The sequence below is a fragment of the Heterocephalus glaber genome, unplaced genomic scaffold (genome assembly GCF_053883595.1).
Source record: "Heterocephalus glaber isolate CG9 unplaced genomic scaffold, H.glaber_assembly_v1.0 deba00001058, whole genome shotgun sequence".
Classification (NCBI taxonomy): Eukaryota; Metazoa; Chordata; class Mammalia; order Rodentia; family Bathyergidae; genus Heterocephalus; species Heterocephalus glaber.
Window position 1 is genome coordinate 2,212,913 of NW_028258184.1, and position 144,179 is coordinate 2,357,091.

The window sequence follows — 144,179 nt, forward strand, 5'->3', positions numbered from 1 at the left end:
TTAATCTTCCCTATTTTAGTAACTAAAACATTTTATTGATCTTATCACTTTATACACTATTTCAAGGAAAAAGTAGTAGGAGAAAGAACAAATAGAAAAAATATACCACCTAGATGGAGTAAATATATTGTCCATGATTTGTATGCCTTATATAACTCTTCACTAATATATTGGTAGATTATATTTTTGTCATAATTACTACATAATAAAATATTATAAAGCCAACTCTTCAGTCATATTTGAACTATTATGGTTCCTATGCAACTTTAAAAAATAGTTTTTCTTTAAGAGGATTTTTATGCTGAAAGTCAAAATCACATATGGCAATTAGTACCATATATATATATATATATATATATATATATATCTAGGGAGTACTTGAGATTTATCAGTTATTAGTTTATTAGTTATTTATCTTCCCAAAATGATTTTATAAGCTCTTAGTTCTTTTATTTTGGCATCTACAAATTTCAGCTAATTTTTCTAGAGTATAATTAGTTTCTTTTTTTTATTAAATTCTTTTATTGGTACATTGTAGGTATACAACACAATTACATTTCTCATTGGGAATTGTACCTTTACATAATGCATCTTGGTTCTCATTTTTTCCTCATTTCTAGCCCTCCCTTCACCCCCTCCACCCTTCCCTATTTACAAAGACTTTATTTCCACTTTTTCCATTTCTCACCATAGCACCCTGAACGCGCCTGATCTCATCTGATCTCATCTGATCTCAGAAGCTAAGCAGGGTCGGGCCTGGTTAATACTTGGATGGGTATAATTAGCTTTTAATAAATATTGTTGAATAAACATAGCAATTCCATTATACTTTACATTTTTCAAAAACATTTTAATACACATTGAGAAGTATTAAGAAGGAAGCATATACAGTACTGCTAATCTAACTAGTTTCAAAGATAAATGAAACAATCAAGTAGTGCATATTTCTTTGAAATATAGAAAAGTAAGAAATTATCTTATATTTTATACACCAGTGACTAAAACATGTTGAATTCAGTCCAATACATATCCACTGTATGCCAAGTTCTCTTCAAAGCAGCACATTTTATAGAAGGATTGTATATAAAACAACACTAAAAATAAGATTATCAATCCAATTTTAGACTTACAGTCTATTTACTTGAATACAGCATCAGCCTAGGAAGGATTTATGGCTCATATGTTTTAGTTGTGAGATGACTGTAAAATGGAGATGATGTATGGTCTCTACTTAGAACTGGTTATCTTCCAGAAGTTGACTTTTTTAGGTCAGTTTGAACTCTTGAATATTTTCCCATGTACATACCGTACTGTAGGTCTTCGTGAAAACTAACAAGTGGTTCCAAACCACACTGTTACTGGACTATTTAACAATCGATGGGATATTAATGCTGTTATCAGAATCAAGTGAACCAGATTTTAAATTCACTTGTCTTTTTAAAAAACTGTGAGCCCTATTACAAATTATTCTACCTCTCATAGTTTCTTCATCATTAACATTAAAATCTTTATTCCTACTTTATTAGATAGCTGTGAAATTAAATGATTGCAATAAATGAAAGCATATTTCTGTGCCTAAAGTGAGTGCTCAGTAAGCAGGTATTTGTGTTATTTATAATTCTCTGATGGGAGTGTGTAGTCCAGAATCCACATCAAGGTATCTGGCCCAATTTTCCATACTGCACAAAGGGATCCTCTAGTTTTCATGGAAGGATTAGCAGCCTGCCGGCAGGGATTAACTAAAAAAGACCTAAATGTGGTAACATTTACCCTAAATATGCAGATTTATTATACATAAAAACTAATCTACAATAACTTAGGAATGTTTGGAATGGAGATGATAGTTAAGATCACTACATTTTTTCAGCATTCTGAGTGTACATTCTGTAATCATATTTGGTTTTATGGTTGGGGTCCAAAATGCCCCCCAAAGGTGTCACTGTGTTGAAGGCTTGAGGCCAGTGAATGGGCTTTTAAGAAGTGACTGGATCATGGGGTACTGACCTCCTCAATGGGCCAGTCCACTGATGAGCTCATAGCTCAAGGAGCTGGAAGGAGGTGGGGCCAGCACGTAGGTCGCTGTGCACATAACCTAGAAGGGTGAATCTTTTCTCCCTAGCCTTCCTCCCTCTTCCCATCTTTTCTTCTCCCTCTCTTCCGCCACCCTCATCGCTCTCTCCCTCTGCTTCCCTCGTTCCTTCTCTCTCTTCCCCTCTCTTCCTCTGTCTCTCTCCACACCTCCTCTCTCTTCTCTCTCCTCTTTCTCCCTCTCTCCTCTGTCCTCTCTGTCCCCTCACCTCTCTTTCATCTCTTTTCTCTCCTTGGCCTCTCTCCCCTTTCTCCTCCTTTTCTTCTCTCCTCTCCCTTCTCTCCCCTCTGCCCTTTCCTCTGTCCCCTCAGTCCTTTCTCCTCTCTCCTTCCCAGCTACCACTAGGTGGGCAGCTTTTTTCTATCACACCCTTCTGCCGTGATGTTCTGCCTCATATCATGCCCACAGCAATGAACCAGCAGACCATAGATTCAAACAAACGTCAGAAACCAAGAGCCAAAATAAATCTTTCCTATTTTTAAGTTCTGTATGTCAGATATTATGTCAGCATTGAAAGGCTAACACACTTGGATAACAAGGCAAGGATTTTATTTATTCAAAATCTAAAGGTTTATATTACTAAATTGAATTTTTATTTCCGTTTGTATTAGTTATCTCTTTCTATGTAAATTATCATAAACTCAGTAGCTTGAAACCATAGATCTTTATCACCTTAGTTTCTGGGAGTCAGAAGTCCAGGTCCTTGGTGGAGCTGTAACTCACACAATGGGGCTTTCGCTTGGGTTTCTTCATCTGTGGCTCCTTTTGTACAGCTTTTGGGTCTCCATGACCTGGCTTCTGTGTTACCTCACTTCTGCTCAGAAATTCTCTACACAGCTCATACCGTGATGGATCTTTATTTTTCTTTAAGTTGTACACATTTTCTCTGTTTAATATTGTATTTAAGTCTCATCCTTACTATGTTTATTTTCTTTGCTGCTCATTCTACCACAGGGTAGCCCTTATGTCTGAAATCTTTATTTTAGTTTTAGTTTTCTCTGAATTGCCTCAATTTTTCTTGCTCTAATGATAATTTCTAATGTTTAAACATAATATCTTTTGTTCTTTCAAAGCTTCATTACTTATACTCTTTAAATCATTTTCAAATATTAATTTTTAAAATTTATATTATGGTTCATTGTACTTTCATAGTCTATAGAAAAGTTTATTATGCTCAGTTTTTTTATGAAACTATATATGAGATTTGACACCAGTCCTTTCTGCTGCTCACCTTTAAATGAATTTTTTTAGTAATAGTATTTGTAGAACACCCCCTTGGAGAATTTTTCATTGAAAATCCTGTTTATTTCTTAATTCATATATTAAATTCACTAACATAGGGATATCTTATATATTCTATTTTTATTAGTAGTAATAATAAATATCATTGAAAATAAGTTTCACAATTATATTTATGAATAAAAAATTTTTAGTTTAATTTAATTTATTATTATTTAATTTATTAATTTATTTAATTTAATTTAGTTTAGTTTAATTTAGCTTGTTTAAATATTAAACAAATAGTTTAATATTTGTTGGGATGTTCACATATCATAAAATTCACCTTTAAAGGTGTGTTTAGAAGTAGTTTTTAGTGTATTTGCAGAGTTGTGAAAATAACACAAGTGCCTAATTCCAGAACAGTTTTATTACTCCCAAAAGAAATTCTGTATTCATTTGCAGTTGATTTCCGTTTTCTCTTCCTCTCAGCGATCTCAACTACAAATCTACCTTGCCATTGGCTTTGACTGTTTTGGACATTTCATATAAAAGGAGTAACACCATGCATGGCTTTTGTGTTTGACCTCATTCACTTAGCATAAGGCTTTTAAGATCACTCCATGTTGTAGAATGTATCAGCATATTATTCCTTTTTATGATCCAATAATATTTCACTGTATACCTACACAATGATTGTTTATTCATCTATTGATGATATATATACATATATATTAAATTTCTAGTTGTTGTTAGTGTTTTGCATTTGGTAAGACATTGTTTCTAAGTTTTCCCTCATTTCTTAGATTTCTTTACTCTTGAAAATATTTAAAATACTTTATTTAAACTATTTGAGAATTAATTCTGTATGAGTCAATTCCCTATCCCTGGGTCAAAGTAGCTGCCACCCACAACTTAAAGAAGGGGTCACTTATTTTGGCTCATGGTTTCAATGAATTCAGTCCATGGTAAGCCAGCTTCAAGGCAGAACAGCATGGATGAGGGAAACTTTTCCACAAGGCAACCAGGAAGCAGAGAGTAGCGGGAGAAGCTGGGAGGAGAACACATCCTTCCAAGTCAAGCCCCCATGACCTGCCCCTTCCAACCAGGCCCCCCATCTGAACAGGAGATTTTGGGAAGGTTATTCTGGATCTAAACTATAACAAAGTCCAAAATAGTTTCTTCAAAACAGTGTCTATTAACCACTTTTTTCCTATGTATATTGCATTTTTCTTTTTCCTTGGCATATTTCAATTTTTTTAACTGAACATTTCATTTAATACAGTGTAGCAACTTCTGAAATCAGAGTCCCATGTCCAGGAATTTGTCATTGCTGTTGATTTTTCAGAGACTTTCTTGCATTAATTCTGTAAAATCCATGTTCTTTTCCAAATTGGCTACTGAAATTTCTGCTCAGCTTTGAAGTCAACTAATTATTGGAGAGAGAATTCCTTCAGCAGTTTAAATAAAAAAGCTTCTTTGGGCTCTGTGTGTGCTTTCTGGAGCACGCTTTCAGGACTTGGTTGAAGTATTTTACATAGCCCTGTGAATGCCCATAGACTTCCAGATATCCCAGAATATCTAGAGCTTTGAAACCTTCCTGTAAACATCACATTCCCCACCTTTTCCTGTTAAGACTTCTAGTCAGTTTGCGCAACTATTTCTACCTCAGGCAGCCACGCTGTAAAACCACTGTCACTGATTTTGACAAACGATGCCCTCCAAAAAGATTGCTTGAACAAACATGTTCTGACAAAACCCGTGAGGAAAGATTTGCAGGGAACCTCTAGATAGCTCAAATAACTACCCCTTCTTGAGAGTAATGCATTTGGAGATATCCAAACCCATTCTACCACAGTGGTAGATAGGCTTCCATATCTTCTATCTTACTTGCAAGGCTGTGGGTTTTCAAGGCTGCAATGGAGCTCGAGGGAGAGAGACGGAAATGGAGGAAAGTAAAATATTACAAAGCTGTGGCTCTTACCAAGAGTCACCCATTTTTCTCAAATAAATGCACTTCTGATTTTTAGAAAACCTTAATTTCCACAGTTTTGGAAAAGTTTGACTATTTTTCTAATCTTTTCACTTCTTCTATGGAGCAGGTTTGGGGAAGTTCTTACTTTGCCATTCCTATTGGCCAAATTAATATTAAGCATAGTGTATTTGTGAGGAAATAAACTAGATCATAAAATACATTTCCCAATGTTAAAACTCCGAATGTGCAATAACATTTGAAAATTATACTTTTATTTCAGTAAGCATTGGAAGTAATAATCACTTTTTGGCAGTACTTTTTAAAATTTTAATAAATTAGTTGCGCTTATTCAACATGTGTACGATTACTTCCTCATGAATACGAAAGTAAGGTGAGGCTCGGTGAGAACTGCCATTGTTTCAGAACTGCATACGCTTTATTATTTATTCAGTTTTGGTGGAGAGCTATTTTTCAAATTACATAAAGCACCCTGAGGTCATAGTTATCCAGCTATAAACAAGGATCAAACTTCAAATTAAATTCAAAATTATTGAGTTTATATTCTGCCTTTAACTTTTGGATTATCTTTCACGTCTTATTCAAAATAGGACTGCATCAAGATTGTAAATATTTTACCAGTATAAACAGTATCACTGATAACCCAGCTTTTTGCTTGATGGTGTACCTTTCTGTGATTTCGTAAATGCTCAGTTAATTTTCAGCTGCAAAGCATTCTCCTTCCAAAGTGATGCTTCCCTCCAATAGTCCATCTTATCCCCATAGATTTCTTTTTTGTTGTTGTTTTTTGGTACCGCGGATCGAACTCGGGACCTTGAGCTTGCGAGGCAGGCAGTGGAACCACTGAGCTAAATCCCAGGCCCTGGCTTACAGAGACATGTGTATGTGTGTGTGTATTAATTTTCTGCTGTTTCACACATTTCTACTTACCAAGAAGTGATTAAATCTTTCGATCCCTTAGCCATATATGTAAAAGCAACAGGTTAGTCATATTCCTCTTATGTTGGGACATTTATTTTTCATATTGAAAACCCATGTATTTGTTCTTTAGGGCTCAACTTTTATCATAATGAAGTACCGATTAAACATCCATCTAAATATGAATTTACCTAAACATGAAATATTACTTCCTATAGCCTAATTACATAGCAGAAAAGGAGAGATCTGTTGTACAAGTTGGCAATTATAGTTAATAAAAGTACTGTACTCTTGAAATGTGCTATAAGCAACTTCTAACTCTGAGAATGATAACTTTGTGAGGAAATACATGTTAATTATCTAGATTTACTCATTCCATAACGCATGTGCTTCAAAATATCATGCTGTACTTGATAAATACATATAATTTTATCTTTCAATTAAAAAAACATGAGAAAAGCTCACAAACATGAAAATGAAAACTGAAAATTAAGATAAATAAAGTAGAAAGGACAGAGAAGTGGTTTAAAGGTAATTTAAAGGTAAAAGCAAGTGAGATCAGTTATATATTCATACCAAAGTATGATGAAAATGAATCTAGAAAGGTAAATGTTACAAACTGAGGGCAATAACAAAAAGAGAATACACTAATGTAGTCAAGAGCATGTTTCCCAGAGTCAGAGGTACTTCTGACTGAATCCTGGCTCTGTCACTTGCTGTGAGTGAGATTGGACAAGTTATTTTATTTCTGCTTGCTTCTGTTTAATGATCTGTAAAATAAGCATAATACTAAAACATATCAGAATTGTTGCAAAGATTAAATTAGAGAATATGAGATACTTAGCAAACTACTTGCTAGGACAATAAATGCATATTCTTAATAAGAGTTTTATTAGTAAAATATATCAGTATATTGTTTCTTGACAAAATGACATTTGTTATTGAATAAAGATCAAGAAATAGTATGTGTGAATGGTAAGGGACAGCATTAAGTTTATTAGAGCATTTTAGGTTCTCATTTACATTTCCTATTCTAGTAAATCTACAGTTCTTAGATTTATTTTTGTTGTTGTTGCATTATTTCTAAAGTCCATAGTTCTATGTCTTCCACCCAGCTTACTTTTATAATAGTACCTTGTCCCAAAAAAGATGCTAAATAAATATTTACTGATTACTGGTCAAATTTTTAAGTTGAGATTTTGAGGGAAGTGGAAAAAGAGAAATGATCTTCCAGATTTGGCTTCTTGTTTATGTCTACTATCTTGTTGATGTCTTCTAATATTCAAAAAGTGCTGACTGCACAAAGAAAATATGTTAAATAAGTTCTGTGTAAAATTTAGTTTGTAAAAACACTTTATTACACTGAAGTTATGGAGATCTGTAAACACATCTGAGAAAATTTACAACCACATAATGGAAAAATGTTTCTATTGAACCTGAATTTGCAAATACGGTGATGTTAAATCATAGCAAGTATTCATTGGTGGTTTTCTTTCTTTCTTTTTTTTTCTTCCAATGTAACAGTAATGAATTTTTACTGAACTCTAAACTCTTTTAGCCAAATCTTTCAATAATCAATTCCATATATGTTGGCTGGACTTGTGTTTCAGCACTTCACAATGAATAGTAATTAACTGATCATTACTGTTGAATTTTTGCCCAGTATGTAACTATGATTAAAATATTTTATTCTATATAAGTTTTAAGGTTTTGATCCTTATGCAAAAATTTGAACCTTGTCTAACCATTCTGAAGTTTTCATTGCAGAGAAGGTTTGGTGCATTTATTTTTATAAGTCATCACTTACTTTTTAAACTGATAAGAACAGATACTACACTTGATCTTAGCCAAAAGGTCAAGAAGCGATTCATCACTTACTTTTTAAAGAAAATGACAAATCTTGTATTTAATAATATTAAACTTTAGATGCTTAAATATCCTAAGTAAAACATTCAGTTTTCTTCTTTATGATTAAAACATTTGAAATGTAAGTAGTACAAAATAAGGTTTCTGAGCTAAGTCTTGAAATGAAATAGATCAATATGATATAATTTTCAAATAAGTTTATATAACCTGTGTGAATGCAAAATGATTCAAAATGCTCTATTTTATGAAGTTAATCCATTCAAACTTGCCTGTAGACATTTTTCAGCAGTTCTCAGGGAATAAAATGCTTTGTGCCCTGGATGAAGTTCCTTTGTATGTTTATGAAGTTGATGTTTCCTAGATCACTTAATTTACTAATCAACTCCATTTAATTGAAAAATAGAATTAAATCTGCTACAGTGAGTGCTTTTGGATGACATGGATAATAAAATCAAAATCGTGTTAACTCTTATATGCAGAGTTGTGACTAAATTTGGATTCTGACTCATGCTGTAGGACAAGATGGATTTATTGTTCTAAGTGACCATGAAAAATTAAATAAAATATCTAAATTACAAGAAATTCAGTAGGAAAGTCTACATAGTATATACTTGAGTTTTCTGTGTAGAACAAAGTCAAATTAAGTCTAACTTCATCGAAGTAAACCCTAAGGACTCCTCCTCTGACCCTCTCTGCAAGCCCACATTACAATCATTATCTCAACTTTACCTCTGTCTACTTAGGGGCCTCTAAACTTCTATGGATGCTAAGCGCTAAGAATTCCAGCAAAAAATGAGCATCTTAGGTGCTTGTGAGTTCTTTCACACAACCATCTAGCTACTGGCTTTTTCTGCATTGGCCAATAACTTTAAGAATTGAATCCCTGTTAGGCCCTGCCCTGGTTAATCCTCACTGCAGTTCTACAAACAGTACTAACCCTATTAGAGGCAAAGCTAAGTAACTTGCCTAAGGTACGTGGCTGGGAAGTTTAAGGTCTATAATATTTTGCTCCAAAATTTTTTGTCTTTACACTTGAACTTAATATGAACCTTAAAAGTCAGAATATACTAAGGCCATTGGTCACATTTGTATCAGGAAAACTTATTGTGAATTTCTATAAAATTCCAAATGCTCCCAGTAACCAGACCGATATTTCTAGAAATTCCTAGAGATTTACTATTAGTATGTCATTTTTATTCTTTGCTTGACATTTTGTTTCTAAATAAAGATTTGGATAAATAAAAAATTATAGAGATACAAATATATAATGTTTATCCTGGAGAGAGCACAGTACTGTTACTAAATGGTAACATAATTTACTATATAGTAAAGTATATATAATAAACTTAATATGGATAATATAATACGCTTACATTCTTTCTCTTTTTTTCACTTAAATTCTTATATTGGTACATTTTAGGTATATAATACATTTACATTTATCATTGGGTTCCTGTACCTGTACATACATAATGTATCTTGGTTCTTATTTTTTTCCCCATTCCCTGTACTCCCTTCACCCCCTCCACCCTTCACTATTTACACTTTGTTTCCATTTTTTCCTTCTCTCATAATTTTTCCTTTCCCTTCTTTCCTTTCTCCTTACCCTCCCACTTCCCCTACCCCTCTGGACTTTTTCTTCCTATTTCAAATTATCAATTATTCATTTTAATCATTTTCATCCTTATTTACACTTTCAGTTTCTCACACTAGAGAAACTATTCGGTATTTACACGTGTGTCCTATTTATTTCACTTAAGAGTATGGCCTCAATATGCATCCATTTAGCTATAAATGTCTCTAGTGTCTCATTCTTTCTGGTGGAGTAGTACTCCATTTTATAAAAGAACCACATTTTTGTTTTGTTTTGTTTTGTTTTGTTCTGTTTTTGGTACTGGGGATTGAACTCAGGTCCTTGCACTTGTGCAGCAGGCAGTGAAACCAATGAGCTAAACCCCTGCCCAAAACCACATTTTCATTATCCAGTTTCCAGTTGATGGGCACTTGGGCTGTTTCCAAGCTTTAGCTATTACAAACTGTGCCGCTATGAACATGGGTGCACATATATCACTGTGGTATGATTCTTTTAATTCTTTGGAGAAGATACCCAGCAGGGGTCAAATGGGACCTCTAGTCCTAGTTCTTTGAGGTATCTCCATATTGAATTCCACAGTGGTTGCACCAGTCTATACTCCCACCAACAATGGAGAAGGGTTCCTTTCTCCCCATACCACCACCAGCATTTGTCATTGGTTGATTTTTTGATAGGAGCCATTATTTCTGGGGTGAGGTGGAATCTCTCAGTGTTGTTTTCATCTGTATCTATTGAATGACCAGTGATGTTGAACATTTTTCATGTTTATTTATTGCTTTTACTTCTTTGTCTGAGAAATGTCTGTTCATTTCAGATGCCTGTTTTTGAACTGGGTCTTTGAATTTGAGAGGTCTGATTTTTTTCAGTTTTTTATATATTCCAGATAGTAGTCCTTTGTCTGAGGTACAGCTGATAAATTTCTTTTCCCACATTGTAGGCTGTCTCTTAGCTCTGTTGGTGATTTCTCTTGCAGTGCAGAAGCTTTTTAATATGATGAGATCACAGTTGTTGATTCTTTGTGCTAGTTCCCATGATACTGAGGTTTGGTTCATAAAGTCTTTCCCTATGCCAATGTCTTCAAGAGTTCTACCTAACCTCTCTTCCACCCAGGTTAGTGTTTCTGTTTTAATATTTAGATCTTTAATCCACTTTGATCTTAGTTTAGTGCCTGGTAATAGGTATGGGTCTAGTTTTAATCTGTGGCAGGTTGAAATCCAGTTTTCCCAACACCATTTATTAAATAGACTGTCTTTCCTCCAATGAGGGAGGTTGGCTCTTTTGTCAAAGATGAGGTGGCTGAGTATGTCTGGAGTTGTTTCTGCATCTTCTAATCGGTTCCACCGATCCTTGGGTCTGTTTCTTTGCCAGAGCCATGCTGTTTTTATCACAGTATCTTTGTAGTATAGTTTCAAGTTGAGGATTGTGATACTCATGTCTCTTGCTATATCTCTATCGCCTAGAATTGCTTTTTCTATTCTAGGTCTCTTCTGGCTCCAAATGAAATTTTGGATTGTTTTCTCTAGTTCTATGAAATATACTGTTGGAATTTTAATCAGCATTGCATTAAATCTATATAGTAGTTTTGGAAGTATGGCCATTTCCACCATATTGGTTCTTCCTATCCAGGAACAAGGGATGTCCCTCCATTTTCTTATATCCTCTTCAATTCTTTTTTCAGAGTGCTGCACTTTTCAGTGTAGAGGTCTTTTGCTTCCTTTGTTAGACTGATTCCTAAATATTTCTTTTCTTTTTTTGTTTTGGATGCTTTCGTAAAAGGAATTGTTAGGGCTAGGGATTTAGCTGAGTGGTTCCAGTGCCTGTCTTGCAAGCGTAAGGTCCCAAGTTCAATCCCTGGTACCCCCCCAAAAAAAAGGAATTGTTTCCCTAATTTCCCTCTCAGTGAGTCTGTTATTTGTGTACAAGAAGGCTATTGTTTTTTGAATGTTGACCTTGTATCCAGCTACTTTACTGAATCTGTCAATTAAGTGTAGAAGTCTTTTGGCAGAATTTTTTGTGTCTTCTATGCAAAGTATCATATCATCAGCAAATAATGACAGTTTCACTTCTTCCTTTCCTATCTTTATTCCTTTTATTTCTTTCTCTTTTCTAATTCTTGTGGTTAATGTCTCCAGAACTATATTGAACAGGAGTGGTGATAGTGGGCATCCCTGTCTTGTTCCTGATTTTAGCGTGAAAGTTTTCAGTTTTTGACCATTTAGTATGATGTTGGCTGTTGGTTTTTCATAGATGGCCTTAATTAGGTTGAGATAAAGACCTTCTATTCCAATTTTCTGTAGGGTTTTTATCATGAATGGGTGCTGGATTTTGTCAAATGCTTTTTTCTCCAACTATTGAGATGATCATATGGTTTTTGTCCTTTGCTCTGTTAACATAGTGCATTACATTTATTGATTTATGTATGTTGAACCATCCTTGCATCCCTGGGATAAATCCAACTTGGTCAGGGTGTATGATCTTCTTGATGACCCTCTGTATTCTATTTGCCAGTATCTGGTTGAGGATTTTTTCATCTATGTTCAATAGTGAGATTGGCCTATAGTTCTCTTTTTCAGTTGGGTCTTTCCCTGGTTTTGGAATCAAAGTAACACTTGCTTCCAGGAATGAATTTGGAAGCCTTGCTTCCCTTACAATTTCCTTGATGAGTTTAAAGAGTAATGGTGTTAGTTCTTTAAATGTCTTGTAGAATTCATCAGTGAAGCCATCAGGACCTGGGCTTTACTTTGTTGGTAAATTTTTTATTACATTTTCAATTTCACTCATTGTAATTGGGGTATTTAGAATTTTTATATCTTCTTTATTTAACTTTGGCAATTCGTATGTATCTAGGAATCTGTCCATTTTTTCTGTGTTTTCCATTTTATTAGAGTACAGGTTCATGAAGTAGGTATTGATGATCTTCTGGATTTCTGCTTGATCTGCTGTGACTTCACCTTTTTCATTCTTAATTGCATGGACTTGAGCCTTTTCTTTCCTGTTTTTATAAGGTTGGCTAAAGGTTTACCAATTTTATTTATTCTTTCAAAAAATCAACTCTTTGATTCATTGATTTTTTTTTTGTATCATTCTCTTAGTCTCCATTCCATTGATAGCTGTTCTGATCTTTATAATTTCCTTTGTTGTAAAAGCTTTGGGTTGTTATGATCTTCTTTTTCTAGGAGCTTGAGGTTCTGCATTAAGGTTGTTTATTTGACTTCTCTCTGTTTTCCTAATATGGGCATTCACTGCTATGAATTTCCCTCGGAGAACTGCTTGCATTGTGTCCCATAGATTCCTGTATGCTGTACTGGATTATCATTTACTTGTAGAAACTGTCTAATTTCTTCTTTAATTTCCTCTGTGACCCATTGGTTGTTCAGGAGGGTGTTACTCAATTTCCATGTGTTTATGAGGGTTTTGTGGTTCCTTATGTCATTGATCTCAAATTTTATTCCACTGTGGTCTGATAATATATGGAGGTAATTTCAATTCTTTTACATTTACTTAAACATGCTCTATGATCTAGCATGTGGTCTATTTTGGAGAGTGACCCATGTGCAGCTGAAAAGAATATGTATTTTGATTTTGTGGGGTGGAACACTCTGTAAGCATCTATTGAGTCCATTTGTTCAATAGCTTGGTTCAGTTCTAGAATTTTGTTGTTAATTTTTTTTCTAGATGATCTTTCTATTTGTTATAGTGGGGTATTGAGTTCTCCCACAACAATTGCATTAGTGCATATTTGGTTTTTCATGTCCATTAATATTTGTTTTATATATTTGGGGGCATTCGTATTTGGTGCATATATATTTATGACTATCATCTCTTCCTCTTGGATTATTCCCTTCAAAACAATACAGTGACCATCTTTGTCTCTCTTAATTAGTTTTAATTTGAAATCTACTTTGTCTGTAAATAAGATTGCTACCCCTGCTTTTTTTCTGGATTCCTGTGGCATGGACAACTGTTTTCCATCCTTTTGCTTTCAGTCTATGAATTTCTTTTTGGGTTAGGTGTGTTTCTTGTAAAGAGCATATTGCTGGGTTTTGCTTCTTAATCCATTCTGCCAGTCTATTTCTTTTGATTGGTGAAATGAGGCCATTAACATTGATGGTTATAATTGATAGATACTGACTCATCATTTTCATAATGTTTTACTGTTGTTCAGTCTTTTAATTTTTAATTTTTCCCCCATTCCCTTTAGTTTGTTGCCTTGCCTTGTGGGTTCGCTCTGTTGGGCCTCATGAAGTTATGATTTTCATTATTTTTTCTAGTATATTGTTTAGAATTGTTTGGAGTGCTGGTTTGGTGTTCCTGAAATTTCTTGGTTGTTCTTTGTCTTGGAAGTATCTAATTTCCCCATTGATTTTGAAAGATAATTTTGCAGGATACAACAGTCTAGGTTGGAAGTTATTTTCTTTTAGGGCTTGAAATACTTTGCTCCAGGCTCTCTTTGACTTGAGGGTTTGTGTTGAGAAGTCTGCTGTGATTCTGAGGGGATTTCCTTTGTAGGTGATTTGTTTCTTTTCTCTAACTGTCTGTAGGATTTTGTTCTTCTGTTGGGTTTCTGGGATCTTGACTATTATATGTCTAGGTGTAGATTTATTTTTTTCATGGCTAGTTGGAGTTCTATATGCTTCAATTATCTGTATGTTCAATTCTCTACTTCTGTCTGGGAAGTTTTCTGCTATTACTTCTGTGAACAGTTTTCTTTATGTCAATTGTAGTTTCTCCTGCTTTTTCATGGGCTCCTATCAGTCTTATGTTATTCTTCTTTGCATCATCTAGCAGCTGCTCGATTGATTTCTTGTGGTCTCTTACTATTTTGAAGTAATCTCTGTTTTTATGGTCATTAACTGCAATCCTGTCTTCTATATCTGATATTCTATCTTCACATTCCCTTAATCTGCTGTGAATACTTTCAATAGAGTTTTTAATCTCCTGGATATCTGTTTGAATCTATTTCATGGATTCCATTTCTTTCTTATGTTGGGTGATCATGGTTTCCATTTCTTTCTTATGCTGGACAATCATGGCTCCAGCATGTTTCTGAGCTCATCTATTTTTTTATGCTTCTGTTCTAGAGCCTCTAATCACATCTTTCACTCCGCTCACCATCCCTGTAGTTATCTGGGAAATTATTTCTGTTTTGAATTTTTCTAGAGCCTCACTCATCTGTTTCGTTACTTCCTGTGCTATCAGTTCAGGGTGTTCGTGTGGTTGATTTTCAGACTTTTCCACCTCATTTCCCCCACAATTTGCTTTTGGTGGGGTGGAAGTATGAATTTGTGCCTTGATTAAATGTCTTCTCATTTTTGTTGTTGGTACTGTCCTTGGTTTAATTCGTGGGTTGATACTTCAAAATTGCTTATTATAAGTATCTTTGTGGCTTGTATTTAGAACCCTTATGGAATGATTGCTTCTTAGAGGTATCTTCCAAATATAGCTGGTCTTTAGGTTTTGAGTCTCTAATGACTCTGAGGCTGTCTTATTTTCATTATACCAGGAAGGACAACTGATTGGATCATTCACAACACCTTAGCCCAAGTGATACAATTAGCAACACCACAGCATCAAGCACAGCTTAGAAAATGACAATTTATGGTAGTTATTAATCTACCACCTTTAACTGTGTGAATTAAATCAAAATCGAAGACCAACCCAACATATGTTTATAGTGAATAAACTCTTCAATATAGCAACTTTACCCTTCAGGATAGGGAGTTGGAAGGAGTTGGAAAGGGAGAGATAGATAGGTAGAAGCTTAGGGAAAGTTTAGCAGTGATGCCAGAGGATACAGGAGGACCACACCAACTAAGAAACTGTTGAAGACAGGAGGAAAAGACAGATTGAAAGAACAAAGATGGGAGCAGAACAACCTGACAGCAATAGGGAGGCTAGAAACTGCATTTACTTTCCTTTAAAACTAATTGACAGTTGAGAGAAGGAAAAGAAGAAGAAAAGAAAAATAAAGAAGAAATCCAAATTAGGGCCAGAACAGGAACAAAAAGGGAGATGAAGAACAATGTGGGACAGTGAGAGAGTGAGTAAGAAAATGAAAAGAGAAAAGAAAGAAAAAAAGAAGAGAAAAATGAAATTTGAAAAGAGTAGAAAAAGAAAAAATAAAAGCAAAAACATAACAATTTAGAAAATAACGAATAAAAAATAAAAATGAAGGGCCTCCTTCAATGTATGCCTCTGCTGTCACAATAGACAATGTGGGCAGCAGTGTTCAGTTATAAGTCAATGAGTCTCAGTAAGTCAGTCACAGACTTATGAGATTCAGGCAGATTTCTGGCTGCAAGTCCCAAGTTGAGCTCCCTATCCTCCTGCAGGGTTGAAATCTGCAAGGTTCTACTGCAGGTTCCAGCTGCCTTTCCCCTGACGATAGTCCAGGTTCTGATGGGAGGTGATGATCCCTCCAATTTAAAAAGCACAGTGGTCTGGTGAGCCTTTATTGCAGAGATTCTCTTCACTTTTCCATTGGGCTTCAATTTTCATCAAAGAGCCTGAGAGAGGCCCTCTTTCTGTTGTTCACTTCTGCTCTATCTTCTGGAGCTCAGGACAATGGCCTTTATGACCTTCTGTGCCTCTGTAGTGTGGAACCAGATAGGGCACAGACGGGGGGGGCAGCATGAGGGAGGGATGGAGTGGGGCTCTACGCGTCAGGCTGAGGTCCTCACCTTCTGCCGCCTGGTCGCTGGTGGGCGGGGCACGGGTTGGACGGAGCAGGGCTCCACGCTGCCAAGGTCCGCTCTGCCCACCTGGGTAAGCTCTATATTCTTTCTTAAAGATTACAAATTTGTAAGAGTTAAAGAACATTATCAAAAATTCAGATACCCTTAATTCTAATAAGAAAAAGATACTTCATAATCAACATCGTGCATATTAACCCATCTTGATCCTCTTATCCAGACCATTGAATTCTGAAATAACCATGAATGGGTTAAATGTCTTCCCTCCATGCTGTTATCACATCCCAGATCAGCAGACTTCATGAGAATTAATAACAATTTAACAAGCGGTTTTTACAAATAGAGAGTAAATTGTATATAAGAGAATGTTAATGTACAACCTAAAAATATCTTAGAAGTTTTGGCTTCCTTTTGTCTGCATACTATGCCTGAACCTACTGTAAACATAAAGGTCTCTCCATGTCAAAGCATTTTATCTGGGTTGGAATTTTGTCTTCAGTTATATGACAGCCACCCAAGGAGACTGGGCCCTAATCTGTGGAGCCTGGCAATGCTACATTTGGAAAAACAGACTCTGCAGTTGAGTTTAAATGAGGATCCTGAGATGGGAAGATTATACTGGATTATCCAGGTAGGCCCTAAATGCAATCCCATGTGTGGCCAAAAGCCAAGAACAGGCAGCCATCAGAATTTGGAACACCCAAGAAATGGGTTCTCCACTTGAGCCTCCGGAGAGAGCACAGCCCCTTGATTCCAGACTTCTAGCCTCCAAAACTGTGAGAAAATAGATTCCTTTTTTTAAGCCATGCATTTTGTGGTGATTTGTTACCCTAAGAAGAAACTAATACACTCCCCCTTAAGGGAAGCAAGGTCATTGTTTCTCTCTTGTAACCTTACTGTCTAGAGGACTGTTGGTTTAGAACAGCAGTGCTAAGTCTTGGCTGCAATTCAGAATAATCCCCACAACCATTTTTTCAAAAATCACTCAGACAAAATCTGAGACAAAAATCCTCAGACAAAAATCTCCCCACTATAGAAACTGACTCAATTGCTCTGAGCATTGTTTTATCTCTTCAGATTGTGGAGTGTGAAACTGAAGTTGGGAACCGCAAGCATCAAGAATGATTGATGTATGAAGAATAGGTGGGGTGCAGTACTTAAGGGGTTCAGACTCAGCTCCGGCATGTTCTAGCTGTGTGAATTCGTCCAAATTGCAGTTTCTTTATTTGCTAAAAAGTAAGAAGACAGAATTATCGTAGAATTAGCATGAGGCTTTTTTAAAAAAAAGCATAGTTCCTTGTTCAATATAAATTCTTCCAAAAAGTTAGATCTCAATGCTGGAAAAGATTTAATTTCAAATTCCTATAACCAATTATTAGTTTGAATTGGGTTAATGAATGGGCCTAAGGATTTTATTCAAAAAAATACGCATTACTTTCATGAAACAATCCTTACAGCCTCAAATTTTTGTTTGGTTATTTAAATTGATTGAACTTCTAAAGTTCTAAGATACAAGTTCATACTCAGCCCTGGAGATTTCCTTAGAATCTTTAAAATGCTACGATTGGATTTTTTCTATTGACTTATGCAATATATTCTCATTTCGCATAATTGCATTAAAACTTAAGTTATATTGCTTTGGACAATAGAGAATGGACCAACACTGTATATCATAGTCACACCAATCTTTTCAAAGACTTTTTTCCCCCTTTCCCAAGGCCCCATCTGTTTTGCTGATGTGTCGATATCTGGAGTCTGTTTTTCATAATGTCATTCTGTTTGTGAGGATGTCTGTTCCTGAGAGTTCACAAGCTGGCTGACAATGAAAAAGTGATCACAATGAAGCCAGGAAATATCCTGAAAAACAAAGCAGAATCCAAGAAAGACACTGCACCCTGCTGGCAGCTGCTCACAGAGCCCCAGCAGAAGCGGCAGCTTCTGGGGTGGGGGGGTGGGGGGGGACGGCAGCTTGGCCTTCACTCTGGAACCTCCTTGGTGGCTCAGGAAGCTTCCAAAAAGTGACCGCTGAGCACCAGACCTACACCACAGCTGCTCGCGTCCCCTCCCCGACCAGAATGCTTTAAACAAAACAACGCTTTGTGCAAAAACCCTTTCGTTTTACAAACCAGGCCAGCAAACAAGCTAAATGGCAAGTGACAAACATCAAGAAAGGAGGGAGGGAGGATGGATAAAAAACAAACTTGCAAGACTTCTACTAGGTATTTGTTAGTTTTGTGTCCATATTTAACTAAAAGAAGACAATCTGAGAACTGACTAGAATGTAAGTTTGTTTCCCTATCTGATACTTTCGAATAATAGATCATTTAATTAATTTAGGATTTAATTAATTAATTTACTCAACAATAGGTGGGTGAATATGTCAGAAAGGAAGCTTTTTTCTCTATCCTCAAAATGGGCATCAAAATTGTTTAAAAATTCACTAAGTACTTCATGCTAGAGTGTAACATATAATGTCCGTTGTTTTATGTGGGTCAGCTCCATTGGTTCCTGTTTTAAATGCCAGGAACATAAATATATAACTTTAAAATTTTATCTACATGTGCAAATTGCTAATAAAAAATTATTTGAACAAAAGTAAGAATATTTATCCTTCAGAATTCCCATTTGCTACGATAATAAATAGAAAATCTTTAATCCTATCGTTTTCTGTTTTAATGTTGGAAGAAAGCATGAGTATTAAGCATGTACAATGGCATTAGATCAACAGCTCTCCCGGATTTAAAGATTTTTCATCCTGATGGAAGAGAGAAGTCCTTTGCCCTTTGGTAACATGATGGTATGCTTTCCTTACATAAGATGGTGACAAGACATCGAAAAATTCCCACAAAGCAGACTGAAAATTCCTGTGATAACAGATAATTGGAAGAATTCATAGACTAAGGTCTATTTTTAATTTGTATTTTATCAATAAAAACTGCAGAAAGACCAGATGAGTTCACAGAGTGCCTAAGAAATGGGCAAATGTGCTGTGTAAAAACCCAGCTCCTACTGTACACTGCGAGCCATGGAGCTGGGCTTCCATTTCACATTAAGAAACCAAGAGGAGCAATGAAGGATGCAATTCCTCTCCATCTCTGTCAATCATTTTCAAATACAGTAATTTAGAGTGCTACAATTTGGAGGACAGGGAGGGTAGGGAAAGAACATTTTAAAACATATGTATTTATAACCTAACTTTTGAAATACTAAATTTCCTAATTAATTCTACCTCTATGGGGATTAAAGAAAGCATCCATTCAGGAATAAGCTGGAAGTTGCAAAAAATTTTGTAAAATTCCACTTTTAGTGGAGATGTCATGATGTGCTGTGTCCCTTTCCCTTCCCTCTGGCTCCAATTCAGGTGATAGACAGGAAAAGGAGAGTCCCTGAATCCCGCCTTTTCCCAGCTAGGCCTAGCTTTTTCAGCTTGAGGTATAACAATTGTAGGAAATGGTGAATGATGGAAACATTTTCCTAGAAGGGGAGTTTGAAACCTAGGACAGCCACTCCTATTTGGGCTGTAACTACTTACAAAGGCATGAATCGGAGGAAGCTTGCCACACTGAGAAGGCCTGACCAGACCAACTTGACAGCGGACTAGACTGTCTCTTCCTGAAAGTGATGGACTAACACATTCCCAGGATGCACCTTCCTCTGACATTTCCTGAGTCGAGCCTTGTTAGTTATTTATCTACTCCCAGGACTCAGTGGAAGGCATTACAACCTACATTTTTCAAAAGAATGCATGGAGAAAGCGGCCTCTAATAATAAATACTCCAAAGCAACAAACCATAGATACATACAATTTCCCCTGGGTTAACATTTCTTGCAAAAGGCAAATGGCAAAGGAAACAACTTTAAGATGGCCTTGAATTTTAAAATGTCAAAAGGAATTTTGTTGCTGATAGGTTGAAAGAGAGATGTGACTTTTGGAAGTTTGAAAATAAATCATTTGTATTCCTCATACATAGATGTTTCGGGGCTGGAGATGTAGCTCAGTGATTCCGCCACCTGCCTGGCAAGCACAAGGTCCCGAGTTTGATCCCCGGTACCAAAAAAATAAAAAGAAGTTTCAGTGATCACATAATAGCAAATCATTCAGTACTTGTCAAGGTATTTCTTACTAAAAAAGTAAAGCAAATTGTCCTGGTTGCCCTCTGAACTCATCTTCTCACAAGGTACAAAGAATAAACATTATGAGAAGCAATTTATATTCAAGAATGCTTAAAAATTAATACTATGATCGTGCAAAGCAAGGATGTCACTTATAGGATAGAGATAGTCACAGTTTAAATTGTGTTTTGTTTTGAATACTATTGTAACAAATGAAATATTGTCATATTTTACAATAAAGCAATGAGATAATATATGTCTTTTGTAAGGTGTTTTAGCACTAAGTAATTTTTTCCACAGGGACGTGTGTTTAGGAGTGAGGGAACATATGGATTATAAATCACAGAGCAAGACCACTCCTACTGAGGCCTAATGATTTATAATTAAGAATAGCTTAAGGAGGCAGTAGATTAGATTCAAGTAAGGAACTTTCATTAAGCAATGATGAGGAGGAGGATGCAAGGCATTTCCTGAATATTCACCTTGATTAGGAGAAGTCAAAAGCATTTGGCCTTTGATTTTGGCCCATCCTCAATCCCTGGGAAGTCTCCTTTCTCTTAACTGTGTTGCTATTTTAAGATCCATTAAAAGCTTTCAGAGAGAAAATGGTTGATGATCCGCCCTTTAAAAACATGATCAAGCTCATAGAAACCACAAACCACTTCTCAGCATTCTGTACCAGTATGTGTAATTTACTTATGACATTACTACCTGCAGTTGTAGATTTATAGTATGATGGTTGAGAGTAGGGTTTTGTGATCACAGAAAATAACTTTCAATCCTTGTCCCAAACGTACTATGACTTAATTTCTTCAAGTAATTATTTCTTAAATTGAAGTATGATGATAATACCTCCTTAATTAATAATGATTAGATGAAATTTTAAAAAATAATATTATACAAAGTGCTTAGTAACTGAATACTTTGCCTAGTATACAATTCAATTTCCTCATAAGTATTGCTGAGTTTACGAGAAATTTTTTAACTCTCTGAAGCATAGTAAAGTCTTCATCATTTCATAATTGCTTACTTACATATTTTTTCTGAAAAACTTTATGAACTGGCCCATTTCCACATTTAAACTCTCTCAGATTTCGCATAAGAGCTAATTGAAACATCTTACTAATATAATTACATCCAGACAATCACAGAATGTATATGAAAATAATGTCTGGCAGTCTCTAGAAACAGCGTTGTTGTTTTCATCTCATGATAAAAGATCTCTATTTCAGGTCCAAAGTCATTGCCTGTACAGCTCCAATGTTAACTAAGAATTTAAAATTTTGGATAGAGGTCATTATAGTATGCAGCCTGCCAAAGCAAAACAATAGTCTGGCAAAGTAATATTTTCTCTCTTTTACTCAAAAACCTAATTCCCATTATTTGCAGAAAATTCCTTGTAACCATCATTCTGACAAATGAAGTGATGAGCATGAAGAAAGTTAATTACAGTCATTTCTAAATGTGAGTGGCATGAGAACACTGCAGGGGCAAACTTCATGTCTGTTTACAGGAATCAGATCGAGAGGCTCAAATCAGAGCAATGGAAAGTGGGACAGAAGCAGCTCAGCAGGGAGAACAGAGCAAAGGGTGCTGTAAACCCCTCTCCTTTTCTCTGTACTGCACCCATGGTGGTGAACCTATGGCATGCTTGCCACAGCGGGCACACAGAGCCCTCTCTGTCAGCACGAGAGCCAAGTCCAGCGTCCTCCCAGCAGCCAAGTGTTCAGGTTTAATTGCGGTGTTGTCCACTTTGCCACACATAGGTGGGTTTTGGGTTGCATTTTGGGCACTTGGTCTCTAGAAGCTTCGCCATTACTGCTCTATACCTATAGCTGTGAATTTCTGTAGAAACCAAGATGCAGGGTTAGGGGGAGATATTGTAAAGACTTAAAAGATAAGTGAGACCTCTGAGCTTGAATGATTTAGGTTCTGGTAAAGAAGACAGATTAAACAAATAAGTACAATCTAGCATAAAAAGCATTATAATAAAGGGAAGTAGAAAATGGGCATCTGTATTGAGCAAAAAATGACTTGTAGAGAAGCAGAACATACATAGAAGGAGATATATTTAACTCGGATCTTGGAAAATAAGTAAGCATATTCTGAAAAGTAGAAAGATGGATACAAACTTTAAAAAGAAAAAAAGAAAAAAAACTTTAAAAATGAGAAAACATGGGTTTTTTCATAGAGCTGTGAAAGGGTATAATGTATAATAAAAATTATAAGAAACTTGAAAGAAATAGAATGTACCTAGAGTGAGGCATAGATATGAACCAAAAGATGAAGCTGATACCTAATATAAAGTTCACAAATGTCTTGCTAAGAAGGCTGTGCTTTTCCTGTAACCTATGAGATGCGACTAGAAAGAGCACAGCAAAAGACTGGAGAGAGGATGACTAATTAAGGAAGCATTGCATTTGACCACATAAAGCTGCTGCTTTTATTTTAATAGAGTAAGAGGATAAATGGAGACCTGGGCCTCTGCCTCCCTCTGATTCCTCCTCAAGCTCTCTCTATCATGAATCTCAGGCAAAGAGCAGTCCACTACAGCCAGCTCCCATCTCCATAGCACCCAGAAAACAAAGAACTTTTGTACATAACAGTCTTATAAATATCTACCTGTGCCCCAGAAAAGAGGACTCAGGAGAACACTGGTGTAATCGACAATCTTTACTGTCTGCTTGAATGGCTTGAGAGGTACCTAGAAGATTAGTAAAGTACACTTCCGGGTATGTCTGCATGGGTCATGGGGCCATTATCTTGAACCCTGACCACTTCCTCTCAGGTACTTCCCATGCCCTTTGCTACCAGGGTACCAGAGAAGTAGAATTATGGCTATGACTATACCTGGCTATGTGCTTCAGAAGACTTTGGAACTGGTTTGTGGAAGAAGTTTGGAAAGATTAGAGCTTCATCCTAGAAAAGCCCCAGAATACTGTAAGGGTAGTTGGAAGGGTAATTCTGGTGGAAGCTCAGAAGACCAGAATGCTAATATAAATGTGAGCAGTAGACCATGCTCATGAGGTTTTAGTTGGGTATGAGGACTCTATTGAGAATTAGACTAGAGACTATGTGTACATTCTGGAAAAATATTTGTTTACACTTTATTCATGTTCTAAAACTTTGTGTGAGGCTGAGCTTAAAGGTGACAGACTAATTGATATGGTAGAGAAAATGTCAAGGCAGCTCAATGTTCAGGCAGGGACATAGATACTGCCAGCTACTTTTAGATGGATTTATAATGAGAATTGGGAGGAAAAAGCAGAGCAGAATGATATGAAAAATCTTTGAAAATTTAGGCTACCAAGGAAGCATTGCAAAAAAGGTGTGATTACTGAAGAGACTAGCAACACTTAAAGAATACATAGTTCTTTGCATTAGGACAAGAAAAAAGGTGCCCTGAGTCCTCCTCAGAAATCAACAACATCTGACCCACTGCAAGATCAAGGATACAAAAGTGTAAACTCTTCCTTTAAGAAAAGAGCCCCTAGGCCCCTTCTTGAAGAAAGCCACCTAGGGACTTGGTCCTCTAGAACTGCTTCACCATGTGTTGCTGTCCAGGCAGAGGCTGCTGCAGTCATGATCCAAGTAGGCCTGGCTACTGCTTGAGCTGGTCACAGACCTTAGCATCATCCATGTTTTCCAGGCATGCAGAATGCCAGAGTTGTGGGGTCAAGCTTCCATCCAGACTTCAAAGGAAAGGCAGGGAGACCAGGCAATGTGTGAAGAGGTTAGGAACTTGGTCCAGAGATGCTATAAGGATGATGTGTGAAGCCCTAGGAGTGAGACTGAAACTACAATGGAGACCCTCAGAAGTTGGAAATGCCAGAAAGATGAAACACCTGCTCTGGAAAGGTGGAAGCAGTGAGTAGAGCCAGCCCAAGAGGGAAGCCTTGTGGGCTGCAACCAACAAGGCCTCAAGAGTAGGGCTTCCCTCACCCTTTGGGTTTTTTTTTGTTTATTTGCTCCCCCCCCCATTAAAGGGGATCAAACTCAGGACCTTGCACTTTTGAGGCAGGCTCAGTGCTGCTGAGCTAAATCTTGGCCCTCCCTCACCCTTTGGAATACACATCTCACCCGGTGTGGTGGCACATGCCTATAATCCCAGTGCTTGGGAGGCTGACACAGGAGGATCGCTATAAGTTCGAGGCCAGCCTGGGCTACATAGTGAGTTCAGGGCCAGCCTGAACTACAAAGGGAGACCTTGCCTCAAATAATTTTTTTTTTTTTTGGTACCGGGGGTCAAACTCGGGTCTTTGTACTTGCGCAGCAGGCGGCGAAACCACTGAGCTAAATCCCCGGCCCTCAAATAGTTTTTTTTTTTAATGGAATACACATCTCACCACCCCATGTCCCAGATGCTGGACATGAAGCTGCAAACTTTAATGTTTTCCCTGCTGAATTTCGGTCTTGCTTTTCTCCCATTCCTTTCTATTTCCCTATTCCTTTTGGAATTTTTACCCTGTGCAATTGTATTTGGGATTATGTAGCTTGTTCTTTATTTTCACAGGGGCTCACAACTGAGTTGCCTTGAATCTCAGAGGAGACTTTAAACTTGGGCTTTTGAGCAATGCTGAGACTTGAGACTTTAAAGCAGGTATTAGTGTGTTTTTGGCTGTATGCAGAGTAGCTACACCTTGTTAGGTGGAAGTGTGACCTCGTTGTTTTCTTCATTTGGATGTTAAATGTGGTTTAATAAGCCATGTTTGAGTGTAGGGGTGAAAAGAGGTGGGTGAGTGATAGTTATTCTTGACCAAGGGAATTAGTAAAGCACGTTCTCAGATGTCTTGGTGGGTGATGAGAGTGTCACTTCAGAGACTACATGTGGACCCTGGCCCCTTCCTCTCAGGATTTGCCTCTGCTCTCTGCTTCTGGGATGCCATGAGCTGAGCAGCTTCCTTCCACCACCAGCCTTCCTCTGTGAGGTTTCTGCCAGCTACCTGGGGACTGATACCTCTGAAACTCCAAGGTAAAGAACTTCCAGTAAGTTCTTCTCCTCGAGTATTTTGTCAGAGTAACAGAAAGCTAGCACAGACACTGCGTGAATTTCTCTCATATCCAAGTTTCTTTACCTGTGGTGATCACTATGTAGTTCCTATGTGAATGGCATAACTTCTCTTCCCTCTAAGAAATTAGGTATTTAAGGGGGGAGATCTTGATTCATTCTATCAAAATTCACTACTGTACTCTCAAGTCTCTCCCTCTGTTCTACTAGCATGGGTCAGGTTGGCAATCCCAGGGCCTAAACAGTCATTCCACCACGAAAGACAGATCGGTCTTCTCTTTTTACATAGTTTAGAAGAAATTTTGGGGGGCTTTTTCAATTGTGACTTAAGGAATGATTCCTATTTCCCAACATAAAATTCTCCTAAAAAGCTACTTTCACCCTGCTATTCTTAGATGCGAAATGCTGCTTAGACATGCGGTGTTACCAAGAGAAGTGACAAGTCTCCCGCCCAGAACTGGGTCTTCTCTGAGCTTCATCTTAGAGATATCAGCCATGTTGTTCTCAATACTTGTCCTGCAGTCTGACACCTGCATTAAGCTTTGACTTGAGTACTTACTCAGACAAATTAATTACATAACCTCTCTGTGGTTTCAACAGAGGATAATTCTCATTTGTAAAATAAGAATAATAAAAGTACACACCATATAATGTTGTTGTGAGAAATAACTATGTAAACAAATATGCATGGCTCATCTCCTTAGTTCACCCAAACCCAGCCCCACTTTTGTCTGCCCCACTCTGTGACCTGATACATCCAGCACCCATGGCTTCAGCTGGTGATTTGGGTTCAGCCAATGGGAGGCACCAACAGCAGACATTGGGTATTATTTCCTACATTGCTTCCTCTGGGCTTTGTTGCTATGGATTAGCAGAGAAATGTTAGGTCTTTAAGAAAGATTAATGTCTTCCTCATGGAGCTGGATTGGTTACTGAGAGAGCAGGCTGTTACAAAGTGAGGCTGCCCTTGGTGTTTTGTCACCCTGCACATGCCCGGTTTCCTTCTGCTTCCTAACAAGAGTGGACGGAGCACAAGGCCCTTGCCAATGCCATACTCTTGGACTTTGCAGAATCCAAAATCTTGAGCCAAAAGAAACATCTTTACTTTATAAATTATGTAGTCTTTGATTTTCTATTGTAGCAACAAAAAATAGCCTAAGGAACTGTGGAAAGCCATTATAAAGTTTCAATAAGGGATCAGATATGATTTCATTTATTCAGTGAAAAGAACGGTACCATGACTATGTGGGAAGGACCAGTCCCTGCTCAGGACTGTGGTCCCGCTGCATGTGTATGTGTAGGCAAGTGGATATGAATACGTGTAGGCACATCCAGATATAATTTAAACGAAGAAAGGGTTGCTCTGCAAACATTTCTCTCTAATTCAAAAATGTCAATGAAAACCTAATTGTATAACAAGGATACCCAAGAAAACATAGTTGTTAAATGTGTAGCCCAATAGCTAAATTCATTTTTGTAACTAGAATATACAGAAACATCATACTCACAACATACTTGTAGACAAAAGATGATTATACTTGAGGATAAAGTGAAGAGATTAAGGGAAATGTTTGTAGCTAATATACTTCCACTTCAAAACCCATTTCAAAGATTCATATTCACCATGAGAATTTTCAGCAAGAGGAGGCACAGTGCTTCTCCAAGCTCTGTGCTATTTTCAGAACATAAAGCTGGAGCTAGTACATCTGTTAAATACTGAAACACCCGAAAGGAATCCCCCAAAGACACAGTCTGCTTTTTCAGGCAGCAACTTTTCCTTTTTGCCAAAGGTTTATAATCAGAGAAGTCTTACCCAGTCCAGGTGTGGCCTTGAATACCAAAATACAGCTGCAAAGAAGCTCATCTGATTTTTTTTACCGTTTTCCTTTCACTTCCTAAGTAATATAGCAAATAGTGCCTTTTCCTCTCTTGAGAGGAATTCATGGACTGATGCTTTAAAAGACTTTCCTCTTTCTGTTGCCTAGCAAACTTGCAGTTGTGGACACATGAAAAATACATACAAGGAAGGACTAGACAAACTAAGAACACTGTACATGCTTATGATGTGGCCAAAGCTTGGGGTAAAAAAATTAATACATTATACCTAGTATACATTTATTACCACTTATCATTCTAACATGTATTATGTAAAAAGTCTTTATTTCTGTTTATTGTAGAATTATGAATTATGCATGAAAAAAGATGTTTTGCATATTTTAAATGACAAGCACTACACAGTTTGAGAAAAGGAATTTTGGGCTGTTCATTACCTAATGTAAGCTCATTCAATGAAATAATGATGTTTTCATTATGTTCTGTTTTAATATCACAAAACACTGGTTTAAGAAATAAGAGAAAGCACAAGCACTGGGTGTTTTTATCAACAAACATTTATTCAACCAACATGCAGTGACCAGATTCCAAGTTCTGTGTTGTATGTTTGAACTGCTGAGGCAAACACCAAAAATGAGTTCATAATCTACTACAGTGAAAAAGAGTGCAAATTAAAAAATCATAATGAAATATAAATAGAACATTTAAAGGCAGTAGCCAAACTCCACTTGATTTGAAGGGTCTTCTGCAGTGTTTCTCCGTAGTGCTTGTTAAAATGATCAACTCTCGCTGGGGATTTAGCTCAGTGGTTCCGGCGCCTGCCTTGCAAGCACAAGGTCCCAAGTTCGATCCCTGGTACCAAAAAAAAAAGGAGAGTCGTGCAGAACACACGCTGAATCAGCCCGCTGCAGACAGGCAGGTCTGTGCATGCCCTACCGAGGTCGTGAGTCACGCGGAAGACACCGAATCACCCCACTGCAGACAGGCAGCCACCTGATTCCAACTACAAAGACGCAGAGGACACCAGACCACCAGACCAAGAAACTGAGTCCCACTGTTCCTGGCCCAGACGTAGGGGCTTCTGAGCCATCGTCCCACTGCTCCTGGTCCAGAGCAAGGGGCTTCCTGGTCACCATCCCTCCAGCTACTCCCAGCCCAGAGGAAAGGGCTTTTGGGCCAGCTTCTGTCCCGCTGCTCCTGGCCCAGAGGAAGGGGCTTCTGAGCCACCATCCCACTGCTCCTGGTCCAGAGGAAGGGGTTTCCCGGCCACCATCCCTCCAGCTGCTCCCAGCCCACAGGAAAGGGCTTTTGGGTCACCATCCCTACCACTGCTCCCGGCCCCTGTCCCACCTCACCCACCTCAGAGGAGGTAATCCGTGCAGGCACCAACAGCCCCCCGCCCCAGTCGAAATGAGAAAACACATAAATAAGTCTCAAAACCAGACTTCCAGATCACCTACACCAACCCCAAAGGGCAATGAGATGGAACACTCTGATACTCAACCACCTGGACCCACTGAACTGGCAACAAAAGAGGATCTGGAAAAAATGAAATCAGAAAGAATTTCTCAGATAACAGGAGAAATTGTGCCCCTAGTGCAAAACATGATTAATAAATGTAGAGAGGAGTTGAGGAACATGATGGAATCCCAACATAAGAAACAAATGGAATCCATAAAACAGATGCAAATAGATTTCCAGGACATGAAAAACTCCACTGAAAGTCTACACAGCAGAATGAGCCAGTGTGAGGACAGAATTTCAGATATAGAAGATAAGATTGCAATTAGTGACCAGGAAAAGAAAAATTGCTTCAAAATTATAAGGGAACATGAGAAATCAATCCAGCAGCTGCTAGAATATGCAAAGAAGAATAACATGAGACTGATTGTGCTCAATGAAGAAACAGGAGAGAGTGCAGATGACATAAAAAAATCTCTTCACAGAAATAATGGCAGAAAACTTCCCAAGCAGGGGAAAAGAGCTTTACATACAGATAAGTGAGGCATATAGGACTCCAAATAGCCTTGATCAAAAAAAAATCTATACATAGGCATATAATTGTTAAGATTCCAGAAACACAACAGAAGAACAAAGTTCTCCAAGCAGTCAGAGAAAAGAAACAAATCACATACAAAGGAAAGCCCATCAGAATCACAGCAGACTTCTCAACACAAACCATCAAGGCAAGAAGAGCTTGGAGTGACATATTCCAAGCCCTAAAACAAAACAGCCTCCAACCCAGATTGATGTACCCTGCAAAACTATCTTTCAAAATGGATGGAGAAATAAGATACTTTCATGACAAAGAGCACCTTAGGAACTTTGTGAATACCAAACCAACACTCCAAAGAATTTTACACAATATCCTAGGAACACGCATTGAGGTTCACAACCCCAGGAAGCAAAGCAGAATGAACCCATCTGGCATGACAAGAAATTAAATGTAAAGAGGGAGATCCCAACAAAAAGAGAAAGTCATGGCAATAACAAGTCAATACGTTTCAGTTATAACCATCAATGTTAATGGTCTCAGTTCACCAATCAAAAGAAATAGACTGGCAGAATGGGTCAAGAAGCAAAATCCAACAATATGCTGCATACAAGAAACACAATTCATTCAAAAGGAAACTCATAGACTGAAAGTTAAAGGGTGGAAAACAATACTCCATGTGACAGAAACCTGAAAAAAAGCAGGAGTAGCTATCCTCTTTGCAGATCAAGTAGATTTCAAACCAACATTGATTAAGAGAGACGAAGAAGGACACTACATTTTTGTAAAGGAAACAATCCAAGAGGAAGAGATGACAATCATAAATATCTATGTACCAAACACTAGTGCACCCAACTATATAAAACAAATACGAATGGACATGAAAAGTCATATATGACCTAATACAATTGTAGTGGGGGACCTCAACACCCTACTGCCACAAATAGATAGATCAACGAGACTAAAAATAAGTAATGAAATACAAGAACTCAATCGAACTCTTGAACAAATGAACTTAAGAGATGTTTACAGAGTCTTCCACACCACAAAATCAAAATACACATTCTTCTCAGCTGCACATGGGTCATTCTCCAAAATAGACCACATACCCACACATAGAACATGTTTAAGGAAGTGCAAAGGAATTGAAGTCATCCCCTTTATATTATCAGACTATAGTGTGATGGAATTGGAGATCCATAGCAAAAGGAACTCAAAAAATTTCATAAACATGTGGAGATTGAACAACACACTTCTGAATGACCAATGGGTCACAGAGGAAATTAAAGAAGAAATCAGTTCCTTCAATTAAATGACAATGACAATACAACATATTGGAATCTATGGGACAAAATAAAAGCAGTCTTATGAGGGAAATTCATAGCAGTGAATACACATATTAGGAAAACAGAACGAGCCCAATTAAACAACCTGATGCTGCACCTCAAGCTTCTAGAAAAAGAAGAGCAGGACAACCCCAAAGCTCATACAAGGGAGGAAATTATAAAGATTAGAGGAGAAATCAATGCAATGGAGACTAAGAGAACGATACAAAAAATCAATGAAACCAAGAGTTGGTTCTTCAAAAGAATCAACAAAATTGATAAACCTTTAGTCAACCTTGTCAGAAAAAGGAAAGAAAAGGCCCAAATCCATGCAATTAGGAATGAAAAGGGTGAAACTACAACAGACCCAGCAGAAATCCAGAGGATCATCAATACCTACTTCCAGAACCTATACGCCAATAAGATGGACAACACAGAAGAAATGGACAGATTCCTAGATACATATGAATTACCAAAGTTGAATGAAGAAGACCTAAAAATTCTGAACAACCCAATATCAACCAATGAAATTGAAAATGTAACTAAAACCTTATCAACTAAGAAAAGCCCGGGCCCTGATGGCTTCACTGCTGAATTCTGCAAGACATTTAGAAAGGAACTGCTGCCACTACTGTTTAAACTCTTCAATGAAATTGAAAGGGAAGCAATACTCCCAAATTCATTCCTGGAAGCAAGCATCACCTTGATCCCGAAAGCAGAGAAAGACCCAACTGAAAAAGAGAACTATAGACCAATCTCACTAATGAACATAGATGCAAAAATCTTTAATAAGATACTGGCAAACAGAATGCAGAAGATCATCAAGAAGATCATACACCCTGATCAAGTGGGATTCATCCCACGGATGCAGGGATGGTTCAATATATGAAAATCAATTAATGTAATGCACTATATCAATAGAGTCAAGGACAAAAACCATAGGATTATCTCCATAGATGCAGAAAAAGCATTTGATAAAATCCAACATGCATTTATGATAAAAACCCTACAAACAATTGGAATAGATGGTCTCTACCTCAAACTGATAGAAGCCATCTATAAAAAACCAACAGCCAATATCATACTAAATGGTCAACAACTGAAATCCTTCACACTAAAATCAGGAACAAGGCAAGGATGTCCACTATCACCACTCTTGTTCAATATACTTCTGGAAACATTAGCCATGGCAATTAGACAAGAGAAAGAAATAAAAGGAATAAAGATAAGTAATGAAGAAGTCAAATTGTCATTATTTGCAGATGACATGATACTCTATAGAGAAGACCCAAGAACTTCACCAAAAGTCTTCTAGACTTAATAACCAAATTCAGTCAAGTAGCTGGTTACAAGGTCAACACACAAAAATCAATAGCTTTCCTCTACACCAATGACAGACTCACTGAGAGAGAAATAGGGCAAATAATTCCTTTCACAATAGCATCCAAAAAACTGAAATATCTAGGAATCAGTCTAATGAAAGAAATCAAAGACTTCTTCTCTGCAAACTATGGCACTCTGAAAAGAGAGATTGAAGATGATATCAGAAAAAGGACAGACATCCCCTGCTCCTGGGTAGGAAGGATTAATATAGTGAAAATGGCCATACTTCCAAAACTGCTATATAGATTCAATGCAATCCCAATTGAAATCCCAGCAGCATGCTTCATAGACCTTGAGAAAACAATCCAAAAATTAATTTGCAGCAAGAAGAGACCCAGAAGAGCAAAAGCAATTCTAGGTAACAGAGACATAGCAGGGGGTATCACAATCCCCAACCTTCAACTCTACTACAAAGCGACTGTGATAAAAGCAGCATGGTACTGGCAAAGAAACAGACTTGAGGACCAGTGGAACAGATTAGAAGATGCAGAAACAACGCCAGACACACTCAGCCATCTCATCTTTGACAAAGGAGCCAAACACCCTCACTGGAGGAAAGATAGCCTCTTTAATAAATGGTGCTGGAAAAATTGGGCTTCAACTTGCCAAAGATTAAAACTAGACCTATATCTCTCACCATGCACTAAACTAAAATCAAAATGGATTAAAGATCTAAATATTAAAATAGAAACTCTGAACCAGTTGGAACAGAGGTTAGGTAGAACCCTTGAAGACATTGGTGTAGCAAAAGATTTTATGAACAAAACCTCAGTTGCCCATGAGCTAGCACAAACAATCAACAAATGGGATCTCTTCTTATTAAAAAGCTTCTGCACTGCAAGAGAAACCACCAGCAGTGAGAACAGACAACCCACAATGTGGGAAAAAATCTTCACCTGCTCTTCCTCAGACAAAGGTCTACTATCTCAAATCTATAAAGAACTTAAAAAGATCAGACCTCCCAGATTTAAAGACCCAATCCAAAAATGGGCATCTGAAATGAACAGACATTTCTCACACAAAGAAGTAGAAATAGCAAATAAATACATGAAAAAATGTTCAACATCACTGGTCATTCAAGAGATGCAAATGAAAACAATGCTGTGATTCCACTTCACCCCAGAAAGAATGGCTGTTATCATGAAATCAACCAATAACAAATGCCGGTGGGGCTGTGGGGAAAGAAGAAGCCTGCTCCACTGCTGGTGGGAGTGTAGACTGGTGCAAGCACTGTGGAAATCAGTATGGAGATACCTCAAAGAACTAGGACTGGAAGCCCCATTTGACCCCAGTATTCCACTGCTGGGGATCTTCCCCAAAGAATTAAAAGAATCATACCACAGTGATATATGTGCACCCATGTTCATAGCAGAGCAGTTTGTGATAGCTAAAACTTGGAAACAGCCCAAATGCCCATCAACTGGAGACTGGATAAAGAAAATGTGGTTTTTTAATAAAATGGAGTACTACTCAGCCATAAAAAATGAGAAATTAGAGACATTTATAGCTAAGTGGATGCACATTGAGGCAATACTCTTAAGTGAAATAAATAGGACACACATGTGTAAATACTGAATAGTTTCTCTGGTGTAAGAAACTGAAAGTGTAAATAAGGACTAAATGTATAATAGGTAATGTGAAATAGGAAGAAAAGGGGCGAAGGGGCAGGAAGTGGGAGGGCTAGGGGAAAGGATAGAAGGGAATGGGATTAATATGAGAAAATGGAAAAATAGGAACAAAATCTTTGTAAATAGGGAGGACTGGAGGGATTGAAGGGAGAGCTGGGCAAGGGTGAAAAATAAGAACCATGAGAGATTATGTAAAGGTGCAAATTTCCAATGATGAATGTCATTATATTGTATACCTAAAATGTACCAATGATTAGAATGAATAATTGATAATGTAAAATAGGAAGAAAAGGTCCAAAGGGGTAGGGGTAGTGGGAGGGGCAGGGGAAAGGAAAGAAGGGAAAGGAAAAATGATAAGAAATGGAAAAAATGGAAATAAAGTCTTTGTAAATAGGGAAGGGTGGAGGGCGTGAAGGGAGGGCTAGGAATGGGGAAAAAATAAGAACCAAGATGCATTATATGAAGGTACAGTTCCCAATGAGAAATGTAATTGTGTTGTATACCTACTATGTACCAATAAATGAATTTAATACAAAAAAAAATGATCAACTCTCGGTCTAGGCTTCCAGCCTACTAAATCATAATTTTGAAAGTATGCCTAGAAAAGTTTATAATCCTTTACAAGAACTATAAGTTGATCCTAATGCACAGGCAATCTAAGATCCACTGAAGAGGAATTCATGCTTCCTGAAGATTTTACCCAAGATTTCCGGGTGTCATTGAATGGTGAGAATCAAAAAGCATACAGCAAAATACCACATGTCTCTTTCAGAGTTCCATGAATGGAAAACCAAGTCGACCTTGTATTATTCCTTCAAAATCGGTGTCACAATCATTTCTTGAGCATCTGATCTGGTCTAAGTCTTGTAAATATGTAGGGTCAATGTAGTAGTTAGGAAAATGAAAGCAGGTGTTTCTCACCAAATGGCAGAAAGAAGAAAACGTGTCCTTCTCTACAAGCCAGCGGAGAAGACAGTGAAAGGGAGAACCATTCAGGTTGGGGTCTTCCTTCCCAAGCACACCTATCAGAAGTCTTCCCACTTGTCTTGACAGGAAGATGTGAAATAAGGACAGCACATCAAATTGGCATGTGTAGGAAGTATTTCCCTCTCCATCAATGGTTAATGGGCCTTACGGGAAAGTGAAAAGTTTTGCATGGGAAGTTTAGAGTGAAATGAGAGAAATAAAGCCAAGAATGACAAGTGAATTCAAATGAACATCAGACTGAGAAAGTTTAGATTCTCCACACCAGACAAAGAGTCATCAGAGGACATGAAGTCAATGCACGGAAAGATCAGCTTTGTCTATTTAGGATGACAACTCTGGCACTAGCATGTGATCTGAAATAGAAAAGAAGTGTTATCAGAGAAAGTAGCTGAGAGGGTATTGCAGTGATTTAAGGTGGAAACTGACAAGGCCTGAATGAACACCATAGCAAAAGAAACGAGAGGGCATATTCTGCAGGTCATTCTATAAGATAACGGATATAAATCAGTGTGGAAGAGATATGGAAGATCTAGTATGGTATTCCAGTTCGACAGATTTAATGCAACATGATATCAAGATATAAGATTTCCATGACAGTAGACAGTGAGCTGTCTTTCAGATGTTTATTGGGCCGTTACATAGCTAATACCTGTCCTAGTCCTCCAGGATACTGTGCCAAAATACCATCTGCTGAGTAGCTTATAAACAACAGAAACTTACTCTTTACAGCTCTGGTCACTCATAAGTCCAAGATCAAGGTGCCAGCAGATTTGATCTCTGTTGAAAGTTCCACTCCTGGTTCAAAAACAGTGCCTTCCTACTGTTTTCTCTTATAGTGGAAGGGACTAGAGGCTCTACATTTCTTTTATAAAGAGTACTAATTCCATGAATGAGGGCACAATCCTCATGAACCATCCGCCAAAGGCCCCCCTCCTAGTACTAGGAGTTGCTATTTTAACTGATGAATTTGGGGGGAATGCAAGCATTTAGAACGTACCACGATCCAAGATGTAAGGACAGCTCTTCAGTTGAGGCTCAGACTGGCTGGGTCCCTTCATTTCAGAAACCAAGGAGGACTGATTGTATTACTTTTCTCTTGGGCAGTTTCACAATCTTTCCTATCTTTTGGGAAGGGATTCAATACTGACTGAAAAGAGAGAACATATTTTTGTCAATATCCCTTTTCTTCAAGAGTACAAAGTGAAGAACAATGAAAAAAGAAAAAGTAATAAAACCTGCATCATTTTCAAGATATTAAAATATATTGTGGAGAATCACATTTGACAATAGTGAAAAGCTATTAGCTCAGAGGGGGTTTGAGACATGATTATTCAAATGCCATCATTTCAAAATGAACAACCCTGGCAATGTTATCACAGAGAAATAATTCTGCCTGTCACTTTAGACAAATACCATGGCTCTCTTTCCCTTTAATTTGCTTTATTCTTTTCCATTTATCACCACCAACTCCATAGCTCTTAGCACCTTTATTTTTTATATTTTATAGTTGCCTTTCTGCATGAGAATACAAGTGCCCTCAGAGCAGGCAATTCCATACTATAACCTTATAATATAGACTCATTCTTGCCACATAGTCACTCAATGATTTATAAAAATATATGAATGAAGGGCCAGGGATTTAGCTCAGTGGTGCTGCTGCCTGCCTCACAAGTGCAAGGTCCTGAGTTTGGACTCTGGTACCAAAAAAAAATAAATATATGAATGAATGCATATCAAAATTATATTATAAATTCCGATTTTCCAATGTTGCTATGCTGAAAACCTTGCAAGTTAAACAGGTTTGTTCCTTGCTTCTGAAGCTTCGGACCTGACTACAGTACTTTGTTTGCAACACCTCTCAGAGTACACACATAGTTTCTTCTAAATGTAATTTTATCTCATGATCTGACTTTAAGATCCACCGTGGATTGGACTTGACAACATCTAGTTTAAAGATGAGGATACATTTATAACATGTTCAGATGCCAACAAGCAATTCAGCCAACCAAATCACTTTTGGAAATTTGAAATGGAAAACCTAAAGAGAACAAAGCATGAGCAGCTGGAGCTAAAGCCAAGAAAAGATGTGAAGTAGAGTTAAGGCCATGAAAACTGAGGTACATTATAAGCTAAGACTTTAGGAACTATGAAAAACCCATGTTCTTAAAAAGCAGAAACTATGAATAAGCAGAAGCTACAAGTATAGAAAATTTAAATTGATTATCGGGAATCAACCAGTCAATAATAATTCATCATTGCCATGAGACAACTGTTTGTTTCTCTATCTTATCCAGCTTGTGGTCACTGTTGGGTTTCAATTATGTGGGGGTTTTTTCCTAAAACAATTTTATTCAACTAAAAATTTCCATACCACACAATTTACAAACCCAAAATGTAAGATTCAATAGATTTTAGCCCATTGACAGAGTTGTACAACTATAACCATAATCAAACGTAGATATCTTTTGTTATCCCAAATCAAAACACTGCCTATTAGCTGTCATCTCTCAACCCCTCACCTCTAAGTCTAGGTAACCACTGAGCCCCTCTCTGTCTTCATAGATTTTCCTATTCTGGGCATATGTTTTTCAAAATAAGCTATGCTCATAACAACATCAAAGACCTTAATCAGAGAAATGTAAATCCTTCAAAGTGAGCTCTCACACCATATTAGAGTAAAATTAGAAACCGACAACAAAAACATACTTAAAATATAATTGTTTTCATAAATTTTTATTTAATGTAGTTTGAATCTATAAAAAATATTGTTGCAGACACATGGTTATGCATATTCAATATTAATTTATCCTAATTATAAATACATTTCAGTGTTTCCATACCTTTTAAAATACCATGAAACATTTAATTTTTGGCAAAATATAACACAATTCACATGTGATTCTATTAAGTGGAAGTAGATTAAATATATAGAGTTATACACACTGGGATGAAGGGGAAGAAATGAGAAACAAGTTGGTTCTCTCTTCTTGTGAGAGACCTCTGCTACTGTTTCTTCTCTACTCCCGAGTTCTCTCCCTACTCCTGGCCGTTACTCTCTTCCCTTATCCTCATGAAATAATTGATAAAACATTGCCTTTTGGCATGGTTCAAACATGATTCAAAGAGGAGAAGGAGAAGAAAAACTAAAGAACTTAACTCAAACTCATCTTCCTTCAGGTTTGAGTAAGAACAGCTCTGTTCTGAAAATCATCCCCTCAGACTTGCAAATGGAAACTGACACCCACAGACCCATCAGTGGCTCTGAGTCCAAATTTAAGATCTAAGCTCAAAGCTTCATCAAAAACAGTCCCATTTGATATCCAAGCTTAGAAGTAACTTAGTTGCACACCTGGGAAGAAGCATATTTCTCTAAGATTATCAAACATTGATCAATTACTACATAGGTGAGTCCTTGCAGTGATATTTTTCCTTTAACTTCTCAGTAAATAAAACTTAATCTCTCTGATAAATTGTATAATCATTTGTTCCTAGAAACTTTAAAACTCTTTAACATCAGAATAACATTAGAGCAAACAAAAGTGTTCTGGCCCTTCATTTTTTTTCCTTCACACTGAGCAACATTCTTGATTTTTATTATTATTATTATCATTATCACTATTAATTTTGAGACAGGGTCTTGTTAATTCTCTAAATTGTACAGGCTGGTCTAGAATTTAAAATCCTCGTGCCTCCCAGAATTCTGGGATTATAGGCATGTTCCAGCAGGCCCACCTTGGATTTCAAATTCATTGAGTCAAGATAAGAAATAAAAACCATGCTTAGTATTCCATAGTAAGTCTCCTATTAAAGGGACAAAATCCATTAGTTGAAAACAAAATATAGCTCAAATGAATGCACAAAAATTAAAATGATAATTTTTGTATTTATCTTCGGAAAGTGATGATTTCCTAGCTCTTAAAATTGCCTTCCTTTCTATTCTTTCATCCCTTTTCCTCTTTTTTGATCACATGATCCTGAAAGACTTCCAGAAAGGTGAACTGAAATTCACAGGTAAGGAAGCATTGAAAATACTGCAGAGAAAAATAAAATCAGACTGTTTCCCTAAGTCTAAAATTCCTCATTAATTAAAAATATCTGATGGCCAGACATTAAAAATACAAATTCGACAATCCATCCCTTGAAGGGGAGAAGCTTTTTTGAATAAATATAGAGGCCATGTATTTTTCAGCTAAAGCAGAAAATGAAAAAAAAAAAGAAAAGAAAAGAAATGCTAGCTTTCTTAAGAAAAAAATAATTGAAAGAAAAATATCCCCAAGTAGATGTGTTCATGGTATATGTGTGTCACATCATTTTCATAAAAATTGCAGTTTGAAAGTCTGATTGCTCTGATAATTAAGAGTAAAGAGCCCATTATAAACTTGTGTCTAGATTTTCTGTCTCCTTCCTGTTTTAATCATGATCAAATTTGAATTTCACTGAGGCCATTTAGAATTCACTGCAGGAACACAGCTTATGCTGCCCGATGAGAAGCCCTGTACCGCTGTCGTGGCTGTACCTGGCTACATGCTGCCCTGCCCCGAGGCCTCCGTGCCTGGAGCCTCATCCTCCAAACAGGAAGTGAACTGGAATAAACTCACTGCTGTCAGAGCGGGGCCTGGCTGATATCAATGGGTGGGACAAAAGAAATCTTAGTTTGTAAAATTTAAATGCCATCTTTTATGAATAATGTGTGAGCACAAAGTCATTTTCATTGTCCTGTTTTCATTTTCTAGATGAAAATTTTAGAGGAAAAGTACAAGATAGACTCATAGAAGGTAGGCAAGATCAGATTAGCTGGACAAGGGAAATAATTCCTAATGAGCCAGTGTATTTTTTTTCTATTCGTATGAATTTCTTAACGCTAACTTCACTCATCTTTTCTTTATGAAAGAAATATTTTATGAGCAGAAGTTATGGGCCGGGAGCATTAAGGTTAAAGGGATAAGGATAAAAGTATGGGTTTTTTAGTTTGGGTTGTTTAGTAGTAAAAAAGTTTGGGTTGTTTAGTAGTAAGGAAGAGAGATGAAAATCCTTTGCAACTGATCAGATCATATTTGGGGAAAACAGAGGTTAGCAGCAGTTATGCAAAACTAAAAAACAGAGAAGAAAGTTTAAGATGGTACCCTCCAGGAATGTTAAAAGCTCAAGAGGGTGTGGGAGGATGCTGGAAATGATGCCCAACGGGTGGGCAGAGCTGAGCCATAAAATCTCGGATCTGCTAAGTAAAGGAATTTGTATTTTATTCTGAAATTGATGGACTTCACAAAACCTACAGTCTTGAAGCCTGAAGCCATTCATAGTCCCTCTTCTCATAGAATGAATTTTGCATTCTTTAGAAATACAATTTTCCTTATTTTTTACAATAGTATTATAAAAATTCCAATTCCCCTCATTGGCTATATTATTCCTACAGCATTTTAAACTGTAACTACTATTTATGTATCCTGTCTCACTTTCTTTGAAGATTTAAATTTCTTTCCATAGTTTTAAGATCTCTAAGACAACCTAGAGTGATATTTATTTTAATCTTTCCTATTTCTTCTTTCTTAAATTTTTTGGGGGGTACCAGGAATCGAACTGAGGATCTTGCGCTTGTGAGGCAGGTGCGGTGCCACTGAGATAAATCCCTGGCCCTTATTTCCTCTTTCTTAAAGGAGTTGGTGTTGGCTTTCAAAAGATGCAGGAAAAAATATCCTGATTTCAAAGGGATGTTAGAAAATAACTGAAAACAAATGGATGCACCTTGCGAGCATGATATGAGGTGAACTCAATCAGACACACAAGCTTAAATATCACATGGTTTCTCTCATATCAGAAACCCAAAATATAAAAGAAGAGCAGAATAAAAGACAGATAACAGGCAGTAGGGAGATCTTTTTCAAATGCAAAGGGGAAGAAGAGATGGAGTGTAGAGGAGGGAGAGGAAGGAAAGGGCACGGAAAAAAGACTTGAAGGAAAAATGGAAATAAGAAGTTTCACAAATGGGAAGGGGAGAAAGAGTTGAAAGGAGCAGGGAGGGATGGGAGGGGTCGGAGATGACAAAACAGTTAAGCTGTGTTATGGACATGGACCAACTCTCAACAATGACTACGTACTGAGAAAAATTTTAATTAGAAAAAGAAAATAACTGAAAAGAGAAGCAATGTCGACTGACAATCTTCTATCACCTCAATCAGGTTTTCCGTGAATTTCAATACATCTTACATATGATGGGACTGATTCATTTTTAAGTAATTTCACAATTTTGTAAAGGAAAAATGTTTATTAAAAGATAAGTAGATTGGGCAGGAAAATAAAAACACAACTAAAAAACAAAACAAATGCAACTGAAGACTGTGGATTCTTCAGTGGAAGTTCTAGTTTTGTCACTGATAGAATGCTTGTTAACTCACTTAATGAGGAGAATCAGATTATGAGGATTTAAGCTTTCCATCTGTAGCCAATATGTAGAGTGCTATTCAGTTAGAATAAAATGTAATATCAGCATCTAATGGTGTGTCAAAAATTTCACTCTAAGCTTGAAACAAATATGAAACATTTGATATAAATGTTAATCATATATGAGAAGTTATGTACTGTAATATTTGGTAAGTAAATATATCACCAGTAAAATATGGTGTCTCTCAATACTAGTTAGAAACCTAATACTGAAATGAAAATATAGATCTGTATTTTGACTAATTCTAATATTTCCAAGTCAATATTAGCTTAAACTATACATTAGAAATGTTTTTTTCATTTTCTTCATAGAAAGACAAAATGTATCAGCATTAATACATTTTTATTCTAATACAAGAATTATATTGGCATTATATTCTGTGTTCACACAAAATTATAAATTATTTTAAAAAATAAATCTAGTGACAAATAGACATATAAAATAACTGATTCTGAGAATAATCATGTTAAGAAAAATTTTTCTTCTTAATATATTGCTTTATTTTTTTCAAGACAGGTTGGACTTGAACTCACTGGCCTTTTTTTATAGCCCAGGCTGGCCTTGAACTCACTATGTCATACAGGCTGGCCTCAAACTCATGGCGCTCCTACTGCCTTGGCCTCTTGAGTGCACCACCAAACCCAGCTCGATATATTGCATTAAATAACATCTCTGATTGTACATTTTGATATTTAATCAGTGAAATCTAAAATTAAGTTCATGTAGATATAAATAATCCCAAGAAAATTATTTTTACCAAACAAAATGCACTAAAAACCTTTAGACTTATTTTAAATTCTCTTAGTATCATTTTGTTTCTCATTTAAAAGCAAACAAAATCGATACAGAGACTACATAAGAAAACATGTCAGAGAGTTGAGGGTCATCAAACATACGTGAAGGTAGTCTTATTTTATAGGATATTTAGGTAAGGTAAGTGTTTTTGTATTAAAATAACCAGATTTCAGAGGCTGTGTGGGTAGAGACTGCAAACTGCTTCGAGAACCTTTTGGGAAAGATCCACATAGATGAAACTTGGCAGTGGGAAGATGCAAAGGGTGATTACGGCTCACAATAGCTACAAAACTGGTGATTAGAAAGAAAAGATAAAAGTGGAAGAAGAAAGAGAAGATAATGCGTAACAGCTGGGCAATTTTTGAATGAGGTTAAATAATTTGTTTTGTTATATTTCCATTGTAAATCCAATTCCTCTGTTTAATGTATAATCAGTTTACTGAAGAGTTTGAAGTCATCATGGTAACAAGCATAAAACAATTTTAATTGTCTCAATAATTACCTTTCGACTTTGCTATGTTATTCTACTTAATGGTATTCTGGCTGAAGTGCAACCCTTTCTTGTTACATTTGGCAGTTGTGACTGCTTATTTTGAAGACTCACTTTTCCACAATTCATCCCGATTTGCTTCTTTCCTTGTGTGCTGTGCGCTCCCATCCTGTGGCTTCCATTTTGGAAGGAACTGAGTCCCAAGTCCTAAAAAATGCCAAGGAGCATGATTGGCTCAGCCACCTCTCCTTTCTTTTCTAGTCACATTTCCCTGCTGTGGTGAGCATCAAGAAGAAAGAAAAAGGCAAAAATGTTGTGAGTTACCACTCACATAGTGGTAAAGGTGTGCTAGACTCCCTGACTCCATCCATCCCATGCTAATAGTCCCTGTTTCCCAGAGAAGCAGTTAGCATCCCCTCTGTCCTCCCTACTGCTGAGACAGAGCTGCCATGTGGAGGTGCAGACAAGAGAAGGTTGTACAGGGGGTGGTTGGATGCTGAAATCCAGGCCCACCTCTCTCCAGGCTCTGTTCACCCAGACAGGTGCTTTCATTTACCTTTCACAAGAGTGCTATGCTAAGGACTCCTTCTGGGTAGTATGTTTACCTCTCTCAACACACCCCCACTGTCTCTGCTAAGTTGCATGTGACATCCCCTGACCACATGACTGACCCTTCACATGGAGCTACAGGGGGAGCTAGAGTCATTGTCCACAATGCAGACAATGCAGACTGGCTCAAGTGGCGCAAGCAAGGAGGATGCAGTAGACATCTTTCCTAAAATTTAAGCTCATTTCTGTTAGTACAAATACATTCCAACCAACTTCAGAGAATGCACATAAAATAGCCCCCTTTTTGCCAATAGTGGTGGAAAGGCACTGAAAAGAAAATGGCTGCATACTCCTGGGACCCCAGAATTATCTCATATTACTTCACCACATACTCTGAGTGTATGTTTGCAGCCTATCTACTCTCAAAGAATGAAATGCCCGTGTCTCTCTCCATCTATCAGACACCTCTAGTCTTGGTTTTCTTGGGATTTTCCTTCTGTGGTTTTATTCTGTAAAAACATCTATACCCTTTCATAACAGGGAACAAACTCTTGCTAAAATACAGTTCAAACCACAAAGCCAATGACCTCTACCTTTCTCACTTCGAGTTGTGACAGAAAAGTAAAGCGATGGGATACTCTTGGAGGTTGGCCATATTACTCTGAGCTTGGCTAGGTGGGGCTTTCTCCAACTCTAGAATGACTGGCGTTTCTTTTAGAGTGAGAGGCACCTTCTGTTCTCAGGTTTGGGCCTCAGCCAATTCAAAATTCATAGTATAAATTCTACTTGGCCCCACTCAGTTGCCTTAACTATTACAAACTCTTGCAATTAACCCATATTCTTGGATTTTTCCCTTTCCAGCTCATCAAAGTACAAACTTGGTTTTTTTTCTAAAAGAAAGCTAATGTATTTTGATTGAAAACTCTTAATTCTTCCACAAAACATGTAGAATAAAGTTCAAATTCAAAAACAAGAAATATCTTTGTCCTATAGCAATTCTGCATCCATTTTTCCAAAACCATGCTTTATAAAAATTCTTCTCTAGACCTGTTCAGTCCATTATCTCTTCACCAGGTGATGCAAAAGCAAGATCACTAATAGGGATTTCTCTTGATAGGAGAGGTAATCACCTAAATTGCTCCAGGGAAAGAAGCACCCCCATGTTGTAACAAAAAAATAAATGAATAAAAATAAAAAAGAGCCATGTTCAAGGCCAGAAAAGCAGACCAACGAAAACTCAGAATGTTGGGAAGAGTTATGAAAGGGGGGAGGATAAAACATGAAGGCCAAAATAAGGGGGTTTAGGTGAGAGTGAAAAAGAAAAGGTCAGAAGCAATCAGGAAGTGACTGGAGGAAAGAGGTTGTGTTTCAAACACATGGGAGTTAGTGGCCCTGCATGTGTCATCCTGGTGACTTAAGGGAAAAAGCTAAAATGCAAAGGGCATAAAATATATTTATTAGGTCTGTTTTATTTATCTCTTTCAGGAACTAAAATTCTTATAAGCTCCTCAACTGAAACAAAAGTGATATAACAACTCCACATTATCAAGCAACAATAGCTTTTAAAAATACAAGTATTTATTTAATCATGCTCCCAAAATACAAAATTTTTATCAAGAAGTTAAATTCTATTGACATTCCCAGTCTTCTAAACAAGAATCTCTACCCCTCTCCCTAGGGATGCGATGTTACAATGGATCAAGCCCAGGGACAATTTGCGTGTCATGGATCCAAGGGCTAGACTTTCCATGGGTAAGACACACCCCATCCAGAAGTCCAAGTGTATAGCTTAGACAGCCGTTTAGCCTGGAGACATGTTCCTCCACCTTTCTTCCCTTGGATTAACAGCCCTTATCATCACAGTAATCATTTTTAATGTGTCAGTTTGGGGGGCGGGCTCTGAAAGAGAGAGCGGCTCAAAAGAAGAAATGTCTTGGAAAAGCCAATTGGTATTCTATGAAGGTGGACTCTGAACAGAAACACAAGGAGAGTAGTTGGGCCAGGCACCATGGCACGCACCTGTAATTTCTGCTTATTCCAGTGGCTGAAGCAGGAGGACAATAAATTCGAGTCTAGCCTGGGCAACTCAGCAGGACCATGTCTGAAATTAAAAGGGCCAGGGTGTAGTTCAGTACAAAGTCCACAGATTCAATGCCCAGTACCCCACCACACACACACACACACACACTCACACACACACACACACACACACACACACACACACACAGAGTAATATAAAAGCATTTGGATCTCTAACACTGCTTTCAAGTTCATGTTCCAAGCCCCTTCTAAAAGAAATCATAGAATATATTATGACTGCCACTAGTCACAGCTCTGCATAGTTTTTTTGGTATTCTTAGGGACTAGTTTAAATTTTCCTTGGATTTATGTAGTAACTCAGTATCCTCTTAATAATTCCCTTTGGGTTTGGGATAAGGCACCTAGGTTTGGGAAAAGAGCAATACCTTAGTTATTTTCTATTGCTTGCAATCAAATTTAGATAATCTACAAAATTACTCTACAAATTTGATTATTGTGAAGCCTTTTACCTAGGAGTTAAAGCCTTTTTTATTAATTGCAATAAATATTCAAGTTGATCTGTTCTATTGACTCCAAGCAAGAAAATGATATAGGAATAAAACGAGGGTGCCCTTAACCATCTTAGTAATACCTCAACTAAACAACTAAAGCATATTAGGTTTAGTGCTGTAAAAAGGGTACTTTGAAAAGCTTGTTAAAAGAAGCAGCAAATAAACATGAGCTAGGAAGAAATAAACTCTTAATACTCTGAATTTGCTTGAATTTCTGTGTTTAAAGATTCCTGCTAAATCAGCAGATTTCTCAGAAAAAGGACATATGAATAAGAGAATTTGTAAAGAATATGTTAGGGCACTTACTTGGAATTATAAGATCTCCTTAAAGTTTTTTGCTTTTCTTCCTTTAGCTATCCAATACAGCAGTAGGTCTGCAGCAGAATTACTGCAAACTCTTCAAATAGGAGGTAACTGCTCATTTTGAGTGTAGGTGGGAAAAGTTTGATTTGACAGCAGTGAAAGAACATCCATTGATTTCATTGTATTTTTTGTTCTTCAAATACAGATTGATCTATTTTTTCAGTCTTTTCTAAGATCCTTTCCACATGACTACTTAAATAGACACACATGAGAAGAGCTTTTTGTGGGAATTCTGCAAAGTTCTCACTTAAACTATAGAATATCAGCTCAAACATACTAACAGCTGTGATCTATTATATTTTGTGAATTTAACTTTCTACCAACCATTTTCCAGAATATTTGCATTTCAAATGTATAAAGTTCCTACAGCACAAAGTATTAAATATTATTAATGTGAAAATATTACCGTGATTTTGAGAAATGTCATGGTTTTGATATTTGCCATGTTTGGTTGTATCATCTTGTTTTCCATGTCTGTACTTAGGCTGCCTAGCACACAGCAAGTACTTAGTAAATACATGTTAACTAATTAAAAACTATCATTGGAGGGCGTATTTAATCTGTCATACCTCACAGAGAGAAAGACTGAAACAAAGTAAAAAATGCATACAAAAGCGATTTCGTAGGGCCGGGGATTTAGCTCAGTGGTTTCTCCACCTGCTGCCCAAGTGCAAGGACCTGAGTTCAATCCCCGGTACCAAAAAACATGATTTGTAATTACTTTGGTTTTATACCAAGTTCAAATTTTACTTCATATTTTACTATCTTTGATTCAAATAAACTTGCTATGTTAAGAGTAAAGCATCATTTTAGAAATCTAATGATGTTTGCCTGTGCTCTTAAACATTATTTCACCCTTAGATCCCCGGTACCAAAAAAAAAAAACACAAACATTATTTCACCTTACCAGTAGTTAAATTCTAATGTTAAAGGTGTTTCTAGAAAAGCAAAATGATCAACCTAAGTTATAAAAATACTTTAGGCATTCTTTGATATTAAATCTTGCTCCTCTGTATGCTTCTGCCCCTTTATATTTATTTATTTATTTATTTATTTATTTTTGGCTTGTGAGTTTCAATGAATAATCTTCATTGTTGTTACTCAAGAAACACTCTTCCATTGACTAATGAAGTATGCTGTTTATTCTTAGTCCAAAAAGATCCATTATTTCTTCTCTGTTCAGTTTATGATGAAAATTCTTCTAAGAAGTAAAATATAATCTCTCAGCAGTCATGATGAAATCAGATCAAAATTTGCTAACACAATTCATATTTTGACTGTTGAATAATATGCACCACGCTTTTCCAACCGTCCAGGTCTGCTAGGAGTCAGAAGGAATAAATTCTGAGGAAGGTAACAAGGGTAGAACTTTAGATTGGGCAATGAAAAGTTAAGATAAAAAGCCACAAAATCAAATTCTAAGAAAAAAAAATAGCACTTAGGAATTCATTAAAAGTTTTCAGCAACTATTTTGAAATATTTGTATAAAAAGTTATGGTGGTACTTTTATAATACAGAATAGCTAAAAGCATTTCAGAACAAAATGTCAACAAGTCAGAAGGATATGAAAAGCCCCTATGCAAATAAGCTGTATTCTTAAATTGTAACTGCCATTACTGCATAAAATTATATTTGCATAGTTGGAAGAAAGGAGGACAAAAATGATTAAGTTCAAATTAAAAATTATTTGAGAATCTGGTCATTACTTGCTAAAAGTAATAGTCCATAGTATTCAGAAATTTTAATATTAATGGTCTCTGGTTTTTTACTTAAAATCCAGTGTAACAAAAATTTTATAGGAAACAAATACATAAAAAATAAAATTTTTTATGCACAAGGAATAAGATTTAGATCACAGGTTTTCTATAAATTCTCATAAATATCTTTTTACCCATCAATTGTTGCTTGTTTATATATTGAATGTTGACTTTAAAGTTAATTAGTAAAAATTAGTCTGTTTCAAAATCTTTCTATGTTCCAAGTTTGCCACAGAGTAACGTGTACCCTTTTGTTATGATAATTCATCTGGACTTATTTATGCTCTCAGTTCCATAAAACGTAACAGTACCAACCATCTTTAATTGGAAAAAATATAATTAAACTTTGTTCTTCAAATTTAAAACACAGAGAACTAAGAAATCAGATGCATTTAGTTAGAAATAAACAATTGTGCATTATGTTTGGCTTCCACTTCCATTTTAGATTTATTGACCACTTGGAAAGAGAAATGAAAGTTACTGTCTTAACCCAATGCTGGGAAAATAGAAGTCTAATTACATTGTGTGCTGTTACTTTAAAAAAGTATCAAGAGTAAAATACCCTGCACCAAAGAACTAGCTGTACCTCTTTCTGTTCTTGTTCTCTGGCATAGACAAGAAAGAAGAAAATATGAGAGAAAAAATGATTATATCCTTCTCTGGCATAGGAAGAAAAAGCAAAATAAGAGAGATAAATAATTATATTTCTTTACAAATTTGTTAGAACTTCAATACCCTTAGCTGATTCACAATGTGCTTTGGATTCTATCACCATTGTAATAGCCTCTTGATAAAGATACCAACAATCTTTGAAATGCAAAATTCATTGGATTTCTTTCAATCTTCATGATCCTAGTTCGGAATGGAGCATCTCACATTGACTAATTCTCAACCTTGAACAATTCTGATGCATGGCTTCCATTACATTACTTTTCTGGGGTTTTTTCTATTGTCTTCATGACATCTTCTCAGTGACATTTTAATGTTTCTCATGGTGCCAACTGGCATGCTTTCTCTTCTAAACATACTTTTCAACTGCCCCTTATTCTTTCTTCAATGATCTGTACAATTCTACTCAAGAATCATATGCATAACTCTTCCAGATGTATCTACCTGATTGTCTCTCAAACTCCTCAACCTCAGTTTGTAAAAATTTGAATTAATTACTTTCTCTTCCAAATCTTGTTTTAATTATTCACTGCTTATTAAAGTTAAGTTAGTTCATCCATTTGCCCATGCCAGAAAGCTTACACTTGCTTTTCATTATTGCCCTTATTTCTTGTTTTTGCATGACTGTCATCTACATCCTAAACATCTTTCAAATCTAACATCCTCCCTATCTCATTCTCATTTCCAGGAATACAATATAGATTTTCATTAACTAGTACCATGACTGCTCATTGGTCTTCCAACCTCAATGTCACGTAACTTCAACTCAGGCATGTTGAAACAAAAGCAATCTTTTTAAAAGAGCAAATCTGGTCATCTGTCTCATTGAAAAGTCTGGCAGTAATTCTCAAACTCATAAGTAGCTCAAATCAGGCTTGAATGATCTTATTAATTTCATTCACCTTTATAGTTTCATTTCTTCCCACCCATCCCCCACGCACAAACTTTGACCAGACTGGAAACTATTTGTAGTTTTCAGAAAGACTCATATTCCTTCTAATTTCATCTTTTGTATACATTTATACATTTTTATACCTTCTTCCTACAGTTTTGAGCAATCGAACATATACGCATCTTAGAAGGTTAAGTATATCACACTCCAGAAAATTAAATGCACTCTCCTGTTTGGGTCCATTATGAACCTATATTATAGAGCTTTCAATTTAAAGTAAAGGTCCATTTAACTCTTCCTTTCTCCAAGCTACGATACAGACCAGGAGATATCCACATTCATCTTTTTATCATAGTATCAGGAATGGTTCTAGTGTTATTATGTCTTATATAAAAAATCTAATAACTAAATTAATGAATAGAAATTTTTAAAATCACTAAAGAGTTTGATTTGCATAAGTTTTACCTTTCTTTCAGAAGATAACATCATTTAAGAATTTTTCATCTCAAGAGATATCTAAGCATTTGTCATTAGACAAAAGAGAAAGATTCAATAACTTTGAAAAAGTGAGAACAACTAAACAAAAAAATGAATTCTTCTTAAAACATTTAAGAGTCACCAGTCAAATATTCACAGTGGGCCGTTATTTAAATTTGTAAAATTCTGTGCCTGCTTAAAATTGTTTTTTTGCTTTTGTCTACACATTTAGGGGATTATCAAGATTATAAACAAGTCATCCTGGGCTTTACATTTGGGCATATCAAAAATAAAATCTGTGACAAGAACCCAGACAATCAATTTCCCATATATTGATGGTGGTTACCAAATCTTTTGACACATCTTGTTTGCCTCTTCCACATCTCTCTGCAATCAGCAAGTTGTTAATACCAGGTTTCTAACCCAAATCTGAATACTGCCTTTCATCCTTATCAAAGACAAATAGATAGTTACTCAAACAAGTAACTGCTTTTAAAAGGTTAAAACTGTCCATGAAATATTTTTTGATTTATTAATAAAGATAGCTTCCATTGATTTACAGTATCATTCTCACCCAACTACAAAACTAAATGGGCAATGACTTCAGTTGACAAAGTTAAAGTGTATGATAAGAGATACTAAATGCATATTTTATCATTTTAGTGTATTTTAATGAGATTCTTCTCTTTTGCACAAACAGCAATAAGAATTGTTCCTGGAGTGTTAAAAGTAGGAAGAAATTGTACTTACTTCTTATTTATGTTTCATCTCATAAAATATAGCATGCCGATTTTATCTTTTGCTCACCCACTGTTTAAAGGAAACTATGTAAAAAAAAAATTTGACCTTTTACATGAATACATGTTCATATATATTTTCTCATTTCAATGACAGAAAAGCTACAGAAGAATATCATTAAAAACAAAGTAGCAAAAGGATGATTTTACAAAATACATACCCGAAGTTGCTTCTATGTGGTTTATCAAATATACTAAAGGATTTTTTCAGAATATCAGACTTGATCAGTACTAGAAACTGATATTTGCACTCTAAAGAAATGCCAATGATGCACAGCATCAACATGCGGTACCCTAAGGGACAAATTTCTTGTGATCCCTGATTATCACAATAGTTTGAAGGTGATAGAAGGATTTTAGGAAAAGTCCGTAATCAACTGTATTCACAGAATAGTCTTTAACTACTTACACTTCCACTATACATACTTAAATATTTCTAGCACCTACAAACCCCTCAAACGCTAACATTAAATATTAGCTCTTTGGCGGGAGGCGGGGCGTGCGCTCCTGTGACATATCAATGCAGAGTTTCTCGTGCAGCTGCTCTGGCTGCTGCAAATTCTCATTTCAGGCGTGGTTTTTCACGTGCTTGTGCACCGTGGTGCTGCCAGGGCTCACTCCTTGAATGCCCAAATCTACAAATAATAATTTACATTATAATTTTCAAAATACTCCTGCCTAATATGTCAGAATATAACATATTTCAAAGATTCATGCAACTAAAGAGCTACCTCTGTGTCTCCAGGTGATATACATGTTTCTTCATCATATGCAAAGCTGGCTATTCATGAACAGACCACATATGGAAAAGTGATCAATTTGATCATGTAGTTAGATAATTATATCTAATATATACCTGACACCAATTGGAAGAGCTACAACAGGCATATAGTGCTTTGCTGGAGAAAGTGTACATAATTTAATATATATAATAAAATAACACTTTCTGAAGCTAAATCAAAATAATATATCATATGCACAGAACAGGATTATATGAGAAAAATATTCCACATATACAAAATAACATTTTCATGTATTGTTTCTTAACTTTTACCAGAGGTAGGAGTGTGTTTTGAGAAAGAAGAGAAATAATATTGTCTGGTTCAACATCAAAAGAAAATAGCATTGAAATGTTATGCTCTGAGTACTTGAAAACCCTCAGGAAGAATTCCAGTTTCTGGTCCAAAAAGTAAAGGAGACTGAAGTTGACACTCTATACTAATAACAAGTAAAAAAATTCCAAAAACAGAAAAATCAACAACTCTTCATAGACCCACAAGAGAATTGAAGTTTCAGGGTAAACTGTTGCCTCCAAAATTGGAGAGACAGGACGATGAATACAGAGAATCACAACTTACTGAAACAGCTCCACAAGGAACCAATCCCAGGGTGAAAAGATTCAATCTGTAATTAATGAACTGCTGGAGCCTAGGTATGGACAAATCAGTCAAAGCATGAAGGTGAATTAGTCATAGGGAAACTATGCTTAATTTTCATCTCCAGAATCTCCACCAGCTTCTCATAGTCATTATCAGAGAAAAATCCCCTCCTGCTTCCAGAAAGATGAGTAAAGTAACCATTTTAAAAATATACCGAGCATTCTGTTCTTTTTTACAAGGTCTGACCACATGAAAAACTATATAAGAACAGCCTACCCTGCTAGGGATTTATCAGAGCTAACAGAGCTAGGGAGAAAAAAATGCTTAACTTCAGAGCACTCTAGCAATCCTACTTAACAAAAGGTGGACTGAAAGGCATTGTGAAATTCAAAGTCTAGAGACACAGGCTCTCCAAAGACTGAGACCTAATCATAGGCCTGACTCCAGAATTCTTCCCCATCCTCTAACACCTTACAACCACACCATTAAAAATCTACATACAGAAATAGGTAAAGGCCTATGTACAGAATCTTCTTTTATCCAGAGCCCTATATTCAGCTATCCATAAAAACTACAAGGCACACCAAAAGGTCAAACCACAGTGCAAACAGACAGAAAAACATGAGAACCTGGCTGAAATATGGCAAGACTGCTAGAATCATCAGACCACTAATTAAAAGCAGCTATCATTAATATGTTAAGGAATCTAATACATAATGTAGACAACATCCAAAAAAAAGTTGTACACCTAAGCCAAGATATGGACGATTTAGGATAAGACAAAAGAAATGCCAACATATCAAGAACACTATAACAGAAAGGAAGAATAATTTTGATGAGATTATTAGTAGACGAGACATGGCTGAGGATAGCATTTCTGAGTTTGAAAATACATCAACAGAAACCTACAAAACTTCAAAAGAACAGAAACACAGAACAGAATATCTAAGAAATATAAACAAACTACAAAGTATGTGATATAAATATAATGACATTACTGGAGAAGATAAAAAAGAGAAAACCACAAAAGAGCTATTTGAAACAATAATGACTAACATTTTCCCCAAACAAATATCAGATACCAAATTCACAGATCACGGACACGTATAAAATAAAGAGCAAAATGGAGATGGACGCACATACAAAGTATACCCACTCATTTCATATTCAAGGTACAAAAAATAAAATATAAAGAAAAAAATCCCAAAAGAACTAGAGAGGAAGGGAAAACTCACCTACACAGAATATCTCATCAGAAATCATCCAATCACAAAGACGATGGATCAAATTATTTAAGTTGTGGGAAAACAACAACCAACCTAGAATTCTGAAACCAGTGAAACTATCTTTCATGAGTAAAATAAAGGCTTTTTGAAATAAGTAATATTTAGGAAGTTTGTTGCTAGTAGACCTGTTTAAGACATGCTGAAAGAGAGAAGCTCAGCCAGTCACAGCACCTGGAAGGAAGCTCCCCGCCTCCATCCCAGGCTCCTAGGGCAGAGAAAGTGAGCTGGTCCCAGCACCCGAAAGGAAGCTCCCCCACCGCCATCCCAAGCTCCTAGGGCAGAGAAGGTGAGCCGCGTGGGTGCCAGAAGCACCCTCTCCTGTGGAAATGAGAAGACACGTAAATAAGCCTCAAAAATAGACTTCTGGATCACCTACAGCAACCCCAAAGGGAAACAAGATGGAACAACCTGATACTCAACCACCTAGACTCTCTGAACTGGCAACAAATGAGCATCTGGGAAAAATGAAATCAGAAATAATTACTCAGATAACAGCAAAGATTTTGTTCATGGTGCAAGACATGATTAATAAATCTAGAGAGAACACAGATAAAAAAATAGAGGATCTGAGGAACATGATGGAATCCCAACATAAGAAACAAATGGAATCCATAAAACAGATACAGATTTCCAAGAGATTAAAAACTCCATGGAAAATCTGTGCAGCAGAATGAACCAATGTGAGGAGAGAATTTCAGATATAGAAGATAAGATTCCAATTAGTGAGGAGGAAAAGAAAAATTGCTTTAAAATTGTAAGAGAACACGAGAAATCAATCCAGCAGCTGCTAGACCATGCAAAGAAGAATAACGTAAGACTGATTGGAGTCAATGAAGAAACAGGAGAGAGTGCAGATGACATAAAAAAAACTCTTCACAGAAGTGATGGCAGAAAACTTCCCAAGCAGGGGGAAAGAACTTGACATACAGAAAAGTGAGGCATATAGGACTCCAGCTAGCCTTAATCAAAAAAAAGTCTACACATAGGCATATAATAGTTAGGATTCCAGAAATCCAACAGAAGAACAAAATTCTACAAGCAGTGAGAGAAAAGAAACAAATCCCATACAAAGGAAAGCCCATCAGAATCACAGCAGACTTCTCAATGCAAACCCTCAAGGCAAGAAGAGCTTGGAGTGATGTATTTCAAGCCCTAAAGGAAAACAGCCTCCAACCCAGATTGATGTACCCTGCAAAACTATCTTTCAAAATGGATGGAGAAATAAGATACTTTCATGACAAAGAGCACCTCAGGAACTTCATGAATACCAAACCGACACTCCAAAAAATTTTAGACAATACCCTAGGAAAAGACAATGAGGATCACAACCCCAGGAAACCCAGCAGAATGAATCCATTGGGCATGACAAATTAAATGCAAAGGGGGAGAATCCAACAAAAAGAAAAAGTCATGACAAGGCTTTTAAAACTTTTAACTTCATCTCTCTAATGAGTGTATAATTCAATCTTATTATTGTACTGATTAGTATTTTTCTGATTTTAGAGTTGCACACCATTCCTTGAGCTATACTGGCTATTTATCATCTTCTTATGTCTACATTTTAATTGGGTTGTCTATTAATGAACTCTAAGAATTCTTTATATATTCTGGTCATAGGTTATAGGCATTGTAAATATGGTCTGTTTAAGGACAACTTTTCATTTTAATGATGTCATTTAAAGTTCTAAATTTTGATGGAATCCCATTTATCAATTTTTTTCTTTTATACATCATGTCTTTTGTATCCTACGTAGTTCTTGCCTACCCTGAATTCATAAATATTTTCCCTTATAATTTCTTCTTAAAGTTTTATACTTTTAGGCTTTCTTATTTAGGTTCACAGATCCCTTCACGTTATTTTCATGTATGGAAAAAAAAGGTTGAGGCTAATTTTTTTATATACAGATACCAAGTGTTCTAGTGTCATTTGCTCCAAACACTATCTCTTCTTCAGCTCTTGAATTTAGTTTATATTCTATAAAATGCTAATGTTAAATAATCTTTCAAAACTCACTGGACCATATATGTGTGGTTCTATTTCTAGATTCTCTGTTTTATTCAAATGATCTATATGTCTTTCCTTACACCAACACTGCCTTGATTACTGCAGCTTTAGAAGAAGTCTTAAAATTAGGTACTAAACATCTTCCAACACTGTTTTTGTTTTTGTTTTTGTTTTTAACTTTTCTAGGTCCTTTGTACTCCTACATAACTTTTAAATTTCAATATCCAATTCTTCATTTATAGCAAGTATACACAGACCTGAATTTTTATATATACCTTGTGTTTTCCAATCCTGCTAAATTCAAGTACAAGTTCTAGGGGCTCCTAGAGATTTCTTAGTATTTTCTCTGTAGATGATCATTTCGTCTACATATAAAGATTTTGCTTCTGCCATGCCAATCCTATCCTAGTTGTGTCATTTTATTGCCAGACTATTTTGATGGGGACTAGGTTTCAAAGTTTAATGGACAGATGAAGAGTAGGCATATCTGCCCTTGTTCCCCACCTTAGGGAGAAAGCATTGTATCTACTCCATTCATATAAGTCATTTTTGCTGTAAGTATGGAGTATATGTCTTTGATCTGTTGAGAAGGTTCTGTCCTACTTCTAAGCTCCTGATAGCTTTTACCACGAACAGCTGTAGAATTTAGTCCAATATTTTTCTCCAACTAGTGACAGGATCATATGGCTTTTTCCTTTCCTCTGTTAAAATGATGACTTTTGGGGGTGGATCTTCCAATGCTGAACCAACACTGTCATCCCTATAACAAAACCACTTTCTACATCCTGCCAGATCTGACTTCTAAGAGTTTGTTTTGTTAAACAAATTTCTATCTATGTTCATACTTTTTTCTTCTATTATCTTTATCCAGTTTTAGGATTAGCACAATGTTGAGTTCCTCAAATGAGGGGAGAAGTGTTCCTTCTTTTTTCTGCTTTAATTGTTTGATATAATTTATCAGTTAAAATATTTATGAGCCTGCTGTTGTCATATAGGTAGGTTTTGCAAGCTAGGAATATGCTTTCTTTAATAGGTGCTATTCAAATTTTATATTTCCTCCAGAGTTAGTTTCATTAATTTGTCTTCCAAGATACTTCTTAGAAGTTGTCAAATTTATTTCAAAAAAGATTTTTGTAATATGCTTTCTATATCCTTTTAAATTCTGTAAAATCTGTGGTAATGTCTCCTAGATCTTAATATTGTAATTTAAAAAATGTATAACTGATATTGTGTAACAGGAAGAAAAGGTCTAAAAGAGCAGGTGAATTGGGAGGGGCAGGGGAAGGGAAAAAGGGGAAAGGAAAAAATATCAAAAGAGGAAAAAAAATGGAAACAAGGTCTTTGCAAATAGAGAAGGGTGGAGGGGGTGAAGGGAGGGCAAGGGAAGGGGAAAAAATGCAATGACATTCATCATTGGAAATTTGCACCTTTAAAAAAAAAAGACTTGCTAAAAGTTCATTACAAAGAAGAAAAATAATATGGGTCAGAAACTTAGATCTACATAGAAAAAGTAGAGATCAGAGAAGAAATAGTGAAGTTAAAATACAACTATTTTCTTAATATTAATTGATCTTACAATTTGTTCAAAATAATAGAAAAATAAGAATAACAAAGTATTAATAAAATATTTTCATATACATACACACAAATACACATATATACATCATTACTGATAAATGACAGCAATGACGCAAGGGACAGAAGGGAAGAATTGAGATTATTTTGCAATTATAAGAGGTATTCATACTATCGATGAAGTTATTTGAAAGTGGACTTCGTTTATTTGTTAATATATATTGCAAACCCTAAAGCAATCACTAGCAAAAGATTATATAGTAAGAAAGGAAATAAAATTAAGTTATACAAAATGCTAAATTAAATCTACAATGTGTGCATTCCGTGCTATAAATTTCCCTTTAAACATTTGTTGCACCTCACAAGTTTTGATAGGATGTTCTCATTTTCATTTACTTCAAAATGCTTTTTAATTTCTCTTAATTTCTTCTTTGACCCATGTGTTATTTACATGTAGGTTGTTTAAACTCCTAGCATTTGGGAATTTTCTAGTTTATTTTCTGCTATTTATTTCTAGTTAGTTGCATTTTGGTATAAAGGAGACATTGTATGGCATCTATTCTTTCAGTATGTTATATTGTATGGCCCAGAATGAATTCTGTCTTGATGAATGTCCCATATGATCTTGAGAACGTTTATTCTACTGTTGAATGGATTCATCTATAGATGTGCATTAGATATTGCTGAAACACACTATATTCCTTCTTGACTTTGTGTCAGATTCATTGTTCATTTTTCATAGAAGGATACTGAAGTTTCCAATTATAAAAATTACAAAAAGTTAAAAGTCTCCAATTGTAAGTTGATTCATCCATTTCTTCTTGCACTTCTATCAGTTTCTGCTTTATATATTTTAACATTCTATTATTTAGTACCTATATACTAAGGATGTTTTCTTGGAAAACTGATGCCCTGATCCTTATGTAATATCTTAGTTTATCTCTGATAACTTTCCTTGGTCATTCTGAAAAATAGTTATGCTAGCATTTTAAATTAGTGTTAGTATAATATATTCTCTATCAATTTACTACTCATTTATGAAGTGTCATCAAAATATATGCTGAATCTTCAAATTTAAAAAAATTACAGTATAAGACTCATTGCCATTAATCCTCATCAAAATACTCCCCCTTGCTTCAAACACACTTTTCCTACTGCTCTTGCCACTTTCTAAAGCAGTTCTGGAAGCTCTCTTTAGTCAGTGTTTTTATAGAAATCAGTGGAATTTTCAATAGAAAATAAGTGAAGAAAATTCAATGAAATAAAAAGCTGCTTTTTGGAAGAAAAAAAAAAGGTAAGATTAATAAGGTTCATGTCAGATTAAGGGGGAAAGGGAGTGAAAAAGGAGAGAGAGAGAGAGAGAAAGATTGCTACCAGAAATAAAAAGGAAATATAACTGCAAATCCCATAGATACTGTAATAACAAATTAACACTATGAACAACTTTACTCCCCAACATTTGATAACTAGACAAAATGAATCAATTCCTTGAGAGACACAATCTGCCAAACCTCATACAAGAAGAGATAGAAAACCTAAACAGATCCATTTCTACCAAAGAAATTCAATCACTCATTATTGTTCCTTCAAAAGTGAAATTTCCAACCCCAGATGAATTCTATTAATGAATTCTATTAAACTTCTAAGGAATGAATAATACGAATTTCCTAATAATCCCTTTCAAAACATAGAAGCAGAGGAACTGCTTCTAAACCTGTTTTATGAGTCCAGCATTGCCCTAATAACAAAACCAAAAAGATCCCATGAAAACTACAGATCAAAAACTCTCATTAATGTATTTGCCAAAATCTTCAACAAAATACAGTGTATTAGCAAATTTAATACCACTTCATATAAAAAATTATACTCCACAACCAGTGGACCCTAATACACAAAGATGGTTCAATGTTCAAAAACTAACTGATGTAACCCACGACATTAGCACACTACATAAGAAAAATCACCATTATAAATGGAGAATATCCATCTAAATAAATATAGAATAAAATAAATGTAGAAAATCCATCTAATAAAATATTCATAATTTTAAAAACTCAATAAACTAGGAATAAAGGGAGAACTTCCTGAATTTAATTAAGATTACCTACAAATGCCGATAGTTAACTTCACAATGAATGGTTAGAAAGTATAAGTGTACCCACTAAAATCACAAACAAGGTAAGTATGTTCCCTTACACCATTCTGCTTCAGCATTGCACTGCAAACCTTAGGTCATGCACTAAGACAAGGGAGGGAGATAAAAAGTGCACTGATTCAGAAGGAAGAAACACAACTACCTTTCCCAGCAGATGACATGATTGGACTGGCTACAGAGAAACTCCAAAAGAATTGATTAAAAAAACTTGTAGAACTCATGAAATCGTAACAAGGGTATAGCATACAAGGTTAATATAGAGAAATCAATCACTTTTCTATATGCTAGCGACAAACAAGTGGAATTTGAAGTTAAAAACTCAATACAATTTACATAAGTATCCCCCAAATTAAATATTTTGTTATAAATCTGTGAACAAGATCTATATGAGAAAAACTATAATATTCTGATAAATCAAAAGAGAATTGAATATATGAAAGTATTCCATTTCATGAAGAGTAAGACTTAAAATTATGGAGATGTCAATTCATATATAATACCAAATCAACACCCATCAAGTTATTTTGAAGATAATGACAAAATGATTCCAAAGATCATATGGAGAGGGGAAAAGCTGTGAATAGCCAACACAATATTAAAAGAGAATCAAGTTGGAGAACTGATATTACATGTCTTAGTGTAAAGCTATAGTGATTAAGACAGTGGGTACTTGAAAAAGAATAGACAAATGAATAAATAGAGCAAAGAGCCCAGAAATAGATCTAAATAAATATGGCCAACTGGGTTTTGACAAAACAGCAAAGACAATAAACACAGCAAAGACAGTCTTTGGAGCAAAGAAAACAACAAATGATGCAGGAACAACTGGGTTTGCCCATGCAAAAAGGAGAAAAGAAGGATCTTAAGCCAGACCTTGTGCCTGCCGCCAAAATTAAATCAAAATGGACACAGACCTACATGTACAATGCAAAACTATAAAATCCCTGAAGGTAACATAAGAGAATCTCTAGAGGATAATATCTAGATGATTTTGAATTTGGAAATAAATCATTGGATGCAACCAAAAACATACAATCCAAGTAACAAAGAACTAATAAGGTGGATTTTATTAAAATTAAACATTTCTGCTCTATAAAAGACATTGTCAAGAGAAAGAAAAAATAACCCACGGATTGGGAGAAAATACTTGCAGGGGGACATACTTGATAAAGAACTGGTCTACAAAATATGCATAACACTTAAAACTCCATTATAAGGGCCCGGGATTTAGCTCAGTGGTGCCGTTGCCTGCCTCACAAGTGCAAGGTCCCAAGTTCAATCCCCAGTACCAAAAAAAAAAAAAGATTGAAACTCCATTATAAGAAAATGAACAAGTTGATTTAAGAATGGGCCTTATACAGTATATTAACAGGCACCTCCCCTTAGAAGACATGCAGACAGCAAATGAGCATATGAAATGGTGTCCACATTATATGTCCTTTGAGAAAAACAAATTAAAACATATTTTAGAACCCATGACACTAAGGTTACCAAATCCTGACAAGGATGTGGAACAGCAGGAACTCTCATCTCTTGCTGGTGAGAACACAAAACAGTACAGCTACTTTGGAATACAGTTTGGCAGTTTATTACAGAACTAAACATACTATTGCCATACAATTCTGTGATCTCCTCCATTGGTATTTTTCCAAAGAAGTTGAAAAAAAAGTAGATTCAGAAAAATCTGCACACAGATGTTTACAGTAGCTTTATTTATAATGTCAAAACTTGAAAGCAACCAAGATGTACTTGGGTAACTCAAAGGAAAAATAAACCATAGCATATCCCATTAATGGGTTATCAACCAACACTAACATAAAGGGCTATCAAGCCATGAAAAGACATGGAAATTTCAATGCATATTATTACATAAAAGAAGTCAATCTGAAAAGGCTACACACTGTAGAATTCCCACTATATGTCATTCTGAAAACAGTAAAAGGGCAAGTGGTTGCCAGTGGTTGGTGGGGAGAAAGAGATGACTAAGTAGAAGAACACAGAACATTTTTGAGACAGTAAAACTGAAACTATGATATATATATGATATATATGTGCATTTGCACATTTGCATATATATATGCATTTGTCTAAATCCATATAATATAGAATATCAAGAGTGAACCCTAACGTCAGTGATGAACTCTTAGTAATAATGATGTATCAGTGTGTCCATTAAGCATAACAGATGCACCAATCTGGTAGGGGCTGGTGATAATGGAGAAGGTTATGGGAGGGGTGGGGTGTTTATGGAAATCTCTGTGTCTTTGGCTCAATTTTGCTGTGAAGCTAAATATGCTCTAAAAAATAAAGTATATTTTTATATGGAAAAAGAAAGAAAAACCACAGGCGTCTTACACGCAAATACAAATGGAACAAAAGCTATCAGTTTGCAAGTCAGATTACTGGGGAAAAATCCATTGTTGTCCTGGAGAATGTACTACAGAAATGTCATGTTTATAGTATGTTTATGTGCTTGGGAGTGTGTGGTCTCGATAGTCTTATAAAGATTTTCTGAAATTCACTAGAAGGCTGAGGGCAAAAGGCCAAGAATAAAGCAAGGAGAAGCAGTAATGTTAGAGAACTCTGCATACCTCCCCACGATTCCACATGTCCCCATTTGCTTTCGTAGAAAATTACTCTTGCATTGTAAAGCAAATATAAGGTATTTATTGAGTGCCTGTGTGTAGTGAACAATTAAGGACTGGCGAGGCTATGAGAAGGCATGTGAAGTTTAAATCTGGCCAAGGTGAGAGTGAGTGAGCACTGCTAATTTTCCACAGGGCATCAAGTTACGCCTGACAGCACTGAGCAAAAGAAGACCCCAGTCAGATCTAGAAAAAGGCTGAAAAGAAAATCTCTTATTAGAACCCAGAACTTCTACCACTTAAAAGCAAAACCCTGGAGCTAGCCTAAGGCTACTGAGGAAACAACTAATCAGGGCTCTGCACTCTGGAACTGCCCAGGGTGAAGCAGTTCTCCTGATTAAACCAGTTTGAATTCATGAGACAGTCCCTTTGAAATTTAAAGTAAGGCTCTCAAGTCTTCAGAGTGGAAAAGAAAAGCCTTTCACATAAAAGGAAAATTTATACCTTCTAAATGTTATGTTTAGCACAAAGATACCAAAATAAGCTGTTCAGTATGTAGCAGAATTTATAGAATTATATGTATACAAATATAGAAAGAAACCAAGAATTGAAGCATGTAGTACAATCTCATTCCCAGTGCAGAGATTCTTTCTACAATATTCTCCACCAATGTATATGCACCCTGTGCCTGATATATGTAGTGACAATGACCTCATTCCTTTTAGAAACCTGAACATACTAATTTTTTGACTGTACAACACAAGACTGTACCTATGAATTTGCCATTTGTTAGATACAACCCTATGTACCAAGGATACAAACTATTGTGTACATATATTATTAAATTGGACTCAGTTCCATCTCTTTTTAATGTCTATTAGTCCTAAGTCCTTCTCATAGTACTAGACAGAAGTCTCATTCCTCTATTTCAGTTATTGTTCCACAATATTTGTAATCTGAATGGCTTCCATGTGTTCTCTTTACAATGTAATATCTTACAAATAATATTCCAGATATTGTACAAGCAACATAGAGCAAGCAGAATCAATATTTTCTTCATTAGGAGTGAAACTGTTAACACAGATATATGTTTTTTTTTAATGGTATAGAATTTAGAGTACCATTTAACACATTGTAGAGCTAGAACGGCAAATTAACAAGATTTCTTGTAAATCTATACGTTATCATAACATGAAAACAAACCTAAGGTGGAAGTATTTCAAAAGTTAAAAGTACTATGTAAGGATAAAGCAGTGGATACCATTATTAGATTCCATTATAATGCTTTAAACATCATGAGAACTGGCTCAGAACTTCCCAGCATGACCAGGACTAGAGACGTAAAGGGAGGAATATGTTTAATTATACTATTTCAAAAGGAACAAATTTTCAAAGAGAAGAATGAAGACAAATTACACTTGTGAAATTAGTTTACCAAGGTAAATGAATCATTACAGTTTAAAAGTTGAATAGGTATAGAAAATAAATATTGGACTATGATTTCTTTCAGTTTTCATGAATTTTGCTGTTCTGAATAACAAAAATATGTCCCTTGGCATGTTATTGTTTTTACATAAACACTCTAAAAGGTTCTGGACTTTGGGAAATCTCTGTAACAGTTTAATTGCTCAGGATTCTCCTGAGGACCTTGAAAAATTACTGGATGGGGAAATTTTTCATAAGTGAGAATTTACTCCACAAGGGACAACTTAACATAATCTTCTACTTAGCACAGTGAGTCTCAACAAATAGTATTATTTCTCCCATTTACAATTTTCCCTCAAAGTGTCTTGGCACTCATTAAAAGTTAGAGTTAAGGGCCCAGGGGTTTATCTCAGTGGTTCTGGCGCCCGCCTTGAAAGTGCAAGTTCCCAAGTTTGATCCCCCCGCCCCCATACCAAAAAAAAGGTTAGAGTTAAGAGGTAGCAGTAAGGGCCAATTTGTCTGCTGAGAAAAGAGTAGATCTTGCTAACTGCTGGGAAAGAGAGTGGTTTTTCCATGAGAGTACAAGATGATATATGTTGAGAATTTGTCAATATTTCAAAGGTCAAAGAGAAATCATATATCAAATAGGTAGTCAAATAAAAACAAATATGGATTTAAACAAATATAACTCCCTGAACAATTGGTCTGCAGGGAGTATATTTAACAGGAAGCCTTATTTTTTCTCTAGGCATGCATCACAAAAATCAATACATAAAATAATGAGAGGATATTTTGGTTAGTAAGTAGGTATTCTATGATGATCTAGTGGAAATGGAAAGGATTAGTGTTAACCAGTTAAGACAAAAATATTTGATGCTTGACTTCTGATGTGCTTTTGGACTAGAAAGTTGATTATGCCCAGCACTTCAAACTATATCATGCTGACACACACAGTGAAGATCTACATGGCCCAAACAGCATTCCCTTTTCATCTGCAACATTTGTTGTTACTGAGCCTCCTTAATCCTTCATACTTTGTAGGGTTACCTTCAGAGGGCATGAATTTTTGGTGCTCTTTAATTCTAATTACATATGGATAAGAATGCATACAATTATGAATATAGTACTTAAGGGTAGAACAAAAATGTAAGACATTCATTTTATTGGCTTCTAATTCCCATTTTTTAAATGCTGGCTCCACCACAATTGTCTTCTGCTCAGAGGTTGCCGTACTTGCAAGCAACAGCAGTAAAGTTTTGATCCCTTTTACATTGGATTAATCTCCTATTATTTGTCACTTTGCCTTGGTTTTGTCTTGGGACCAATGGAAAGGGTAGTGAGGAGTCAAATGAGGACATTTAAGTTAACTACTAGGAAATTACACACTTAAGACTGTTATTTAATTAAATTAAACATTTAACCACTGTTCACCTTTCACTTTGTTAAACATTTAGCATATATCTGCCAACAATATTTTTGTTAACTTTCTGCTTCTATATTCTCTGGGCCAATTCTCCTTCTGCATGCAAATCCCCTGCCCAAAATAATATTCATATTTCACTCTCTGTAATGCTGAAAATAGCATGGTAATTTCAAATGCTTTTAGAGGACTTCAGGATTTCTATCAAGTGAAACAATATACCTCATCATCTTATATCATGTTGAAATCCTAATTCTTGCTCTTTGCCTCATTAAGTCAGATTTAGGTAATTTAAAATTTATGTTTGTTGCATTGATAACTAGTGGGGAATACTATGAATTCATTAAATACATACTAGACCTATATGAAGTAATATATGTTAGCTTGATTTAGTCATTCTATGAGTACATATACATTTTAATTATTATATTGTATGCCACAAATATATACTTTTGTCAGTTGCAAAAAAAAATAAACATAAAAAGCAAAGCAACATACTAGACAGCTCAGAAAAAATACACGATGCAACACGTATAAAATTTAAAAGGGCCCTACATGAAAAATATTTAAATTATCAAAAAGCAAAAATATTATTATTGTTGAAACCATTCATTCCAAAAATGTGCAACAATTGCTTGCTCTGTGACATGTACATGTCTAGACGCTAAAGATATAAAGAACAAGAATCACTATATATTTGAGAAGTTTCTTTCACTTACAATATTTTCATATCCCTGTTGAAGCCAGAGTTTCAGTTTCAGATGTTACACAGACACAGACATACACACACACACACACACACACACACACACTAAATTTCAAAGATGATGATTACCATTTGAGGTGTACACACAATTCTGCAAGTTGCTATCCTTGATGAACTATTTTATATGGGATTCAATTTCCATTTCAGCAATTGTTTAAAAATAAAAGTTATATATCCAAAATATTTCCCTCATAGTTTTAATGTTTAATTTCTATTTTGAATGTATTTGCTTCATACATACAATTAGGAATGTATGATCTTAAAAGCTACATGCATCCCAAGAAAATGAAAGAAACAGTAAGCAAGACAGAACAAGTCCTGAGCACATCTTGTGTTTTCCCTGGGTTAATGAACTAGCCATGGCAGACTTCCCTTTGGTTGAGATTGTTCCAAACTTCTTTTAAAAATTGGCTTTCCATGTTGTGTATCAGTAACATCTATCCAACAAATGAAAAATTACCCAAGACAAATCATTGCAGCCATCTGGATTTTTTCCACTTTAATCCCAAAATAATACACTGTGAAACACAATAAAGGCATGATTGCTGTCCATCTCAGCATTACGTGATGTGTATCATCTGACCCACAGTTTATGGAAGCATACCTCTTGAGAAATACTAGCAACAATAAGAAAATCACATTTAATAATACAAACAAAAGGCAACACGACAACTTTGACAGTATTATTTTCCTCTCAAGATAAAATCTATATAACCTTGAAAATGGGTTAAGAGAAGCAAAACTTGTGCACAATTTTGACTCCTGATTTTACAGAATTTGCAATTTTCTGTCTTTGCATATAGGCAAAATTCTACTAGTTTTGAATTCATCCAGGTAAGCAAGATAAGCCAATTTTCTTCTAGCCATGTGAGTGTTTGTTTAGCAGAGTATGAACACATCCTGCATTGGATAAATACAGGGTGATAGCAAGAAATACTAGGTAGACTTAGCAAGGTCTTGGAGCTTTGAATCATCTCACAGACATGGAAAGATGTTGCCACTTTCCATAATAATCATAATGTAATGGTTAACATAAAAATCTGTGAAGACTACCTGAACATAAATCCCAAAACTTTTATTTATTAGCTAAGCAATCAGGGACAGATTATCTAAGTTGTTGCCCTTCAAACTATTTTTCTTTTTCTCCCCAGATTTATAAAGGTAATATTAACAAATAAATATTGAATATATTCAAGGTGTATAATGTGATGACTTGATATACACATGCACTGCATAATGATTACTACAATCGAACACATATTTCACTACACATAGTTACTGTTGCATGTGTATATGTAGAGAGGACAGAAAGACACATTTTCTCTTGGTAAATTTTAAATAGGCAATAAAGTATTTTAATGAGAGTCAAAATATCTTCTATTTGTCTTTAAAATGAAGGTGATGATAGTATTGTGCTGAGAAGTGATGATAGTGTTGTACTGGGAACTAAGTAACTTTTTTTCATGTAGAGCACCAGAGCAGTATCTGGGAAATGATAAGTTCAATAAAAGTTACCAAAGAATGTAGCTGCAACAAGAACTGTTAAAATAAAAATTTAAAGTCATTTCCAGCCAACAATGATTAAGTATTTTCCTCCTTAGATACTACATAAATTACTATAGCATTCGCTTTCATCTTTGAAAAATCACACCTCTGTTTTCTTCCCATTCTTTTTATAATGATTGGGTAAACTACAAAGACTATGCTTTAGTTTTATTTTAGGAAAAGACACGTGTGTTATTTCACTGACAAAAATGTCTGAATAGAGCCAATTTTTAAAGATATGTTTAGAACTGACAGAATGTAGCATATCCCACATTCACTGAGCATAGGGATCCCCTCAAAGAAATTGTCATTCCATCACCCAAACAAAGGTTAATAAAAGGATTCCACGACTACCCTTGGAGATGAAATGCCACACAGAGTCAAACACCACAAACATAAAAACCAATGAGTGGTTTCAAGAATAAATCACAAATCAAAAATCAAACCAATATTGCAAAATTGAAAGTGCTATTTTTTAATACAGCTTCAACTTCTATGGATTATCCTCCAGGGTCAATACTAATCAAGATTTAATTACCTTTTTTGAACAACTTCAAAAGGGCTATTGTTCTACAAAATATCAAATAAATAAAAAGACATTATTACCATATTAACTTCATTAATTATACTATTATTTTGTTGAAGAACACACTCACTTTTAGAAGGTATGTAAATAAAATATTTTTCAGTTCTTTTGTAATAGAGGAGAAATAACTACTGATGAACAATAGTAATAACATCTACAGCCAAACTTCTCAAGATAGATGTCACCAATACCCATTTAAATTACCAAGGAAATTATTAGGCATATGAAAATGGTCTGTTATGGTTAAGCTGAATTGTCAACTTGATTTGCTTTGGAACTACCCTGAGTGTAAGTAAAACAAATTTCTGAGTGTATTTTGGTAAGTCATGAAGATGTGACTTTGGGTATAGTATATGGTCCCTAACCCCTTCTCTGATGCTGTTCCCCTGCTCTGTTTCCCAGTTTCCACGAACAAAGCAGCTGTCCTCTACCACGCCTTTCCACTGTGATATTTGTGTTGGATCCAGCTGACCACAGAATGAATTCCTTGAAATGGAGAATCAAATTAAGCATCTCTCTTCCTTTAAATTGTAAGTGTTGAGTATTATGTCCCAATATAGAAAATTAGAACCAGGAGTGGGTTGTTGGTATGACTTTACCTGACCATGTTGTTTAGACAGGTTTGGAACTGGTTTGCAGAAGAAATGTGGAAAGGTTTGGAGTGGTCCAGTGAAGCTTTAGAATGCTGTAAATAGAGACTGATGGGTGATTTTGGTCAGAGCTCAGAAGATCAGGTTGCTGATAGGAATGCACAAAATAAAGGGCAAGCTCAAGAGATTTCAGTTGAGAGGAAGCTTCCAATGGCATTTGGAGTAGAGGCCATTTGTGTTACATTCTGGCCATAAAATTATCTGCATTTTGCTCATATTCTGAGACATTGCAAGAGACTGAAATTAAGGGCAGTGGACTTACTGATCCAATGTAAGAAATTTCAAGGCAGTCCAATTTTCAGACTGTCATGGGTTCCACTAGATGCTTTGGTCAGATTAATAGTGAAAATAAGTGGCAAGAGGCAGACCAGAAAAGTGAAAAACATGTGTTTTGGCCCAAAAGGAACTACCTGTAAAGTTAGGGCCAAAGGAGATGTGGTTGTTGAAGAGATCAGCACCATTAAAAAGAAACTAAGTACTTCGTACAAAGACGAGATGAAAGATGCCTTTCTTTCTCTAGCCATTACAGGTTCAAGGATGGAAAAGTCCTTTCATTTCAAAGGACAGTCCCTGGGACCCTTGCTCAAGAAGAGTTTCTTAGGGAATCCAGGATTCATCTCACCATGTGGAATCATCAAGGAATTTAGAGGCTGCTGCAGCCAGGGTCCAAGGGTGTTTGGCTGCTGCTCCTATTTGCAGTTGACCTTGGTGTCATTCATGTGATGCTAGATTTACTGGCATGCAGAATATAAATGGTTGTAAGGTCAGGGAGGCTTTCACTCATATATTAAAGGAAAACCTGATAAGCCAGGCAAGGAACCCTGGAGAGGCCAATGCATGATGATATGAGAATGAAACCAAAGGTGCAGTAGAGACACTAGGAAGTCGAAGATGCCAAGAACATGGAACATCAGTTGAGGAAAGTTGAAGTCTGTGAGCAAAGCAAGCCCAAACAATAGGCCATGTGGGATGCAACCAACAAGGCCATGGGGTGGGGTCAACCAGGCCTTCTGGAACTCACTTCTTACCACCATGCATACCAGATACTAGAATTAGATCCATAAGACATAATGTTTGCACTGCTAGGTTTCAGCCTTATTTTGGTCTGTTCTTTTCTGTTTTCCTATTCCTCCCTTTTGGAATGCAAAAAGTTTACTTTGTACAATTACACCTTGGAATTATGTGACTTGTTTTATATATTACAGCTAAGAGCTTATCTTGAGTCTCAGAGGTGACTTGATCATGGACTTTTTTAGTAACTCAAGAATTACTAAATTTAGTTCTGTAAATGTAGGAAAGGGTTTAATGTGTTTTTGGTGTATGCAGGATAGTTGTATCACATTCGGCAGAATTATGATCTTGTCTTGATTTGGAAATTACATATGTTTTAAGGACATGTGTTTGGGTATTTGACAAGGGGTAGGATGTGACAGTTAAGCTGGATTGTGAACATGATCAGCTTTAAAGCTACTCAGGGGATTAATAATGCACACTTTGAGTATGTCTGGGTGGGTCATGGAAGCATGATTTTGTGGTCTATATTTGGCCCTTTACTCCTTCTTCTCTGGCACGTTTCCTCTGCTCTGCTTTCTCACAGCCATAAACTAAGTATTTGCTACTCCATGCCCTTCTGCCATGGTGTTTCTTCCTTGTAACAAGCAAACCATGGACTGAATCTTCTGAAACTGTGAATCATATTAAACCTCTCTCCTTTTAATTTGTGAGTGTTGGGTATTATGCTCCAGCATGAGGAAAGCTAAGTAATACACGGTCCTCACTTATATTTGTCAAAATTTATCCATCCATAGTTTACTATGTCTTAGTCTTTAAAGTAATAACATCAGCAATTATTTGGGATGATGTTTATATATCAATGTCCTATTTCAGACCTACCGAATCAAAAATTTCAAGAGAAGAGCATAAGAATCTACATATTCTTTTAAAAAATAAGTCTCCCTGGGGCCAAGGATTTGGCTCAGTGGTTCCATCACCTGCCTGCAAGCACAAGGACCTGAGTTCAATCCCCAGTACCAAAAAAAAAAAATCTCCCTGGGGAGTTTTTATATACCATAGACATGAAATATTATTCTACACCAACTTTCTTCCTAAATCACATGAAGGCAGGAGTCTTTAAGACTCATATATTATTATTTTATCAGAAAAAAATAACAAGGATTTTTTTCCTAAAGCCTTAGCTATGTCTCATACAATAGTATCTTAAACTTCTAGATAAAGATCATGGATTTAAAATATGTGTCATCCATAAAGAACAAAAAACTAGAGACATTTACAGCTAAATGGATGCATATTGAGGCCATACTCTTAAGTGAAATAAATAGGACACATGTGTAAATACCGAGTAGTTTCTCTAGTGTGAGAAACTGAAAGTGTAAATAAGGAATAAAATGATTAAAACAAATAATTGATAATGTGAAATAGGAAGAAAAAGTCCAAAGGAGTAGGGGAAGTGGGAGGGGAAGGGGAAAGGCAAAAATGGAAACAAAGTCTTTGTAAATAAGTAAGGGTGGAGGGAGTGAAGGGCACACAGGGAATGGGAAAAAATAAGAACCAAGATACATCATGTAAAAGTACAAGCACCCAATGATAAATGTAAAAGTATGTATACCTAAAATGTACCAATAAAAGAATTTAAGCAAAAAAAAAAAAAAAAGTGTCAAGTCTCTCAACCTCAGAAACCAACTATTATAATACTGTTTGGCAACATAAAGTTCAAAGATTGAAAAAATGAAAGAGGAGTTAATAATAAAATTCTGGAGAACAGGTCAACAAGTGAATACTTTCCAGGCACTGATCAGAGTGACTCAGCAGAGCCAAAACAAATTAAATGCCAGTGTGGCAGCAAAGAAAGGAGAGAATAATAGACTTCATGTTCCCTACAGAAGACCCAAATGTTCAGAACTATGGTCAGTGGAATACCTCTTGATGTGTAAGATAAAAAAGAAGAAGGGAAAATTAGTGGGACTTTTAGCAGTCTATTTATTAAGTATCCAAAATTCCAAATTATTATGAAAATTTATTTACAAAGGGAAAGTGCACCAAATTCTAGTGAGTGATGGCACATAAGCAAACCTCTGTGATAAGCGAGGACATGGGAGAAAGTTTGCAAAGCAGATAGAAGCTGAAATTTGCAAGGGATCTCAGGTTGATTCAAAACTATGATCAGAAGGAAGAAGTTCAGGTAAGTGTGAAGCTATTAGAAAGGAACAATGTGAAAGTATTAATGAAAGAAAAAGTTTATATGTACATACGGTTTAAACTTGGAGTCTGTGAAAAGTAGTTTCTAGAAAATAAAATAAAGTGAAAAGGAACAGAATAAAAGCATAGTCTAACAACTGTATAATACAGGAGAAAAATTAAAGTAAAATTTGGGATTCTGCAAGAATTTAAAAATACCACTCAATTAGAAGACAATCCTTACACCCATTACAACTTGATGTGATTTTGTTCCACTAGAGAAAAAAAGGAGAAAAATCATCTCCTAATCACAAAATAAACAGAAGACTAAATTAATCTACACAAAGTTACTACTGAAACAGAGTCAAGTAATGGATTTTAACAGACCTCAGCTGTTGAAAACCTAGAGCCAAAACAACTTCAAAGGAGGAAAAGTTGTAAGACAACAGTCCAAATTAAAAACAAAATATATTCCAATGAGAACTTTGATGGAATATTTTTAAGTAAAACTTCAAAAATAATAAAAATGGACATAAAATAGAAATTAAAAAGAATATTGGTGAATCCAGAAAGAAAATAAAACTATTTTCAGAAATGTAGACTAAGTCAAAAGATATCCACAAGAAAGTAAGAAATAAGAGATAATAAGGCAATTAAGCAAGTAAACCAGAAAACTAAAAATGAGATAAAGCAAAAAAGTAGTCAGGAGGAAATGCTAGAAACAGAGGACAAAGTTGAAATGTATGGGTACAACTGAAATCCCGAAAGAAAAGTATCCAACATGTGTACACTTATATTTAGAATTAAATTCCAATTCAGATCCCTGAACTAAACAATTTGAATCTACCTACCAGGCATATGAGAAAATTAACCCAGAGCAATCAACCTCAAGATAAAGCCTTGAAAAACTATTAACTTATATGATGAAGACAAATATTCCTCACATCCTCCAAGCCAAAGATCAAATACATTACAAATGAGCTAAAGAGGTAGACCAGTAAATGACTTCTCAGGCAGAACAGTGACAGGCAACAATGGGAACTGATTTTTTTCCCTAAAAACTCAGTGGGAAAAAGTGTGAACAAAAAACTTTCATTCAAGCTGATCATCAAATCTACAATAAATTTTTTAGAATTCTGCATTTACAATGCACTCTTAGGAAATTTTCTAGAGGATGAGTCCCTTGTAAAACTTATAGCTGGGCAAAACTTTAACAAAAAAGAGTCAAGGGAGGAAAGGAGATTATGTACAAACTATATGTTGCATAAAAAATAAACATAATGCAATAAAAACAGGAGGACAAGTGAAGAATGGAATAAGCTCATTGGTTGCATTTCTAGTAAAAGCATTACGTGGGAGGGAAAAGATACCATTAAAACTGACAAACCTAATGGATGTTGCATAAGAAAGCATGGATGGACCTGAAGGCATTTTTAAAAAGTTGTAGTACTAAGTTAACACTAAAACAAAACGAAATATTAAAAATCACCAGAAACAATAAAGTATAAAGTGCACAGAATATACATTTTAGAGGAAAAAGAAGAAACATACTATAAAATAATATATAATCATAGAATCACAGAGTTGAGAACACAGTAGTTGAATCATTAAAATGAATGGACTTAAAGAACTTATTAAACATAATTTAAAATTTGTTAGCAAAAGTAGATTTAATACCTTTTTTCTGTTGCAAGGAGACATGAACAGACATATGCTCATAAATAGGGACATTATGACAGAACACTGTCAGTGCAAGAGCAAAACTAATAAAACAATATTTATAAAAACATTTAAACAGGGCCAGGGACCCTGGTACCAAAAACAAAAAAAAATTTAAACAGTGGTTGAAATAAATTATAAGATTAAATACATAATTTGATAAAAATAAAACATATATTAACTTTATTAAATATTTAATCTCAAAAACCAGAGAAAGAACAAAATAAACCAAAGAAAACATGAAAAGGAAATCAGACATACAGAAATTAGTGAGACTAAGGATAGGAAAATAATATATTTAACTAACTAAAATCCTATTTAAAAATAACAACAATATGTGATCTGTTATGGTTTGGGTCTAAAATGTCCCCTAAAAGTCTCGTGTATTTGGAGGGTGATTGGATCATGGGGATGGGGCGCCATCCTCACCCAGGGTTTCCTTTATTGATGAGTTCAGTACTGAACGTGCTGTTGAAAAGTGGACCCTGGCTGGCGGTTGGTCACTGGGCCGTGACCTGGAAGTGTATTCTTGTCCCTGCTTCTCCCTTCTCCCTGAGCTTCTGGCTTCCATGAGTCGAGCAGCTTCCTTCCACCATGCCCCTTCCCCCAGGCCCTTTCTGCCTTGGAGCCAATTGACTTCAGACTGAACCCACAATCAAGTGTGAGTCAGATAAACGTCTCCTCGTTCAAACTGTGGGTGTTAGGTGTTTTTCTCCCAGTGAGGGCAAAGGGAGTAAAACACACTCATTAGCTAATCTGATCAAGCAAAGAAACAAGACACAAACATACAAAATATAGAATTGCAAAGGAAACAAAGACTGTAATGAAATATTTAATTATGAGACAAGTTTTCAGATCTCTATGAAGATATATCTGAAAATCTACACGAAATGTCTAATTTTCAAAAAAATACAGGTTGCTAACAAGTACTAAAGATAGAAAGGTTAAACACAACCAGTGATGAAGAAACAGGAATACTGCACACACATGCATGTGCCCCCATACACATCCCAAGGTATTCAAAGCATGATCTGGGGAGTTTTTCTAAACTTTCAAAAAAATAAAATAAAATTATCTGCATGGACAGGCAGGTCTGTCCATGCCCTACCAAGGTCCTGAGTCACATGGAAGACACCGAATCACCCCGCTGCAGACAGGCAGCCACCTGATTCCACACTACAAAGATGCAGAGGACACCAGACCACCAGACCAAGGTACTGAGTCCCACTGATCTCGACCCAGTGGTAGGAGCTTCTGAGCCATCGTCCCACTGCTCCTGCTCCAGAAGAAGGGGCTTCCTGGTCACCATCCCTCCCGCTGCTCCCAGCCCAGAGGAAAGGGCTTTTGGGCCACCTTCTGTCCCTCTGCTGCTGGCCCAGAGGAAGGGACTTCCGGGCCACCATCCCTCCCACCATTCCCTGCCCAGAGGGAGGGGCTTCTGAGCCACCATCCCACTGCTTCTGGTCCAGAGGAAGGGGTTTCCTGGCCACCATCCCTCTGACTGTTCCCAGACCACAGGAAAGGGCTTTTGGGTCACCATCCCTACCGCTGCTCCTGGCCCCTGTCCCACTTCACCCAGCTCAGAGTAGGTAATCCGTGCAGGTGCTAACAGCCCCCGCCCCAGTCAAAATGAGAAAACATGTAAATAAGTCTCAAAACCAGACTTCCAGATCACCTACAGCAACAGCAAAGGGAAATGAGATGGAACACTCTGATACTCAACAACCTGGACCCACTGAACTGGCAACAAAAGGGGATCTGGAAAAAATGAAATCAGAAATAATTTCTCAGATAACAGGAGAAATTGTGCCCCTAGTGCAAAACATGATTAATAAATGTAGAGAGGAGCTGAGGAACATGATGGAATCCCAACATAAGAAACAAATGGAATCCATAAAACAGATGCAAATAGATTTCCAGGACACGAAAAACTCCATTGAAAGTCTACCCAGCAGAATGAGCCAGTGTGAGGACAGAATTTCAGATATAGAAGATAAGATTGCAATTAGTGACCAGGAAAAGAAAAATTGCTTCAAAATTATAAGGGAACATGAGAAATCAATCCAGCAGCTGCTAGACGATGCAAAAAAGAATAACATAAGACTGATTGTGCTCAATGAAGAAACAGGAGAGAGTGGAGATGACCTAAAAAACCTCTTCACAGAAATAATGGCAGAAAACTTCCCAAGCAGGGGAAAAGAGCTTCACATACAGATAAGTGAGGCATATAGGACTCCAAATAGCCTTGATCAAAAAAAAATCTACACATAGGCATATAATTGTTAAGATTCCAGAAACACAACAGAAGAACAAAGTTCTCCAAGCAGTCAGAGAAAAGAAACAAATCACATACAAAGGAAGGCCCATCAGAATCACAGAAGACTTCTCAACACAAACCATCAAGGCAAGAAGAGCTTGGAGTGACATATTCCAGGCCCTAAAACAAAACAGCCTCCAACCCAGATTGATGTACCCTGAAAAACTATCTTTCAAAATGGATGACAAAGACCACCTTAGGAACTTCATGAATACCAAACCAGCACTCCAAAGAATTTTACACAATATCCTAGGAACAGATATTGAGGATCACAACCCCAGGAAGCAAAGCAGAATGAACCCATCTGGCATGACAAGAAATTAAATGTAAAGGGGAGAACCCAACAAAAAGAAAAAGTCATGGCAATGATAAGTCAATACATTTCAGTTATAACCATCAACATTAATGGTCTCAATTCACCAATCAAAAGAAACAGACTGGCAGAATGGTTCAAGAAGCAAAATCCAACGATATGCTGCATACAAGAAACACACTTAATTCAAAAGGAAACTTATAGACTGAAAGTTAAAGGGTGGAAAACAATACTCCATGTGACAGAAACCTGAAAAAAAGCAGGAGTAGCTATCCTCTTGGCAGATCAAGTAGATTTCAAACCAACACTGATGAAGAGAGATGAAGAAGGACACTACATCCTTGTAAAGGGAACAATCCAAGAGGAAGACATGACAATCATAAATATCTATGCGCCAAACACTAGTGCATGCAACTATATAAAACAAATACTAACAGACACGAAAAGTCATATATGCACTAATACAGTTGTAGTGGGGGACCTCAACACCCCACTGTCACAAATAGATAGACCAACTAGACAAAAAATAAGTAATGAAATACTAGAACTCAATTGAAATCTTGAACAAATGAACTTAATAGATGTTGACAGAGTCTCCACCCCACAAAATCAGAATACACATTCTTCTCAGCTGCACATGGGTCATTCTCCAAAATAGGCCACATACTCACACATAGAACATGTTTAAGTAAGTGCAAAGGAATTGAAGTTATCCCCTTTATATTATCAGACCACAGTGCGATGAAATTGGAGATCCATAGCAAAAGAAACTCAAAAAATTTCATAAACACATGGAAATTGAACAACACACTTCTGAATAACCAATGGGTCACTGAGGAAATTAAAGAAGAAATCAGGCAGTTCCTTCAATTAAATGACAATGACAATACAACATATCAGAATCTATGGGACACAATGAAAGCAGTCTTATGAGGGAAATTCATAGCAATGAATACGCATATTAGGAAAACAGAATGAGCCCAATTAAACAACCTGATGCTGAACCTCAAGCTTCTAGAAAAAGAAGAGCAGGACAACCCCAAAGCTCATACAAGGGAGGAAATTATAAAGATTAGAGGAGAAATCAATGCAATGGAGACTAAGAGAATGATACAAAAAATCAATGAAACCAAGAGTTGGTTCTTCAAAAGAATCAACAAAATTGGCAAACCTTTAGCCAACCTTGTCAGAAAAAGGAAAGAAAAGGCCCAAATCCATGCAATTAGGAATGAAAAGGGTGAAATTACAACAGACCCAGCAGAAATCCAGAGGATCATCAATACCTACTTCCAAAACCTATACACCAATAAGATGGACAACACAGAAGAAATGGACAGATTCTTAGATATATATGAATTACCAAAGTTGAACGAAGAAGACCTAAAAATTCTGAACAACCCAATATCAACCAATGAAATTGAAAATGTAATTAAAAACTTATCAACTAAGAGAAGCCCAGGCCCTGATGACTTCACTGCTGAATTCTACAAGACATTTAGAGAGGAACTGCTGCCACTACTGTTTAAACTCTTCAATGAAATTGAAAGGGAAGCAATACTCCCAAATTCATTCCTGGAAACAAGCATCACCTTGATCCCCAAAGCACAGAAAGACCCATCTGAAAAAGAGAACTATAGGCCAATCTCACTAATGAACATAGATGCAAAAATCCTTAATAAGATAATGGCAAACAGAATGCAGAAGATCATCAAGAAGATCATACACCCCGATCAAGTGGAATTCATCCCAGGGATGCAGGGATGGTTCAATATACAAAAATCAATTAATGTAATACACTATATCAATAGAGCCAAGGACAAAAACCATATGATTATCTCCATAGATGCAGAAAAAGCATTTGACAAAATCCAACATGCATTTATGATAAAAACCCTACAAAAAATTGGAATAGATGGCCTCTACCTCAAGCTGATAGAAGCCATCTATGAAAAACCAACAGCCAATATCATACTAAATGGTCAACAAGTGAAATCCTTCACATTAAAATCAGGAACAAGACAAGGATGTCCACTATCACCACTCTTGTTCAATATAGTTCTGGAAACATTAGCCTCGGCAAATAGACAAGAGAAAGAAATAAAAGGAATAAAGATAGGTAATGAAGAAGTCAAATTGTCATTATTTGCAGATGACAGGATACTCTATATAGAAGACCCCAAGAACTCCACCAAAAGTCTTCTAGACTTAATAACCAAATTCAGTCAAGTAGCTGGTTACAAGGTCAACACACAAAAATCAATAGCTTTCCTCTACACCAATGAGAGACTCATTGAGAGAGAAACAGGGCAAATAATTCCTTTCACAATAGCATCCAAAAAACTGAAATACCTAGGAATCATCCTAATGAAAGAAATCAAAGACCTCTTCTCTGAAAACTATGGCACTCTGAAAAGAGAGATTGAAGATGATATCAGAAAATGGACAGACATCCCCTGCTCCTGGGTAGGAAGGATTAATAGAGTGAAAATGGCCATACTTCCAAAACTGCTATATAGATTTAATGCAATTCCAATTGAGATCCCAGCAGCATGCTTCATAGACCTTGAGAAAACAATCCAAAAATTAATTTGCAGCAAGAAGAGACCCAGAAGAGCAAAAGCAATTCTAGGTAACAGAGACATGGCAGGGGGTATCACAATCCCCAACCTGCAACTCTACTACAAAGCTACTGTGATAAAAACAGCATGGTACTGGCAAAGAAACAGACTTGAGGACCAGTGGAACAGATTAGAAGATGCAGAAACAACGCCAGACACACTCAGCCATCTCATCTTCCACAAAGGAGCCAAACACCCTCACTGCAGGAAAGATAGCCTCTTTAATAAATGGTGCTGGAAAAATTGGGCTTCAACTTGCCAAAGATTAAAACTAGACCTATATCTCTCACCATGCACTAAACTAAAATCAAAATGGATTAAAGATCTAAATATTAAAACAGAAACTCTGAACCAGTTGGAACAGAGGTTAGGTAGAACCCTTGAAGACATCGGTGTAGGAAAAGATTTTATGAACAAAACCTCAGTTGCCCATGAGCTAGCACAAACAATCAACAAATGGGATCTCTTCTTTTTCAAAAGCTTCTGCACAGTAAGAGAAACCACCAGCAGTGTGAAGAGACAACCCACAATGTGGGAAAAAATCTTCACCTGCTCTTCCTCAGACAAAGGTCTACTATCTCAAATCTATAAAGAACTTAAAAAGATCAGACCTCCCAGATTTAAAGACCCAATCCAAAAATGGGCATCTGAAATGAACAGACATTTCTCACACAAAGAAGTAGAAATAGTAAATAAATACATGAAAAAATGTTCAACATCACTGGTCATTCAAGAGATGCAGATGAAAACAACGCTGAGATTCCACTTCACTCCAGAAAGAATGGCTGCTATCATGAAATCAACAAATAACAAATGCTGGCGGGGCTGTGGGGAAAGAGGAAGCCTGATCCACTGCTGGTGGGAGTGTAGACTGGTGCAACCACTGGGGAAATCAGTATGGAGGTACCTCAAAGAACTAGGACTGGAAGTCCCATTTGACCCCGTTATTCCACTGCTGGGGATCTTCCCCAAAGAATTAAAAGAATCATACCACAAGGATATATGTGCACCCATGTTCATAGCAGCACAGTTTGTAATAGCTAAAACTTGGAAACAGCCCAAATGCCCATCAACTGGAGACTGGATAAAAATGTGGTTTTTTTCTAAAATGGAGTGCTACTCAGCCATAAAAAATGAGAAATTAGAGACATTTATAGCTAAGTGGATGCACATTGAGGCAATACTCTTAAGTGAAATAAATAGGACACACATGTGTAAATACCAAATAGTTTCTCTGGTGTGAGAAACTGAAAGTGTAAATAAGGACTAAATGTATAATAGGTAATGTGAAATAGGAAGAAAAGGGGCAAAGGGGAAGGAAGTGGGAGGGCTAGGGGAAAGGATAGAAGGGAATGGGATTAATATGAGAAAATGGAAAAATAGGAACAAAATCTTTGTAAATAGGGAGGACTGGAGCGGTTGAAAGGAGGGCTGGGCAAGGGTGAAAAATAAGAACCAAGAGAGACTATGTAAAGGTGCAAATTTCCAATGATGAATGTCATTATATTGTATACCTAAAATGTACCAATGATTAGAATGAATAATTGATAATGTAAAATAGGAAGAAAAGGTCCAAAGGGGTAGGGGTAGTGGGAGGGGCAGAGGAAAGGAAAAAAAGGAAAGGAAAAAATGATGAGAAATGGAAAAAATGGAAATAAAGTCTTTGTAAATAGAGAAGGGTAGAGGGTGTGAAGGGAGGGCTAGGAATGGGGAAAAAATAAGAACCAAGATGCATTATATGAAGGTACAGTTCCCAATGAGAAATGTAATTGTGTTGTATACCTACAATGTACCAATTAAAGAAGTTAATACAAAAAAAAATTATCTGCATGTTGTTTCAAACATCAAAAATGGCAGAATAGGGCCAAGGATTTAGCTCAGTGGTTTTGCCACCTGCTGCACAAGTGCAAGGACCCAAGTTCGATTCCCAGTACAAAAAAAAAAAAATGGCAGAAAAACTGTTGTTTTGTTTGTTTGTTTTGTTCATGGTACTTACCAATGCTAGGAAGTGCTTTAACATTAAGCTGCATTTTCAGCTCCCCAATTTTTCAACCAAGCAACTATAATATTAATATATAATCACTATGAACAGTATAAAACGGAAACTATAACAATATCACTTGTCAATATCAGTACAAAAGTACTAAATAAAATAGGAGCAAATAATACATTAAGGAATAGTACCAAATGGCCCATGTGGCATCTTCTCAAAAAAGTTATGATTATTCCAATACTAGGTAATCTATTAATATGACATACCAAGTAAATAAATCTAAAAAGAAAAATAAGTTGACTCTTGCACAAGTGCTAAAGAATCTTTGAAATAGTTAATAATCTATTACTACATCTCAGAAAATATTCAAAAACTAAAAATTGATAGATGCTTTCTAAACATGACAAAACATAGATACATAGCTTAATCCTAAACCCAGCATCTGATGTAAAGAGTTCTATCAAGGAAAAACTTGTTTCTTCAACACTTACACTGCACAAGAGATACTGAATGCATTTAGACAAGATAAATCAGAGGAATAAGATTTGGTTAATAAGATATTACACCATACCTTGAAAATCCAGAGAATTAATGATTCAATTAGCTCAGACAAAACGAATTCTGTAAGGAAGTAAAAAAAATATGGAAATCAATAATATTCATAAATGCAAGCAATTTAAATGTGTAAGAGTAGAAACATTACAAGGATGAAAAGATTAAATGTAAAGGAGTAAACTCAAGAAATGTGTCAGACTAAATGAGAAAAATTTATGCAACTCCTGATAGACAAAAAGTAAAGCTGGATAAATAGAAAGATAGGTTCTTTGTTCTCAGGTGAAATGATTCAACAACAAAAAGATGTCACTTATTTCTAAGTTAATTTATAAATTGAAGAATAATAGGAAAACACTAAAAAGAAATGCCTGTAAGGGTGTTCATGTTATTAAAAGTACTAGAAAATCTGTATTTTAAATGAATGTGATACTAACATGAATAGACAGGCACATGTAATAGAATACAGAGCCCAGAAAGAGATCAGCATGTGTTACTGACAGCCATGTCTCGTGGGTGGCTCACGTTTCTGTATTTCCAATGTCAGCTGTGATTCAGACTATCTCTCAAGGATGTTTACATAGCCTTGGAAGACAGAGGTAGTGCCTACTTCCAGACAAGAGAGTAGACTTGTTTCCTGAGCATAAAATGAAGATAATGTCATATAGATTAATGAATGTATTTGACAATAACAATGGAAGTTTACACTTCTGGCAGTATTTAAGGATAACTTAGTGAATGATAATAGAAAACTAAAACAAAATAAAACAATTATTATTTCAAAGAAAACAAGTTTATAATAAATATTCAATATACTTCCTCTTTAATATTTACAAAAACATAATTTATAAGTATTTAATTATAAAAAGTCATCGATTGTTTAATGTAAATAATATATTACTTTTGAAAAAATTAAAATAAGAGCCTTTTATTTTTAAGAAATCTAGTACATGATTATTTTTGAACAGAGAAAAAGCAAATATCCCCTTACATAAGAAATCTAAGTGTCTCACCACAAGGATAGCTTGTTTTTACCAATGGGGTCTGCAGACTTTTTACATGGCTTTGATTTCCATACACAATTGTTAATGGTATAAGTTATTATGATTTCTAGGAAATATTTTTACAGCATACAGTGAGCTTAAACTGTTTTACTTCATTTTTTAATTCATTACATTTTATACATCAATTTTAAGGACTTTGGCTTAGCAAAAAATGCTTTATTATGGATACCAACAAAAAAATCAGGAAAGTAGTTTCAAGTAAAGCAGTAAGATAATACCTAAATATGGCTCTCAAAATAGAATTCTATGGACTCACTTAATAATGACTAATATGATGAGCAATTGCACTATTTATTTTTAAATTTATTATGATATTCTTTTACCTTGAGACTAAAAAAGATAAACAGTACTGAGAAAATTGTTCTTACCTCCAACTTCCTGTATTTCCAATGTAACATCTCTTAACATCTCTATATTAAAAGTATAAATATATACTACTCATTACCAACAAGATCTTTTATTGAAAATAAACTTTATTTCTCCTGTACTTTATTGCTTTGAATAATTCTCCTTCAGCTTTTTTCTCTACTTAAGAAAGCTTTCAGATGTAAACTTTTTAGATTACACACTTTGTCATCCTTATGTGCTAGGATGATATTTTACAAATGTTTTTCAAATGGTACAGCAAATATTATTATTGTGACAATAATGTGCTGACCAAACACAGAATGAGGGCTGTGCAGCCCTGGGACAGTCTTCATCACCCCATCCCATATGCGGAGTTACCATGTGTCTGTCTACTCAGGACAGTTCTAGTTTATTCCTGTAATTTCCTTGGAATATCTACTACCATGGATGTACTTACACTGGCAACCAGATAGCCTCCTGGCCCATGCCTAGGGCTGGAGATTCTATTTTCATCAACATCAGTGATGCTGATATGTGTTCTTGCCTTCAGTAAAACTCATTGTGCTCTGCATAAAAGTAGGCTCTTGCCAATCTTTTCACAGTACAGTGAGCATACAGTGTTTTACTTCATTTTCTCATTAATTATGTCTTTATAAATCCATTAGGAGTTCATCTTAGTAATAATTGCTTTATTATTGATGCTAGAAAAAATTAAAATCAGGAAAGTGTCTCAAGTAAAGCACTAAGATAACAGCTGATTGTGGCTCTTTTTTTTTTTAGCTACAATGCTTTTTATTTAAAAAAAAAAATAAGGGAGAGTAAGATGGGATATAAAGTGTGATGTGTCTATGGGCACCATCCCTCTCTGCTGGACCCACACCCAAAAGTTATTAAATAATTAAAAGGACACCATTTACAGTACCAGAACACCATTAAAATAATTTTATAAGGATCAAAAAATACAGTGATGCTGTAGGTGCCACAGCCAGTTACAGAATTTTACAGGAAACGTAACTGCAGTCAGCAGTCCAAGGAGGTGTGCCCAGTGCCTTCAGTTCCTGCACTTGAGCATAGCTACATTTCTGGCAGGTCCACACCCCCAGGAAAAGGCAAAGCTGAGTGTTTCATTTCCACATCCCAAACTCTGGAATCACAGAGCCCAGTTGAAAAGTCACAGTGGATAAGAGATGCATATAAAAACTACAAGGTGTTCCTTTCAAATCAGAGGAGTTGTGGGACTACATTCATTCTTTCTTACAAAATTCTGCTTCAAAGGGGACAGAGAATGCTGTTTCTGGTTTGCTACAAACCAGACAGTGAAAATGTATATTGCGTGCTGTGGGAGGCAGTCTTCATGCTTCTTTCATTTCCCCCATATCCCCAGATTCCTGTGGCATGGAACATGTAAGTCCTGAATAAACATATTAAAATGCATTTGCATCCCTTCTCTTGAATTCTGCAGACCTCAGAGCCTGCAGCCCATATACTGTATTCTACCATCAATGACCATAATTTTTCCTTAGCTTTGTAGACCTATTCCTGTATAGCACTGCATGGCATAAAGGTACAAGAAAATACTGCTTTTTGTCCATACAGTTTCTATAATAATTATGGAGTAAAATAAGCTAACTTATCTAATGAGAATAACTGACAGGCAGTATACATCTTTATTTTACACTGTGGCTCTCCTAATGAAATTCTACCCTAATGAAATTAGGAAAATTTACTTATAGGGGAGGCCTGGCTCTCACGCACAACACTTTGGGAATACCCTATGAGGAAAATGATATGGTTAAAACTCTTTCTGGAACACAAACATGAAGACATAACTTTTGCTTGGGGGAATCTACAGACAGACATAAATAGTCACCCATCCTTCCTATGAGGAGGAATCTAAAGTGAGTCCAAGAAAACTGTTACAGTACTTGGGAAGGCAAGACTCTCTGTGAACCCTGTAGGTGGTATGACCCGAAAAATGGACCACCATCAGCCAGGTGTGGATGGAGGGCCCAAAGAAAGCATCACAGAAAAAGCCAAATTTGAGCTCAAGTTCCAAGTATAGATGAGGTACACAGTTATTGCAAGGGAGCTTGCCAGGGAAAAGGCTGGCTGCCTTCCAGAGCCTCCTAGCTCGTATTCTTTACCTCAGTGGGTTTACTATGGCCTGGGAATTGGCCCGCAGTTCCACACTCTAAATAACCTGGTTTTGTCAGCTTCCCAAAAGCAAATGCACTTCTCAAGAACAAGCTTACCCTATCCAAGCTTCTGAACCAAAATGTGACTTTATATACAATGTGAAATAATCGTCATAGGGATGAAAATACTTGAAGACTACATGAGCAACACAGTTTGTCCTCGTAAGTACACACATGGAAAGAGAGAATAATCAGAGGATTGTTTAATAAATATGGGATCAAGCCAAAGAAGTTAGATGAATCCAATTTTTAATGGCATTAAACTCTGACAGCTGATGAGTTCATCTTCAAACAGGAGTAGGCTTGCCAACAGAGCTAGTATACTCAGGCTCTTGGCTAAATGTCCTTCCCTCCTGGGTAGTGCTTGGATGAAAACTGCCAAATTTGCCCTCCTGACTTCTTTCTGAAGGGTTTCCATGACTAAAAAGCTTGTATCCAATTGAGACATTCTTTCCTTAGATATCCTAACTCTTTATATCGAGTTGCAGTCAGGTTATACAGCCAGGAAAACCTTGTTTCTTGCCTGATTTTTAAGTTGAAATGATATTTACAATTTTAAAAAAACATTTATGTATGTTATAGTTTATAAAGTGGAAAATCTCCTTCAACTCTTTCAAAATTCCAGTGTTCTTCTCAGAAATGTACACGCATGTATATACAAACATATGCAGTTAAGTAAATAAAAAATTCGACACTGGTTGATGCAGAATGTAACTGCCATCTCAGATTATCATGTCTATGTTGGCAGAACAACCTGACCACCGAAGCTCTGGCCCACTTGCCCATTGCTTTCCTCTGGACCCTCAACACTTTTGGGCTCTCCTGCGGTCCCCTCCTCACAGGCACTTTTTATGCTAGCTCACCTCGAATGAGTGCCACATCTTCAGGGATCTGAAAGGAACTAAGTTATACATTCTCAGAACTTCACAAGTTCTATTCTACTACCATTTTCAGCTCCTTCATTCTATTTCTTTTCACTTCCCAGGGTCCTCTCACTTTCTCCCCTCTCCTCCCTTGCCTAGCTTAGACTCCGTGGTTCACTATTTCAACCATTCTTTGTAGATAAAAATATGTGGTTTTCGGCTCCCATATAACAACTTCCTTTTATCTCACCTGGACCCTCAGCTGTGAAAACCCACCTATTCTTTCCTAGTACTTGAAGGAAAACACAGAAAGTTACTGGCCTACTTAAATTGATTGCCACAAACCTCAAGTGATTTGTCAGTGGTGCCTGGTGATTTTGCCACTTCTTTTACACAATTTACACTTTACCCTTCCAAAAGAATGATTTTACCTTTTTCTCACAGTGACAAAACCCTGTGCTCGTGCTTAGCTGATTGCCTTGCTTTTAATTTTACTTAGAAAATATAAACAGTTCAAAGAGAAATTCCCTGTTTTCTACCACTAAACCTACTGATGTATATTACTATAGACTCAAACTACACGTTTCCATCACTATTGAAGTCTCAGTGGTCCAAGTGGGTAGTTGTCCTCATTTCTCTTATAATCTCAAAACCTGTGCTCCCCCCTCCCTTGCATCATAATTTTTTCTCTCTGTGGATCATTCTAATAAATAAAGCACACACCCCATTTCTTTGTTCCAGTTTTCAGGAGGAAAATATTTTTATATGTACTCTTGTTACTTCCTCCCCTAGCGGGACCCCTCCACCAAAGCAACTCTGTTCACCAAAGTGTTACACACATGCAGCATCCAGATCTCAGGCTTCATCTACCCTGGCTTCTCAGCGCCTTCCTCACAAATAATAACTCTCCTCCTGTTACAAGACTTTCAACACCTGCTTTCATGAAACCACTGCCCTAGTCAACAGTCACCCTCATTGCTTCCCACATCACTCTTTTTACTAGATCCTTCTGCCTAATGCCTACACATTGCAACACTCTAGAATTTACTCCCCAAGCTTCTTGTTTCTCCTTTTCTAATCATCTTCTGTGTCAAATTGCAGGACTTCTAAAAATTGTGAAAATCATAATATTTTAGAATGAGACTTTGGCTTGATTTTTTTTAAAAAAATATGAGACCCTTGCCAGCATGCTGACTGGTCAGATTAGGTTTCCCAGGAAACAGGTTCTGAGAAAAAATTTAGCATTCAGAATGCTTATTAACATTTTAGTCCATTTTCTTTTCCTGTAACAGAATGGCTATCAGCAAGTAATTTATAAAGAAAAGTTTTGGTTTTCTCTGGTACTGGGGATTGAACTCGAGTCCTTGCGTTTGCGAAGCAGACAGTGAAACCACTGAGCTAAATCTCCAGCCTGAAAAGCATTTAATTTAGTTCATCCCCTAGGGGCTGAGGTTGCTATCTCTTGTAAGGCCTTTGTGCCGTGCCTTAATATAGAGGAAAAAGCAGCAGAAACATTATTCAAGGCCAGACTCATTTTGTGACAGCTTATTCATATATGTATATTTTTAACATTATTTTATTGATACATTTTAGGTAAATAATATAATGACATTCATCGTTGGAAATCTGCAACTTTACATAATCTCTGTTGATTCTCATGTTTCCCCCTTCCCCTGCCCTCCCTTCAACCCCTCCATCCCTCCTTATTTACAAAGACTTTGTTTCCATTTTTTCATTTCCTCATATTAATTCCATTCCCTTCTTTCTTTTCTCCTACCCCTCCCACTTCCCCTTCCCCTTTGCCCCTTTTCTTCCTATTTCACATTATCTATTATACCTTTTAGTCCTTATTTACACTTTTAGTTTCTCATGCTAGAGAAACTATTCGATATTTACACATGTGTGTCCTGTTTATTTCACTTAAGAGTATCGCCTCAATGTGCATTCATTTAACTAAAAATGTCTCTAATTTCTCATTTCTTAAGGGGGAGTAGTACTACATTTAAAAAAAAAAACACACATTTTCAATATCCAGTCTCCAGTTGATGGGCATTTGTACTGCTTCCAAGTTTTAGCTATCATGAATTGTGCTGCTATGAACATGCGTACACATATATAACTGTGGTATGATTCTTTTAAATCTTTGGGGAAGATACCCAGCAGGGAAATAGCTGGGTCAAATGGAACTTCCAGTCCTAGTTCTTTGCGGTATCTCCATACTGATTTCCACAGTGCTTGCACCAGTCTACACTCCCACCAGCAGTGGAGCAGGGTTCCTCTTTCCCCACAGCCCCGCCAGCATTTGTTATTGGTTGATTTCATGATAGCAGCCATTCTTTCTGGGGTGAAGTGGAATCACAGCATTGTTTTCATTTGCATCTCTCAAATGACCAGTGATGTTGAACATTTTTTCATGTATTTATTTGCTATTTCTACTTCTTTGTGTGAGAAATGTCTGTTCATTTCAGATGCCCATTTTTGGATTGGGTCTTTAAATTTGGGAAGTCTGATTTTTTTAAATTCTTTATAGATTCAAGATAGTAGACCTTTGTCTGAGGAAGAGCAGGTGAAGATTTTTTCCCACATTGTGGGTTGTCTCTTCACACTGCTGGTGGTTTCTCTTGCTGTGCAGAAGCTTTTTAATAAGAAGAGATCCCACTTGTTGGTTGTTTGTGCTAGTTCACGAGCAACTGAGGTTTTGTTCATAAAATCTTTTCCTACACCGATGTCTTCAAGAGTTCTACCTAACCTGTGTTCCAGCCGATTCAGCGTTTCTATATTAATATTTAGATCTTTAATTCATTTTGATTTTAATTTAGTGCATGGTGAGAGATATAGGTCTAGTTTTGATCTTTGGCAAGTTGAAACCCAGTTTTTCCAGCAACATTTATTAAAGAGTCTATCTTTCCTCCAGTGAAGGTTTGGCTCCCTTGTCAAAGATGAGATGACTGTGTCTGGAGTTGTTTATGCATCTTCTAATCTGCTCCACTGGTCCTCAGGTCTGTTTCTTTGCCAGTACCGTGATGTTTTTATCACAGTAGCTTTGTAGTATAGTTTCAAGTTGGAGATTGTGATACCCCCTGCCATGTCACTGTTGCCTAGAATTGCTTTTGCTATTCTAGGTCTCCTCTTGTTCCAAATGAATTTTGGGATTGTTTTCTCAAGGTCCGTGAGACATGGTGCTGGGATTTCAATTGGGATTGCATTGAATCTGTATAGCAGTTTTGGAATTATGGCCATTTTCACTATATTGATCATTCCTACCCAGGAGCAGGGAATATCTTTCCATTTTCTGATATCATCTTCAATCTTTCTTTGCAGAGTGCTATAGTTTTCAGAGAAGAGGTCTTTGATTTCTTTTGTTAGGTTGATTCCTAGGTATTTCAGTTTTTTGGATGCTATTGTGAAAGGGATTCTTTGCCCTATTTCTCTCTCAGTGAGTCTGTCATTGGTGTAGAGGAAAGCTATTGATTTTTGTGTGTTGACCTTGTATCCAACTACTCTACTGAATTTGGTTATTAAGTCTAGAAGACTTTTGGTGGAGTTCTTGGGGTCTTCTATATAGAGTATCCTGTCATCTGCAAATAATGACAATTTGACTTCTTCACTTCCTATCTTTATTCCTTTTATTTCTTCCTCTTGTCTAATTGCCATGGCTAATGTTTCAAAAACTATATTGAACAAGAGTGGTGATAGTAGACATCCTTGTCTTGTTCCTGATTTTAGTGTGAAGGATTTCAGTTTTTGACCATTTAGTATGATATTGGCTGTTGGTTTTTCATAGATGGCTTTTATCAGTTTGAGATAGAGACCATCTATTCCAATTTTTTGTGGGGTTTTTATCATAAATGCATGTTGGATTTTGTCAGATGCTTTTTCTGCATCTATGAAGATACTCATACAGTTTTTGATTTTGGCTCTATTGATATAGTGTATTACATTGCTTGATTTGCATATGGTGAACCATCCCTGCATCCCTGAGATGAATTCCACTTGGTCAGGGTGTATGATCTTTTTGATGATCTGTGTTCTGGTTGCCAGTATCTTATTGAGGATTTTTGCATCTGTGTTCATTAGTGAGATTGGCCTATAGTTCTCTTTTTCAGTTGGGTCTTTCTCTGCTTTGGGGATCAAGGTGATGCTTGCTTCCAGGAATGAATTTGGGAGTATTGTTTCCCTTTCAATTTCACTGAAGAGTTTAAACAGTAGTAGCAGTATTGCCTCTCTAAATGTCTTGCAGAATTCAGCAGTGAAGCCATCAGGACCTGGGCTTTCCTTTAGTTGGTAAGTTTTTAATTACATTTTTAATTTCATTGATTGATATTCAGTCATTTAGAATTTTTAGGTCTTCTTTCAACTTTGGTAATTCATACATATCTAGGAATCTGTCCATTTCTTCTGTGTTTTCCATCTTATTGGTGTATATTTTCTTGAAGTAAGTATTGATGATCCTCTGGATTTCTCCTGGGTCCATTGTAATTTCACCCTTTTTATTCTTAATTGCATGGATTTGGGCCTTTTCTTTCCTTTTTCTGATAAAGTTGGCTAAGGGTTTGTCAATTTTGTTTATTCTTTCAAAGAACCAACTCTTGGCTTCATTGATTTTTTGTATCATTCTCTTAGTCTCCATTGAATTGATCTGCTCTGATCTTTATAATTTCCTCCCTCATATGAGCTTTGGGTTTGTCCTGCTATTCTTTTTGTAGAAGTTTGAGGTTCAGCATCAGGTTGTTTAATTGGGCTCATTCTGTTTTCCTAATATGTGTATTCACTGCAATGAATTTCCCTTGTAAGACTGCTTTCATTGTGTCCCACAGATTGCGATATGTTGTATTGTCATTGTCATTTAATTGAAGGAACTGTCTGATTTCTTCTTTAATTTCCTCAGTGACCCATTGGTTGTTCAGAAGTGTGTTGTTCAATTTCCATGTGTTTATGAAATTCTTGCTGTTTCTTTTGCTATTGATCTCCAATTTCATCACGGTATTGCCTGATAATATACAGAGGATAACTTCAATTCCTTTACACTTACCTAAACATGTTCTATGTGTGAGTATGTGGTCTATTTTGGAGAATGACCCATGTGCAGCTGAGAAGAATGTGTATTCTGATTTTGTGGGGTGGAACACTCTGTAAACATCTGTGCAGTTCATTTGTTCAAGAGTTCAATAGAGTTCTAGTATTTCATTACTTATTTTTTTCTAGTTGATCTATCTATTTGTGACAGTGGGGTATTGAGGTCCCCCACTACTATTGTATTAGTGCATATATGACTTTTCATGTCCATTAGTATTTGTTTTATATAGTTGGGCACACTAGCATTTGGTGCATATACATTTATGATTGTCATCTCTTCCTCTTGGATTGTTCCCTTTACAAGGATGTAGTGTTCTTCTTCATCTCTCTTAATCAGTGTTGGTTTGAAATCCACTTGATCTGCAAAGAGGATAGCCTCTCCTGCTTTTTTTCAGTTTCCCATCACATGGAGTATTGTTTTCCACCCTGTAATTTTCAATCTATGAGTTTCGTTTTTAATTAAGTGTGTTTCTTGTATGCAGCATATTGTTGAATTTTGTTTCTTGACCCATTCTGCCAGTCCATTTCTTTTGACTGGTGAATTGAGACCATTAACGTTGATGGTTATAACTGATATGTATTGACTTATCCTTGTCATGATTTTTTCGTTTTGTTGGATTCTCCCCTTTACATTTAATTTCTTATCACACTCAATGGATTCATTCTGCTGGGCTTCCTGGGTTTGTGATCCTTCTTGTCTGTTCCTAGGATATTGTCTAAAATCTTTTAGAGTACTGGTTTGGTGTTCATGAAGTTCATGCTCTTTGTCATGAAAGTATCTTATTTCTCCATCCATTTTGAAAGATAGTTTTGCAAGGTACATCAATCTGTGTTGGAGGCTGTTTTTCTTTAGGACTTGGAATACATCACTCCAAGCTCTTCTTGCCTTGAGCATTTGTGTTGAGAAGTCTGCTGTGATTCTGATGGGCTTCCCTTTGTATGCAATTTGTTTCTTTTCTCTAACTGCTTGTAGAACTTTGTTCTTCTGTTGGGTTTCTGGAATCTTAGCAATTATATGCCTTTGTGTAGATTTGTTTTTGATCAAGGCTATTTGGAGTCCTATATGCCTCACTTATCTGTATGTTGAGTTCTTTTCCCCTGCTTGGGAAGTTTTCTGCCATTACTTCTGTGAACAATTTTTTCATGTCATCTGCACTCTCTCCTGTTTCTTCATTGACTCCAATCAGTCTTATGTTATTCTTCTTTGCATCATCTAGCAGCTGCTGGATTGATTGCCTGTGGTCCCTTACAATTTTGAAGCAATTCTTCTTTTCCTGGTCACTAATTGCAATCTTATCTTCTATATCTGAAATTCCGTCCTCACATTGCCTCATTCTGATGTGTAGACTTTCAGTGGAGTTTTTAATCTTCTGGAAATCTGTTTCTATGTGTTTTATGGATTCCATTTGTTTCCTATGTTGAGATTCCATCTTGTTCCTCAACTCCTCTATTTTTTTTACCTATGGCCTCTCTAGATTTATTAATCATGTCTTGCACTATAGGCACAATCTCTGCTGTTATCTGAGAAATTATTTTTTATTTCATTTTTTCCAGATCCTCTTTTGTTGCCAGTTCAGGGAGTCCAGGTGGTTGACTATCAGAATGTTTCATCTTGTTTTCCTTTGGGGCTGTTTTAGGTGATCTGGAATTCTGGTTTTGAGACTTGTTTACATGTTTTCTCATTTTGATGTGGGAGGCAGGTGCTGTTGGCGCCTGTGAGGCTCACCTCCTCTGTGCTAGGAGCAGTGGAACAGCAGTCCAGAAGCCCCTACTTCTGGGCTTGGAGTGGTAGAACAGCAGCCCAGAAGCCCCTTCCTCTGGGCTGGGAGCAGTGGAATGGTGGCCCAGAAGCCCCTACCTCTGGGCTGGGAACAGTGGAACAGACCATATGGAAATATATTGAATCCTCCTCTGCAACTCCCTGGGGCTTCTTCACTGGCTTCCAATTCCACTTCCGAAGATAACTCAAAGTTGGCAGGGTATCAAACATGTTGAAGAACAAAATTGAGATTCAAAATAAGGGAAGGTGGGCTGGAATACTGGGCTATTCCAGCCTCTTTGTGGCCTGAGAGAGAGAAGCTGTTTCTGAGGATTCTGCCCTCCATTGCTGGGAAGAAGGAACCTGGGATGGGAGGAGGAGCAGGAATGGGGAAATGAAGAAGGATGAGAGGGGGTAGGAGCAGTGGCTACTGCTGCAGTGGTGGCACCAGCAGAGGTTGGAGGAGCAAGCAGAGAAGGGGGAGGTTGCTTCTGTGGCAGCTGCTGAGGATGCTCTAACAACCTACTCTTGAGAGAATGAACCCACTTCCATGAGAAGTACATTAATCATTCTTAATGACTTAATCTCTTAATGTTCCCACTTACCAACACTACCCTAATGATGGTCAGATTTTGTGTGAGTTTCAGAAGACACAAACATATTCAAATCATAGCAATTAAGGAGAGTTTTTGAAGCAAATGCTGGTCTGAGGTGGAAGGGACACAGCTGAATTGGACAGAGAAAGGACTTTAGCAGCAATATAGGTCCAAAGACAGCCTCAGCTGACTCCAGTGAGAGTTCTGAAAATATAAAGACCCTTCAAAGTAATCTCATGTTGGGCCAGGATGAAAAGTCTTTCTATTTACACATATTTTTATCTTTAGATGTGGACCACAAGAGTTAGGAGCCCTTCTTACACCTCCTTTGAAGAAAAATGGATCTTCTCAATGGACACAGGGGTATCCTTGTGGATCAAACACTCCATATTCACATGGTAGTGCTGGCTAAAGCTCTAAAAGCAGGAAATGGGGTAGTTTCTTATGCAGCAATAGAGTATTCATATATCATCCATAATCTAAAGAGATTATTTTTAAAATAACTTACATAAAAGCAGAAATTCTTATTTATATGAGATTGAGAAATATAAATGACTTTGAATTATAGACTGGAGGGTTTTTTCAACAGTCAAAGTGTGTTTTCCAGGAAATGATAGTATTTTCCCACTACTGGATTAAAACAGTCTGCCATCAGTAAATATAAAGGATAAAGTGAGAACAGATAGTATGGCACCATGGTTTTATAGACAGGCAAAATGAGGGTTTGCACCAACCAATAGCAATGAAAGTGGAAGAAGAAACTAAAACACCTTATATAGAAGAGAGGGTCTCAGTATTTCATTCATGGTATTACTGTGGAAAAATAGATGGAGCTCTTCACCTGATACTGCATGGGTGACAGAGAATCTGCTGGTCATCTCTAGCACAATAAAGAATATAAAAAGTTTTCATATGTGAGAAACCCAAATTATAAATAAGACAGATAATAGGAAGTAGGGAGATAGTTCTTTCTCAAATAGGAAGAAGATCAAGAGATGGAGGGAATGAGGGGGAAGAGAGGGAAAGGGGGTGAAAAAGGAATGGTGATGTGTTATATACCTGCACCTCTCAACACAAGGATGTAAACATTATGTCCTATAAATATGTACTAATAAAAAAGAGAGATAGTGAAAAAAATAAAGATAGGGAAGATGGCTTTTAAAAAGTGAATGTTTCCTTTAAAAAAAAAATCTTCCCTATTGCTTGAGTTTGAAGAACTAATGAGATAAAAAAGGAAAAAAATGTAACCAGAAGTTTTTAAATAGGGATCTAGACCCTGAGAAATAAGTCAAGATTATAGATAATGATTTGGTAGAAATCAATAAAACAAAAATAGTTTGTGGAGAATCTAGAGAAAGAAGAAACAGGTACAGGAGATAACTTTGAGAACTATGCTGGTTAATTTTGGCTGTCAACTTGGCTGGCTTGAGGGATGCCTGGTAAAGCATATTTCTCAGTGTGTCTGGGAAAATGTCTCCAGAGAAGATTAGCATGGGGGTCAGCAGATCGAGTCGGAAGACCTTCCCTGATGTGAGCAGGACTGACCAATAGGTTGAACCCAAATGCCTCCTACCAAAAAGAAAGAAGAAACAGAAGAAAGCCAAAGCTTGTGCTCACCTGGGCTCAACCTCTTGGGCAGGTGTATTCAGAATCCAAGTTCTCCAGCCTCTGAGTGTAGACTAGCACCAGGGCTTGCCAGTGGACTTGTAGGTCTTTGTTCTCAAAGGCTTGTATCATTAGGGTCTCTTTGGTTCTGAGGTTTCTGCTTTCTTGGGCTAAGAAGCTACTGGTTTTCCTGACTCTCTGTTCTCAAATGGCCATGGTGAGACTATTGTGACTCTTCAGCCTATGATCACATTAGCCAGTCTTATAGGTCCTTTCCTATACTACACTACATTGGCCCTCTGGAGGGCCCTTACTGATAGGGAACTTATATTCTTGGAAAGACAAAAGATGAGTTATCAAAAAGGAATAATCAAAGAGAAGAGGAGATCGACTTGCATGAAATCTAAAGAGGAAGAAAGAGTTAAGAAATGAAGACAAAACTGAGAGGAAGAAAGTTAGCTTGCTCTGATATTTAATACAAAAGTATTAACTTCAGAAGAGAAGAAAGTAACTGGATTGCAAGAGGTTACGGGTTCGTGGGAGATGGAAAGTGGCAGCAAATTTATTCTGTGTTTGCAGAAGTGACTGGATGAGGTAGCAGATCAGGAACGAGTGTAGGATGGGGATCTGAGAGGCAAAGGGAGGAGCTGCTCTGAAGCCAGGAGATAGGAAGTTGCATCAGAGTGGAGATGGCTCCCACTTCAAAGCCAGAAGTCAGGAGAGGTTTAATAGGACAAGAATGGTGTCTGAAAAGGGTGAAAAACATCTAAAATGGACACTATGATAAGTTAAAAGCATTTAGAATATCCTGAGTGGTGGAGATCCAGCTACATTTAAATAATATGTCTAACTTGCTCTGTTATGTCTGTAATACCACTATTAGATGACCACATCTCAAACAGAAACCAAAAACGGTAAAGATTATTTATGCATTTCATCCTTTTTGTTCATCCAAAATCCATGTTATGGTTTATATCCAGAGGTCTCCAGAAAGCTTCATGCTCACAGGCAGGGCCTTTGAAAGGTGCTTGGATTAGAGGGGCACTACACCCTGCTGTTAGAAGGTGGGGCCTGGTCCAAGGAGGCCAGTCACAGGGGAGGGGTAACCAGGAAGGGGGTATCGCCCTCCCCAGCTCCTCCCTCCTCTCTCTGCTTCCTGTCTGCCATGACACGAGCAGCTTTTCCTCCACCACACCCCTCTGCCGTGCCATCCTACCTTGGAGCCAGTTGATCATGGACTGTAATGGCGAGCCACAATAAACCTCTCCTCTAATTCTAGGTGTCAGGCAGTATGTCCTAGTGACAAGGAAAGTGACAGAGACAGTCCACACCAGACGTGACAATCCTCCTTCCTGTTACTTCTGTAGCTCCGTCCTTGCCATTCTCAACTCTGACCATGCCTTGGCTTATTCTAGTCCCTCTGCCTGAAGTGAGCCCATCCCTAATTGTAGGTCATAGCTCAAACATCACTAAATTTACCAAGTTTCTCTGCCACCTGTTTGTCAAAAATTCTGGCATTCATCACATTCTTCACTGTGCTTGCATCTGTTCTTGCACAATAAATGTAAAATGTGCTAAAAGAGTACTATATTTCAAGCACAGTGTATTCTAAAAAAGTGACACTAAGGACAGATGTGGAAAAGTCAAATGACTACCTAACAAAGAATAAAGCTGAAGTATTCCCAGATAGACAATATAAATATCTCTAATTGCCTCTTATTGTCTAACAGATATTACTATGCCTGTTGCATATCTAAAGAAATCAGTGAAGGCTTTTAGTGTTTCTTGTTTGGAACGGCAAAATGGCATTTTAACTGTTCTCCCTAGTCTCTTCAAAATTCAATATATTTTACTCACATAACAACCTGCTTATAAAACTGTGTAGATGCATGTCATTTCCCTATCATCCCTACTGTGTATCGTCTAGCACAGAAGGTGGTTGATTCAATGTAATCTGACCTTTCAGCTTCTCTCCCTTTCTCACTCTAATCAGTCCAAACTCCTGTCACACACCCAACACCTTTTTATTTTAATCAACTCATGTCTTCCCATTCCCTCAATCACCACCCAGCACCTGTTAGGTTCTTAGCCCAGAAAATTGCCAGTTCTAGTTCTCACATCACTGTGTCACAGTAAATTCTTTCCTGAGGCAACTTTAAGTTGCTTTGTCTCTGTGTTCCTTATAGCACGTTGCCTAAGTCTGAAAGAACAAGCGCACTGTCGTGTACTATAACTGATATTCTTGCAGTTTTTCTCTAACTGACTGGATGTAATACAAGAGTTGAACTTCATTTAATAATTTTCATTTTATTAACAGGAATCACAGAATAAAAGAGTATATTGATGGTGGTCATTTTATTCAGTTTACTCAACTGATATGTACACTGAACAACCCCAACTTTGTGCCCAACTGAATCGAAGTAAGAATGTACTGTGGCACATTCTCAAAGTGTGTAAGCTTTACTTCACAGAATTTAGAATTTAATAGGGTACAATCGGTATACCACAAAGAAAGGTGAGTTTACCCTAGATCTTTACAATGCTACAAATGCTCCCTAGTAGCAAAGCCAATAGCTGCTCAGAAAAATCTTATAGTTAGTCCATTTTTATAAATCTCAAAAGGTTAAGAGACAGTGTGGCAACAGCTTTAAATATTGATTCTATACTTTAAAGACACGATGCTTTATCAATATATATCTTGGCATACTTTTGCATTGTATTGATTATTAAACATGTCATAGAGAGTACAAATTACCTTGAAGAAATAAAATAATTTTTTAAATATCTAAAAATACTCCTTTAGCTCCTGCTCAAATATATCCAAATTTTCTCTCTTTATGTATGAAATTGCAGGTTGTACATATTCCCATTGTACTAATGTTTATTTTTAGGACTGCATTCATTCTTAGTAAAAGGCAAAAGCTTAAAAAGAAAAAGATATCAACCCATGCTAACACATTGCTAGCATTTGTCAAAAAAGTAAAAAAAAAAATAACAAAGTTAATAGCTTTTTCAATGATAGAAATAGATGCATCGTACTGCTCCTAAAATCCTGACTAGAATTATACAAAACACACATTTTCATACATTTCCTGAAAGAACTTTATGTTTTAGGACAGGTGAATAGAAAGAATGATAAATAGAAAGAATGATTACCATTATGATCAAAAGATATAGCACAGGGAAAGTCCCTACTTTCCTCTTTGGCAAAGGGTAATTCTTGATTTAGAGAAAGGTCCAAAAAGAAACTCAAAAAGTTAGCATGTAACAAAAGAACCAGCTTGGTTTGCTCTTAAACAATGCAAAAGTAAATGTCCAATGTGTCAATTCTCAGAGGAGGGCAAACCCTCCCTCCAGGGACTGCTTGCCTTTCTCATTAACCTGTACCTAGGGAGACCAGAAGCACTTATGTTTTCAGTTACAAAAGCTTTTTGGTGAAGGTGTACAACTTGAAACTGATAGCCAGCTTAGCTGAGGAGAGGCATTCATGGCAGTGAAGCCTCCATCTGTTCATACAATAATCCTGTTCCTAGTCAGATCGCTTTCTCTAAGCTATGTACAGAATATCACATCCTTAGTTCCTAATCTATAGCTCAAATAATGACTTCATTAATTTTGATTTTTAATTAATTATTATTTTATTTGATGTTAATTTAATGTTAATTATTAATTTTAAATCAAGCTTTAAAATTATACCACAGTGGAGGGCAGAAACTGACCATTTTGAGCCAGGTGTCAATTTGAAAGTCAGTACTTTGTATCTAAGATGAGAGCGAGATAAATAATACACAAACTACTCTTAGTCTACACATGATATTTGCAGGTGACCATGATCACACTTAACAATGATACTTTCTCTTGTTTTCTTTTTGGCAGCACTGGAGATCAAAATGAAAATTATTCAGATATTTCGTTGCTCGGTGTACTTCAGTTTGTAGAGACTCAATTCAAAGTCAGTGAAATGCAACCCGTGTAAATGACAGCAATCAAAACACGCACACCCTGTGCCCTGTGTCTCCATGACATCTCATCACTTGGTACTCAAAGTTTTACAGGTATCATTTCAAATTCAGCTCGATGGTGTTGCAAGACAGCCTGGGAGGAAATCTGTCAATACGGACATACTCCTTACATAGAAAAGACCATGACTAATGTCTCTCAGATTGCAGCTGACTTTCTGTCATGAGCTGATCTAGAAATAAAGCAAACACAAAAACAGAATAGAACAAAAATCTCACAAAGCTAAAACAAGAAAACACTTTCTTTTTCTTTAATGTCTGATGTTTTAGAGAAACTCTACTACTTCTTCTGATTCAATTCTTCAAAAAATAATTTTTTTAAACATTTCATCTTTGTACGAATGGCACCACTGCCAACTTGTACTCCTGATGGCTCTTCCGCCTTTCTTTTGAATCCAGGTCCTTCTGCGAATCTCATGTAAACCCTAATGTGTGTCAGATCTCACCTGAGCTTAAAGTCTGCCTGCACTGCTCCCTGTAAGCTAGAGATACGCGTATATGGGACAGGGTCAAATGGAAAAAAGTCTAAGGGGCAGGACAGAACTGCAGCAATAGGCACCCATCCTCCTTGATCTCCAAGAAGCTTCACGCCAGACTGAGATCCAATGAGGCAGGAGCGCATCCTCATTCTACCAGTGAAAATCCAGGTACTCATCCCACGTGTTCTGATGAATTTGCAGCTAAATGTGTTGTTGGGAAGTGAAGCCTGCTTGGAGGAAGTGAGTGACTGGGTCCGTAGCCTACAAGGGTCTACTTCCCTCCCTCCTCCCTTCCTTCTCTCTCTGCTTCCAATTTCCATGCCATGAGCTGTTTCCCCTCTGCTGTGCCGCCCTGCCTTGACTGGGCTGAACTGGCGCTGACTGGACTGAAACTTCTACAAACTGTGAGCCAAAGTAAACTTCTGCCCCTTTAGGTTCTGGGTGTCAGGTATTGTGTCCCGGCGATGAGAAAGTAACTAGGACAAGCATCAAATAAGGCTTCAGCATGTTTGAAATGCATCCTGACTTCCTTTTATCAATCAATATGAATATCACTTGTCTATGTAAACTTTTTTTTTCTTTCCTTAACCTTCTCATATAACAAGTTTTGTTGTATTTATTCATATCCACTGGATAAAGTAAAAACAACCTGTATTTATTATAACACTAATCCCTTTAAATGAAATCAATATGCTTCAACAAAGAAATCAAATTTGTTTTCCTCTGAGTTTTGCAAGAAATCTGTATTTGGCAGTAGAATTAAAGGCGATGGATTTGGTACAAGCAAGTGCCCGTACTGAGTTTTCAGTGAAAATTGAAAAGCAGGCTGGAAAGAAACTAGGTTCCCTAGTAATTAGAGAAGAAAACAAAGGCAAATAGTGCCATCTGCCTGGAGTCCGCGTATCATGAAAGTTTCCCAAGGCTGAATGTGAGGGCCTGTAGGCTGTCTTTTCTGTTTCTGTGTGTTCCTTTATCTTAAGATTGCTTACAAGCAGGGCCTGAGACGGGCGTTCGAGTCCATGTGGTTTACTGTGGAAGTTTTCTGCAGCTAAATTCTGCATACGAGGGAAGGAGGGGAAGGTGCCCATGACAGGGTCTCAGGTAATCAGCTCTGGGGGCTGGGCATCTGCTCCTTGTTTTGCTCTCTAACAGACTGCTCCAGGGCGGGACGGCAGGGAGCCTCACAGTATTGGCCTATGCCAGTCGGCCAGCCAACAAAATTCTCTAGTGTTAACAAGCGCAGCTGAGGGCCAGCTTCCTGGTCAAGTGAAAGAAGCACCCAGGACAGCTACTCCTCCCTCTGCTTCGCTTCCTTCCTCCTGTCCTTCCTCTTTTCTCCTTGTTTTTGTCTATGTCACTGGATTTTCAAATATTCAGATCAGGTTGGAAGTAACCGCTCAGTTTAAGCCATGGAAAATTCAGTGTCTTTCTGCTTCAACTGGCTAACAGGATTCCAGACATCTGCAACTGAACCTTAGTTGGTATCACATCCACAAGACACTGTTTCATATTGTATAAAAATACATATTTTTAAATGAGAATCAAGTCTTGATTACACAAGCACAACACCCCAAAATGTAACCTGTGAAGCTTTGATTCCTATCCAACAGTTGGCTAGATGTCAACTGCCCAGAAAATCCTACAATTTTGAATGTCTCGCACTTAAATCATGGTAACAGGCTGAGATCACTGATGATACAATTGCCTACAAATTGCAGTAGTAACATTTTTTAAATATTCCTGTTAAAAAGTGTACATATTCAAGAAGATGATAGTAAATCGTGAGCACTTTCTCATTTTTCTCAAAAAATGAGACCAATCACTACTAAATCTTGGTGGACAATGAATCCAGAACATGATTTACTTATATTTCACAATAGCAAAAAACAAAATTGAAAATCAGTAATATCTGGGAGACTTTAACAAGACACTAGACCTTATTTCATTTTAGTTTCTTTCATTTTAAAAAAGTTTAACCACATGGCCTAAAGAACGCTTTTGAGAATTAAAATTCTATGCCTATACCTATTTCTAATTTGGAAGAGTGAACAGACTGCCAGAGTCAGGGTACCGTTCTTTGACTGTATGAAACTTCAGCTGTTCTCACTCTCAAATCAAAGCACTATGTAAAACAAATGGGCCAATTTCCTTTTTAACTGAATCTGAGGAATCTTAAGAAAAATTGTTTCTGTAATCACTACATCAATTTGTAATATATAACATAGGAAAAATTGAGAGATTATCATAACTGGTCACCTAGTTTATTTTACTGATTAATAATTCCAAGTAATTATAATTCTATGTAGTTCCCATTTCTTGACCAATTTTTCAAGCAATTTCTTCTCATAATTATTCCTGGAATTTTAATACACATTTTACATGCAAGTTAGAAACAAGTGACTTTGTCTATATAGTGTATCATCAGTGAATCAAGATTGGTCTTACCCTATACCATGCATGCTCTTCTATCACTGCCCATAGTCTGAATACATATAATAGAGTTCAGGGCTGGGGATTTAGCTCAGTGGTGCCTCCACCTGCCTTGCAAGTGCAAGGTCCTGAGTTTGAAACCCAGTACAAAAAAAAATTAAATTAAATTAAAAATAAATATATAGAGTTCATGGTATCACACCACTAGGTGAAGTATTATTGAGGAAATACTTTTATATTGATAGTAAAAAAATATATAAAATTTTACAAATATTCTTATTGTTCACACATAAAGTATATTGTTTACAACTTTACTATGTATGCATGGCAAGCATGATCCAAAGAGCTAGTTAGGAAATCTTTTCAGGTAATAAGCTCTCATACTCCTGGAATCTATCTTTAGATATACCCACTCCATCTCACCTTCCAGTGCTCTTACTGACCTTTGAATGGAGGTTGTTGGATTCCCTTCAAATTTTTCTTCCTCATCACCCATTTGATTAAAAGGAAAAAAACACTATAGACATTATATTTGTCTTCAATTCTTACTGTGAATAAAAATAATGAGCCCAAACAACCCTACTAAGTGATGATAAACTACATCAAATTAAACCATTGACATTCTACATTTTTTTTCACTTTTCATCTCACTTCACATGCTGGAATAAAATGTGAGATCAGGGCCAGGGATTTAGCTCAGTGGTTCCGCCGCCTGCCTCACAAGCTCAAGGACCAGAGTTAGATCCCTGATACCATAAAAAGAAAAAAACAAATGTGAGATCATGGTAAAAAGATTTTTCCTTGTTAAAAAACTGTACATTTCCCTTAGTCACCTAATAAGTGCAAATATCAGTGTGACACCACACAGAGTGGGTGCATGTCGATCGCGGTGGTTATGGGGGTGAGAGGAAGTAGATCTCCAACCATTTTCACCTACACTTAGTCATTATCCTGAAAAGTCAGCTATTCGCTCTGTCCTACTCTGCAAGGTTCCTAGACAGTCCCCTGAAGTTTGGAATCTATGCTTCTCTTTTTGTAAACCACGTAAGGTAGAAAAAAATCTCACCGCCTCTTGTGATAGTGATTGAGTCCTATGAGTATTCTCGATCAGTTTTTGTAGCCAGAGAAATGTGCTGATTTTTTTAGGGTCAGATCTCATGCTTCAGTTATGAGACAGGATGACATGTCCCCCACAACATCACACACAGACATATGGAAAGAAGAGGGGACAGGAACTATATTCCCAAATAAATTGGAACTGTTGCCAAGACAATAGGGAATGGCGACTATGAACACGAACAAATGTCCATTACCATTGCCCTTCCTCATCTTTATTTACCTTCCCTCTTTCACACATAGTAGAAATAGTCAAAACTTTTAACATATCCAAAAATTTTAAAAATCGAATCATACTGCAATTTGTATTAAAATTTTAATCTGGAGAATCATTTTCTAATCATACCTGTCAGAATTATTTCATCTCATAAGCTTGTCTTTTTATTACTTAGTAAGTTCTTTAACTGAACAATGCATGCATTGTATTTATTTAATATCTGCCACCACTTCTGATCTGGTTTCCAAGTATGTGATTCCTGAAATGCATTGTGGTTTTCCAAATATACTCCTCCAATAGCACGTTGTAATCTTAGCAGACAATTATTGAAATGGAATCTCATATAAATCTCATTGCAGGAAATGCATTCTTATACAAGAAGACAGTTTTTAAGGAAGTCACTATGTGTTGACTACATCTTATCTCAAAATGTGAAAAGACACTTCAACTGTTAATAAACAGATGTTTTTCCATGGTCACAGAAAAAGAACCACTGGATTTTATAAGTCTGACTTTAAGATTCAGCATTGTCAAAAGAGATGAGAGAACAATTTAGACAAATGTTGCCCAACTCCAATGGACAAGACATTGGAGGTCAGCCTTGGGACATGTACACTGTGTAATATGCACAGCTACACACAGGGAGCCTGAATTTCTACCTTGAGTCTTAGTCTTTGTAAGCAACATAGCACTTAACTTTGTATCAGGAAATATAGGACATAAAGTCTATACTTACGGAAAAGATATCTCAGGTCTTAAAGAGCAGCATATGAATATTTTTCTCATTATGAGAGGAACATGCCCACCGAGTTGTGTTTTCATATATTGATTGACACAAACCCTCCTCTTCTATTCAGCCCCTTAAACCTGGCCATAGTCACAATAAGCATAATGAGCTAGCTAAACCACAGAGAAAAATGAGGTGCTCAGATGTCATAAACACAATGTTAACTTCATTGCCAGTGATTCTATACATTGTACAGACCCTCCTGAGAGATTAGCTCATTTCCAAAGCTTGCATGGGTTTATGAAGATAGAGGGCTAAATGTTAAGTACTTTGAACAGTGGTTCTGAACTGGGCAAGTGGGCCTGGGTGGAGGGGGTGGAGGTGGAGAGATTGCCACTGGCATCTGATAGGTAGAGGTCAGGGAGGCTGCTATGCCTGCTGCAGACAGTGTGCAAGGTAGCTTCTCATAAAGACTCAGCCAGCCAAAAACAGAAAGATGTCAAGGGCGCCAGGGCCCACAACCTCTGCTGTGCAGATGTAGGCATCATCTCCCATGGATCACTCTTACTAGGAAACTCTTTCAACCAAGTAAAATACTGAGTCTCAAGATGAGCACATCCTTCCTGGATGGGGCTCGGGGAAGTCAGCCCTGGCCACCTAGTGTATTCTTCAAATGTTGTAATTCTAGCACACTAATTCAGTTTTATTTAGAGATACATATTTAATGTCCCCTTACAGTGCTACACATCTGACTGTATTAATTAAACTTTCAGTGTCTCGAGGTGGCCAGTCACTCTGAAAACACTGAATCAGACTGCTGCAGACAGGCAGGTCTGCGGAAGTGGTCCTGAGGTGACCAGTCATGTGGAAAACACCGAATCAGCCCACTGCAGACAGACAGGTCTGCGAATTCGGTCCCAAGGTTGCCAGTCTGGCTGAAAACACTGAATCAGCCTGCGCCCAAGCAGCAGTCCACTGGACACACACACACACACACACACACACACACACTCCTTTGGCCTCTTCTCTGTACAGCCACTTGGTTCCACACTACAAAAACACAGAGGACACCAGAACACCAGACCACTGTACTGGAGCTAATCAAGTTCTCAGCATTTAAAGAATTCCTGCCCAGAGGTAGGGGCTTCTCACCACCATCCCACTGCTCCTGGTCCAGAGAAAGGGGCTGCCCAGCTACCGTCCCTCCCGCTGCTCCCAGCCCAGAGGAAAGGGCTTTTGGGCTGCCTTCTGTCCCGCTGCTCTGGGCCCAGAGGTAGGGGCTTCTGAGCTGCCATCCCACTGCTCCTGGTCCAGAGGAAGGGGCATCCGGGCTACCAAACATCCCACAACTCCTGGCCAAAAAGAAGGGGCTTTGGGGGCACCATTTCTACCACCATTCCCAGCCCCTGGCTCACCTCTCCCAGCTCAGAGGTGAGCCGCGTGAACACCAATAGCACCCCCACTGACCCCGAAGTCGAAATGAGAAAACACTTAAATAAGTCTCAAAACCAGACTTCCAGATCACCTACACCAACCCCAAAGGGAAATGAGATGGAACACTGTGATACTCAACCACCTGGACCCACTGAACTGGCAACTAAAGGAGATCTGGAAAAAATGAAATCAGAAATAATTTCTCAGATAACAGGAGAAATTGTGCCCCTAGTGCAAGACATGATTAATAACTCTACAGAGGAGCTCAGGAACATGATGGAATCCCAACATAAGAAACAAATGGAATCCATAAAACAGATGCAAATAGATTTCCAGGACATGAAAAACTCCATTGAAAGTCTACCCAGCAGAATGACCCAATGTGAGGACAGAATTTCAGATATAGAAGATAAGATTGCAATTAATGACCAAGACAAGAAAAATTGTTTCAAAATTGTAAGGGAACACGAGAAATCAATCCAGCAGCTGCTAGATGATGCAAAGAAGAATAACATAAGACTGATTGGAGTCAATGAAGAAACAGGACAGAGTGCAGATGACATTAAAAAAACTCTTTGCAGAAGTGATGGCAGAAAACTTCCCAGCAGGGAAAAGAACTTGACATACAGATAAGTGAGGCATATAGGACTCCAAGTAGCCTTGATCAAAAAAATCTACACATAGGCATATAACTGTTAAGATTCCAGAAACTCAACAGAAGAACAAAGTTCTCCAAGCAGTCAGAGAAAAGAAACAAATCACATACAAAGGAAAGTCCATCAGAATCACAGCAGACTTCTCAACACAAACCATCAAGGCAAGAAGAGCTTGGAGTGACATATTCCAAGCCCTAAAACAAAACAGCCTCCAACCCAGATTGATGTACCCTGAAAAACTATCTTTCAAAATGGATGGAGAAATAAGATACTTTCATGACAAAGAGCACCTTAGGAACTTCGTGAATACCAAACCAGCACTCCAAAGAATTTTACACAATAGCCTAGGAACAGATATTGAGGATCACAACCCCAGGAAGCAAAGCAGAATGAACCCATCTGGCATGACAAGAAATTAAATGTAAAGGGGAGAACCCAACAAAAAGAAAAAGTCATGGCAATGACAAGTCAATACGTTTCAGTTATAACCATCAATGTTAATGGTCTCAATTCACCAATCAAAAGAAATAGACTGGCAGAATGGGTCAAGAAGCAAAATCCAACAATATGCTGCATACAAGAAACACACTTCATTCAAAAGGAACTCATAGACTGAAAGTTAAAGGGTGGAAAACAATACTCCATCACACAGGAACCCCCCAAAAAAGCAGGAGTAGCTATCCTCTTTGCAGGTCAAGTAGATTTCAAACCAATACTGATTAAGAGAGATGAAGAAGGACACTACATCCTTGTAAAGGGAACAATCCAAGAGGAAGAGATGACAATCATAAATATCTATGCACCAAACACTAGTGCACCCAACTATATAAAACAAATACTAACAGACATGAAAAGTCATATATGAACTAATACAGTTGTAGTGGGGGAACTCAACACCCCACTGTCACAAATAGATAGACCAGCTAGACAAAAAATAAGTAATGAAATACTAGAACTCTATCAAACTCTAGAACAAATGAACTTAACAGATGTTTACAGAGTCTTCCACCCCACAAAATCAGAATACACATTCTTCTCAGCTGCACATGGGTCATTCTCCAAAATAGACCACACACTCACACATAGAACATATTTAGGTAAGTGTAAAGGAATTGAAGTTATCCTCTGTATATTATCAGGCAATACCGTGATGAAATTGGAGATCAATAGCAAAAGAAACAGCAAAAATTTCATAAACACGTGGAAATTGAACAACACACTTCTGAATAACCAATGGGTCACAGAGGAAATTAAAGAAGAAATCAGACAGTTCCTTCAATTAAATGACAATGACAATACAACATATCGGAATCTATGGGACACAATGAAAGCAGTCTTACGAGGGAAATTCATAGCAGTGAATACGCATATTAGGAAAATAGAACGAGCCCAATTAAACAACCTGATGCTGAACCTCAAGCTTCTAGAAAAAGAAGAGCAGGACAATCCAAAAGCTCATACAAGGGAAGAAATTATAAAGATCAGAGGAGAAATCAATGCAATGAAGACTAAGAGAACAATACAAAAAAGTCAATGAAGCCAAGAGTTGGTTCTTCAAAAGAATCAACAAGATTGACAAACCCTTAGCCAACCTTATCAGAAAAAGGAAAGAAAAGGCCCAAATCCATGCAATTAGGAATGAAAAGGGTGAAATTACAACAGACCCAGCAGAAATCCAGAGGATCATCAATACCTACTTCCAGAACCTATATGCCAAAAAGATGGAAACACAAAAGAAATGGAAAGATTTCTAGATACATATGAATTACCAAAGTTGAATGAAGAAGACCTAAAAATTCTAAACAACCCAATATCAACCAATGAAATTGTAAATGTAATTAAAAACTTATCAACTAAGGAAAGCCCAGGCCCTGATGGCTTCACTGCTGAATTCTTCAAGACATTTAGAGAGGCACCACGGCCACTACAGTTTAAACTCTTCAATGAAATTGAAAGGGAAGCAATACTCCCAAATTCATTCCTGGAAGCAAGCATCACCTTGATCCCCAAAGCTGAAAAAGACCCAACCAAAAAGGAGAACTATATGCCAATCTCACCAATGAACATAGATGCAAAAATCCTTAATAAGGTACTGGCAAATAGAATCCAGAAGATCATCAAGAAGATCATACACCCTGATCAAGTGGGATTCATCCCAGGGATGCAGGGATGGTTCAACATATGAAAATCAATCAATGTAATACACTCTATCAATAGAGCCAAGGACAAAAACCATATGATTATCTCCATAGATGCAGAAAAAGTATTTGACAAAATCCAACATGCATTTATGATAAAAACCCTACAAAAAATTGGAATAGATGGTCTCTATCCCAAACTGATAGAAGCCATCTATGAAAAATCAACAGCCAATATCATACTAAATGGTCAAAAACTGAAATCCTTCACACTCAAATCAGGAACAAGACAAGGATGTCCACTATCACCACTCTTGTTCAATATAGTTTTGGAAACATTAGCCATGGCAATTAGACAAAAGAAAGAAATAAAAGGAATAAAGATAGGAAATGAAGAAGTCAAATTCTCATTATTTGCAGATGACATGATACTCTATATAGAAGACCCCAAGAACTCCACCAAAAGTCTTCTAGACTTAATAACCAAATTCAGTCAAGTACCTGGTTATAAGGTCAACACACAAAAATCAATAGCTTTCCTCTACACGAGTGACAGACTCACTGAGAGAGAAATAGGGCAAACAATTCCTTTCACAATAGCATCCAAAAAACTGAAATACCTAGGAATCATCCTAACGAAAGAAATCAAAGACCTCTTCTCTGAAAACTATGGCACTCTGAAAAGAGAGATTGAAGATGATATCAGAAAATGGACAGACATCCCCTGCTCCTGGGTAAGAAAGATTAATATAGTGAAAATGGCCATACTTCCAAAACTGCTACATAGATTTTAATGCAATTCCAATTGAGATCCCAGCAGCATACTTTACGGACCTTGAGAAAACAATCCAAAAATTCATTTGGAGCAAGAAGAGACCCAGAAGAGCAAAAGCAATTCTAGGTAACAGAGACATGGCAGGGGGTATCACAATCCCCAACCTGCAACTCTACTACAAAGCTACTGTGATAAAAAAAACAGCATGGTACTGGCAAAGAATCAGACCTGAGGACCAGTGGAACAGATTAGAAGATGCAGAAACAACACCAGACACACTTAGCCATATTATCTTCAATAAAGGAGCCCTCACTGGAGGAAAGGTTGCCTCTTTAATAAATGGTGCTGGAAAAATTGGCTTTCAACTTGCCAAAGATTAAAACTAGACCTGTATCCCTTGCCATGCACTAAACTAAAATTGAAATGGATTAAAGATCTAAATATTAAAAAAGAAACACTGAACCAGTTGGAACAGAGGTTAGATAGAACTCTTGAAGACATCAGTGTAGGAAAAAATTTTATGAAAAAAACCTCAGTTGCCCATGAACTAGCACAAACAATCAACAAGTGGGATCTCTTCTATTAAAAAGCTTCTGCACAGTAAGAGAAACCACCAGCAGTGTGAAGACAACCCACAATGTGGGAAAAAATCTTCACCTGCTTTTCCTCAGACAAAGGTCTACTATCTCGAATCTATAAAGAACCTAAAATGATCAGACCTCCAAAATTTAAAGACCCAATCCAAAAATGGGCATCTGAAATGAACAGACATTTCTCACACAAAGAAGTAGAAGTAGCAAATAAATACATGAAAAAATATTCAACATCACTGGTCATTTGAGAGATGCCAATGAAAACAACACTGAGATTCCACCTCACCCAGAAAGAATGGCTGCTATCATGAAATCAACAAATAACAAATGCTGGCTGGGTTGTGGAGAAAGAGGAAGCCTGCTCCACTGCTGGTGGGAGTGTAGACTGGTGCAAGCACTGTGGAAATCAGTATGGAGATACCTCAAAGAACTAGGACTGGAAGTCCCATTTGACCCTGCTATTCCTTTGCTGGGGATCTTCCCCAAAGAATTAAAAGAATCATACCACAGTGATATATGTGTACCCATGTTCACAGCAGCACAGTTTGTAACAGCTAAAACTTGGAAACAGCCCAAATGCCCATCAACTGGAGACTGAATAAAGAAAATGTGGTTTTTTTATAAAATGGAGTACTACTCAGCCATAAAAAATGAGAAATTAGAGACATTTATAGCTAAGTAGATGCACACTGAGGAGATACTCTTAAGTGAAATAAATAGGACACACATGTGTAAATACCAAATAGTTTCTCTGGTGTGAGAAACTGAAAGTGTAAATAAGGACTAAAATGTATAATAGGTAATGTGAAATAGGAAGAAAAGGGGCAAAGGGGAAGGAAGTGGGAGGGCTAGGGGAAAGCAAAGAAGGGTATGGAATTAATATGAGAAAATGGAAAAATAGGAACAAAATCTTTGTAAATAGGGAGGAATGGAGGGGTTGAAGGGAGGGCTGGGCAAGGGTGAAAAATAAGAACCAAGAGAGACTATGTAAAGGTGCAAATTTCCAATGATGAATGTCATTATATTGTACACCTAAAATGTACCAATGATTAGAATGAATAATTGATAATGTAAAATAGGAAGAAAAGGTCCAAAGGGGTAGGGGTAGTGGGAGGGGCAGGGGAAAGGAAAGAAGGGAAAGGAAAAATGCTGAGAAATGGAAAAAATGGAAATGAAGTCTTTGTAAATAGGGAAGGGTGGAGGGCGTGAAGGGAGGGCTAGGAATGGGGAAAAAATAAGAACCAAGCTGCATCATGTAAAGGTACAAGTTCCCAATGAGAAATGTAATTGTGTTGTATACCTAAAATGTACCAATAAAAGAATTTAAAAAAACTTTCAGTGAAAATATCTACATGATGGAATATTATACAGCTATAACACATCATGTCTTAGGATGATTTCCAATGGCATGTAAAAATACCCATGATCTGATAACGGAGAAGAATCAATTGGATTTTGGGGTTTTTGTTTTTGTTTTTGTTTTTTTGGTACCGGGGATAGAACTCAGAACCTTGCACTTTCGAGGCAGGCAGTGGAACCACTGAGCTAAATTCCCATCCCAATTTGTTTTAAATTATGTTACAATTCTGTTATATATGTTTGGTGTATACAGATATGTGTGTGGGTAATGTGCATATTTAGAGATACATATTTATATACACATACAAATCAAATTTTTTGTTTTGTTTTGAGATGGGGTCTTGCTATCTTGCTATGTTGGTCTCAAAGAGACTTCAAGAGTCCCTCCTGCCTCAGCCTCCTGAATAGCTGGAACTACAGATGTGCACCTCCATGTCTGCTCGAATATATATTTAAATTCTATTAGTGACATAAATTGCAGTTTGTATTAGGATTCTCCAGGGAAACAAAATCAATGCAAAATATGTGTATAATTATTCAAGGGTATTTATTTGTTAGGCTTACAGAATCAGAGTCGGGAGAGTCCCCAGTAGCCATCTGCACAGTAGAGAATCCAAAGGTGATAGTGGCTAAGGGTGGACCTGATAGGGAAGACTGGAGCTCTTCAAACTGGTCCCTCCTTCTTTCCCTTTTTCTTTCTCCAGGCTACAACCCTATTGGTCTGTGCCATCCACATCTGGGACAGGTCTTCCTCTCTCACTTTACAGGCCTATATGTCAATCATCCAGACACAGAGATGCTAGACATTTCCTACTCCATCAAAGTTGCTATATCGTGATTAACAGTCACATGGGTGATTATAATTTATTGATTTATACTTTTCAGATTTTTTAAACATTTTGCTTACTCCTTACCTCTACTCAAACTGAGCTATTGGTGTCACAATTAAATTCAACATTCAAGCCTTTCAGAATCTGTTTTTGGAATGGATGGACAGCAACAGCGAAAACCTACTTTTTCCTTCACAGCTTGCCATGATTGATTTCTTGTAGATTGGGCATCAGCTTGAAAATCAACTTCACAACTAATAATGAATCATTCAGTCTACAGTAGTGCACTAGGCTCTCAACTGCATAATATAATTTGTATGGTTATGTCATTTCTTTTTTAATACTGTAAGTACTACGTCTGTGTTTAAAGATATTCTAGCATTATAAAATAAATTAGGGAAAGTTATAGATTTTCTCTGAAGTTTTAAGTAGTTTAAATAATACTGAAATTCTCTATTCCTTAAAAATTACAAGTTAGCCATGAGCCATCTGGTCCTCATTTCGTGTCCAATTGCAGAGAGATTACTAAACAGTTGTTCAATTGTCAACAATAATTGGCTTATTCAAGTTTTTTGTTTTTATTCCACTGTTAGTCTCTATCCTGCTAGTAAACACTGGTTTCAAGACTTTCAATTTTGTCAGAGATTTATGTTGTACTGTTGTATGATCCCTTTAATAATTTCAAATTTTATGGCTTTGTATCTTTTCTTTTTTACTCTGACCCATTTTTCCTTCAAGTTACTAAGAGATTTATCTACTTTATTGGCTTCTTCTGAAAACCAGTTGTTGGATTTAGCTATTTTTAATACTATATTTGTTTTTACTTCATTAATTTCTACTTTGATCTTTATTACTTATTTCACTCCAATAGTTTTAACTACTTACTTCTACTTTATTCCTATATATGTGTGCTTCTAATTTGTAACTGTTAAATGATTTTATTTTCTAGGTTTTGATATACAGCATTTTTCTCTTCCTTGTTTGATAGATCATTTATAATTTCTCCATTAATTTTCTTATCTATAATTTAAGAAAATGATTAATTTTCAAATAGTTAATATAATTTTATTATATGTAGTTTCATATGAATATGATCAGATAAAGAAATTTTTTTATATAAAATGGAGCACTACTCAGCCATAAAAAATGAAAAATTAGATACTTTTAGAGCTAAGTGGATGCACATTGAGGTGATCCTCTTAAGTGAAATAGGACACACATGTATAAATACCAAATAGTTTCTCTGGTGTGAGAAACTGAAAGTGTAGATAAGGACTAAAATGTATAATAGGTAATGTGAAATAGGAAGAAAAGGGGCAAAGGGGAAGGAAGTGGGAGGGCTAGGGGAAAGCAAAGAAGGGTATGGAATTAATATGAGAAAATGGAAAAATAGGAACAAAATCTTTGTAAATAGGGAGGAATGGAGGGGTTGAAGGGAGGGCTGGGCAAGGGTGAAAAATAAGAACCAAGAGAGACTATGTAAAGGTGCAAATTTCCAATGATGAATGTCATTATATTGTATACCTAAAATGTACCAATGATTAGAATGAATAATTGATAATGTAAAATAGGAAGAAAAGGTCCAAAGGGGTAGGGGTAGTGGGAGGGGCAGGGGAAATGAAAAAAGGGAAAGGAAAACTGATGAGAAATGGAAAAAATGGAAATAAAGTCTTTGTAAATAGGGAAGGGTGGAGGGTGTGAAGGGAGGGCTAGGAATTTGGAAAAAATAAGAACCAAGATGCATTATGTAAAGATACAATTCCCAATGAGAAATGTAATTGTGTTGTATACCTAAAATGTACCAATAAAAGAATTTAACAAAAAAAAATATGATCAGAGATATTACCCTATAAAATCTCTACACTGTATTTTTGTATTTTTATGGTCATTATAAGGTCAATTTTTAACCAATTCCTCAACAAATAGAAAAAAAATAGATTATCTTAAAGTCAGTTTTACGTAGACAAGTTCTCTTAATTTTTCTTCCTCTGAAGATGCCTGTATTTCATTTGGGAAGTTTATTTTCATTGAATTTTTAGCACTTGAAATGTATCATGCTGCTTCTTTCAAGCCTTCATCTTTCTGATTGGAAATTTAATTTGATTCAAATCACTGTTTCCTTATATGTGATATATCAATTTCTCATGTATACTTTCAAGATTCTTTTCTTTGTCTTTAGTTTTCAGAAGCGTGTTTGTTTTTTTGTTTGTTTTTGAAAATAAATTTTGTTGGGTTTATCCTGTTTAAAGTTCACAAAATATGACTAAATTTGGAAAGTTTTTAGATATTCAAATATTTTTAGAACCACACTGTCTCTTCTCCTTTTGCGACATTAATCAAATGAATGCTTGACTTCTACTTATTGTTTCTCAAGTTCCTGAAGATCTAATTTTTTATATTTATCTCTGCATTCCTGGATAATTTCTATTGATCTACCTTCAAGCTGACAGACTCTTTTCTCATCTGTGTTATTGAGCCTATGCAGTACACTTTTTATTTTAGTTACTATGTATTTTCTATTCTAAAATTTCCATTTAATTCCCCTTTAAACTTTTACTGACCTATTTTTCTATTAGTTTTAAGTTCCAAGAGTTCTTGTGCTTGCTTAATGAAGCATTTTTAAAAAGAGCTTTAAAATATCTAAAATGTCTAAGTCTGTAAGATGCTGCTTTAAAATCTTTCTCATGTAAACCTACCACCTCTGCCGTCTGTTTTTCTACCCAGGGTATTTATGTATTAAGTAATTTTGGATCAGATCCTGGATATTTTGAACATTATGTTATGACACTTACTTTAGGTCATGTTTAAATACTATGATGAATTCAGATCTTTTAGCAGAAAAATAGCCCACTTAAGCTCAGAACACAAGTTTCAACCTACATTCTGTCACCTGCAGGTCCAATCTCAGCTCATGTTGCACAACCTTCCTGCTGCTAAGAGGACCTGGCCCACCTGCACCTGAAGAAGTGAGCAACAGGAAACCTGTTCAGTGAGCTGTTTAGTTCTCAGAATGCTCAGGATCACCTTTCTGCAGACATAACTTGTGAGCTCAGGAGCCTGTGTACAACTTTATGAGATCACCTTCCTAAGACCCTTCCTCTTCGTGATCTCCTAAGTGCTTTCTAGTTCCCTGGGGCTCCCACTTATTGTCTTTCAGTCATAAAGCCAAGTTTTTGCTACCTGTCAAAGCTCAACATTGCAATAATTATGTCCAGGCCAGATGGCATGAGAAGCAAAGGAAAATAAATTTTTTTTTTAAAAAGTAAACTCATTGCCAAGTTCCAATGTGCTCTCCTAATCTGTTGGTAATTGTTTACTTTTCAGAGTACACAAATCACTGCTTCATGCTTTCTGACTAGGCTTTATAGTAGTGGTAAGTGGAAGAGAAGGAGTAGAGTGTGTTTATTCTCTCTAACCTACAATTACAAACACAAACAAATTTCCAAAAGGGATAAAACATTCCAGAAACCAATGGAACTTGTCCCATCCCATTCTCCTTGTTCACATGGAGGTAACCACTACATGAGCTTGCTATGTATCCTTTCTGATCATACTCCTATATTTTAATTACATGTGTGTTTCATAAAAACATATAGTTTTATTTTCATAACTTCACATAACTGAGATACTACATAGATCTTTGTGATGTGATTCTTTTCAGTATTATGATTTTGAATTAATTTATACTGACACATGCATATCTGGTTTATTATTTTAACTATCACTTATACAAATGTAACATTTATCCATTTCATCCATTCTCAAATTAATGGGCATTTAGATTGTTTCAATATTTTCTATTAAAAATTATCCCAAGATAATTCCCCTTTCCCTTGTTCCCAAAATATATTAGACACTATAAGTATTTTAAACACTATAATAATCTGTTTAATTTCAGTGGACATTTTCAATGTTCCAACAAGTAAATAGGGTAATAATTTCTGCTGTAAAATAATATATTTTCAAGAAATCCTATTTTCTACAAAGTTATACACCACAATAGTACAGTTTATATGACCATAAGATGAAGGGCTGGCCAGCCAAAATTTATGCCAGTAAGTCTAAGTGGCATGCTAAAGGAGAAAAAATCTAAAAGTAAAAGTGCTAGCACAATTTAAAAGGTGTATCAAATTCCTAAAGGTGAGAAACTACTGTAGCAAATACAGGACTTTATAAAAGGAAAAAAACTCAAAACACTCTGATGGGAGAAGGTGTAAGGACCAGCTAAGGCTGCTGAGTTATGAGCAGGAGGGCAAAGCACACCAGGACTAAAGAATTGCACATGAAACATTTCCAAGATAAAGCTTGTCGCCAAGAGGAAAAATGTGGAGTGCATACATATATCAGTCTGTTTTTTGTTACTGTAATGATATAGCTAAGGCAGATTAACTTTACAAAGAAAGGAGATCTATTCAGCTCGTAGTTTTGGAAGGTAAAAGTCTAAGTAGTGGTTCTAGTAAAGGCTCCATTTGGACTGGGAGGAGCAGAGAGGAGGAGGGGAGATCACAGCTCCAAAAAGGAACCCACAGTAGCTGGGTGGGGCCAGGGTCCCAACCCCCTCACAAGAACTAACCAGGGTTTCCCAGAAAATACCTTAAACACTTTCACCAGCACATCTCCAACAGACCGTAGGATCTGGGATTAGGCCCCACCTTTTAAAGGTGCAGACCATTTCCCAGTACTGCCAGCCTGGGAACTAAACTACCAGCACATGAGTGCGGGAGATTAATCACATGCAAAACCCATGGACATGTGTGTAAGATATGATCTTATATGTCTACAATATCTTCATTCCTTTAATGACCAAAGTAGAATTCTGTTACATTCATTACAGTAGCATGCCTTATATTCAGCCACTATTACTTGATGTCTAAATAATAATGCATTGGGGTAAATTGTATTTGAACCATTGGAATTTTTTATACTGCATCATTCTCCTATTTATTTATTTATTTTTGGTACCAGGGATTGAACTCGGGTACTTGCGCTTGCGCAGCAGGCAGTGAAACCACTGAGCTAAATCCCCAGTCCTCATTCTCCTATTTAAAACTACATATGAGCTACTTTACAGCTACTTTACACTGTAAACCTCCATTGTATTGGAGTAGATTGGACCACAGGTTTACCTAATTCATAGCTAATAAAATGATTGTTTAGAGATTATATAAATGACCCCAGGACCCGACATCAAATAAGAAACAGAGCTAGGACTCACATCCACGTCTCTCCAAGCCTATAGAATATGTTCTTTAATACTGTCTCTATAACTAAAAATAAATCATTACCAGTCATTTTATAGGAGGTGTGACAGTATAATGTTCAAATTGCTGTGGCCTATGGTAGTTAGCACATGTATAACTATGAAGTTAAATCATGATAACTTCCTAGAATGATGGTAGAGCAGAAGATATGACTTTCATTTATTTTAGCAAGTATTTTGATAAAGGTAATAATAGTTGAATGTCAAAATAATAACCACATCTTACTGGCATATGGATATCAACTCAAATAAATTTCATGTCAAAATCACAAATGCCTAAATGAATATTAATAGCTAAGTCAAATCAGTAGGTCTTTTAAAAAGCTGACATCAAAATTTAATGCAAGAGTCAGTATCATAAAGAACCAGAGAGTAAATATTTCTGGTTTTGAGGACCAGGGGATTTCTGCTGCATCTACAGTGGCTTCTGTAAGCATGGATTCTGTGGATGAGTTCCATCTACAAATTCACCCAAACATGGACATAAATGTTTTTTAAAATAAATTTGTTTATATTAAGTATGTACAAACATACTTTTTGTCATTCTCCCCCAAACAGTTTAGTATAACAACTATTTACATGGTGTGTATGTTGTATTTTGTATTATAAGTAATTTGAGATGACTCAGAACATATGGGAATATGCCATAGTTATATGCAAAGACTATGCCACTTTATCTAAGGAACTGAAGCATCCATGGACATTGGTACCAAGGAGATTATCCTAGAACAGATGCCATGTCAAGGGATGATTGTAATCGAATCCATCACTGTAGTGTGGAAGCAGCGATAAATAATATGTCAGTCAATGGGCAATGGCTGGGTTCCAGTAAAGCTTTCTTTGCAAAACAGGCAGCAATCCAAATTTAGCCAATGTGCTAACCCTTTATTCAATGAAAAAGGCATAAATCACTTTTTAACTCTCCAGGGCTCAGAAAAAACACCATAATGATAAAATTCTTTACTATTTGACTCAGTGCCAAGATATTTAAGCAACATCATATGCTGGTAATTAGGAAAGGACAAATAGTGTTGTCATAGTAACAGTAAATAAGAGCCACACTGCATTGCATCCAAGCTATTTTAATGCACCCAATATCATAAGAGATAAAATTGTCAATAATATCCCCATCAATCATAGTAAAAAGTAGATATTCTAAATTCATGCACTCATTAATGACTTTGGTATAAATTAATCCATAATTCTATCACATAGAAATATATATTGCAGTTATCATATTAGTTTTAAGAGGTATATTAAATCTTTTTTTCACACTGTCTTCATATATGTGTGTGTGTGTCAATAATTACGCATGGATAAAGGATAGTTTTTGAAAAGTCAGTCACATTTATTAATAAGTGGCTCTAAATTAATAAATTAATTTGATTAGCAATGAAATTACTTGACTTATTTATTAATAACCCAAGAAGAAAATTCCTCTATTTAGAATAAATACACATTTCTGCTAATAGGAATCTAGAAATACCAAGTGATAACAGGAAAAACAAATGAATATTTTTCTAATTCTGAACTGAAGACATTCAACAATTTGGGAAAAGACTTACAATATGAAAATACACAAGAAGTCATTACAGGTACAACATTTTAAAATTACATTATCAACTCAGAAATAATAAGAACTGAGGAAATTATCATTCACACCAAAAAGAAAAAACACAACAGAGAACTGACCCGTGCCTCATCAGAGCTTCATCTGCTTGACATCCCATTTCTATTTTATATTTTACCGCCTGCTAGTACACCAACCTCACCTACATGGGCATGGAAAAAATATATGTAGGTTTAACAATCACATAAGGAAATAAGCAGTTCAAAGTGAAAGACTTTGAAAAACCAAAACAAGTGTTGGAATAAAAGGTTTCTATTCTCCTAAGACTGACTGTTCTTTGGCCATAGAAACAAGTAACCATTGATCTAAATGATCAGCTACAGCCTCATACCAGGACACAGCCTCTGTGCTTTGTTTAGGGATACTGGGTAGTGCAAGAACAGCTCCTCCATAATTAGCAAGCAGGAAAATTAACTTTCTGTTCCAGATGCTGAGCAGTGGCCTCATCCTTTAACAGGTGGCTTCTATTAAAAGAAAGAAGAAATGAAAGAGGGAGGGAGGGAGGAAGGAAGGAAGGCATAAAAGACTTTTGAAGGGATTAGAAGCCCTAAGTAAAGTATCTTATGGACAAAAAGGACTTTCTAGAACCAGAATAATGATTTTTAACTTTAAAAGTCAACAGAGTAGGAAAGACAATGAATGCAATGTGAAATGGAATTCATGGTTTGGGCCAAATCAACATGGAGGCATCTCACAAAACCACGTAAATATGCAAGAGTCTAGGGAAACCACATTTGCTTCATATTGCATCATTATCCTTTTCTTTAAAAATGGTACATCTAGCTAAGGAGGAGAAAGAGCTGTATACTGAAAATTATGACTGATTTAAAAAACTAAAGGCAGCAATAAGTAGAGATATAACTTATGTTCATGAATTGGAACCGTTTCCAAAAGTAATCTTCAGATTCAATGTGTTAAAAGACAAAATGACAGCAAATCTAGTGCTACAGATCTTACTCAGCTTCATTTACCTTTCTAAAATCCGGGAGCAGATCAGACCAAAAAGGATTCCGAATGTCCTGCACCAGCATATGGCCAGGTTATATTTATAGCCAAAGAAAAGAAGTGATAGATATTAGCAGAAGTGAAGTGCAGACAGCCTGATTATTTACAGTTCCCATCTGTCCCATTTGAATGTGGTCTGAACAGTTGGCCCCTTGTGATTAGCTGAGATGCCCCTACATGTTACATGAGTAGCTCACGGGCTGTTTATACATCACACAAGGTTAGAGTTCATAATGCCCTGGGAAACACTGAAGCGGTTTTAAAATCTATGGAAGTGGTTTAATGCCAAACTTAACAAATGTAATCCCTATCAAGGTTCCAGTGACATGTGTTACAAAAATAGAAAAAGCAATCCTAAAATTCATATGATACCACAAAGACCCTGAAGAATCACTCCTGAGAAAAATAAACATGGTAGAATCATATTTCCTGATTTCAAACTGTATTAGAAAATTGAAGTGATAAAAACAATATGGTACTCGCATGAAAACAGACACATAGACCAATGAAACAGAATAGAAAATCTCAAAATAAAGCCATGTATATATATTCAAGTAATCTTTGGCAAGGGCCCAAAATGAGCAGAATGAGAACCTCTTCCATAAAGGTTGTTGGGAAAAGTAGACATTCATGTGCAAAAGAATGAAATTGGACCTGTCCTTTATTCTATATACAAAACTCAACTCTAAATAAATAAATAAAACTAAATTTTCGTAAAGCAAACAACAAAATTTAAAATGAATTAATCAAATATAAGATCTGACACCATGATGCTCCTAGAAGAAAACATAGGGGGAAATTTCCTTTATATTGGTCTTAACAATGATTTTGTGGATGGGACACAAAACCACTGGCAACAAAAGCAAAATTAAACAAGTAGAATCATGCCAAACTAAAAAGTTTCTGTACCACAAAGGAAATAATCAGTAACATGAAAAGACAACCCACAGCCCAGCACCCAGAAGGAAGCTCCCCCAATGTCATCCCAGGCTCCTAGGGCAGTAAAGCTCAGCCAGTCCCAGCACCTGGAAGGAAGCTCCTCTCCTCCATCCCAGGCTCCTAGGGAAGAGAAGCTGAACTGGTCCCAGCACCCAGGAGGAAGCTCCCCCACTGCCATCCCAAGCTCCTAGGGCAGAGAAGGTGAGCCGCGTGGGCACCAGAAGCAACCCCCCCCCCATGGAAATGAGAAGACACATAAACAAGCCTCAAAAATAGACTTCTGGATCACCTACAACAAACCCAAAGGTAAACGAGATGGAACACTCTGATACTCAACCACCTGGACTCTCTGAACTGGCAACAAATGAGCATCTGGGAAAAATGAAATCAGAAATAATTACTCAGATAACAGCAAAGATTTTGCTCATGGTGCAAGACATGATTAATAAATCTAGAGAGAACACAGATAAAAAAGAGAGGATCTGAGGAATGTGATGGAATCCCAACATAGGAAACAAATGGAATCCATAAAACAGATACAAACAGATTTCCAAGAGATTAAAAACGCCATCAAAAGTCTGCACAGCAGAATGAACCAATGTGAAGATAGAATTTCAGATATAGAAGATAAGATTGCAATTAGTGAGAAGGAAAAGAAAAATCGCTTTAAAATTATAAGGGAAAACAAGAAATCAATCCAGCAGCTGCTAGACGATGCAAAGAAGAATAACATAAGACTGGAGTCAGTGAAGAAAGAGGAGAGAGTACAGATGACATAAAAAAACACTTCACAGAAGTGATGTCAGAAAAATTCCCAAGGAGGGGAAAAGAACTTGACATACAGAAAAGTGAGGCATAAAGGACTCCGGCTAGCCTTAATCAAAAAAAATCTACACTTAGGCATATAATAGTTAGGATTCCAGAAATCCAACAGAAAAATAAAACTACAAGCAGTGAGAGAAAAGAAACAAATCACATACAAAGGAAAGCCCATCAGAATCACAGCAGACTTCTCAATGCAAACCCTCAAGGCAAGAAGAGCTTGGAGTGATGTATTTCAAGCCCTAAAGGAAAACAGCCTCCAACCCAGATTGATGTACCCTGCAAAACTATCTTTCAAAATGGATGGGGAAATAAAATTTCACGACAAAGAGCACCTCAGGAACTTCATGAATACCAAACCGACACTCCAAAAAATTTTAGACAATATCCTAGGAAAAGACAATGAGGATCACAACCCCAGGAAACCCAGCAGAATGAATCCATTGGGTGTGAAAAATTAAATGCAAAGGGGGAGAATCCAACAAAAAGAAAAAGTCATGACAAGGCTTTTAAAACTTTTAACTTCATCTCCCTAATCAGTGTATAATTCAATCTTGGTATTGTACTGATTAGTATTTTTCTGATTCTAGAGTTGCACACCATTCCATGTGCTACACTGACTATTTATCATCTTCTTATGTCTACATTTTAATTGAGTTGTCTATTAATGAGCTCTAAGAATTCTTTATATATTCTGCTCATAGGTTATATGAATTGTAAATATGGTCTGTTTAAGGACAACTTTTCATTTTAATGATGTCATTTAAAGTTCTAAATTTTGATGGAATCTCATTTATCAATTTTTTCTTTTATACATCATGTCTTTTGTATCCTAGGTAGTTCTTGCCTACCCTGAATTCATAAATATTTTCCCTTATAATTTCTTCTTAAAGTTTTATACCTTTAGGCTTTCTTATTTAGGTTCATAGATCCCTTTAAGTTATTTTCATGTATGGAAAAAAAGGGTTGAGGTTAATTTTTTATACATGGATACCAGGTGTTCTAGTGCCATTTGCTGAAGACACTATCTCTTCCTCGACTCTTGAAATGAGTTTATATTCTATAAAATGCTAATGTTAAATAATCTTTCAAAACTCAGTGGACCATATATGCGTGGTTCTATTTCTAGATTTTCTGTTTTATTCCAATGATCTATATGTCTTTCCTTACACCAACACTGTCTTCATTACTGTAGCTTTAGAAGAAGTCTTAAAATCAGGTGCTAAATGTCTTCCAACATTGTTTTTGTTTTTGTTTTTGGCTTTTCTGGGTCCTTTGTACTCCTACATCACTTTTAAATTTCAATATCCGATTCTTCATTTATAGCAAGTATACACAGACCTAAATTTTTATATATACCTTGTATTTTCTAATCCTGCTAAATTCAAATACAAGTTCTAGGGGCTCCTAGAGATTTCTTAGTATTTTCTCTGTACATGATCATTTCATCTACATATAAAGATTTTGCTTCTGCCATGCCAATCCTATCCTAGTTGTGCCATTTTATTGCCAGACTATTTTGGTGGGGACTAGGTTTCAAAGTTTAATGAACAGATAAAGAGTAAGCATATCTGCCCTTGTTCCCCCACCTTAAGGAGAAAACATTGTATCTTCTCCATTAATATAAGGCATTCTCACTGGAAGTATGGAGTACATGTCTTTAATCTGTTGAGAAGGTTCTGTTCTACTTTTAAGTTCCTGATAGCTTTTACCATGAAGAGCTGTAGAATTTAGTCCAATACTTTTTCTCCAACTAGTGACAGGATCATATGGCTTTTTCCTTTCCTCTGTTAAAATGATGACTTTTGGGGGTGGTTCTTCCAATGCTGAACCAACACTGCCATCCCTATAACAAAACCACTTTCTACATCCTGCCAGATCTGACTTCTAATAGTTTGTTTTGTTAAACAAATTTCTATCTATGTTCATACTTTTTTCTTCTATTATCTTTATCCAATTTTAGGATTGGCACAATGTTGATTTCCTAAAATGAGGGGAGAAGTGTTCCTTCTTTTTTCTGCTTTAATTGTTTGATATAATTTATCAGTTAAAATGTTTATGAGCCTGCTGTTGTCATATAGGTAGGTTTTGCAAGCTAGGAATATACTTTCTTTAATAGGTGCTATTCAAATTTTATATTTCCTCCAGAGTTAGTTTCATTAATTTGTCTTCCAAGGTACTTCTTAAAAGTTGTCAAATTTATTTCAAAAAAGATTTTTGTAATATGCTTTCTATATCCTTTTAAATTCTGTAAAATCTGTGGTAATGTCTCCTAGATCTTAATATTGTAATTTAAAAAATGTATAACTGATATTGTGTAACAGGAAGAAAAGGTCTAAAAGAGCAGGGGAATTGGGAAGGGTAGAGGAAGGGAAAAAAGGGAAAGGAAAAAATATGAGAAGAGGAAAAAAATGGAAACAAGATCTTTGCAAATAGGGAAGGGTGGAGGGGGTGAAGGGAGGGCAAGGAAAGGGGAAAAAAAATAAGAACCAAGAGACTCATGTAAAGGTACAAGATCCCAATGATGAATGTAACTGTATTTTATACCTAAAATGTACCAAGAAAGTTAATGGGAAAAAAATAAAAATTAAAAAAAATTAAAAAAAAAAAAAAGACAACCCACAGAATGGGAGAAAACATTTTCAGACTATATATCTGGTGAGTCAGTCATCATCCATTTCTGTGACATAATACCTGAGATGCACAATATAAAGGAAGAATGATGTATTTTGGGCTTACAGTTTCAGAGGTTTCCATTCATGGTTGTTTATCCCCTTCCCTGTAGGCCCAAGGCAATGCATAATGGCAAGGTGGAGAGAGTGTGATAAGGCAAAGCATGGGGCAACTTAGCAACTTAGCAAGACCCTGCCTCAAAATAAAAAAGGGCTGGTGATGTAGCTCAGTGGAAGGCCCTGGGTTCAATCCCCAGTAGTGCAAAAAAGAAAAAAAGAAAAAACAGTTATGTAGATGATCACCAGGTCATCTCAAACCACTCATACTGTAGCTGGTAAAAACTCTCTTGATGAAATAGTCGATCTTTGTACAAAGATTTATATACAATTTTCACTACAATGTTATGAATAATACTAAAATGTTGAGAAAATGCTCAACTAGAAAGTACAGCTTAAGTTATGAGAATCTGTTGTGAAGCATTGAACAGCCATTAGAAATGATGCCGCAGAAAAATAATAACATGTAGAAGTGTTTCTGATACAAAATTAATGAAGCAACATGGTCCTAGTTAACTTTCCTTTATGAGTACTATACGGGGGTGCTGTACTTGTGTATATGTGGCCATCTATATGGAAGTATGTTTATTTAGAGGAGGAAAGAGAGGAAAATACAGATAAGGACCAAGTGAATTCAATAAAATACTTAACTCAGTGCATGAAAGAAGTGGCAAGAAGCAAAAGAAAGCAGAGCAAAATAATCAAAATTAAGCGAGTAAGAGAAAATACACTGCTGAGAGGTGATGTAAGAAATTCTTTGGCCTATGAACATACTGACTCCCCTTTCTTTCCCCTTTTCTAAGCCACTTTGACCCTCAAATTCTTTCCTGTACAGTTTATATTTCATGGTTCCTGGTTTCATTTGTCTTCTTCAGTTCAATTTCTAAACATCTTTGCAGTCTTGCATAACACGAACCTGCCAAAGCCTGGGGATGCTTTCTCCATCCAGTGACTAAGCCATGCGGTATCAATAAATCTGCCTACCCCAGCCCCGACTGAAGCCCTAAATCCTGGTGGCCAACCCACGGCATGTGTATTATTTGTTTTTCTTTTAAGACAAATGTTAATGTATGAGCTGTTTTTTCTAATCTAAAACCTCAGTGTTCAGGTTTAATTGCAGTGTTGGCACTTTGCAATAAATGAGTGGGTTTTGGGTTGCAGCTTGGGCACTCCTCTCTAAACAGTTTGCCAACCACCCTAGTGCCCGTTAACATCTGCTTGGCCAACAAGAGCCCAAATCATTTTAGTCTCCGTCCTCCAGTTCTCTTCACACTGCCCACCTCCTCACCACCTTCTTCTTCTGAAGCTGACTTCATCGGATAGGAATCTCCTCGCCTTCTGAGCCCAATGACAGGCCACCTGTGCCTTTGCTCTATTTGCCTGTCATGCGAGAGGAGTCACCTCCTACCAAAATTCACTGTCTACGCAGATGCTCTGGTTTCCTTCCTCTCTCATTATCTACCACATCCTTATCCCTCATCTCTTTTATGTTTCCTCTCTGGCTCCTGACTCCTCTCCATCATATTTAGACGTGCTGAAATTGCACACACTATTTAAAAGCAAACACCCTCACTTACCCCTTCATTCACATCAGCCTTGTATTTCCCTTCAGGGTCAGACACTGTGTTAAGCATTTTTACTCACAGTATCTTGGTTACCAACTCATTGTCCAGATGGGCAGACTGGCATTTTTAAAAGATAATTTTTTAAAGTGCTAAAACCATAACTTTTATACATCATAAAATAATCATGTGTGAATGACTTATTTAACTCAAGTAAATAAGTAAGTAAATAAGAGAATCTAAATGTTTCAGCCAGTTTAAAGAAGTTAAAAAAAATGTATATGAAGGAATATATAGGAATAGTGACATAAATTTAAAACTGGCTTCTTCCACAAAAAGGGAAGAAATCAATTTCCCCTCCACTAGACCAAAGGTATTTGTAAGTTCACAAACAAGAACTCCTTGTGTGATTCTCCGTGTTCTACACATACACTTTTATCTCTGTGAAGGAACATAGCCTTATAGTATCAGAAATTCTCAGCGGCTCCAACATTCCATGAAAGAAATTCAATAACCTCTTTTGCTAATTCTTAGTCTCAAAACTTTTCTTAAATCAGGTAATTTATTAGAAGTCATATAAATGCAGGGCTAATCTAAGATTTACATTCTTGCCTTAATGACCTATGCTATTACCTCTCTCTGTTTATTTTTTGTACTCTTCTTCAAAGGTCTTAAATGAAACTCCCTGCATAAATTCATCTCTCAAACAGAAACCCGACCTAATTGCCGCCTTCACCATCTCCTTGAAAATGCTCTCATTTAGGTCACCAATCAAGCCTGTAACCCAGGTCCAGTAAACACGCACTCGGTCCCTATTTAACATTAAAAGCATTGGGCAATACTTTTCTTTTCATGGTAACATCCTCTCCTACTTTTCTATTGCTTTAAGCCACTCCTTTTCCAGACTTGTCACCTGTTTTCCACTTCTACTCATTGATTAAATAGATGGCCATGTTCAAGAAGCTGCTCTACTTCTTCCTCTAGATACTCCATCTTCTGTCAGCTATCACTTTCCAATAGCCATTTTGCACAACCCCCGGACCTGGCATTCCAAGTCTATCATGTCCGACTGTTAAACTGATATGTCCACTGGATATTCATTCAACAAATATGCTTTGAAGATTTGCTTTATGTACCTTCCTTTAATACCTGCTGGGCACCATCTGGCTATGGAACTTCTCACAGTTATTTTGCACTTGTAACTGAAATGATCTCAAGTCCTTGTTTCTCCTATTTCTACCACCAAGGTTCTCAAGGCAGAAAACTGAAAGCCTTTTTAGACCCTTCCCTCTCCTGATGCCTCCACTTCATATAATAAATACATCATCAGGTTCTGTTACCTCTGCTTCAGAACTATGTCCCAAATCAATACATTTGTGCCACACTTCTACTCCCATTTTAAGTTTAAGTGATGTCATAAAACCTGTCCGTGCCAGGCATTTCTCTCAGGCACTTCCGCAGACTCTCACTGCTCCTACAATGGAGCCCAATGTTTATCTGTAAATTCCTATCACACCCAGGAGGAATGACCCTTCTGACTGAGCAGTTAAATGCTTTGTGGACTCTGGAAAGTCGTCCTACTTCATTCTTACCACCGCCCTATCTTTTACAATTAGTGACTTAATGATCTGACTGTCTTTTCCACACACACTCACACCACAATATCAAATGTTCCTTTCATGGGTTTGGAATCTTGAACAAGAACCCTAAATATCAAATAATTATACAACCTGATACCTGTGCAAAGAACAGTAACAATTTAAAAACTGAAGTGATTATCTTTGGTGCATACATACCAACTCCAAATGATTTGAAAATAACTACCACACAAGTTCCCTTGGAGAACATCTAGCAAATAGTTTCATGTGCACAGTTAAAAGTAGCAGCGCCTGCTCTAAGGGTACTCCGGGTACCTTTTATGGTGCCTTGTTATTACCGTCCTTAACTCTTCTAGGCTCATAGCTGAAGGTATATCACCCATAATTCTAGGGCATAAAACTTTGAGTCATTATCATTTGCCCATTTGTTGGAGACTTACCAACTTCTGGAAGAGCATATTGATCGTCCTCTGAGTAGTTTTTGGTGTAGTCGCCTCTTCAGGCATGCATTGTTTATCAGTTTGTCAGCTTCCATATAGCTATGTTTCTTGTACATTCTTCTAGGTCCACCTGTGCCTTTGGACTTACTCCAGCATGCATCACACTTCATCAAAATTATCTGCCTACAATCCCTGGTTAATAAATGCTCCCTGAAAACATAGTCAACTTCCATCTTCTCTGAAATTGCATTTCAATTTTCTTGAATAATAAAGTAGCATAGTGCAAGTGCTCAGTAAAATCAGTTGAATGGATGTAATGAATAAGATGGCATATATAAAAATGTTGTGCAAAATGTAAAGTGACATGATTTCATATTCAATTCCAGTAGTCAATTTAAATATATTCATACAGTAACTTACATACTTTAAGAAAATATTAAAATAGTAGCAGAAAAATGTATTTTTATTTTATACACATACTGTATTTAAAAATCAATAAATAAAATAGATTGGAACCGACAGACTGTTGGATCAAATATACTGATAGAGATGTTAAAAGTTAAGTGAAAACTTAAAGCATCTCAGTTTTATTCCTTTTTCTTTAATAAATCACCTGTTTTCACTAGATGTTGGACTGTTATATTGAGAGTTTGATCTTACAGTTGATGAAAAGAAGTAAATTATACCCAATGGATTATAATAACATTTATGAGGAAAAATGCCCAAATTTCAAAGACCAGTGACATTTTTATAAAGGTGGGGATTCTGAACCCGTCTCCTCCAAATATTTGAGCCAGTTAAATAACTTACTACATGGCTAAATCATACACTGTGTAATTTCTTTTAGGAACCTGTCATGGTAGGAAAGTTTTTTAAAATGCAGTTAAATAACCTAGTATTATGTATATAGGTGGTCAAAATCTGAAATCCTAACTTTTAATTTTATTAATCCTATCAGGCAAAGGTGTCGCCTTACTCATAGTTGGATTTTCAGCTAAACCAACAGATAAAATTAGAGTCTAGGATCTGGTAGCAATTCTAATAGACACTCTACTGAATAACCCTGAAAACATCCATGCAAAGTGAAACCAGATACCAAAGAACAAATATTACATAATTCCACTTATATGAGGTATCCAGAATAGTCAAATTCATAGAAACAAAGTATAATAAACATATCAGGAGCCAAGGGGAGAAAGTAATAGATGGTTATCAGTTAATAGATACAAAATCTCAGTGTGGAATAAAGAAAGTTTTCTGGAGACACGTGATGGTGATGGTGGCCCAACTATGTGAATATACTTAATACCACTGAGTTGTACATTCAAAAACAGTTAAATTAGTAAATTTTATGTTATGTGTGTTTAGCACAATGAAAATCAACAATAAATATTTAAAAGCTCTATTACAACGCACTAAGTGCAAACTATTCTTTCACAATTGGTCTGTTCATAGCCAGTATCAACTCCAGAATTTTCAGTTGAGGTGACTAGGATGGGTAACTGGGATCAAAAGTAAGAGTAAAATTATTCTAGTTTATTAATGGAATTCACTGATCAACAATTTATTGATGAGTTATTTGGTCAATTGGTTTTTAAACATTTAAACCATTTGCCAGGTCTTTCTTTTTTAATGACCTATAGTCATTCTGTTGGTGAATTTATTGAGAATGCTTGAGGGTAGCTGCTAGAAAGAAATAACATGGCTAAAGCAGGCAAGGAAAGACCAACTAATAAGTTAACAAATCAAAGAAAGACCATGGTTAGTTTCTCAGTTACTTTATTTGTTGCTGGGACAAAATATCCAATACTCACAACTTAAGGAAGGAAAGGTTTATTTTGGCTCACAGTTTGTAGAGGTTTCAGTCCATATTTCTCTGGCTCCAAGGCAGGGCAGCATGGCAGTTGGGCATGACAGAGGAGAAACAGCTCATGGCATGGCAATCAGAAAGCAGAAAGAAATCAAGGAAGGAGGGAGGAACATAAAGCATTCGAGGGAACATACCAGTGAGCCACCTCCTCCAAACACGCTTCACTTTTCGACATCACATCTAAGCAATAAACACATCCGTGGACCAATACACTAGTATCACACACACACACACACACACACACACACACACACACACATCAAGTTACCTCCACAAATCCCATCCTATGAGCACATGAGGCTTCGGGGGGCATCTAGATAGAAACCATAACAGTATGATCCAAGGCGCATGGTGTCCAACCACACATATTGTGAACAGAAGACAGAGAGTTTCTGAGCTGGTTAGACTGGAGCTGACAGGTTTCACAATAGAATGAGTATGATCCTTAGCTTTCAACTCATTAAGTACAAAATATGCGTGAGGTAATGTAGGCATGGTATAAAGCCTTGTTTGGCCTGCTTTCTGAATTTTTTTTTCTTTTCATGTCTCTGTTTTCATTCAGTTGGTCTTCAAGCAGACACTTAGTGTGGTTCAGGATATGCTCACACTCGAAAGAGGGTGGCTCTCCCTCTACTCACTCATCTCCCCCTTTGCTTGAATCGGACCCCTATCTTGAGAACATTTTCTTAAATCTTGAGTATACACTGTAGAGCTGATATGTAGCTGAGCCAGGGTAAACTTTTTACAAATATTCATTAAATGAGTGACATCTACATTCAATTTGAAGATTCATCACTGACCAGCAACATGACTATTTAAATCTCATCTTTTTTTTTTTTTAAAATAAACTCTAGCACTTTTAAACCTCAGGTTCATCTGTAAATGCTTTGTGAGAATTAAATGAAGTTTTGTAAACAAAACATTTAGCATAGCACCGTATCCATGTGAGCATGACAGTAATATTTAATGCAATTATAGTTTGCTTTACCTTCATTACCCACTACACTAGCTAGATATTGTAGTCAGTCTGGTCAAATTGATAATGAGAAAGTCTTCAGAGTTAAAGCTTAGAGGGAAGACTGGGGAGTTGAAGAACAGTTGACTGATGCAAATCTACCATTCCTCAGAAAGACCCCAGGCTCAGGTTCCTAGTGTCTAGGCTGGGGAGCATCTTGGTTCTAACATTCCCTGATGCCTGTCCTTCAGGCAAAACATATAATTATCTTTTCCCTTTCTTCATAGAAACTGACCTCAAAAGTCAAGACAGATGCATTATTCAAGAAAATATTTTAAGAAGACTGGAAAAAATAGTTTTAGGGTTTTTGCACTGTATTTGGTAATGTTTAGATGTGTCCTTTTCAGAAAAAAATGAAATTTCATTTTAAAAATGAGAGGTAAATCTTTCAAAATCGATGGGGAAATTTGATACTTCCATGATAAAGAACACCTGAGAAATTTCGTGAACACCAAACCAGCACTCCAAACAATTTTAAGCAGTATCCTAGAAAAAGACAATGAAGGTCACAACTCCATGAGGCCCAGCAGAGAGAAGGCACCACACAAGGTAAGACACTAAAGCAAAAGGGGGGAAAATAAGAAATAAAAGAGCCAACAACAGTAAAACATCATGACAAGGATGAGTCAATATCTCTTAATTATAACTATCAATGTTAATGGCCTCAAGTCACCAATCAAAACAAACAGACTCACAGAATGGATTAAGAAGCAAAACCCAGAAATATGCTGTACACAAGAAACACACCTAACTCAAAAGGAAATCCATAGACTAAAAGTAAAAGGATGGAAAACAGTTCTTCACGCTACAGGAACCCAGAAAAAAGCAGGCATAGCAATCTTATTTGCAGACAAAGTAGATTTCAAACCAAAACTCATTAAGAGAGACAAAGATGGTCACTACATCCTTATGAAGGGAACTATCCAAGAGGAAGAGATGACAATCCTAAATATATATGCACCAAATACAAATGCCCCCAACTACACAAAACAAATATTAATGGACATGAAAAAACAAATAAGCACTAATACAATCGTAGTGGGGGACCTCAACACCCCTCTATCACAAATAGACAGATCAACTAGAAAAGAAATTAACAATGAAATTCTAGAACTGAACCAAGCTATTGAAAACATGGACTTAATAGATGTTTACAGAGTGTTCAACCCCACAAAATCAGAACACACATTCTTTTCAGCTGCACATGGGTCATTCTCCAAAATAGATCACATACCAGCTCATAGGACATATCTAAGTAAATGTAAAAGAACTGAAGTTATCCCCTGTATATTATCAGACCATAGTGCAATACAATTGGAGATCAATAATATAAGAAACGACAAAAACCCCACAAACAGGTGGAAACTGAATAACACCCTCTTGAACAACCAATGGATCACAGAAGAAATTAGACAGTTTCTACAAGTAAATGATAATGCCAGTACAGAATACAGGAATCTGTGGGACACAATGAAAGCAGTTCTGTGCGGGAAATTCATAGCAGTGAATGTCCATATTAGGAAAACAGAGAGAACTCAGATAAATAACCTATTGCAGAATCTCAAGCTCCTAGAAAAAGAAGAGCATAACAAACCCAAAGCTTGTACAAGAAAGGAAATTATAAAGATCTGAGCAGAAATCAATGCAATGGAGACTAAGAGAACAATAAAAACATCAATGAATCAAAGACTTGGTTTTTTGAAAGACTAAATAAAATCAATAAACCTTTAGCCAATTTTATCAAAAAAAGGAAAGAAAAGGCTCAAATCCATGAAATTAAGAATGAAAAAGGTGAAGCTAAAACAAATCCAGCAGAAATCCAGAGAATCATCAATACCTACTTTGAGAACCTGTACTCTAATAAAATGGAAAACACAGAAGAAATGGACAGATTCCTAGATACATACGAATTGCCAAAATTAAAGCAAGAAGATATAGAAATTCTAAACACCCCAGTAACAATGAGTGAAATTGAAAATGTAATTTAAAACTTACCAACAAAGAAAAGCCCCAGTCCTGATGGCTTCACTGCTGAATTCTACAAGATATTTAAAGAAGAACTAATGCCATTACTCTTTAAACTCATCAAGGAAATTGAAAGGGAAACAAAGCTTCCAAATTCATTCCTGGAAGCAAGTGTTACTTTGATCCCAAAACCAGGGAAAGACACAACCCAAAAAGAGAACTACAGACCAATCTCCCTAATGAACCTAGATGCAAAAATCCTCAACAAGATACTGGCAAACAGAATACAGAGGGTGATCAAGAAGATCATGCACCCAGACCAAGTCAGATTTATCCCAGGGATGCAAGGATGGTTCAACATCTGTAAATCAATAAATGTAATACACTATATTAAGAGTCAAGGACAAAAACCACATGATCATCTCAATAGATGCAGAAAAAGCATTTGACAAAATCGAACACCCATTCATGAAAAAAACCCTACAGATAATTGGAATTGAAGGTCTTTATCTCAACTTGACTAAGGTTATCTATGAAAAAGCAACAGCCAACTCATACTAAATGGTCAAAAACTGAAAACTTTCATGCTAAAATCAGGAACAAGACAAAGATAACCACAACCACCACTCCTGTTCATTATTGTTCTGGAAACATTAGCCATAGCAATTAGAAAAGAGAAAGAAATAAAAAGAATAAAGATAGGAAAGGAAGAAGTTAAACTGTCATTATTTGCTGATGATATGATACTTTATATAGAAGATCCACAAAACTCAGTCAAAAGTCTTCTAGACCTAATTGACAGATTCAGTAGAGTAGCTGGATACAAGGTCAACACTCAGAAAACAATAGCCTTCTTATATGTAAATAGCAGACCCATTGAGAGAGAAATTCAGGAAATAATTCCTTTTACAATAGCATCTAAAAAATTGATGTATCTAGGAATCAACCTAACAAAGGAAGCAAAAGACCTCTACACTGAAAACTACAGCACTCTGAAGAAGGAAATTAAAGAGGATATAAGAAAATGGAAAGATATCCCTTGTTCCTGGATAGGAAGAACCAATATAGTGAAAATGGCCATACTTCCAAAACTACTATATAGATTTAATGCAATGCCAATTGAAATTCCAACAATATACTTCACAGAACTAAAGAAAACAATCCAAAAATTCATTTGGAACCAGAAGAGACCTAGAATAGCAAAAGCAATTCTAACCAACAGAGACATGGCTAGGGGTATCACAATACCCAACTTGAAACTATACTACAAAGCTACTGTGATAAAAACATCATGGTACTGGCAAAGGAACAGACCTGAGGATCAGTGGAATAGATTAGAAGATGCAGAAACAACTCCAGACATACTCAGCCACCTCATCTTTGACAAAGGAGGCAACCACCCTCATTGGAGGAAAGATAGCCTATTTAATAAATGGTGTTGGAAAAACTGGATTTCAACCTGTCAAAGATTAAAACTGGACCCATACCTATCACCATGCACTAAACTAAGATCAAAGTGGATTAAAGATCTAAATATTAAGACAGAAACACTAAACTTGCTGGAAGATAAGTTAGGTAGAACTCTTGAAGACATTGGCATAGAAAAAGACTTTATGAACAGATCTTCAGTAGCACGGGAGTTAGCACAAAGAATCAACAACTGGGATCTCATCGTATTAAAAAGTGTCTGCACTGCAAGAGAAACTACCAACAGAGCTAAGAGACAAGCAACATTGTGGGAAGAAATTTTTAGCAACTGTACCTCAGACAGATGTCTACTATTGAGAATATATAAAGAACTAAAAAAATCAGACACTCCAAATTCAAAGACCCAATTAAAAAATGGGCATCCGAAATGAACAGACATTTCTCACATAAAGAAGTAAAAGCAGCAAATAAATATATGAAAAAATGTTTAACATCACTGGTCATTCGAGAGATGCAGATGAAAACAACACTAAGATTCCACCTCACCCCACAAAGAATGGCTACTATCAAGAAATTAACCAATAACAAATGCTGGTGGGGGTGTGGGGAGACAGGAACCCTTCTCCATTGTTGGTGGGAATGTAGATTGGTGCAACCACTGTGGAAATCAATGTGGAGATACCTCAAAGAACTAGGGCTGGCGGTCTCATTTGACCCAGCTATTCCTGTACTGGGAATCTTCCCCAAAGAATTAAAAGAATCAACACCTTACTGAGGTCCCCAGTCGCATGGAACACACACCGAATCAGCCCGCTGCAGACAGGCAGGTCTGCCCACACCCTACCGAGGTGCCCAGTCACACGGAACACATGCCAAATCAGCCCGCTGCAGACAGGCAGGTCTGTGCTCACCCTACTGAGGTCCTGAGTCACGTGGAAGACATCAAATCAGCCCAATGCAGACAGGCAGCCACCTGATTCCACATTACAAAGACGCACAGGACACCAGACCACCAAACCAAGGTACTGAGTCCCACTCTTCCTGGCCCAGAGGTAGGGGCTTCTGAGTCATCGTCCCACTGCTCCTGCTCCAGAGGAAGGGGCTTCCCGGTCACCATCCCTCCCGCTGCTCCCAGCCCAGAGGAAAGGGCTTTTGGGCCACCCTCTGTCCCCTGCTCCTGGCCCAGAGGAAGGGGCTTCTGAGCCACCATCCCACTGCTCCTGGTCCAGAGGAAGGGGTTTCCCAGCCACCATCCTTCTGGCTGCTCCCAGTCCACAGGAAAGGGCTTTTGGGTCACCATCCCTACCACTGCTCCTGGCCCCTGTCCCACCTCACTCACCTCAGAGGAGGTAATCCATGCAGGTGCTAACAGCACCCCCCCCCAGTTGAAATGAGAAAACATGTAAATAAGTCTCAAAACCAGACTTCCAGATCACCTACACCAACCCCAAAGGGAAATGAGATGGGACATTCTGATACTCAACAACCTGGACCCACTGAACTGGCAACAAAAGGGGATCTGGAAAAAATGAAATCAGAAATAATTTCTCAGATAACAGGAGAAATTGTGCCCCTAGTGCAAGACATGATTAATAACTCTACAGAGGAGCTCAGGAACATGATGGAATCCCAACATAAGAAACAAATGGAATCCATAAAACAGATGCAAATACATTTCCAGGACATGAAAAACTCCATTGAAAGTCTACACAGCAGAATGAGCCAATGTGAGGACAGAATTTCAGATATAGAAGATAAGATTGCAATTAGTGACCAGGAAAAGAAAAATTGCTTCAAAATTATTAGGGAAAATGAGAAATCAATCCAGCAGCTGCTAGATGATGCAAAAAAGAATAACATAAGACTGATTGGGCTCAATGAAGAAAGAGGAGAGAGTGCAGATGACATAAAAAAATCTCTTCACAGAAATAATGGCAGAAAACTGCCCAAGCAGGGGAAAAGAGCTTTACATACAGATAAGTGAGGCATATAGGACTCCAAGTAGCCTTGATCAAAAAAATCTACACATAGGCATATAATTGTTAAGATTCCAGAAACTCAACAGAAGAACAAAGTTCTCCAAGCAGTTAGAGAAAAAAAACAAATCACATACAAAGGAAAGTCCATCAGAATCACAGCAGACTTCTCAACACAAACCATCAAGGCAAGAAGAGCTTGGAGTGACATATTCCAAGCCCTAAAACAAAACAGCCTCCAACCCAGATTGATGTACCCTGAAAAACTATCTTTCAAAATGGATGGAGAAATAAGATACTTTCATGACAAAGAGCACCTTAGGAACTTCGTGAATACCAAAGCAGCACTCCAAAGAATTTTACACAATACCCTAGGAACAGACATTGAGGATCACAACCCCAGGAAGCAAAGCAGAATGAACCCATCTGGCATGACAAGAAATTAAATGTAAAGGGGGAGAACCCAACAAAAAGAAAAAGTCATGGCAATGACAAGTCAATACGTTTCAGTTATAACCATCAATGTTAATGGTCTCAATTCACCAATCAAAAGAAATAGACTGGCAGAATGGGTCAAGAAGCAAAATCCAACAATATGCTGCATACAAGAAACACACTTAATTCAAAAGGAAACTCATAGACTGAAAGTTAAAGGGTGGAAAACAATACTGCATGCGACAGGAACCCGAAAAAAGCAGGAGTAGCTATCCTCTTGGCAGATCAAGTAGATTTCAAACCAACACTGATGAAGAGAGATGAAGAAGGACACTACATCCTTGTAAAGGGAAGAATCCAAGAGGAAGACATGACAATCATAAATATCTATGCACCAAACACTAGTGCATGCAACTATATAAAACAAATACTAACAGACATGAAAAGTCATATATGCACTAATACAGTTGTAGTGGGGGACCTCAACACCCCACTGTCACAAATAGATAGATCAACTAGACTAAAAATAAGTAATGAAATACTGGAACTCAATCAAACTCTTGAACAAATGAACTTAAGAGATGTTTACAGAGTGTTCCCCCCAAAAAATCAGAATACACATTCTTCTCAGCTGTACATGGGTCATTCCCCAAAATAGACCACATATTCACACATAGAACATGTTTAAGTAAGTGCAAAGGAATTGAAGTTGTCCTCTGTACATTATCAGACCATAGTGCGATGAAATTGGAGATCCATAGCAAAAGAAACTCAAAAAATTTCATAAACACATGGAAATTGAACAACACACTTCTGAATAACCAATGGGTCACAGAGGAAATTAAAGAAGAAATCAGACAGTTCCTTCAATTAAATGACAATGACAATACAACATATCAGAATCTATGGAACACAATGAAAGCTGTCTTACATGGGAAATTCATAGCAGTGAATATGCATATTAGGAAAACAGAATGAGCCCAATTAAACAACCTGATGCTGAACCTCAAGCTTCTAGAAAAAGAAGAGCAGGACAACCCCAGAGCTCATACAAGGGAGGAAATTATAAAGATCAGAGGAGAAATCAATGCAATGGAGACTAAGAGAATGATACAAAAAAATCAATGAAGCCAAGAGTTAGTTCTTTGAAAGAATCAGCAAAATTGACAAACCTTTAGTCAACCTTGTCAGAAAAAGGAAAGAAAAGACCCAAATCCATGCAATTAGGAATGAAAAGGGTGAAATTACAACAGACTCAGCAGAAATCCAGAGGATCATCAATACCTACTTCCAAAACCTATATGCCAATAAGATGGACAACACAGAAGAAATGAACAGATTCCCAGATACATATGAATCACCAAAGTTGAATGAAGACCTAAAAATTCTGAACAACCCAATATCAACCAATGAAATTGAAAATGTAATTAAAAACTTATCAACTAAGAAAAGCCCGGGCCCTGATGGTTTCACTGCTGAATTCTACAAGACATTTACAGAGGAACCACTGCCACTACTGTTTAGACTCTTCAATGAAATTGAAAGGGAAGCAATACTCCCAAATTCATTCCTGGAAGCAAGCATCACCTTGATCCCCAAGGCAGAGAAAGACCCAACTGAAAAAGAGAACTATAGGCCAATCTCACTAATGAACATAGATGCAAAAATCTTTAATAAGATACTGGCAAACAGAATGCAGAAGATCATCAAGAAGATCATACACCCCGATCAAGTGGGATTCATCCCAGGGATGCAGGGATGGCTCAATATATGAAAATCAATTAATGTAATACACTATATCAATAGAGCCAAGGACAAAAACCATATGATTATCTCCACAGATGCAGAAAAAGCATTTGACAAAATCCAACATGCATTTATGATAAAAGCCCTACAAAAACATGGAATAGATGGTCTCTACCTCAAACTGAGAGAAGCCATCTATGAAAAACCAACAGCCAATATCAAACTAAATGGTGAAAAACTGAAACCCTTCACACTAAAATCAGGAACAAGACAAGGATGTCCACTATCACCACTCTTGTTCAGTATAGTTCTGGAAACATTAGCCACAGCAATTAGACAAGAGAAAGAAATAAAAGGAATAAAGACAGGAAATGAAGAAGTCAAATTGTCATTATTTGCAGATGACATGATACTCTATATAGAAGACCCCAAGAACTCCACCAAAAGTCTTCTAGACTTAATAACCAAATTCAGTCAAGTACCTGGTTACAAGGTCAACACACAAAAATCAATAGCTTTCCTCTACACCAATGACAGACTCACTGAGAGAGAAATAGGGCAAATAATTCCTTTCACAATAGCATCCAAAAAGCTGAAATACCTAGGAATCATCCTAATGAAAGAAATCAAAGACCTCTTCTCTGAAAACTATGGCACTCTGAAAAGAGAGATTGAAGATGATATCAGAAAATGGACAGACATCCCCTGCTCCTGGGTAGGAAGGATTAACAGAGTGAAAATGGCCATACTTCCAAAACTGCTATATAGATTTAATGCAATTCCAATTGAGATCCCAGCAGCATCCTTCATAGACCTTGAGAAAACAATCCAAAAATTCATTTGGAGCAAGAAGAGACCCAGAATAGCGAAAACAATTCTAGGTAACAGAGACATGGCAGGGGGTATCACAATCCCCAACCTGCAACTATACTACAAAGCTACGGTGATAAAAACAGCATGGTACTGGCAAAGAAACAGACCTGAGGACCAGTGGAACAGATTAGAAGATGCACAAACAATGCCAGACACACTCAGCCATCTCATCTTTGACAAAGGAGCCAAACACCCTCACTGGAGGAAAGATAGCCTCTTTAATAAATGGCACTGGAAAAATTGGGCTTCAACTTGCCAAAGATTAAAACTAGACCTATATCTCTCACCATGCACTAAACTAAAATCAAAATGGATTAAAGATCTAAATATTAAAATAGAAACTCTGAACCAGTTGGAACAGAGGTTAGGTAGAACCCTTGAAGACATTGGTGTAGAAAAAGATTTTATGAACAAAACCTCAGTTGCTAGTGAACTGGCACAAATAATCAACAAATGGGATCTCTTCTTTTTCAAAAGCTTCTGCACAGCAAGAGAAACCACCAGCAGTGTGAAGAGACAACCCACAATGTGGGAAAAAATCTTCACCTGCTCTTCCTCAGACAAAGGTCTATTATCTCTAATCTATAAAGAACTTAAAAAGATCAGACCTCCCAAATTTAAAGACCCAATCCAAAAATGGGCATCTGAAATGAACAGATATTTCTCACACAAAGAAGTAGAAATAGCAAATAAATACATGAAAAAATGTTCAACATCATTGGTCATTCGAGAGATGCAAATGAAAACAACGCTGAGATTCCACTTCACTCCAGAAAGAATGGCTGCTATCATGAAATCAACCAATAACAAATGCTGGCAGGGCTGTGGGGAAAGAGGAAGCCTGATCCACTGCTGGTGGGAGTGTAGACTGGTGCAACCACTGTGGAAATCAGTATGGAGATACCTCAAAGAACTAGGACTGGAAGTCCCATTTGACCCCGCTATTCCACTGCTGAGGATCTTCCCCAAAGAATTAAAAGAATCATACCACAGTGATATATGTGCACCCATGTTCATAGCAGAGCAGTTTGTAATAGCTATAACTTGGAAACAGCCCAAATGCCCATCAACTGGAGACTGGATAAAGAAAATGTGGTTCTTTTATAAAATGGAGTACTACTCAACCATAAAAAATAAGAAATTAGAGACATTTATAGCTAAGTGGATACACATTGAGGTGATACTCTTAAGCGAAATAAATAGGACACACATGTGTAAATACTGAATAGTTTCTCTGGTGTGAGAAACTGAAAGTGTAAATAAGGACTAAATGTATAATAGGTAATGTGAAATAGGAAGAAAAGGGGCAACGGGGAAGGAAGTGGGAGGACTAGGGGAAAGGAAAGAAGGGAATGGGATTAATATGAGAAAATGGAAAAATAGGAACAAAATCTTTGTAAATAGGGAGGAATGGAGGGGTTGAAGGGAGGGCTGGGCAAGGGTGAAAAATAAGAACCAAGAGAGACTATGTAAAGGTGCAAATTTCCAATGATGAATGTCATTATATTGTATACCTAAAATGTACCAATGATTAGAATGAATAATCAATAATGCAAAATACGAAGAAAAGGTCCAAAGGGGTAGGGGTAGTGGGAGGGGCAGGGGAAAGGAAAGAAGGGAAAGGAAAAATGCTGAGAAATGGAAAAAATGGAAATAAAGTCTTTGTAAATAGGGAAGGGTGGAGGGCGTGAAGGGAGGGCTAGGAATGGGGAAAAAATAAGAACCAAGATGCATTATGTAAAGGTACAATTCCCAATGAGAAATGTAATTGTGTTGTATACCTACAATGTACCAATAAAAGAATTTAATACAAAAAAAAAAGAATTAAAAGAATCATACCACAGCAATGTATGTGCACCTATGTTTATAGTGGCACAGTTTGTAATAGCTAAAGCTTGGAAACAGCCCAAGTGCCATCGACTGAAAACTGGATAAAGAAGATGTGTTTTTTTTATAAAATGGAGTACCACTCAGCCATAAAGAATGAGAAACTAGAGACATTTATAGCTAAATGGATGCATATTGAGGCCATACTCTTAAGTGAAATAAATAAGACACACTTGTGTAAATACTGAATAGTTTCTCTAGTGTGAGAAATTGAAAGTGTAAATAAGGATGAAAATGATTAAAATGAATAACTGATAATTTGAAATAGGAAAAGGTCCAAGGGTTTGGGGATGGCAGGAAGGGAATGGGAAAGGGAAAAAAGGAAAGGGAAAATTATGAGAAAGAAAAAAAAATGGAATCAATGTCTGTCTAAATAGAGAAGGGTAGAGGGCGTGAAGGGTGCACAGGCAATGAGGAAAAAATAAGAACCAAGATACATCATGTACAGGTACAAGCAACCAGTGATAAATGTAAATGTATTTTATACCTAAAATGCACCAATAAATATATATATAAATAAAATTTTTTTTAAATGAGAGGTTAGCCATAGTTCTGATCGGTACTTAATAATAATGACTGTACTAAACATAAAAATCGGTTTTTGTTTATTTATAGCAAACTTTAGCTTTGCCCTGTGCCAGTATTGTAGCCAGTGAGATTTATCTGAGCCACAATTATTGCTAATTCAAAACTTATTTAGAGCATACTTTAGTAAGAATTTAAAGATGCAATCCAAGCCCAGATTTTCATGTTTTATCAGTTTTAACAAATTTTTGGTAAATGGAAGGCTCTCTCTAAAGTAAATATGAATTTACATTAAAAAAAACCTTTTTGTTATGGAAAATTTCAAAACATACATGACAGCAGAAAGTATAACAATGAACAGTACATTACCCATCCTGAATAACCACTAACTCAATCATGTTATTATCATACCACAAAAAATTAATAGATATTCTTACAACTAGCAAATTCCTAAACAATGTTTATATTTTTCTAAATGTCATGTATTTAAGTTTGTTTGAAATAGGATCCTAATGAGTTCATACATTTTAGTTGCTATATCTCTTTTTTCCGGTACCTGGGATGACACTCAAGGCCTTGTGCTTGCAAGGCAGGCACAGCGCCACTGAGCTAAATCCTCAGCCCCATCTCATCTTTTCTTTAGTGTATCTCTCTCTCTCTCTCTCTCTCTTCTCTCCCCCTCTTTCCCTCTTTTGTACTTTCTCCTCTCTTTCATTTATTAAAAGTTATTTTTTGAATAATCTAGGCATTTCTTGTTGAAGAGGTTTACCAGTTTGGCTTTTGAATGTCACTTATCACCATTTTATTTTTATTTAAGACACTAGAATCACTTTCATTGCATTCTCTCCAAAAGCCAATGTTAAATGAAGAAATTTTTCTAATTTCAATCAGGTGTGTGACTATGCATTAAAGTTTCTATGCATTTCTTAATGTATATGTAGAATAGGGATCCTCAAACTCACCAGCCAAAGAGCAAAACTTCTACTAATATTCAAATTACAATAATTTGGAGTCACTATAATCTAAATGCAAGAATTTACTCATCCTACAATGTCTCCCAGATGTTTTAGAGTCCTTGAAAATTCCCCTTGTACATAAAAAGTGGAGTCCCTCAGGGTCACGTGTTGCTGTTTCTCCTTATACGTGATTATAGCCACTGTCCCTTGTTTCCAACATCTGCAGCACTGGTGACCTCCCTAAAAATGTTGTTGCTCCCACCATGGTGTTCTCCAAATGTTCACAACCATTGGCTAATGGGTAGGAGTCCATTTTCTCTTCCCTGTGGCTCAGTCTCCTGGTATGCAACAACATTTCAGAGACCAAACACAATTTGAACAAGATTTTACTGAACATTCTACCATGAAGGAAGCCAAACACAAAGAAACTGAAATTGTAACCACATGTGATCCTTCTCAGAACGTACAGACTGAATTATGTCCTTAGATTTCTTTTTTTTTCTTAAATTCTTTTATTGGTACATTTTAGGTATACAACACAATTGCATTTCTCTTTGGGAACTTGTACCTTTATATGATGCATCTTGGTTCTTATTTTTTCCCCATTCCTAGCCCTCCCTTCACGCCCTCCACCCTTCCCTATTTACAAAGACTTTATTTCCATTTTTTTCATTTCTCAGCATTTTTCCTTTCCCTTCTTTCCTTTTCCCTGCCCCTCCCACTACCCCTACCCCTTTGGACCTTTTCTTCGTATTTTGCATTATCGATTATTCATTCTAATCATTGGTACATTTTAGGTATACAATATAATGACATTCATCGTTGGAAATTTGCACCTTTACATAATCTCTCTTGGTTCTTATTTTTCACCCTTGCCCAGCCCTCCCTTCAACCCCTCCATTCCTCCCTATTTACAAAGATTTTGTTCCTATTTTTTCCATTTTCTCATATTAATTCCATACCCTTCTTTCCTTTCCCCTAGCCCTCCCACTTCCTTCCTTAGATTTCTTGAAAGGTATTCCTTCTTTACCTATCAGTCTACTTTTAATAGGTTTCACCCTTATCTCACGCCATACACAAAAATGAATTTAACATGTGTCATACATCTAAAGTTCACAACCAAAAATATGAAGACTTTAAAAGAAAATATAGAATATCTTTGCAGGTGTAGAATAGGCAGACTCCTTAAAGAGAACATTAAAATTTTTGAAACAAAACGAAATTATACTTTATGAAAGTTAAAAATTTCTACTCAATTAAAAATATTAATGAGAAAATAAAAACATCTGCCACAAACTGGGATAAGCATGTGCGAGATATCTGGCAAAGAAATTCATTTAAAATATATAAGTAATTCCTAAAAGTCAACAACACAAATTAGCCAACTCAATTTTTAAAATAAAGCCTTAGAAGATCTTTTACAAAGAAAGATATATGAATGACCAGAAACTACATAAAAAGCCGCTTGATATATCATAAAGTCACTAGGAGAGTGCAAATTAAAATCACAACAAAGTAGTTCTCATCTTCCATAATGCCTAATATTTGAAATATCTAAAACACAACTTTTTATGAAAATGTACAGCAAATAACACTCTCATGCTTTTCTGAGTGATACTGTAAAATTGTCAAAAACTTTGAGAAAATGGGCAACTATAATAATGTTAACCATGTAACTACCCAAACTATCTAGCAATTATCTTGTAGGTATGTATCAAATAGAAATTAAAGCATATCATTATAATAATACTTACAAGATAATTTCATAGCAACTTTATTCATTATAGACTTAAACTGTACTATAGAAACATCTCACCAACAGGTAAATGACTTTTAAAATTGCGATACATTCATACATTGTAGTATTACTCAGCAAGGAAAAAGGAACACATACTATTGATATAACAATAACAGAGATGAATTCTAAAATCATTATGCTTAATTTGAAAAAAGAATCCCAGGAATACACACACCATTGTTGTTATGAAATGCAACATGAATGTTACCAAGGTAAAGGAAATCAGAAGAATGGTTGCTTGAGGTTAGCAGAAAACACATTGACTGGAAAGAGACAGGAAGATATTTTCTGAGGTGATAAAATGCTCTATACCAAACTTGGTCTTTAAAATCTGTGTATTTTATTGTTACATAAATTGTAACTCAATAAAAAGACTCTTCTTTTTAGAGGAAAGTACATATTATGTACCAGATAGTATGGAAGTTATTATAACGAGCAGATACTGTGTAAAATGGATACAGTCCCTAGTTTCATTTCTGAAGCTCAAGTCTACAATTGGGATATGAAATATAACATAAATATATCTATAACACAAGTTCCAGTCATAGCGACTTAACAGTTAGAGGAAAGAAACAATGCTGTCATTTAAATTCTCCCTCTTCATTCTTTACTTTCCCAATTCAAAGTGAGCCACTTGGCAGGATGTGTAACAGTGTTAAGTTTGTCCAGGAGTCACTGGGTATGGCTTTGCCTTCTTGTTCAATGGGAAGTTTACATCTGAACATAATGATCCATCAGGACAGAACAGATAATCCAGTTTTAAATGTACTATGCGTAAGAGCATCAGTGATCCTATACACCGTGAGAATTGCCAAGTCCAGTCCAAGTCCATTCTTACAACCTCTCTTAAAGACTCTCATGGCATTCTGACCTTCCCAGAGATTTCTGTCTCATTTCC

The 144,179-nt window shown here is 36.6% G+C and overlaps 1 long non-coding RNA gene and 2 pseudogenes across 1 annotated transcript; 1 reads left to right on the forward strand and 2 right to left on the reverse strand.

Moving 5' to 3' along the window:
* Positions 1-7,986: 7,986 nt before the first annotated feature.
* LOC147828518 (U2 spliceosomal RNA) lies at positions 7,987-8,085 on the reverse strand (annotated as a pseudogene).
* An 18,840-nt stretch (positions 8,086-26,925) lies between these two features.
* Positions 26,926-117,981, reverse strand: LOC110347186 (uncharacterized). The gene is made up of 7 exons (XR_002391630.2): positions 117,775-117,981; positions 80,563-80,612; positions 45,811-47,211; positions 44,933-45,014; positions 42,479-42,638; positions 35,638-35,787; positions 26,926-28,176 (listed from the first exon to the last, which is right to left on the reverse strand). It is a non-coding gene; the product is annotated as an uncharacterized LOC110347186 (long non-coding RNA).
* A 22,644-nt stretch (positions 117,982-140,625) lies between these two features.
* On the forward strand, positions 140,626-140,794 carry LOC147828519 (U4 spliceosomal RNA; annotated as a pseudogene).
* Positions 140,795-144,179: the final 3,385 nt, after the last annotated feature.